Source organism: Urocitellus parryii, chromosome 1 (assembly GCF_045843805.1).
Source record: "Urocitellus parryii isolate mUroPar1 chromosome 1, mUroPar1.hap1, whole genome shotgun sequence".
Taxonomy (NCBI): Eukaryota; Metazoa; Chordata; class Mammalia; order Rodentia; family Sciuridae; genus Urocitellus; species Urocitellus parryii.
Window position 1 is genome coordinate 250,428,378 of NC_135531.1, and position 130,107 is coordinate 250,558,484.

Sequence of the window (130,107 nt, forward strand, 5' to 3'; positions counted from 1 at the left end):
TGCTGAGAAAAAAGTATATCCACTTGATGGTGGTTGATATATTCTATATATGTCAGTTAAGTCTAGGTTATTGATTGTGAAATTGAGTTCTATAGTCTCTTTATTCAACTTTTGTTTGGAGGATCTGTCCAATGGTGAGAGAGGTGTGTTGAAGTCACCAATAATTATTGTGTTGTGGTCTATTTGATTCTTGAACTTGAGGAGAGTTTGTTTTATGAACGTTGAAGCACCATTATTTGGGGCATAAATATTTATAATTGTTATGTCTTGTTGGTGAATGGTTCCTTTTAACATTATATAATGTCCTTCCTTATCCCTTTTGATTAACTTAGTCTTGAAGTTGATTTTATTCGATATGAGGATGGCCACCCCTGCTTGCTTATAGGACCGTGTGCGTGGTATATTTTTTCTCAACCTTTCACCTTCAGCCTGTGTATGTCTTTTCCAATCAGATGTGTCTCCTGGAGGCAGCATATTGTTGGATTTGTTTTTTTTAATCCATTTTACCAGCCTATGTCACTTTATTGGAGAGTTTAAGCCATTAACATTTAGAGTTACTATTGATATATGATTTGTACTTCCAGCCATGTTTGATTATTTATCTTTTTTTTTTAATTTAATTTGTTTCTCCATGATGACCTTTCCCCCCACCCTCTGTCTTTACTGAGGCACTTCCCACTGTTGGTTTTGGTTATTGTTTTTCATTTCTTCCTTGTGTAGTGTTTTGCTCAAGATGCTTTGCAATGCTGGTTTTCTGGTTGCAAATTCTTTTAACTTTTGTTTATCATGAAAGATTTTTATTTCGTTGTCATACCTGAAGCTTAATTTTGCTGGATACAAAATTCTTGGTTTGCATCCATTGTCTTTCAGTGTTTGAAATACATTATTCCAGGATCTTCTCGCTTTCAGCATCTGTGATGAAAAATCCGTTGTTAACCTTCTTGGTTTACCCCTGAATGTAATCTGCCTCCTTTCTCTTGTAGCTTTTAATATTTTCTCTTTGTTCTGTATGTTGGATATCTTCATAACAATGTGTCTTGGCGTTGGTCTACTGTGATTTTGTATGCTCGGTGTCCTGTATGCATCTACAATTTGTATATCCGTTTCCTTTTTATTTCTGGAAATTTTTCTATAATTATTTCATTCAGCAGGGTGCTCATTCCCTTGGTTTGAACCTCTATACCTTCCTCTATCCCGATGACTCTTAAGTTTGTTTTTTTTTATGTTATCCCATATCTCTTGGATGTTTTTCTCGTGATTTTTTTACCAGCCTTTCTGAGTTGGCTAGACTCTTTTCAAGATGATATATTTTGTCTTCATTATCTCATGTTCTGGCTTCTACTTGCTCCACTCTGTTAGTGATACTCTCATTTGAATTTTTAATTTAGTTTATAGTTTCCTTCATTTCTAGAATTATTGTTTGATTTTTTAATAATCTCTATCTCCTGATAAAGATGCTTATTTGCTTCTTTTATCTGTTTATGTAATTCATTTTCAATGTGTTCTTTCACTGTTTGAATTTGCTGTCTCATATCCTCTTTAAGGTTCCATTCCATCTGTCTAAGGTATTCCTTGAGTTCCTTATATGACCATTTTTCTGATGGCTCTAGGTCCTCCTGAATATTTAGGCTGTCCTGCATTGTTTGTACTCCTTTTCTTCCTTGCTTTTTCATGCTGCTCATGTTACTTCTTGTTCTGTTTGACTGCTGAGTTACTGTTTACTCCTATAAATTTATTTGATGCTTGGGAGGAAAGGTATTAGAAGGGAAGGGAAGAAGTCACTAAAGAGAATGAGAGTAAGCAGACAGAATTCAAGGAAGGGGGAATAAGAAAATTGAAAAGAAATGAAAAGACAAAAGAAAAAAAGAAAATAAAAAAGAAAAAATATTTTAAAAAAATAATAAAAAAAATTAAAATTAAAATAAAAAAATAAAAAAATATTTTTAAAAAAATTTTAAAAAATAAAAAAAATGAAAATGAAAAAAAACTCAAATAAAAAAATTAATAAATGCAGTCTTAGAGTTTGATTAACTTTCAGTAGGTGGAGCTGTGCCCACTGGGCCAAGCTTCTCCTGTCAATACGCGGGAACCAATCACTGTGCAGCAGCTCCTCCTCCTAGACTGAGAGGGTCTCCAATCCTGAGTGCCAAGGGCCTTCTCTTGTGTCTAGTCACTTCCCCACTTTTCCTCAAGCCAGGCCCCTCTCACCGGTGACGCTCACCACAATACTGGCTACATGCCAGGTCTGCTGCTCCCGGGAGCCCTATTTTCTTGAACGATTGGTCACACTCTCCCTGTTTGCCGTTCCCTCAGACCCTAAGTTTGTGGACCTTGGGGCAGAGAACCCTCAGCGAATTTTGCTTGCCCTCTGGCAGCCACGCCCCCAGTAGCTGGTGCAAGAGACCTCAGTTGTCAGCACTGGTGGGAGCGGTAGCCGGGGGTTCACCCCGCGGGTCCCGCGCCACTCCTGATTCCCTCTGTCTGACTATGGCGCTCACAGGAGAGCTGGGAGGGGCTCTTAAGGTTCCCCGCTGTGTGGAGAGGGAAGGCTAGGGGGTTACACACCTGTCGCCGCTGGTTTCAATTAAGTTATCTCCTCCGCCGCATTCTGGTGATGTCAGTTCTCTGCCATGGTGGTATCCCATGCAAATGTCGACAGTTCGTTCCCTTTGCCGGGTGACCAATGCAACGGGTGGGTCCTGACTGGCTCTCCCAAGCCCCGTCTCAATCCTGTGGCCACTGCCTATGAAGGCTTAGTTGGTATTAACCTCCGCAGGTTCAGAAGGGCCGACCAGTTGTTTCAGGGGGATCGTTTAGTGCTGAGTCACAGCTGTTTGTCTGCGAGAGGCAGGCTAACGGGAGCTTGAATTCAGCCGATCCGGGCTCGGTGTGTGTTCTGAGAGGCCCAGACTGTTCGCCCCAGATCCACGTCAGCTCAGCATTGCCTAGTGATCCTGAGCAAACAGCATTTAGACAGTTTATGACTCCCTATGCCCGCGCAGCTGAAGAGGTCAGAGACTTGATCTCTCCGCGCCCGCCGCCATCAGAGATTTTTCACTTTAAAAAAAATTAGTACTTCAAATAAATAAATATGGTTACATTAACTACTGCTTTTTAGTTTATGTTTGTGTGTGGCAGGTTTGGAGAGTATCTTTCAAAAGATAAACTGAAATAATTAATAAATGACATCACACAGTGCCCAGCAGTGAAAACCACTCCCAGAGATTATGAGCACTCTCAGGGGACAGGGTGGGAGAGGGGGCTCTGTGGGGCAAAGTTTGGAGGAAGCTGAGTCACATGCCTGAGCTCTTGGATTCTGGCTCACATTGTGTCTGGGCTGATCTGAAGGCTGGTTATGTACTTTCCTTCCTTCCTTTCTTCCTTCCTTCCTTCCTTCCTTCCCTCCCTGTCTCGAAAGCTTCAGGAAGAAAGTGACCAGTGGCTGCCTGAGGGAGGCTGGGGGAGCCAGGGAATTAGCACTTGCTCTGTGTAAGGTTATGCAGGAAGCACCACATACACTGTTTTTCTTACTCTCTCTAGCAAAATTATCAAGTCGTCGTTTCCACATGCAAAGACTCTCTCCGTGAAGCAAAAGAAGACATCCCGTTCCTTATCAAGTGAGAAGCAGAAGCAGGATTTAAATCCAGATCTGTCTGATACTCCAGACCAGATTCAGGTTCATCCGACCATGTCAAGTTGCTTTCTAGATAGTAAGTGTCCAGATCAATCATTTCCCATCTCTGGGAGGCTGGTCCTGGTAGCTGACCAGCACCCTTAGTTTCTTTCTCAGAGACCGTGGGCTGTGGGTCAATATGTGGGTAGAGGGATGGGCCAAGCCAGAGTTATTGACTCTGGCTTCCCATCACCACCATCTCTCCTTCCTTCTGGGAGCAGCCCCTGGGGTCATCCACTTTCTGGCTGTGTGGGATTGGGCCTCTGCAGCCTGATCACTGAACCTGGCCACTGAGAGTTCACGAATATTGAGGTGAGCCTGGAATTTCCAGAGGAGGTTTGGGGAGAAGTGCTGGACACTACCACTGTGATCTGTCCTAGCACCAGTGGATGATTCAGCTATGGAAGTCCAGATTGTTTCCAGAGAGTTCTAGAATGAACCTTGGTCAGAGATCAATAATTTTAGAAAAGTATTAAGAAGCTCTTTTATATCTGAGTGAACAGAATACAATTTCAGTGAACACATACAATTTCAATCTGGGAAAATTAGGAAGAGATAAACAGAGCAGACTGAGAACCATTGGCAGGAAGCCATTTTTTTCTTCTTGGCCAGAAGGAGTGGTATTATCAGATTCTCTGGGCTGCGAAAGAGGGAAGGCAGCAGCATTCATTTACCATTAAAGTCCACCTCCCAGTCCTCGCTGAGGTATAATTTTGAATGTTTAAAGCTGTCTTTACTGATATATATCCCACATTTTACATAGCATGCTTATACTTCTCTTGATTAATTTCATGTCATTTAGGTTAATATCATTAACTGTGTTGTTCAAATCTTCACTGCTTTTCTGTCTGTCTGAGAAGTGTCTGGGAGAGGCACACAAATGTCTCACAGCAGGATGGTCAATAGTCTATTTCTCACGTGAGTTCTAATCATTATTGCTTTATGTCTGCTTTGTTTACTATTAGTTTAATAGCAGTTATCACACCCTTTTTCCATTCTTATATTTTCACTCCTTTGCTTGAACTGTGCCTGTTAAAGGCACTGTGTTGCTCATTAAAAAAAAAAAAAAGTCTAGTATCTTCCTTAAAATTATATTTATTTAATTTTAATTAATTTATTTATTGCCATAATTGGGCTTAAATCTACTACATTTCTGGTTGTTTTCTATTTGTAGCATCAATTCACTCTTCTCTACTTTTTCTAGGTGAATTAATGAATGTTTAAAAGTCCAAACAGATTGAACCTCCCTAATCTGAAAATATGAAATGCAAAATGCTGAGAAACCTGACACTTTTTGAGCACTGACATAGATGCCACACATGGAAGATTTCACCCCTGACCTCACGTGTTGGGCTGCAGCAAAATGAAGATGCACTAAAATGTTGTAGATAATTACCTTCAGGCTACATGCATCTGAGACATGAATGAACTTTGTGTTTAGAGACTTGGTCCCTTCCCCAGGATATCTCACTACAAATATGCAAATATTCCAAAAATCCAAGAATATCCCAAATCTGAAATACCTCTAGTCCCAAGCATGTAGGATGAGGGAAACTCAACATATTATTAACTTGTTATTAACTTGTTAATTGTGTATTCTGATAATGCATTCTTTTAATGGTTACATTTCAGTTACACTGTCTAACTGTGTGGCCAACTCCCACAGGTCTGTTTAAAACAACTTTACTGAGGCACAACTGATATACAACAAATGGCACATACTGCAAGTATATAATTTGATAGTACACACATGTGTGTGCACACACTCTCTCTCACACACACACACACACACACACACACACACACACTCACACACACACCTGTGAAACTGTCATCATAGCAAAGATGTTATTCTTACACCCTTTGGAATCCCCGCCTCCTGTCCCCACCCCTACCCTTTTTAGGCATTTGGTGATATAAATTTCCCACCAGCCTCTGCTTTGCTGGAATTCCATACATGGCGATATTTTTTTTCTTTATAACTCAATTAAAAATTACTACCTAATTTCCTCTTTGTTTCTTATTGATACCTGGGTTATTTACAAGTGTGTCATTTGGTTCTGAGTACTTTGGGGGATTTGCTGTACATTTTTCTGATGTCCAGGCCACTAAAAAATTCTTGTCCCCATAGATATTCTATTAGCCAGAACCACAGGTAATTTATGTCAGTGGTCATGGCCAGGGTGAATTTCATACCATTTATGATAAATTTCTTAATAATCCCACCAGAGGGCAGCAAATAAACAAAAAATCTATTTAAAAAGCTCTGATCCAATCATGTATAGCTCTAGGCAGGTGAAGAAGGAGGGAACTGGAAGAGTGGAGGGGGGCTTAGGGTTAGTCTTTAAAGGAAGGGCAGGGAAAGAAGACTGGGGTGAATATCAAGAGGAAGTGTATACAAAACTGTACTATGATCTAATAGTTCACACACACACACACATACACACAATACCTATGGGTAGCTAGCTATAGAATTTTATATTATTATGGTTTTGCATTTCAAATTTATTTATGATTACTACATAATACTTTAAAAATTGAAAAAAAATTAGAAGGATCACATTTTGAGCATGGTCCTTAGGACTATCTGTTGTGGGTAGGAGAAGGGCAGGTTCCCTGAGTCTGATCTAACTGAAATGTCCTGTATTAGGGAAGGCAGATAATTGGGGAGCTGAGGCCCAAGAGGGGTGAGGGAGATGCCTCCTACTTGGTAAGAGGGGCAGAGAAAACGTATATATCCTAGCCAAAAGGCTGCAGGCTTAAATGGCAGTTTTCTTTATTTCAAATTAACAGAGGTCATTTTTAATTATACAGAGATCTGGTACATTTGATTAATAAGTGCAAGTAAATTGGAGAAGAATGAATACACCTGTGATTAAAGAAACTGAGTTTTAATTACTTGACAACATTAAGGGATTTATGAAGAAAGAAATGCCTGTTTACAAATAGTCCAAATAGTTTCACTAAAAGTAGTGAAGCATGACTTTTTGAACAACTTCCAAACTTTTTTTTCACGTTGCCAAGCTACTAAAAATAGCTACTAACCTTCTGTTCTGTAAGGTTTTTCCACCAAAAGGAAATGATTGAATGTAGGAGTAAAGGTGACTAATATAGAAAATAAATAATTCCTGAAGGCTCCCCTAGACTTTTCTTAGAGCACATTCTTCCTTCTGATTAAAATACAAAAGCAAAGTAAAACATGCAAGTGAACAAAAGAGCCATGTGGCATTGTTTTCCAAATCAAGAATGCGTTTAGCTGAAGAACAGTGTCAGGTATTTCTACCCCTTCTGCGTCTTACATCTTCAGAGTGTTTGACTTTCTTCATTATGATCTTGACCATTTGGGTTCTTTTCAATGTGTGTGATCCTTTTCTCTATTTTTATAACAACATCTAGCAAGTAGCTTAGATGTCAGGCATGTCAGGAGTTAGAATGGGAAACACTGGAAGATCCATTTTTCAATCTCATCAAACTCTTGATAGAAACTCTGGGAATGTTGAGGAGCAGCCATTTCTGACAGATTGGGCAAGAAGAACTTAAGAGAATTCTAGGCTGGGCCAGTCGGGGTGGGCTTCTTGGGGGATGTGGACTTTAGAGGGATCAAAGGGGAGGGAGAATTACAAGCTGGGCAAGGTCTAGGAGATAAAAAAGAAAAAGAAAATCAGAAGGTTGGACAGATGTTGGTTTTGTAATGTAAAATTTGTATCAAAATACTACACATATACTGAAGAAGGTACAAGTCATAAATGTACATCCTGATTAATTCTTTGGCTGTTTAGACTTACTTTCATTCCTCTTTTTCTTCCCTGAACTGAGAACATCACACCTTTTCCCAAGCACATACATCTCTCATGAAACACACTGGTTGGTTATTAGTTTTCTTGTGCGTCAGTGGGTGGTTTTGGCTTCCTCTTAGCCCATAAAGGTAGAAGTTAGAGTTGACATCAGAGGTCTTCAATCTCTGCCAGTGCTGACTGTGGGCCAGCTTTGTGTAACTATCAAGCAGTAGCTTAAATGACGGGAGTTAGAAGGGGAAACATTGGAAGACCCATTTTTCGATTTCATCAAACTCTTAGAAACTCTGGGAATGTTGAGAAGCAGCCATTTCTGACAGATTGGGCAAGAAGAACTTCAGAGAATTCTAGGCTGGGCCAGTTCGGGTAGGCTTCTTGGGGGACATGGACTTTAGAGGGATCAAAGTGGAGGGAGAATTCCAAGCTGGGCAAAACAGGGACAAAGAAGAAAAGGGTAAGAGAACAGCATGATAGCATCAGAGACCTAAAGATGAACTGGAATTGAAATGACCCAGCAGAGACCCCTGAGAAAGCTTAGGGTCTTTGGGGACAAGTGAAGAAATATGCCCTGAATATGTGGGCTGTCACTCACATTTTCTAAAGGTTATTTTTTTTAATTATTTCAATTCGTTTACTTTTTATGTGGTACTGAGGATTGAACCCAGTGCCTCATGCGCATTAGGCAAGTACTGTACCACTGAGCTACCGCCCCAGCCCCTAAAGGTTATTTATGAGATAATTTTGGAAAATACCCCAGCACAGGAGATGCTAAAGCATTTATTCTCTACTCTTCTGAAATGCATTTCTCCTCAACTGTTAAGCATCTTCATCGAATTTTGATACCGGTCTTGGAAATCAGGATTGGGTCCTTCTTCTCAAGTGTTGAGAATTAAACACTGAGACAAGCATAGAAAGCAGCTTTTATTTAAGAAAGAGAACAGAGATAACAGGCTTCTCCAGAGAGAAGTGGGGGCCCAGAGCTAAGTGCACATGGGAGAGTATGTGTCTTACCCGTTTGCCAGTGGGCCAGCTTCGGGTATAAAGTCTGCATAGATTGCAGACTTTCTCTCCCCTTCCCCACCTCCTCCATCTACCCTAGTAGGTGGTGAAAGGCAGGAAAGAGCAGCCCCAGAGGGTAACTGCCTGTGTGGGAAGGGTTGAGTATTAGAGAGGGAAAGTGTCCTGTCGGTGTTAGCAACCCACTTCCTTTTCTTTGATAATTGACCCAATATTATCTATGCTGACTACCCTCAATTTCAGTCTGTTTTCCTGATTTGATTTTTACTTTTTGGTTAATAACACACCTTTTTAGGAGTTATATAGATACTTACTTACTAGCTTCCTTTTTCTAATATGATTTATCCTCAGTTCCCGCGTATTTTGGATGGGTTGTGCTTTGTGTTCATTGGGTTTTTCTTGGTGGTCACATCTTTTAGTTTCCTTCCCTTCTGGCTTGATAATTTTCACCCTTTTCAAGCAAGAACGTCGTCGTCCCTGTTGGTGCAGCCCTCGAGGTGGAAATCTTTACCCCAATCTTGTGGTAATTTGCTCTTGGGAAGCTGGTACTGCAGCAGTATTGGGAGTCTTCTGATCCTGTCTCTGGTGGCTTCTAATGCAATCTGAAAGTGTTTTCATTGATAAATGAAACCAAGTGCTTTGCCCTTTTTTCCCAGTGCATCTTGGGGATTTACGATCTAGTTACCTATTCATTGCCCCCCTTACCCTCACTGACAGGTGAGTCTCTCAATAAATGATCTCAAATTAGCTCATAGATATTCCTGAAGAATTTCCTGTTACTAAAAACAGGCCCATTCTTAGCATGGAGTGGGATGGGGCTAGACCCAAGTGAGATTTGAGCCATAAACACTCTTTTCCCTTGGGGCTCATTGTCTTTGAGGACAGAATTTAAATGTAAACAGGAGAGGGGAAAGCCAGAAAGAACCTGGAGCTCCTGCTGCTCTGGGAGAAGCTGCGGTTTAAACACTGCAGCAGGAGCTTTCCCACAGCTGCCAGCTCTTTCAGAACTCCTCTAATTGAAGGGGCTCCAAACAGCTCTGCAGGTGATGGATGTAAGATTGAGAAGGAGCTTGAAGAGCAAGGAGGAACTGTTTGTGAAGAAAATAGGTAGTCTTTTGGCATTCAAAGTGAAAGACGGTTCTGGGGTAGAGAAGTCACCAGGTGGTAGACGTGAAGGGTCAGGGTGTTTTCTGAGCTCAGTGGAGGGCTGGTTGCCTGTCGCAATGGCAGACTTGATGTACTGACATCTATGACTGGCAAAATGAACCTGAGTCAGCCTTCCTTCAAGGTAAATTGAAAATTGTGGCAACATTGTGGCTATACAGTTATATAATATTCAGCCATATGTGTGTATTGTGTGTGTGTGTGTGTGTCTTTATATATTTCCAATTGACCTAATAGAACTTTACAGAACCTTCTATATAACAGCATCAGAACGCACATTCTTCTCAAGTGCACACAGAACATTCTCTTGGATAGACTGCCATGTTAAGTTACAAAATAATCCTTAACAAATTTAAGGCATTGAATTCGTCCAAGTATCTTTTCTGGCTACAGGGGTTAGGAACTAGAAATCAACAACAGAAAGAAAACTAGGAAGTTCACCAATATGTGGAAATTAAAGTACACACTCTGAGGCTTGGGGTTGTGACTCAGTGGTAGAATGCTTGCCTGGCATGCATGAGGCACTAGGTTTGATCCTCAGCACCACAAAAACATTAAATAAAACTAAAACAAAAGTGTTGTGTCCATCTACAACTAAAAAAAAAAAAATTAAAGTATACACTCTGGAGCAACCTTAGATAAAAGAGGAAGTTAGAAAATACCTTGAGACAAATGAAAATGAAAACACAACATGCCCAAATCTATGGAATGCAGTAACAGTAGTACTAAGAGACAGGTTTATGATAAAACTACATTCACAATGTTAGGGGACAGATAGATGAGGATGGTGGTGATACCTCCAGTTATCGGTGAGGAGCTCTGCTCCCTCACTTGTAGAGAAACACGCCAAGGCAAGCATATAAAGCAGGGTTTATTTAAAAAGAGGTAACATGGACTTCTCCCAGGAGGGAGAAGGGGGCATAGCTGGTATCCCAAGAAGTGAGGTGTTCTTCCTTTTTATATACCTTAGGCTTCCTTTGTTCTCCTGCCCTCTTCTCCTTATCTTTCTCCTTCTTGCATATGTGACTAGGCCCAGGAATGCTTGGTGGGATGGCCAAAACATGGGAAACAGGTGGGCTGAAGGGGGTAGGGCAGGCTGGGGCAGCCCAGGACACATTAATTAACAAACTTTATAGCTCCCTGTAGGGAGGGGCAATTCCTGGGACAGGTTACTTTAGCAACAGGTTGGAGCAGGGGCAGTTTCTTGATAAGGGTGGAAGAAGGGCTCTGAAGGAATTTCAATCCTTCAAAGGGCAATCTCCAACTTTCTGGACTCAAATTGGCCTCCTTGATCCGACCTGACTCAATTTACGTATCAATACTGACTGCCTGTCTAATTCTGGCTTCAGTGGGAACACTAGGTTTAGAGAATAATTCTATCAAAAGGGCCCACTGTGCTGACCTTCACATGCTTTATTTGCCAAAATACAATTTACCTGCAGTCCTGCCTGGCCTAAGTGGACAGGATATGTCATATTCCTCAGCAAACTACCTGTAATCTGCAAGGAAATGCAGACAGGAAATAACATTGATATATCAAGAGGAACCCAACTTACTTTGAAGGAAGAGACTTTTGTGACCCTTTTCACAGACCAGATTCAGAAAGATAAGGCTTATTTCATGTAATCATAAAACCTGTAAAAATGAGTAGGAATCCAATTAGAACTGCTCAACATGGGCCAAGGGAACCTAGAATTGTCATGGCAATAGGTACTTGAAAGTCTGATATCACCCTGCTGTAAGTCAAAAGTCAAGAGGTGGACCTGACCAGGACTCTCTGGAATCTTCTCTGGGATCCCCAAGAAAATTTCAGTGCAAGAAAAGCACATTGTCCCTCTCTTCTCTGAGAGGACCCACTCTTTACCCCTTTCCCCTTTCCCTTTTCCTATGCCTTCAATAAAACTCATGCCTGCTACTCTGAGCGACATGTCTGAAATACGTCTGACTTGATCTCAAGAATCAGGGTTTGAAGCAGGTCTTTGCATTGCCTCAGTTTCTCAGAAGGCCCCAGCTCTGTAACAACAGAAGTTGAAAGAGCTCAAATAAACAACCTAACTTTAAAACCCAAAGTGAAAAGAAAAGGAAAGGGGAGGGGAGGGGAGGTAGAAGAAAAAAGAACAAGAACTAAGCCCAAAGTTAGTAAAGGAAGGAAATAACAAAAATTACAGTAGAAACAAATGAACTAGAGAATAGTAAAACAAAAGGAAAAAAAGAAAACTAAGTGTTGTTTTTCAAAAATATAAACTGACACTTTTATCTAGAATAAGGGGCTGGAGATATAGATCAGTTGGTAGAGTGCTTGCCTTGCATGCACAAGGCCCTGGGTTCAATCCCCAACACACACACACACACACACACACACACACACGCACACAAAGATGACACAGAAATAAAAAGGATCACAAGAGTATTGTTACCAAAAGCTTGATCCTTGTCCTCGATGCCGATCTATTAATAACAAGAACACAGTTTTGAGAAAGAGGAAAAGAAGATTTATTGTTTTGCTAGCAAAGGAGAAACACTGGGGACTCCTGTCCCAGAGGCTATGATTCTGCCCATCAGGAAAAACAGGGGACTTTTAAAGAAGCTATTCAAAGGCTATGTTCCAGGTGTGCCCTGACACAGGGTGTCCTGTTGGTGTGTTGAAAACCACTCCTTCATTTGATAGTCACTTCCTAATTCTTCTAATGACATTCTCTTCCTGTGGAGAACAGATAACTTAAGAAAATCTTGTTCCCTGCCCTTAGGTTAGGGAGGGAGAGAGGGAGAAGAGGAAAATAAGCAGCAAGGCATATGTATGTTCAACAGGTGAAGTGGACCACTCTTCTATTTTCCCACTGTCAATTTCTACATTTCATTTCTATGGAAAACTGGGTGATGATATCTCCAACATGCCTCCTTCTGACAGAGGGCAAAGTTGGGGGGAATTGACCCAAAGTCCTTGTTTTCTGTCATGTGGGGCATAGACAACTAAGAGTATTCAACATCAGGGTAGTCCAGAGGTTCATGGTGGAAGTTGGCAAATGTGTGGACAAGGTATACATAGGGCAGGGATCATGCTACAACAACAATGAAGAAGACAGCAAAGCATTACTTTTTTTGTAAACAATTAATACAAAAGCAATTAGAATTTCAGCCAGTCTCTGAAACAGAGGACACACTTGTGTCCAGCAGATGCACACTCACTCAGACCACAGTGATCAGGTCAGGAACCAAGGCAGGCTTCTCCTGGAGTAAACCTGACAGCTGGCTGAGAAGGTGGTCCTAGGGAAAAGTTGCAGCTCTCATCAGGGTCAAGATGTGGCTGTAGAGTTTAAGAGTGGTGACAAAGATGCAGAAGAGGTTCAGGCAGATGAGAAGATTTGGGATGTCAGTCCAGGTGATAGACCCAACCTGATCTTTTCTTAAAATTGGGAGCCATCTCACCACAAAGCCATGAAAAGATAATTTAGGCTTTCCTATAAATTACTGCAAATTCTGAACCTGCTTGGAATGTCTGCCCGTGCCTTGAACTCACCCATACCTGGCTCTCTGACCAGATAGCAGCCCTCTCTGAAACTTTAGTGACGCCTCTCAAATCTTGGCCTTCCCTGGCCAGATAACAACCTTCTCTGAGGCTCTAATGACCTCCATAAATTCTGATGTCGAGGCCAGCAAAAATGTAAACTACCATTAGTGTTATGCTCGTCAGAGTTCTGTAATCTGTAACCCCCCTTTGTGTAACTTTCTGGGCTATAAAGCTGGCTGCAGGAAAGCTGCTGCTGCTGTCTTGTTCCCACGGATTTGGGTGGGAGAGGCAGCATGGCTGCTTTAATTTGATTTTTAATTGGAGTCAGTGGTCTTTTCTTGCATCCTGGTCTAACATTTTGGAGGCCCCAGCAAGATGACCCTGCCAGACCAGACCACAAGACGAGACTGCTGGAAATTCTAAAGCCGGCCTTCTCTCCAGGGCTCCAGGCTGGAGAGCCACTCTAGGGGGTGCGCACCTTGAGATGTTCCAAGGCCTCGGAGTGAGCCTCAGTCCCTGGAGAACTGCAGAGAACTGCCACACTAAAACTATCAGCAAGCACCTGGGGGAGGAGGCCTCCATAGGTAAGTGGCGCCTTTATAACATCTGGTATCCGGTTAAGGGAGATCTCTTCTGATGACAGAGAGGTGGCCTGGCGAGGCTCACATATACTCCTGTCTGGGACAGTAACGAGAAATTGTTCTGTCCTCTGTTCTGTTCTGTAGGGAATTCCTCTGGAAGGGTAGAGAGGTGCCGACGGGCACTCACGTGCTCCTACCCCTGAGCTTTGGCAAGACGTTGCATTGCTCCTCTGTTTTTCTGTTTCGGCGCCGGGTTTCTGTTTTCTTGTGTTTTGTTCTGTGTTCTATATGTTTTTTGTTTGTTTGTTTTTGTGCCTTTTGTTGTGTGACTTCTGTGGTAAAAACTTAAGGATATTGGACGTGAAAATGGGTAATAAAGCAAGTCAGCCTGACACCCCTTTGGACTATGTTTTAAGGAACTGGGATGAACTTTACCCCCCTTTGTTAAGCAGGATGAGAGAAGCCCCTAGCTGGCTGCTTGAAGCACCTCCAGTGCAGAGGGCAATGCCTGCTGGGGACCTAAGAACTGAGTATCTCCCAGGTTAACAAGTGAAACTCCTTTAAAGCCCCTTGTCCCTCCAGATCAAGAGAGTCACAACCTTTGGGCAGAGTCCCCTGTGTTTCTCCTTTGTTAGCAAAGCAATAAACCTCCCTTTTTCTTTTCCTCAAAACCCTGTCCTCATTATTAAATTGGCATTAATTGTCTTCAAGGTCAGGAACCCAACTTTCAGTTACAAATTTTGATACCACAACCCCCCCCCCCCCCCGGAACTTTTTGAGAGCTGACCACTGAAATGTTGGGAAATGGAGCGTGCCTGGGGTGGAACCGAACCAGAGGAGCTAATCCTGTAAGTAAAAGGAGGGACTGAGGGACTCCCAGCAGCTGCTGAAGCCCTGTTGCTTCGGGGAATTCCCTCCTTTCTTCCCTGTACTGTAAGGATTATGCCACCTCTGTCTTCTTAAAAAAAAGAGAAAAAGAAAAAGGGGACACTAAATGCAGTAAAGTCGCCACGGAGACCCTTGATTTTACAATTCAGGTTGCCCCTCTGTGAAAACATCTGGTCCCCTTGTAGGGACATCTATGGTGCCACTGGTGTAGGAGATTTTTCTCTTATCTGCTCTGTTTTAAAGGTTTCTGTCTGTTAGCAATAGTCTGGAGCTCCTTCCTGTCTGTCCTGTGTTTTTGTTTCTGGCCCTTTAAGACATGTGCAATAGTGTGTTGATATTATAAATTGTTTCTTGGGAAGGATCTTGGCTGAATGTGTGTCTAAAACATGATGTTTTATTGTAACAATCTGGTATCTGAATGGGTTTTTGAAGCATTGCACAATCTTGCAGTTAAAAGTTGGGTTTAGGTAATTGTTTAGTTTATGATTTCAGATAATTCATGCCAGAGAACTTAAATACTTAGGATGGAAAACTAAAGAACTCTACTTCCAAGTTGGCAAGTAACTTCCCAATCATTCAGTTTTTTTTCACCAATTTTGAATTGGGTAGCCTGGGAAAATGTCACTGTGTGTACCAGTGCATTAATTTGGACAAGGATAGATAGTAAATCATAGTATGGTATCTGTTGACAAAACAAGTTGTAAAGATATAAAATTTTGTGAATTGTATCTTAAACTTGTATCATAATTTTCAACATCCAAACCTGAAAATTATGACTTATGGTTAAAATACCTTAGGCCTGAGGTGTCTGCTCAGAATAGCAGTTTTTCCCTGCTCCTTCCAGACCTCAGCCAGGACTTATGTTGAAATGCAAATGAAAGAAGCCTGCAAGCTCCGTAGGATACTGATCTGAGGCCTAAGAAAAAAAAAGTAAATTGTATGGTATTTACTAATTACTGGCCAGTCATTTTTTCTAGGACTCTTTGTGGGGAGCCATTCTTACACTTGACTGGGCAACTCCTGGTTTGGGTCTGAGGTGCTCTGGCTAAACTGTGTCGGAGCTTTCCCGACCCTCTCCTGGTGCAAGAGCCTGTCCCTGTGGGGGTGTGACTGACCACTGACCCCGGGGGCCAATCACTGACCCTGACCTTGGAGTGCTGCCCCCATCAACCTTCATTGGATGGAATTCTCCCCTGAATTTCTTGTTCCCCAATAAAAGGCCACTCCCTGGCATGCTCTCTCTCTCTCTCTCCTGCTAGCCCTGAGTAATCCTTGCTGCCCTACCAGGTGGTTCGAGGTGGGAACTAGAGGGAGAGCCGTCTCGGACCTGGTCATAGAAAAAGGTAACTGAGTCTATGTGTTTATTTCGATCTCACTAGTTAACTTTTATGCCAAGAACCTCTTTAATGAAACCAGTGCGCTGGTCGCATGGTGGAAACTCTTGTTTTTTTTCTTAGATTCTGTATTTTTTTTTTGAGCTCATGATTTTGATCCTGTAGACCTAGGTTAATGTTTTTCTGATCAGTTCTATCTTTGACCCACCGTGGAGTTTTTGAAACATTGCAATGGAGATTTCACCTGCGAAAAGCTACAAGGCCTTTACTATTATTATGTGTGCACACTTGTGTTATGTGTTACATGTCTATATATACACATGTCCGTATATATATATGATATACAAATTAACATATATAAGGAGCGCTCATAAAAACAAATTTAAAAAATGGATCCAAAGATCTTTAATTCATGTGATTTAAATGGTTCAATTTAAATTGGATAAACAGATAAAAATAAATGTCTAAATTTAAGCTTACAAGTTTTTCTAGGTGTTCAAAAAAACTAATAAAATATTAATGTCTATAAAATATCTAATATGTCTTGGTTCTAGGACTTTTCTTTCAACAAGAAAAAAATGGTTAACACTGTTCAATACATTTGTCTAATATTTTGATAAATAAGTAAAGTAAATTTGATATGGGATTACTCGTTCATGTGTACTTTTGTTAGATATCTGATTGATTTACTAAGGTCTGTATTGTTTTTACAATCAGTCATGTGTTAAAAAGACAAGAATTTCTTAAAACATAAGTTTACCCATAACATTGTGTTTATTAAGTTTTATTTTTTTCTAGAGCAAGCAATCATAAAAATTAAACAACTGGTTAAATAAGAACTGTTATTTTACAGCATTGTACTGTCATTTCTTTAAAAGCTAAACTTGGTTAATATAAAAACATCGATGTAATTGTGATGCTATTAATGTGCTCATATCTTCCGGGTATACAAGTCTATAAGGTAGAAGCTTTAAAGAGCATTATATCAAGCTGGTGTTCTAAAGTTGTTTGGTAAAAAAAAAAAATATATTGGGGATTTATTTACATGTTATCAATAAGATATGTAAACTTTTATGTTACTTTTTACATTGAGGAACAATTTAAATGTATTTTTAAGTTAATGAGAGCCTGATCTATGTAAAGGTTAAAAACTTTCAGCCTTTCTTTAATTCATGTTTTAAATGTGATATCATATGGTGTTAGCTAATGTTCATGTGACCTCAAACAATTTATGTAAACTTTGTAAAATGATATTTAAAAAGCAAAGATCAGCTTTAGAACTAGAACACTTAAGATTTATAAAGAGCCCTGCCTTACCTGAGATAAGGCTCTGTGTCCCATCTTACTACATGTGAGAATGACTACAAAAGCAGTAGGCCAGATTTTAGTTCATTTAAAGTTACGTTCAAAAGTTGTTTTTTTTTTTTTTTTCTGTCAAGATTACTAGGATCTCAAACAGGGGATGTAATGTATAACTCAACCAAAATTCAGGGTAGCTATTACACGAACTATATGTTTTTACTCTTATTAATTTTATTTTGTAATTTCCTTATAAGTGATCTAAAGATTCCCTGTTAGTGTTTTACAGAAGTGCTGCTTTAAGAACACAACATGGGTTAATTTAAGATAATAAGTCATCACCTACAAGACAGATAGGATAATACAGATCCCAATTAATAAAAAAGATAAATAATTATAAAGCTATAGACATTAAAGCCCAGTACTCTTAATATAAGGCTGTTAAAATTTATTTGCTGGATGTTTAAGATTAATATTTAAAATTAAAGTTAAATGAAAAGAGCCAAGAAAACCAATATTTGTCTCTTGCCCTCTGAGTCAGTCTGAATCCAGGGAACAGGGGACTTCTCTAAAGAGCTTTGCAACTCTGGGCCACATAACCTCCTGATCAGGGAGATTAATGAGACCACTGGAGAACAGAAAGCCAATCAGTGCATTTGCTATGAAGAGGAGGATCATCAGAGAAGGGAGACATCCCTGATGCTTCCAAGGGAAGCCACATGGTCAAGCAAGACCTGGACCCATCCTAGTGCAAATGGCACTAGCAGAACTGAGAAGCTGCTCTCAAGTTTCCCCAGGAATGACTCCCATAAAAACTCAACTGACTGTTAAAAATAGATAGAAACAAAAGTCAGTTTGACTGCTTCATCTTAAACACTTAGCAAAGACAGTTAAAACCAAAACACAGCCATTCCTGAGCATTTAAAATAATAATGATAATGATGATAATAATAATAATAATAATATTTTAAGGTCTACATTTTATGTTAGCCTCCCCAAATAAGTAAGACTGGAGGCTACAAAGAAGGATTCTCAGAAATGCCTGATAACTATAAAAAGAGACTATCAAGAGGAGCTGCCAGAGACAGAGTTTTTAGTTTAAGGCCTACAGATATTCCTAAACTACACAGGTAGGCTTGGTGTTTGCTAGAATGATTATCCAGCCCTGAGTAACAGAATTAAAGGTTTCTCTATTAGACACAGAGGTCATACTAGTAAAAGGATTTTACATGATCAGATGGTATTATTAAACTGTATCTTATGGAAAAGGACATCTATAACACTAAAAGTTTAATGTTGTGTTTACATTCCTGAGAACTTTAAAATTGTTAAAGATTTACATTTCTATATGAAGTCCACTCTGGCCTTATTATGGAGACAGCTTCTCCTGGTAAATATATATATACTAACTTCTCAGCCCTCACACCTCCTGGTGAGGGAACTTCTATACAGTGAAATGTTCCAGCTGCTGCAACATTTATTCAGTACTCATGGTTTTTGTTTCTCTCATAGAAGCACCCATCCCCAGATGACTTCACAACCTGTTCTTCCCCAACCAGACTCCAAACCGAACTGACTTCTAAAAGGAAACTCATGTCTCTCACACCGTGCCCCCTCACATCACCCCCTCTCAACTCAGAAGAAGCCAAAACAAGCGACACCCCTCTTCTTACAACAATGGAGCCAAAAATAGACTGTCAATATAAGTAATTAATTAAGTCAGATCAAATCAGGGATACCGGTTTTGGGTGAGTTAAAAAAAAAAAGTTGGAGACTGTTACCTGAGGGATTAAAATTCCCTCAGTGCTCTTCCCCTACCCTATCAAAGACTTGAAAGGGACACATAAGAAAAGGGAGGAATGATAGACCCAACCTTGTTGGGGTGCAGCGAAGCATCGGAGGGGAGAGACCACACAAGAGACTCACTTCATGCAATCGCAGGGGGGAAATTTATTAGGGATCCGTTCCAGCACGCTGGGACTCTGTGCCCACTCAAGAAGGGAGAGCGGCTCAGAGCCCAGAGAAGAGTTCAAGCGGAGCTTAAGTACACTTTTTGGAGAGGGTGGGGGGCTTTGCATACATCAGAACAAATCATCATGAGGCGCGGGAAAATTGAACAACAACCCTGAGTCAGGATTAGTGCATACATTGGCGGGAACAGTTTGGGCAGGGGTGATTGGTGCTCCTAAGTGGGGTACACATTCAAACTGATTGGTTTAGGTCCTGCAATGCCTACGTGCCATGCTACCTAGAGCCCTTAGCTATTAAACAACCAGGGAATCAATGGAGATATTTACTAGGCAGTTCCAGCATTGTCCTAACAACTTTACAGAGATTACAGGTTCCGGGGATAGCAGAAGAATTTTAACAATACCTAGTCTTTACTTTTTAGCCCAGGCCTTGCCATTTAGAAGCTTTACAATGCCCGGTCTTTTACACTTTAACTCAGACTTTTGCAGCTTAGAATCAACTTAGAAATTTTACCTTTACAACCTGATCTTTTCTTAAAATTGGGAGCCATCTCGCCACAAAGCCATGAAAAGATAATTTCGGCTTTACTATAAATTACTGCAAATTCTGAACCTGCTTAGAATGCCTGCCCATGCCTTGAACTCACCCATGCCTGGCTCTCTGACCAGATAGCAGCCCTCTCTGAAACTTTAGTGATGTCCCACAAATCTTGGCCTTCCCTGGCCAGATAGCAACCCTCTCTGAGGCTCTAATGACCTCCATAAATTCTGATGTCGGGGCCAGCAAAATGTAAACTACCATTAGTGTTATGCTCGTCAGAGTTCTGTAATCTGTAACCCCCCTTTGTGTAACTTTCTGGGCTATAAAGCTGGGCTGCAGGAAAGCTGCTGCTGTCTTGTTCCCACGGTTTTGGGTGGGAGAGGCAGCCTGGCCAGTCGAAATAATAAGCTTGCTTTAATTTGATTTTAATTGGAGTCAGTGGTCTTTTCTTGCATCGTGGTCTAACACAGGTCCTCATCAGGCTCTCCAGCTTGTGTGCATCAGTATTGGCTGGCTGAACGTCTGTTCGTTTGCTCTATTATTTATACTAAATGTAGGGGGGTTTGACCCTGCTTTCAATCCTTATCAGCTGCTACTGGATTTCTCAGGGACATCATTTACCCTGGGGTTAAAACACCTGGTCTTATGGTCCCCACCCTGATCTTTTCGCCTTTCCTTGTTATCAGGCGAGGACAATCTGCCAGAACAGTCACTCTTAATTTACCAGGGTGGGGAGAAGCCACTTGTTTGTGCCTGAGGGCCACAGGGGAGGGCTCTGTTAGGTGTGCCTGGTGAGACTGCAGGTTTCAAACTCTGAGTGTTTACAATGAAGTTGCTTAGGCTCAGGCCTTAGGCCATCTTCACACTGGGGTCCATGGTATAATCTGGGTTCATGTGCCTTTCTCTTTGTCAGATCTCTCACAGATAGAAAAGTCCTATACTTCATTTCCCATCACATATATGCCCATATGATCTTATCTAACATCCTCCTGCCCAAGGAACTTAGGCAAGTTTGGGAGCAAGCTAGAAATCATGCTGATGCGGTACATCAGACCTCCCCTGCCCATCCAGTTAGCTCTAAAGTAGTCCCTAATCAGGACATCAAATGGGATTATAATTTGCCTGGAGGAGTAATTACTAGAAAAGCTCCAGGAAGTCATCCAAGATAAAAATGAAAACCCTTCAGCATTTTTAGATCACCTGACCAAGGCTTTATTTTAATTTATCTATTTTTTAAAATATTTATTTTTTAATTGCAGTTGGACACAATATCTTTATTTTATTTATTTATTTTTATGTGGTGCTTAGGATCGAACCCAGGGCCTTGCACATACTAGGCAAGTTCTCTACTGCTGAGCCACAACCCCAGCCCTGAGGAAGGCTTTATTACAATATACTAATCTAGACCCTGAGACTCTAGACGGGAGACAACTACTGATGACCTATGTTTTCTTCCAGAGTTTCCCTAATATTAGGGTCAAACTAAGGCACTTTGAGAGGGGGCCCCTTACTCTCCAAGCTGAGGTTCTGGGCCTTTAACGTGTATAATGGGAAAGATGAGAAGGCTCAGAAGCAGAAATATCAGATGCTCACTCAAGCCGTCTTTCCAGCCTCAGCATCTGTCCCTGGTTCCACTGGCCTGTGGAAGGGTCTCTCAGGACCACCTGGACTCTGTTTTAAGTATGGTCAAGTGGGTCACTGGGCTCATACATGTCCCAAGCCTTGCAAGCCTCCAGGCCCTTGTCCTAAATGCCATCAGGAGGGACACTGGGCCGTTGACTGTCCCTGAGCCCTTAGTGGCCCCCAGCCATCCGGCCCTTCTGGTTCTGATAAGCCCAATCTAATTCCATTTTAAGATTGGGAGCCATCTCATCACAAAGTCATGAAAAGTTAATTTGTGTTTTACTATAAATTACTGCAATTTCTAAACTTGTTTGAAATTCCTGCCCGTGCCTTGAACTCACCCTTGCCTGGCTTTCCCTGACCAGATAACAACCCTCTCTAAAACCTTTGTGAAGTCTCATAAATCCTGACTCCCCCTGACCAGATAACAACCCTCTCTGAAACCTCAGTGGTGCCTCATAAATTCTGATGTTGGGATCTGAATTTACTCCCTACCTTGAGATATCATGCCATGTAGATCTTTAACCTACCATCTGCCTTTGTATTATGCCTGTCAAAATCCTGTTATCTGTAAGTCCTGAAGACACCCCTCTTTGCAACTTTTTGTGCTATAAAATTGTGTTCCTGGAAAGCTGGGGGACTGATCTCTAGACCGGGGATTTCGGGTGAGACAGCCACTGGCCAGCCTTTGTGTACACAAATACAAGCTTGCTTTAATTTGATTTAAAATTGGAGTCGGTGGTCTTTTCTTTGCGTCGGGGTTCAACAGTTCCCCTTAGGGAACTCTTAGGACTGGTTATAGAGATCTGATGAGGTCCAGGTCCCCATCACCCAACCACTACCATCACTCCATGGGACCCCAGAGTAACTCTGTGTATTTCAGGTCGGCCTGTCTCCTTCCTTCTAGACACCAGGGCTACATATTCAGTCCTCAAGGAGTTCTGGGGGCCTACTACTCATTCTATGAAAACTTACCAGCCTTTACAAATGTCTAGCCTTGCTTGCACCTTTGGCTCTCTAGTTTTCATCCACTCCTTTTTGGTCATTCCACAGTGCCCTGTTCCCTTTATGAGAAAGGATATCCCCACAAAGTTGGGAGCCACGCTTTCCTTCTGCTCTCATATATGCTTCCATCTAGACTCACCTGCCGCTCCCCTGATCCTCACCCTTACCTTAGGACCATCCCCTATTCCGTCTGCCAGTGCCTTCCCATTACCCCCTTCCAAGGTGGACCTTACTGTCTGGGATGTTTCAAGTCCTTCTACTGCCTCACACCACAAGCCCATTCACATCTGTCTCAAAGAACCCCTCCATTTTCTGGCCCAATCACAATACTTGCTCTCTCTACAAAGACTCCTAAGCTTACACCTATCATTCAAGACCTCTTGTGAAAGGGATTCCTTAGATCTACTCATTCCCCATGCTCTCCCTTTCTCTGTATAGAGCTGCCAGTCAGACTTCTGACAAATAAACCCACTTATTATCTCAGGTATGTGTGTGATTACTCCTGCACCACATTTATCTAGGCCCAGGCCCTCCCATCAGTCTTGCTCTCCCCTCTAGGGATTTGAGCAGACTTGGGACCCTTGCCTGAGAGCCCAGGATAATCACCATGTACTTTCCACCATTCACTGAGTGCTCTTATTGGGAGTTGTTCCTGGTGAGACCTCTCAGTCTTGGGTTCTAAGGCTTCTGCCACTCCTCGCCAGGTGTCCAAGTGGCTCTATGGGCCCTGCCCCTGATGTCTCAGCACAGGTGGCTTTTTATCCATCTTTTCCCCTTGCTGAGTTACTCTCAGGTCTTGGTTCTCAGCTCCTCAGCAGAGCTCACAAAAGCCCTGGCCAGGCAACCAAGATTCTCTATGGGCATAACTTGGGACTAGTTATCACTAGCGGATGACAATGTCCTTCTCTCAGTCCCTGCAAGGCTTCAGCCCCAGGGCCAGTGAATCATATGGTGATGACCCCTTTTCACTATTGTACCCTGTAGGCTTCTGCCCCTACTCTGGTTTAGCCTAGAGCTGGGAACACCTGCCTCTAGCCACTCCAGCACTCTAACTCACCATGGGGAACTCCCAATCCAAAATCCCACCTCCAGTCTCTGCCCATCTGCCTTCCCTTTTATTCAGCCTCCTCTCCTCACTCCAGTCTGATAATGGTCCTGAATCTACTTCCCATGTTTCATGGTCTGCAGTTAAGGCACTCAACTTCTCCTATCCCTTGCCATCCCCAGTCCTCAGAAAACTGCAACCAACTGGACCTTGATAAACATTCTCACTAAAATATCTCTTGAATTACATTTAGATTGGACTAAACTTCTTCCCTTGGCTCTTCTTAGACTATGGGCCCTCCCAAAGAAACCACTCAACATCTCCCCTTTTGAGCTTCTATATGGGCAGCATATCTCCCTGCTCAGCTCACCACCTTCTGAATCTCCACTACCCCTTGCTCCTCATCTTTTATGGCCCCTTCTTGCATACATTAGAAACCTTCTTTGGCAATACCTTGTTGCTGTTTAGCAAAGCCTAGTTCTGCCTCTTCCCCTTCTCCCACTCTGTCTCCTGGCGACCTGGTGCTTTCCGCAAAATGGACTGGACCCTATTGGGTCATTCTGGACCCTTTGGTGGCCCATCTTGAGGGCATCCTATATTGGCTTCATAATTCCCATTTAAAATGTTTTTCTCTGCCCTTTATACAATGACACCTACAGGCCCTTTCAAGCTGTGTTTCTCAAGGCCCGGACCCCCAATTTTTCTTCAATCTCTGAGAACCATGAGGACACTGCCTTCCCTTTTTTGTTTTTGCCCTCCTCCCTCATTCTACCCCATACAAACCTAGCTTGATTCTTTAGCTTCTGCAGAATCAAAGGGGCCTTGATCTTCTTATGGCTGAAAAAGGCTAACTTTGTCTGGAATGCTATTTTTATGTCAATCAATTTGGTATAATAAAGGACAAGATAAAACCACTCCAACAGGACCTTGAATGTTGGAAACAACAGCTCTTCTCTGCTGAAGGATGCTAACTAATCCCCTTCTCCAGTGGGCACTACCTTTCCTGACATCTCTCCTTGTCATCAGCCCTTTGCTAATGCTTTCCCCCTGCATCATTAGATTTATTCAAGACTAGGTTCAAATGGTCTCTAACCAAACCATGAACTAGCTTCTGTTACAGGACTTCCAACCCCTCACCAAAATTGAGCCACCCATAGTCAGTATCGCCTGGCACCTCCTGTCCATCACCATTGCTTCCATGACACCCTGTGCCCCAAACAAGAGTCCAGACACTGCCCCTTCCCAGCAGGAAGAAGCTACAGAAGATTGATCTATGCCCCTGTTTCTTAAGGGGCCCAATAACAAACAAACAAAGGGGGGAGGATGTAAGGTCCTTGCTTAGCATCTGGGTGGCCATCTTAAGTGACAGCTGCTATTTTAAGTATTTTGCTTTCCCACCCAAGGGTCTTTCTGAGAAAGGCTCACCCACTCCCTCATACCAACCTTAACTGCTCACTGTAGGACCTGCCCCCTCTAATCCCTGAGCCTGACCTATAAAAGTTTCAGAACTCAAGCCTGTGTTGCCTCTCTCCACTATGGAGGGATGTACCTTTATTTGACAAATAAACTGTCTCGTGTATCTCTGTCTGGTCTCTGTCTTTCATTTCTTGATCACCCAAATCCCTCTTCCTTACTTTCCTTTCACTCTCAATCTCAGGTAATTCACCAGAGTCGCAGGGCCCTTAGAGGGGTCCCATCATTCTCTGGATACTGGTTGGCCTTAGAGAGCAAAGGCCAAATATCGGCAGCTTTTTCCTTTGGCCCTTTTTCTTCCTTGACATTAGTCTCCAAGTTTTTGGTTATAAACATCTAGCAGGCCAGTTTTCACCAGTATTTAAGTGAGAATAATGGGTTTTAATTTTACTGTTACCCCTTTCATTTAATTGGGGTCAGTATTAGCACTGGAAATTAGCCTTATATCCTGTCTGTCCTGTAGGTGTTGTATTATTATCTCAAATTAACTCAGATCGTTCTATTAGAAGGAGTACTTCTGTAAAACATTAAGAGGCAACAGTTATAAAATTTATAAGAACAAAATGAAATTAATAATAGCAAAAGCATATTCATATTCATATTTGTATAATTGCTGTGATTCAAACCATATTTATATAATCCCAAACCTCACCTAGGTGTATATTATATCTCCTGTTTATTTTGAGATCACAGTAATTTTTAAAAATATATTTATTTATTTATTGTAGTTTTAGGTGGACACAATATCTTCATTTTATTTTTATGTGGTGCTGAGGATCAAACCCAGTACCTCATGCATGCTAGGCGAGCACGCTACCACTGAGCCACAACCACAGCCCAAGATCACAGTAATTTTTTAAACAAAAATTTGTCCTTTGAACATAACTTTAAATGAGCTTAAGTCTAGCTTACTTTGAACTCATCCTAACATGGAGTAAGGTGAGAGGCAGAGTCTTAATTTGGGTGAGGTGGGGCTCTGGACATATTTTAGGTAAATTATCTTATTTCTGAAGCTGATCTTTGCCTTTTCCTTAAATTATACAAAGTTTTTATGTACTGTTTCCTGAGTCTATACGAATGTTAGTTAACATAATACAACATTACATCTGAAACATAAATCAAACAAAAGCTAAGAAAGCTTTTAATCCCTTTTGTGGGAAAGTGGCAAAATGTTTTCATGTTTCAAAATATTAACCTTTAAACAGATAAGGCTTTTATTATCCTTCAGAAATAGAGTTACATTTCCATCCCCATATAAAAAGTAACACAAAATTTTAGACACATCTTATTGATAACAGATCCAGTTACAGAATATTAAATACCATAAATAAATCCCCAATTAAATTAGTATTACATACTTGAATTGGGTATCAACATACTTTATATACAGAGACACAAAAATTGTGGTATAAATGTGTATTAAGAATTGTAATGCAAAAAAAAAAAATAGTGTTACCTTAGATTAGGTAGAGGGAAATGAAAGGAGGGGAAGGCAGGGGATATGGGGATAAGAAAGATAGAAGAATGAAACAGACATTATTTCTTTATGTATGGATGTGACTGTATGACCAATGTGATTCTACAATATGTATAATCAGAAAAATGAGAAATTATATCCCATCTATGCATGATATATAAAAGTATATAAGAGCTTTCTACTGTCATGTATAACTAATTAAAACAAATAAAAATTTTTTTAAAAAGCAAATAAATAAATGAATGACTATTACAGACAACTTTAGTTTGGAGAATACCAGCTTGGTAAAGTGCTCTCTTAAGCTTTATATTTTAAAACTTGTATACTAGAAGAACATGAATATTTTTAATGTACAAAGAAAAACTAATAGTTAGCAACACAATTACAAAAATGTCCTTATATTAACTAGGTTTAATTTTCACAGTGAAATTCAGAATCCACAGATCATTACAGGCTTGTAGAATTTAGCAATATTAGCAAAAATCAAGGATAGCCTTAAATCTTATATATTTAGGGAACACTGGTAATGATCAGACCTAGACTTAGTTAAAGCAGACAAGTACAAGCTAGTTTTTCAAATGGCAGTGTGGCCTTTTTATGCCAGATGTAGTGTATAAAAGAGAGCACTTATTAGTTCAACCTATGTGAACTTTTATTTTATAAAATTTTACAGAACATTTAGATAAGACTCAGACAAACATATTTAATTTCAGATATATACATAGGTTTAGTTGCATATATTTAGATTATTCATGAAAATCAAGCCTGGTCAAAACTTTAGGTAATCTGTTTCTCTGACAAAGAGAAAGAAAAAAAAAAAAAACCTAAATGCAATGGAAATTACAGTTAGAGCTCTCAAGTCTTGCACAAATTTGTACTTATCAGTGTGAAGTTTTTTAACAGGCAGAAAAGGCACAGTAGGATATCTGGCAAAGCTGATTCAATTCACATTTTAAACAATTGTCCAGAAGAGAATGAATCCTAATTAATGTCTCTTTCTTAAGGGTTTATTTCCCCACCCCTGGGTTAAGTTGTTTTCTCCTAAAACAGGATCTTGGTTAAAATAACTTTGATCATTGATCATCTTTCTCAGCAGAGTAGGCTGTTTCCTCTTCCTGGGAGGCACTTGCAAATAAAGTTGTTGCTTTTGGGGTGAAAATGCCATCTGTATAATTAAGTTACACAACAAATTTTATCCCAGGAGAGATATCAGATAGTCTAGCATAGACAAAAAAAAAAAGTGTGCTTTAATCTTTTTGTTTTTTGTTTTTCATCCCAGTTTGTATTCAAGGGGTTGGAGCACAGGATATTGTTGTTTGACCAATGTCTCTTATCATCATCATAATGCCAACAAGAAGTGAGTTCCCACTGTCAATTATATAAATATTATTATTATTATTATATTATATATATATATACATACATATCATATATATATATAGATAAATAGATAGATAGATATAGATATAGATAGATAGATACTCTGTCTAATAAAGGTCACATTGACTGTTAGGTTGGTAGGTTTCCCTTCCCCCTCCCCTTTCATGGCGGCTGTGGGTGGACACTTTCCACCTGGCTGAAGAGACCTGAAATGGTCAATTAGAAGCCCACATGGCAACAGACCTCAACCACCATGGGCTGCCACCAGCGGAAGCAATCACCCTGTCAATTCAATCAGCCCTGACGAACCCACGACAGACACCATCCCCCTAAACTTGGCCTGGCCAACCTGCTGTCCATAGCTGCAATTTAGATGGCCTAGGCCCTCCTACCTCCAGTTTCCCTTATTAGCATTGTTCTTGACTTTCCTGCCTGAGACTTCCCCAGCCCTCACCCTTTCACAGACCGGTGAACCTCGCCCACAGCGCTCCCCAATAACCTTCCTTTGGTGCCTCATTCTTGTTCTGTGGTTCCTGATCTCACACATCCCTTTCTGCTTTATACTGACCATACAGAGAATGTTAGCAGGGCCAGGACCCAGGTGCTTGCATGCTTGGGGACTCTAGAAAGCACTTTTATTTTTAGCTCTGTGGGCAACCGTAGGGCTGCTCCCAGAAGTATCCCCGGCCTAATGTGGCATTCTGTTAAATCTTAAAAGGGGAGGCTATTGTGTTCCCAGGTTATAATTTAATAGTACTGGACCCCATTGCCCTGTTCCTTGTCACTGGCAGCTTTCATCCCCCACCCCCATTAATATACGCTGGTTAATTGTCAGACAATGTGGGTAATGGTCCCCAAATAAGGATTTTTTTCTTTTTCCCAAATGTAAAGAAACTCTATGATGTTAAGCATTCTAATCCACTCCTTTGTCCCAGAGTGGCAGAGAAATGGAAATGGGGTAAACCTAAATGGACACTACAAAGAATTCAGACTTAGGAACTAAAAGCACAGCCAAATAGAAAGTCACAGGCCTTGGCATGTTCCCAACATCTGCACAGCATAGATTGCAACAATTAGCCCCAATGCTTTTTTTTTTTTTTTAATACTTGAAAACTTTATTTTCTTAAATGAGCACCAACAGAGATCAGAAATATGGCAGAAACGATGGACTTCTGAATACTGAATCACTACAAATACATGAAAAGGTGAAACAAATTATTTGATAATAATTGTCTCTGTTGTTGAAGCAAGATGACCTGAAAAAATGCCAACAAAGACAAAAACAAAACAACTAATACAGTTTGTAAACACAAGCATAAATAGATCCTTTATTGTAAGATAGAATTTTCAGGTTGGGAAAAGGGAACCAACTCCCACTTTTACCAAAATGTTATATAAAATACAGGAGCAGATAGAACTGGGTAATAAGAGAATAGCTTGTTTCTTGGCTTTATCTTTTACTACCAGTAAATTTTATGTCTATACTTTTTTTAAAAATATAATCTTTTTTCATAGCTTGAGCGCATTTTCTCTTTTGAGGCAGGTTCTTTTAAAATATGTAAGTTGATTGTATTCAAGATTTGATCTCCCAGACTCTTCCTGAGGCAACCGACCTCTAAAAAAAAAAAAAAAAAAAAAAAAAAAAGCTGCTTACTTGGAAGGTATGTGAATTATGTTAATATATTTGTTTTTAACCCAAACCAGTTAATGTTTAACCTGATGTGGCTTCTAAAAAAAATCTGGAGCCCTGGGCCACATAATCAAGAAACTCACATCTCAGTTAAAAGCAGATTTAACTCTTCTCAACCTTCACAAATGGATTTCCTTTATAGTCTGTGAAAGTTGACCACACAAAGGAAAAAAGGAACAAAATGGCAACAGCTTCATGCTCAGGAAACAAAGACCTTGTGGTTTGTGCTGTTGGTCCACTAAAAAACAAAAACAACCAGAGAGAGAGAAGAAAAAACCTTATGTGCCCACAGTGTAAATTATAATTACAAGTATCTCCAAAAGAAAAGAAAACAGGAACCACAATCCAAAGTGCTTGCGCACGTGTGCTCTCTCGCTCTCTCTCTCTCTCAAACACACACACACAAATTCAAGATTTCAATTTGTTGAGATATTTACCAACAAATATAATTACTCTAAGTTATTACTACTAAATTTTCTTGGTTTTATTTATTTTCTTTTCTAGGCAATACTGGTGCAAGAAAATATCTCAGTTCTCAACTTGGTAATTTACTGCAGAATCTGTTCCATTAGGGGAAAAAATACAAATAGGCATTGCTTTAAAGACTCAATCCAGTTTAAAGTGTGATATCTTTTTTAAAAAAAATATTGATGATTACTGTTTCCCTTTAAATATATTTCAAGAAATGCAGAGAAAACCATTGAATTTAAAGTGAAAACAAAAAATGCTCTCAGAGGATCTAAGAAAACAGCACCAAAAATTAATGGTGAAAATTTACTTTAAAATCTAACTATAAAGGGGACACCTCCTTTGCACACACTGGCCTACCAGTAAAGACTAACTTTATCCTATCTACATATTGTTACTGTCACAGGAGCCTATAGTCTATAGTCTAGCCTATTTTGGAGCCATTTTAACATGGGATAAGGTGGGAGGCAGAGACTTACATGAGGTATGGCAGGGCTCTTTAAAAAATACAGCATTACATCTGAAACATGAATCAAAGGAATGCTAGGGGAGGTTTTTTTGGTACTGGGATGGAACTCAGGGGCACTTAACCACTGAGCCACATCCCTAGCCCTGTTATATATATTTTTTAGAGACAGGGTCTCACTGAGTTGCTTAGTTTCTTGCTAAATTGCTGAGGCTGCCTTTGTACTCAAGATTCTCCTGTCTCAGCCCCCTGAATCACTGGGATTACAGGCATGCACCCCCACACCCAGGCCTAAGAGAGCTTTTAACTTCCTTTTTTTGTGAAAAAAGGGGCCAAATGTTTCCATCTTTTACAGTGTCACCTTTAAACAGATCAGGATCCCCATATTATCTTCCAAAAATGTATTTAATGTCCAAATCCAGTGTGAAGAGTAACACAAAATTGTATATATAATTTATTGATAACAGGTTAGTTACTTTATCCAGCTATGAAACATCAAATGACATGAATAAATACTAACCAAATTTATTATTTATATATAAATCCAAGACTTTTGCTATAGATAATTTTAGTTTGAACTAAATTTAACACCAACTTGGCAAAGTACTCTAATAAACTTCACATTTAACTAAGTTTAAAGTATAATTTAGAATCTGAAGTGTATGGTAACAATAACCACAGGTTTGCATGGGTTAACAAAAACCAAAGGATAGCCTTAAATTTCTTGTACATTAGGAAACAGTGTTAATTATCAGAAATTGACTTAGTTGAAGCAAATGGATATAAGGCGGGTATACAATGGTGTGGCCCTTCTATGTCAGATATAATTTATAAAAGAGAGTTCTTATTTGTTATTTTGCCAGTAAACTTACATAAACTTTCATTTTATAAACTTTTACATAACACTTAGACAAGGCTTAGACAGATACATTTCTCAGATACATACATATACCTAGTTGCATATATTTTGGGTGTCAACTATATTGTTATAACCTAAAAAACTGTTTGGTTTTTTTTTTTTTAACCATTTATAAACTAATCATCTAAGACTTTAAACAGGTACAAACCCTAATTCCTCTAAGACTTAGTTTCCACCAAATAATAAAACCTAACAAATACAAGAAAATTATCTCAATAAGAGCAGATCAATGTTTCAGACTTTGCTTCATATCAGTACACAAAAGTTCAAATAACTTTAACTGGCAGAGCTAGCTATAGCTACTGGGATGGTCCCTCAATTCTTCCCTTTACTCACAGGAATAGCTCCTCTGGTTTTACCTGAAGCACACTAAACCTTCTCCTACCTTTCCAGCAGTCAGCTCTCAAAAAATCTGCCTTACATCCTCATAATAGTAGTGGGGTTGAGTGAGATCTGCCCAAGAAAGCTGGATCAAAGGCTGCTTTCAGGTCTCATCTAGGGTGCCAATTTTGTTACCAACATCTCCGTCCTTGTTCCCAATGCCAATCTAAAAACAAGGACACAGTTTTGGGAAACAGAAGTTTTATTGTTTTGCTAGCAAAGGAGAAACACAGGGGACTCCTGTCCCAGAGGCTATAATTCTGCCTATACAGAAAAACAGAGGACTTTTAAGGAAGCTTTACAAAGGCTACATTCCAGGTGTGCCCTGACACAGGGTCCCAGGAGTGCCCTGTTGGTGTGTTGAAATTCACTTGTTCATTTTGGGAGATAGTTACTTCCTGTTCCTTCTGGTGATATCCCCTTACTGTGGAGAACAGATAACTTGAGGAAATCTTGTTCCCTGCCTCCAGGTTAAAGACGAGGAGAGGGAGAAGAGAAAAAGAAAAACATGTCCCTTTAAAAATCAGCAGAAAGGGCTGTGTTCAAAATGTGAAGTGGACCTCTGTCAGGCTATGAACAATTATACACCAGCAAGTTTCTTACCTTGGAAAAGTGGATAAATTCTAGAAAAAGGCTCCAAGACTGACCATTAAGAAGCAGAAAATCTGAATAGACCTATAACTCATATGGAGATTGAATAAATTGTGATAAACTTCTACATTAACAAAAATGAAAAGAGCTTAAATACCAATTGAATCAGAAACCTCCAAACAAAGAAAAGCTGCAGATCGCATGGCATCACTGGCAAACTCTCCCATTATTTAAAGAATTAATGCCAATTCTTCTCAAACTCATGTTATGTGGTCAACATTTACCCTAATACGAAAGCCAAACATAGACACCACAAAACAGCCTAGCTCTGATGAATACAAAAGCAAAAACTCTCAATGACAAGCTAGCTAGGTGAATTCAGTAGCACATTAAAAGAACCATGCACATGACCAAGTGGGATTTATCCATTGGTTGTAAAGCTATTTCAGGATATGAAAATCAATTAATGTTTAACACCACATTAACACAATAAAGGATGCAAAAATCACCTGATCATCTCAATAGAAGCAGAAAAAGCACTTAATAAAATGCAACAGCCTTTCATGATAAAAACTTTATATACAGGGAACAAACTTGGAATATAAGAAATATAATAAATGTAAGAAAAATGCCTAAGCATAGTAAAGGCATATACAAGTTTTCTCACCATTATCATGTTAGCTGTGGGCTTCTCTTATATGGCCTTTACTATGTTTCAAAACACATTGAAAAGCTACAGTAATCAAAACTGTAAAAACAAACATACAGACCAATGGAACAGCATAGAAAACCCAGAAATAAGTCCATTCATATTTACTGTTCTTGTTCATTTGAGATGCTAAAGCAGACCTAGTAGCTTATAAACAATAGAAACTTATTTCTCACAGTTTTGGAGGCTGGGAATCCCAAGACTAAGGCCCAGCAGATGTGGTAGCTTGTAAGGGCCTGTTTTTTGGCTCACAGAAGGTAATTTCCTTACCTGATGTTAGGGTAAAGAAACTCTGTGGGTTTTCTTCCATAGGTCATTAATCCTACTTTTGAGGACTCCATCCTCATGACCTAATCATATCACAAATGCCCCACTTCCAAAGAACCTCATCACATTGGGGATTAGGTTTCAACATATGAATTTTAAGGGGACACAATATTTAATCTATTCCATATACCAAGTAAAGCAATGTACAGATTTAGTGCAATCCCTATTAAAATCTCAAGCCTTTTTTTAAACGAAAGGAAAATGTTTAAAATTTATATAGAGCTGCAAAAGAATTCAAAGAACTATAACAATCCTTTAAAAAATTATATATAAATATATTGTTCTAATTAGTTATACATGACAGAAGAATGCATTTTGACACATACTTAAATGGAGTATAACTTCTCATTTGTCTGGTTGCATATGATGTAGAGTTGCACAAGTCATGTAATCATATACACACATAGAGTAATGATGTTCAATTCATTCTACTATCATTCCTACTCTGATTCCCCTCGTCTCCCTTCGCTCCCCTCTGTCTAGTGCAAATTACCTCTATTCTTTCCTCTCCTACTTGTTGTGAATTAGCATCTGCATATCAGAGAAAACATTTGACCTTTGGTTGCTTGGAATTGGCTTATTTTGCTTAGCATAATATTCTCCAGTTCCATCCATTTACCTCTAAATAATTTCATTCTTCTTTAAGTCTGAAAAATATTTGCTGTGTGTGTGTATATATATATATATATATATATATATATATATATATATATAGTTTCTTTATCCATTTATCTATTGGAGGGCACCTACATTGGTCCAAAATTTAGCTATTGTGAATTGAGCTGCTATAAACATTGATGTGGCTGCATCACAGTAGTATGCTGATTTTAAGTCCTTTGGATATAAGCCTAAGAATAGAATGACAGGGCCACATGGTGGTTCCATTTTAAGTTTTCTTAGGAATCCCCATATTGCTTTCCAAAGTGGTTGTAGCAATTTGCAGTCCCACCAGCAGTGTGTGAGTGTACATTTTCCCCCACATCCATACCAACATTTATTGTTGCTTGTATTCTTGATTGCCATTCTGACTGGAGTGAGATGGAATCTCAGTGTAGTTTTTATTTGCATTTCTCTAATTGCTAGAGATGTTGAACATTGTTTCATATATTTATTGATTGATTATATTTCTTCTGTGAAGTTTCTGTTCAGTTTCTTTGCGTGTGTATTGATTGGGCTACTTTTTGTTGTTAAATTTTTTGAATTCTTTATATATCCTGGAGATTGATGCTCTATCTGAGGTGCATGTGGTAAAGACTTTTTCCATTTCTGTAGGCTCTCTCTTCTCATTCTTGATTGTTTCCTTTACTGTGAAGAAGCTTTTTAGTTTGATTTCATCCCATTTATTGATTCTTGATTTTACTTCTTGCACTTTAGGAGTCTTGTTAAGGAAGTCAGTTCCTAAGCTGACATGGTAGAGATTTGGGCCTACTTTTTCTTCTATTAGGTACAGGGTCTCTGTGCTAGTGCCTAAGTCTTTGATCCATTTTGAGTTGATTTTTTGTGTAGGGTGAAACATAGAGGTGTAATTTCATTTTGCTACATATAGATTTCCAGTTTTCCCAGCATCATTTGTTAAATAGGTTATCCTTTCTCCAATATATGTTTTCATCTACTGTGAGATAACCATATTTATGTGGGTTTGTCTCTGTGTCTTCTATCTTGTACCATTGGTGTACATGTCTATTTTGGTACCAATACCATGCTGTTTTTGTTACTATTGCTCTGTAGTATAGTAAGGTCTGGTATTGTGATGCCTCTTGCTTCACTCTTCTTGGTAAGGATTGCTTTGGCTGTTCTGGACCTCTTATTTTTCCAAACGTATTTCATGATTGCTTTTATAATTCCTCTGAAGAATGTCATTGGGATTTAATAAGAATTGCATTAAATCTGTATAACAGTTTTGGTAGTATGGCCATTTTGACAATGTTAATTCTGCCTATCCAAGAGCATGGGAGATCTTTCCACCTTCTAAGGTCTTCTTCAGTTTCTTTCTTTAGTGTTCTGTAGTTTTCATTGTAAAGATCTTCACTTCTTTTGTTAGACTGATTCCCAAATATTTTATTTTATTTTTTGAGGCTATGGTGAATGGGGTAGTTTTATTAGCTTCTCTTTCAATGAATTCATCTCTGATATATAGGAATGCATTTGATTTACGGTATTAATTTTATATCCTGCTACTTTACTGAATTCATTTATTAGTTCCAAAATGTCTCTGGTGGAACTTTTTGGACCTTCTAAATATAGAATCATGTCATCAGCAAATAGTGAGTTTGAGTTCTTCTTTTCCTATTTGTATCTCTTTAATTTCTTTCTTCTGTGTAATTTTCTGGCTCGAGTTTCAAGGGTGATGTTGAATAAAAGTGGGGAAAGAGGGCATCCTTGTCTTCTTCCAGTTCTTAGAGAAAATGCTTTCAATTTTTCTTCATTTAGAATGATATTGGTCTTGGATTTATCATATATAGCTTTTACATGTTGATGTATGATGCTACTATTTCTGTTTTTTTTCTAGTGTTTTAAACATGAACCAGTGTTGTATTTTGTCAAATGCTTTTTCTCCATCTATTGAGATGATCATATGATTCTTGTCTTTAAGTCTATTGATGTAATGAATTAGATTTATTGATTTCCATACGTTGAACAAAACTTGCATCCCTGGGATGAACCCCATTTGATTGTGGTACACTATCTTTTAAATATGTTTTTGTATGCAACTTTCTAGGCTTTCATTGAGAATTTTTGCATCTATATTCATCCAAGATATTGATCTACAGTTTTTTTTCCTTGATATGCCTTTGTCTGGTTTTGGTATCAGGGTGATACTAGCCCCATAGAATCTCTTTGAAAGAGTTCCTTTCTTTTCTACTTCATGTAATAATTTGAGGAGTATTGGTGTGAACTCTTCTTTAAAGGACTTGTAGAACTCAGCTGAGAATCCATCTGGTCCTGGGTTTTTCTTGGTTTGTAGGCTTTTGATGGTGTCTTCTGTTTCATTGCTTGAAATTGAACTGTTTAAATTGTGCTTGTCCTCCTGGTTCAGTTTGGGTAGATCATACATTTCTAGAAATTTTGTCAATATCTTCAAGATTTTATATTTTATTGGAATATAAATTTTCAAAATAGTTTCTAATTTTCTTCTGTATTTCAGTAGTGTCTGCCATGATATTCCTTATGAATTTTAGTAATTTCATTCAGTTTTCTCTCTCCTTTGTTTCATTAAGCATGGCTAAGGTTTATCAATTTTATTTATATTTTCAAAGAACCAACTTTTTGCTTTATCAATTTTTCAATTGTTTCTTTTGTTTCAATTTCATCAATTTCAACTCTTATTTTAATTATGTCCCATCTTGTACAGCTTTTGGTGCTGACTTGTTCTTTTTCTAGGGCTTTAAGATGTAGTGTTAGGACTTTTATTTGTTGACTTTCTATTCTTTTTATGAATGAGCTCAATGCAATGAACTTTCCTTTTAGCATAGCCTTCATGGTGTCCCAGAGATTTTGGTATCACTATTTACCTCTAAGTATTTTTTTTTTCATGCTTATTTCTTCTGTTATCAATTCACCATTCTATAGTGTATTATTTAGTCTGCAGGTGTTAGAGAAGCTTCTATTTTTAAAAAATATTTATTTTTTTAGTTGTAGATGGACACAATATCTTTATTTATTTATTTATTTATTTTTATGTAGTGCTGAGGATCAAACTTAGGGCCTTGCATATGCAAGCTAGTGCTCTACCACTGAGCCATAACCCGAGCCCCTCTAGTTTTTATTTTACTGTTGACTTCTAATTTCATTCCAATATGATCTGATAGGATGAAGGTTATTATCTCTGTTTTTTTGTGTGTGTATGTGTTTGCTAAGAGTTGCTTTATGACATAAGATATAGTCTATTTTGGAGAAGGATCCACATACTGGTGAAAAGAAAGTGTATTCACTCATTGATAGATGAAATACTCTATATATGTTCATTAAATCTGAATTATTGATTGTGTTAAGATCTATCCAATGGTGAGAGTGGTGTGTGTCAAAGTCATCCAGTATTATTGTGTTGTTGTCTATTTGATTCTTGAAATTGAGAAGGGTTTGTTTAATGTATGTAGATGCTCCATTTTGGGGGGCATAATATTCATTATTGCTATGTTTTGTTGATGTATAATTTCTTTAAGAAGTATGAAAGCCCTTCTTTATCCCTTTTGATTAACTTTGGCTTGAAGTCAACTTTTTCTAATATGAAGATAGAAACCGCTGCTTGTTTACATAATCCATGTGAGTGATATATTTTTTTCCCATCCTTTCACCTTCAGTCTGTGGATGTCTTTTCATATGAGGTGAGTCTCTTGGTGACAGCATATTTTGGGGTCTTGTTTTTTAATCCAATATGCTAGTCTATGCTTTTGGATTGATGAATTCAGGACATTAATGTCCAAGGTTATTATTGAGATGATTTGCATTCCTGGTCATTTCTAGTTTTTATTTTGAATTAGTTTCTCCTTTGACTGATTATTCTTTTAGTGTAGTTATACTTGTCACTTTTTTCCCATTTCATCTTCATGAATATTTTGTTGAGAATATTTTGAAGTGCAGCCTTTCTGATTGCAAATTCTTTTAATTTTTGTTTAACATGGAAGGTTTTTATTTTACCTTTAAATCTGAAGCTTGATTTTGCTGGATATAGGATTCTTGGTTGGCATTCATTTTCTTTCAGACTCTTGGTATATGTTATTCCAGGATCTCCTATCTTTTTTTTTTTTTTTGAAATTTAAAGAAAAAATTTATTGATGATTTGAAAAACAATTCCTAAAGATTTGACTTTTCCAGAAAACTGTAGCTACACAATACATTGCGTCTATCATATTAAAATGTGTATAAGACACAAATGCAAAAACCATGAAACAAGCCACCATTTTTCAACAATTTGAGCAAAGATATAATGCCTAAGGAACAACATGGATGACTTTCGAAGGATGGGCTCTTTACTTTAAGCACCATTTAAAAAAAAAAGGAGCACAAATGGATGAGTGTGTTCAGTTATATACATTGAATGAAACATTTGGCACTAGGAATCAGAGCATTTTGTCATATAGCATTAACACATATTATAAAAGTGCGTAGTGTCAAAGGAATAGAACCACTAGCATTCAAAAGCAGCTTTGTCAACTAGGCAAACATTCTACAGCATGTCTCCCGGTTGTCCATCATTGAATACACTGGTAGCAACTTTGAAATGAAATTAAAAGAAAGGAAAAAAGGAGCAGTAACCCCTTTTATTTTCTCTGTTTAAATTCAAATAGAAAACAAACATCAATTTTGTTATACACTAACATCTTCAAAGTACATCATTTGTACAAGAGTAGGACTAAGAACAAAAATGTGTTTACAGAGATCCAAATACAAGTGAATGAAGAACATCTCCTCACACTGCTTTCTGATGGTATTCAGGAGGGGTGACTTCATAATTGCTGGCACTAAACAAAGTTGCAGAATTCTTTGCCAGGTACTTGAGGAAATCATGAAAATAATTCAGTAATAAAGCAAGGCTCTTCTCATCTAGAGGTGTATAGGCCAGCATTGCTCCAATTTGTACAAATAATCTCAGTAGATGTGGCGCTCCATACACCTGGGACATGGGTGCATCAGGATGATCTGCAAGGATTTCAGCATACTGTGGTCTCTCAAATTTGTAGAGCAGTTGAGTGCCCAGCATTACATTGAAGTATTCTTTTATTCCTGCCACAACTTCATTAACAGCATACTCCTTATTTCTGTGTTTCCTGGAGATTTCTTGTAATTTGCATAATCCTCAAGAATAGAATCCACATTCTTCTTTGCAGGAAGATAAAAGAGCTGTTTTTGTCCCAGTCATCAACAAGCCATGGTTTTAGCTCTTTAGGAATCTTTAACTTCAACTCTGTTCATAAATGTTTCTTCATTTTCAACAGTAGGATCTACCCGGGCCCTTTTCTTCCAAGGAGGTTGAGGTGTCTCACTGGTACTGCCACCATCTCCATTTCCAGGTGTTTTCTGTTTGTTCTTTTTGGTTTTCACTTCAACATTTTTCTGTTGCAGACCAGATGTCTTCTTTCCTGGAGCAGCCCCTCTCATCTTCCCCTCTGCATACTGCTCCTGATTGGCTTTTTGGAGTTCTCGATGTTTCTGCAGACTGGTGTCCACGTACTGGAGCACTCTGCTCTCTGGAACCCATTCATCCCAATTTTTATTCCAACCACTGTAATGTATAAAGTATTTCACTTGTTTGTCCTTGATGGCCACCTTAACGCACTTTGCTTCATAAAGGAGAGGCCCATGAAAGCACAGCACTCGATTACCCTCCTGGAATTTCGGCTTCGGGTCCTGCTTGGGCGCCATTTACAAGTGATTCACCGCCTCCTCCTTCTCCCACCACCCCCGACTACCGCCCCCTACTCTCTACCCCACCCAACTTCAGGATCTCCTATCTTTGAGGGTCTGGGTTGAGAAATCAGCTGAGATCCTTTTTGGTTTCCCCTTACATGTAATCTGATGCTTTTCTCTTGCAGCCTTTAAAAATCTATCCATATTCTGTATGTTAGGCATTTTTATTATAATGTGACTTGATGTGGGTCTGTTGTAATTTTGCACATTTGGGGTCCTATAAACCTCTTGTATTTGATTTTTCATTTCATTCTTTTGATTGGAAATTTTCTGATATTATTTAATTGAAAAGATTGTGCATTCCTTTGGTTTGTATCTCTGCACCTTTTTAAAAATTTTTTTATTTTTATTTTTTTAGTTTTCGGCAGACACAACATCTTTGTTTGTATGTGGTGCTAAGGATCGAACCCAGGCCGCACGCATGCCAGGCGAGCTGGCTACCGCTTGAGCCACATCTCCAGCCTTGTATCTCTGTTCCTTTATCTATCTGGATAAACCTTTAATTTAGTCTTTTCACGTTATCCCTTAGTCCTTGGAAGTTCTGTGTCAGGAGCTGCCACATAGGAGCTGAGCACCCCTAGCTTTGAGTGATGGAAATGTGGAGACTGGCTTCCCTCACCTGGAAGCAGGTGGATCCCCATCTCTGCTCAGCAGAGGAGCACAGCTTTGGGAGTGGGCTGCCCCTTGTAACATTACCTCTTTTGCCTTATATGGATGGAATGTTCTTTCAAACAGCCTGGCCCAATAAAACCAGGGTTCAAGGTGTTCATCTCTCTCTTTCCTGCCTGCATTGTCCACTCTGTGGAAGCTGGGTCAGAGGAGCTGTCACAGAATCCAAAGAAAAAGCTATTTTCTCTGTCTTTGTATGATTTTTTCATGCCAGCCCAGTTGACTGGAGTGAGCCTGACTGATATGTGTCATGACAGTTCTGTTCTTGGTTTCTTAACATCTTCTCTCGTGGTCAACTCTGTTTTCAAGATTATATATTTTGTCTTCATTGCCTGAGATTCTGTCTTCCAAGTGGTCTTATCTGTTGGTGATGCATTCACTTTAATTTTAAATTTGGTTTATTTAATTGTTTCCTTCATTTCAAGGATTTTTTTTTCTTTTTTTCAGATTCTCTCTTTATTGAAGTGATGTTTTGCTACCTGTATTTGCTCTCTTACATCATCCTTTACTTTGAAGATCAGTTTAACTATGTACATTCTAAACTCCTTCTCTGACATTTCTTCCACTTTAGTGTCAATGGATTCTGTTATTGGAGTATCTTGGTTTGCTTGGGGCAATTTGTTCCCTTCCTTCTTGATTTTTGTGTATCTACCTATCTAACACTATGGATCTGAGGGAGTGGAGTTTCTACCCTGTGGACTTATCATGTTCCTGAAGGTTTCCAGTACCTTCCTGTTTAGGGGGAGACAAATGATAACAACAACCAGCTCAAACAATTTACAGCATTAAACCAAATAGTTCCTACAATGATGTATACAAAAATAATTATCACAATAAACAAATGATATGATCAGTTATTCCCTATAACATAAATAGCAAGTTTGTAAAAGTTTCAAATGGTGGATAGGGAGAGAACAGAAGTGATATAGGATGTGATGATTATGAGGGAGGAGGTGAGAAGACAGAAGTAAAAGATTAAAGTAAGAGTGAAAGAGAGAACAATTGATATTGGCTGTTAGCAGAAGAAGAGAGAATCAAGGGAAACAGGTAGGATAAATATATATATAAATAAATATATATATATATATATATATATATATATATATATATATAATTTTTTAAAAGTTAAAAGTAAAAGAATAAAAACAAGGGGCTGGGGTTGTTGCTCAGTGGCAGAGCCCTTGCCTCACACATGTGAAGCACTGGGTTTGATCCTCAGCACCACATAAAAATAAATAAACTAAAGATATTATGTCCATGTATAACTAAAAAAATTTTTAATAAAAGAATACCAAATAAAACTAAAATAAATTAATCAAACATCCTAGTTCACAAAAAACTAAAACATGTAAAATAACTGGCTTCAAAAATGCTAGAGATGAGGAGGGGGGGGAGGAAAATCTACAAATATCCATGTACAATTAAGGTCACAATTAATTAGTGAAAAAAAAATTTTAAAAATCTTGATGAAAAGTTAAAGAATTCTTTCTGTTGGAGTTCAAAATATTCTCAGCTTTTCTTCTTAGCAGTGTTAGGTGGGGTCTTCTGGAGTGTGAAGCTCCACCGTCTGGAATGCTAGAGTGAGAGTTCCTGGAGGCCAGGTTTAAGCTTGATGGGCTCCAGCCTCTTTGCTGAATGCTATTTGGTCTGGAGATTTGATATCAGCACACCTCCAGCACTCACTACTTGCTGGTCCACATTAGAAGACTTTACCCCAGGGATTTCCCCTGGGTTCCACTTGAGTGGTAGGGGAGCCAATTCTTAGTTCCCTAGGTTACCTGCAGACCTCATGTTTCCTTGTCTCGCTTTCAGTCTCCAATTTCCCCTGTGCCTGCCCTTCCAGGTTCCTGGCCAGATGTGTCTCTCCCAGCCAGTTCTGCAAGTAGTCGGATTGGAGGGGGAGAGGTAGAGCTGAGTGGGTTTCTGCAACCAGTTGTCCCCTATGTGAACCCCTCTCCATGTTTGATTTTTTTCTAGTCACTTAAGCACAGTCTAGGCCAAGCTGTGTGTGTTTACTGGGCCTGTATTTCAGGCCAAACTCAAGTTTGCCAGGAATTGGCTTCCTCTGTTGCTGGTCCCCACAACACAGCTGCAAAATTGTTCCTTCCTTTGTCCTCCACATGCTGCCTGGAGAGATGGAGGCTTTTTTCCTCCACCCACGAACATCCTGCATCAAATCCATCAGGTTTGTTGGGCAACGACCTTGGTCTTTAAACGCTCTGTACCCAGACATGCCTCAAGCCTCCCTGAAATGTGGGTTCCTTTAATTCCCTTATCTCTCTACTATGCTCATGGAGGGACCTCTATGGCTGGAGCTTCCTGCTGGCTGTGGCAGCAGCTGTGCCTCTGGGAATTTTTTCCTTATTCAATTATATCCAACCCCCTATGTTCCCTGTCTGCTTTGAATGTCCAGTTTTAAATTCTAGTAAGTACCCCCCCCCATCCCACTTTTATTTTGTTCACCCACCTTGCAGAGAAGCTGCCTGTCTGCTTTCTTGATTTCATGCCACAGGGCAGCCAGGAACATGACCTCCTCTATTCCACCATCTTTGATTTTCTCAAGCTAATAATAATCTTGAGGAAGAAGAATAAAGTTAGAGAGGTATTATACCCCCTGATTTTAAAGTATATTACAGGGGCCAGTGATATGGCTCCATATTAGAGCACTTGCCTGGCATGTACAAGGCTCTTGGTTCAATCCCTAGCATTAAAAAAAAAAAAAGTATATCACACTCCCCTATTCAGAGAAGTACTATTCACAATTGCCAAGTTGTGGAAGCAACATAAATTCCCACCAAGATATGAATGAAATAAAAGAAAATAAAAGAAAATGGAATATAATTTAGTCTTAAAAAGGAAGGACATTCTGCCATTTGTGACAACAAGAATGAACCTTGAAGACATCGTGCTAAGTGAAATGTGCCAGTCACAGAGACAAATACTGCATGATTCTACTCATATGTGCTATCTAAAATAGCCAAACTTATGCAATTGAAAAATGGAACTGGGGAGCGGGTGAAATGGTCATAAAGCTTCAGTTAAACAAGATAAGTATGTTCTAGAGATTTTCTGTACAACATTGTACAGAATCATCCACAGCACTGTATTGTACATTGAAAATTTTTATTAAGGGGTTACATTTCTTTTAAATGTTCTTACCACCATAAAATAAAATTGATAAAATGATGAAAAAGAATTCATATACATAAAAAGGTCAAATTGCATTTCCATTTAATAAGTAATAAAAAGAAATTTTTGATCAATTTACACTCAGGAAATTTTCTGTATTGAGGTAGACAGAAAGAAAAAAATTTTCTAACTCAATTTTTAATTGGCTTTGTTTGCAATTCTATAATCAGGCAGCATTCTAAAATAAAAGTGGTTCAGAATGTTCTATTCTTCCACATGGGCTGGTTATATTTATAGCCAGATCCCAATTCAGTTTGCAAGATGCACATACCCCTGAATCCACAAGCACAACATAAATAATTTCTTTTTAAGACACTGTTGCAGAAAAATCCTATAATCATCTCCAGAAAACCTGAAATTTTTTTTGAATAATGTAATGCCTCTTCTGTAATTTTTTTTTTTTTTTTTAGGACTGGATACCGAACTCAGGGGCACTCTACCATGAGCAACATCACTAGTCCTTTTTATTTTTTATTTTGAGATATGGTCTTATTAAGTTGCCAAGACTGACCATGAACTTGTGATCCTCTTGCTTCAGTCTCCCAAGTAGCTAGAATCACTGGTGTGTGATACTGTGCCTGGTTCCAAAGGAAAAGTCCTAACTTGATAAAAATCATCACACTCCAACGAGTTAGAGGATTTGAAGTTCACTGAACACTCATAAGCTGTGGTCAACTTGAGGAGAACAGAAGTTTCCCGGCTGTGCCTCCCTTCAGACACTCACCCACTGCCTCTGCACCGAGTCTTCTGTGGGGAGGGTAGTTTTCCCTTGGGAGGCCTGCCAGGTAAAGCCTTTGTAATTGCCTATAGTCAGGCCAGAAATATTCTAACATAGGATTTGGTCCTAAAACCAGACTCCTCAACTTCATCTTTTGATTTTTTTGAAACTCATAAGAGGAACATAGATTATTCTATCATGGATCCTTTTAAGACACTGTGGTAGAAAAATCCTATAATCATCTCCATAATTCATGGATCCAAATGGGTTGGTCTTTGAGGGCCTGCCTGTGTGCTGAATCAGGTTAATAGTCTGAGGTCACAACAGACCAGGGTCATGATCAAGATCACTCCAAGCAGCATGATAAAGTCTCCCTGGAGGATACAGCATAACCCCGAGCTCCAACATGGACAAGCCAAGAAAAGGTAATCCACTAGGTCTACTTTAGAGAGAGAATTTTTCCTAAGCCTGTCAATGGTTTTACTTTGGCAAGCTTGTTGATCCAGGTACAAAATGAGTCATTGCCAATTAAATAGCCCTCTCCTTGGCCAACAGAAAGGGTGCATTTTTCTAATATTATTTGAGGAATTTGAGGCTCTGTCATGCCTTTGAAGCTAAAGTAGTACTATTAACAATCTCAGTGAGGGTCAAAGACAAATTGTGCAGGACACTTTCTGATTCAATTATCTCAACATATGCTTGAAGCACATGTTCATGTGAGCAGAGTTAGCAATATCATACCTGGCAATCAATGTGAGAATGAGATTGATTATCTGCCTATTTGGGGTTCCCAATCTGTTTTAGTCAGCTTCTTTATTGCTGTGACCAAAAGACGTGACAAGAACAATTTTAAGGAGGAAAAGTTTTAGGGCTCACAGTTTCAGAAGTCTCAGCCCACAGATGGTTGACTCAATTCCTTGGGGCCCAAAACAAGGCAAAACATCTTGGTAGAAAGGTGTGGCAGAGAAAAGCAGCTGGGGATGTGGTCACCAAGAAGCAGAGAGAGAAACTAAGCTCAGCTCAAAAAACATATACCCCCAAGGATGGGGTTGTGGATCAGTGGCAGAGTGCTTGCCTAGCATGTGTGAGGCAAAAGCAGCTGGGGATGTGGTCACCAAGAAGGAGAGAGAGAGAGAGAGAGAGAGAGAGAGAGAGAGAGAGAGAGAGAGAGAGAGAGAAACTAAGCTCAGCTCAAAAAACATATACCCCAAGGCTGGGGTTGTGGCTCAGTGGCAGAGTGCTTGCCTAGCATGTGTGAGGCACTGGGTTCGAGTCTCAGCACCACATATAAATAAATGAATAAAATAAAGGTTCATCCACATCTAAAAATATATTTAAAAAATATATATATATACCCCAAAGGCATGCCTCCAATGACCCACCTCCTCCAGCTACCCCTACTTGCCTACAGTCACCACTCAGTTAATTCTTGTCAGGGGATTAACCCACTGATTGGGTTAAGGCTTTCATAACCCAATCATTTCACTTCTAAACCTTCTTGCCTTGTCTCACACATGAACTTTAGAGGGACACCCCACATGTAAACCACAACACCATCTTACTTGGTATAGTGCCATGTGCTCAATGAATGGGGATATTTGAATTCTTGGAAATCTCTTACTAATACCTATATGTGCATCTTCATTGGTAGGTGAAAGGCAGGTGACAACATGACTTTTATAAAAGAAATACTCTAATAGTGCTGAGAGTATAAATGTCATTATTTACCACAGGGTCAACCAGCCAGAAGTCCCTACAGGCGGCAAAGTGTATGAATGGAAGTCAGAAGTTCATGTAAGGCGGGATGGAGTATAGGAGAGGAGAAGCCTCTAGTGCCGAGGCCAGGAGAGCCCCAGTGGTGCATCTCACATCCCTTTTCCCAGATGTTCCACTTGACCACAACTTTCATAGGAACAAGATGGCATCTATGAAGGTGGTTAATGAAACTGGCAATTTGGAAGTCTGTGGAAGAGAGAGAGGAAGTTTAGGTCTACACCTCCTCCACCCCTGGAGTGCTAAAGTGCTCAAGTCCTATCAGAGAGTGGGAAAAGCCTTGTCTTGGGATGGTGTTTCAATCCATGTGACTGAGCCTCAGTTTTGTCATCCATAATATGGGAGAATAATCCCCTGCACTACTGTACTACTGTGAGAATTAGTCACAGTTCACAAAAGGGATGCAGTGTACAGTTGTGGCTCTAGTTGTTACTGCCTTGTTTATAAAAATGTACACAATTTGAAGGCAAAAGGAGAAATTCAAACAGGAAACAGGTTGAGAGTGGCAAAGAGGGGGTGTGGGGCTCAGGGACTAGGCCAGATCACACTCACATGACTTCTATTCCAGGCTCACCTGGACAATCACATGAGCTACAATTTCTGAGAACATAGCCAGGGACTCGAGTATTTTTGTCCATACTGGGCCAGAACCCCTTCTCCTTTTAGTGAGTGTACAGCTTTCCCACGTTTCAGCTACAGACCAGCTTTGATCCTTTAAGAAGAGCCCCTGAGATATGATCTTGGGGAAGAGGCTGGTCAATGATTTCAGGCTGAGATTTGGACCAGGGCACAGAGGGAAAATCCCACCCCTGGACTCACTGCAAAGAATAACCAGCACAAAATTTGCCGTTTTATTTATTTATACTAAACAGAGTCGAAAATGCTTTCCAACAAAGTATGCCCGGCTTCCTTGTTGGCAGTGGGTGCATTGAATTAGCTGTCATTTCCCTCTGGAGAGGCTGGAAATCAGCACAGGCTCCTTTAAATATTCAAAGTTTCCTGTTGGAGCCAGTCTTCTCTGTCCTTCCAGTTTGGGGTGTAAAGTTGACTCTGGTTCTTTTGACTGAGAATTTTTCTTTCTCTTTTGCCAAAGACCAGAGTCTGCCCTTCTGCTGGAAGAAAATGTTTTCTTTCACAGGTGCTCCTTGCTTTATCTCTGGTAATTTTTAAAAATCCTGCTAAATTCACTAGTACATTCTGGACGGGAGAACAGAGAAACAGGAAGAAGGGAGCTGGAGGAGGCAGACAAGCCGGTAGAGTGATCGAAAGTAAAAGAAAGCTTCTTCCTGGAGTCCCCGCCCCCCACCAGTCTGTTTTTCGGGGATTTTCTCCCCTGTGGACGAGTCTTGGATATTGAAGCATTTGGAATTAGGCAGTTTGGGGGACGTGGTGACTGGGATGTTTCCGGAAAAGGTTGGATCAGGTGAGTGCCTGGTGCAGTGGTGGCTTCTTCTACTGGAAACCCAGAGGCCTCCCCCTGTCCTGCCCAGCGGGGGACATTCTGCTGTGTCCACATCTCCTTGGTTCCTCTGAATCACAGTGACTGCCTTGACACTCTTTGAATCTGTTGCACTTCTGTCCCTACAGTCTCCCCAGCCTCAGCCCAAGACACTGTCTCTGAACCAGTTTGGAGAATTGCAGAAAACTCTATTGATGGACTCATGTTTGTTTTCTCTTTTGTTTGGATCTGAGTTAATCATTCTGTGGGCTGGAGATGCCTGGAGTCCTCCTGTTTGACACCCACAGCCCTCTCCTTCCTTCTCACCCTCTTGATCTTCTAGGACAGCTCTCTAATGCTTTTCATGAGTCCCTGAATTAATCTATATCAAAGTATGTTTGGGGATGTGTATGCTATTTTTAAAACTCGTGGCCTTGGGCAAGTAATTTCTCTGTACTTCTGTTTGCTCATCATTAAATTAAATAATACATCCCAAGAGCATTGTAAAACTTGAAGGAGAGAAGGCCTGTCAAACAACAACCACTAATAATACTGACAGGCACTACTCAGGTACTCTAAGTGTTCACAATTATCTTCACATGTTTTAGTTTGCTCATTTCATTTCTTACTTTTTCTTTTTTTTTTTTTCTTCCGGTTCTATCGACTTTGCGGGTACCAATTTCACACTGTGTTTGGGGATATGTATGCTACTTTTAAAACTCGTGGCCTTGGGCAAGTAATTTCTCTGTACTTCTGTTTGCTCATCATTAAATTAAATAATACATCCCAAGAGCATTGTAAAACTTGAAGGAGAGAAGGCCTGTCAAACAACAACCACTAATAATACTGACAGGCACTACTCAGGTACTCTAAGTGTTCACAATTATCTTCACATATTTTAGTTTGCTCATTTCATTTCTTACTTTTTCTTTTTTTTTTTTTCTTCCGGTTCTATCGACTTTGCGGGTACCAATTTCACACTGTGTTTGGGGATATGTATGCTACTTTTAAAACTCGTGGCCTTGGGCAAGTAATTTCTCTGTACTTCTGTTTGCTCATCATTAAATTAAATAATACATCCCAAGAGCATTGTAAAACTTGAAGGAGAGAAGGCCTGTCAAACAACAACCACTAATAATACTGACAGGCACTACTCAGGTACTCTAAGTGTTCACAATTATCTTCACATGTTTTAGTTTGCTCATTTCATTTCTTATTTTTTCTTTTTTTTTTTCTTCCGGTTCTATCGACTTTGCAGGTACCAATTTCACACTGGTGCTTATTGTTACATGACGCCAAGTCTTTTTATTTTTTTAAATTGACACATAATATTTGAATACAGTACCCTGCTCTTCCGGTTCTATGGACTTTGCGGGTACCAATTTCAAACTAGTGCTTGTTGTTACACGATGCCAAGTCTTTTTATTTTTTTTAGATTGACACAAATATTTGAACACCTTTTTGGGGTATGGTGTGGTAACTGGGTGCACGTATACAATGCATAAAAATCAGATTCACATTTCCAGCTCTCACAAATACTTAGGACAATATGAGAACATAGTTGGTTCATGGCAGAGGAGTTGCTGGTGGGGATGTGATGCCTATCAGACCAAGCCCTAAACCTTCCACAGCCCCACCTACCCACCAATCCCTGGCCTGATCCAACTTGAAAACCTTTGCCAACCAACAGGGACAAATGCATTTTGCAGGCTGCCAATGTATTTAAGCATGTCTTCCTACACTTTCGCTGAGTGTCTGCAACCAGGAATTCCATGTTCATACCTGTTGTCCCACTACAGAATTCCCTTTTCTTGTTGATTTGTAGGCAGTTTTGGAATATTCTAGATATCATTACTCCTTCTCTGGTGCTGGAACGAATTCATGAAATATTTATTGAATGAAAAAATTAAAGTCATGTTGGTTGGCACAGAAAAATCTTTAAGATTCTAAAACATGAAGAGAAAGTGTTCTTGGTTATCATTTGGTCTAAATTGTTCATGTGGAGGGAGGAAATGGGGTCAGGAAGTTAAATGACTCATCCAAAGTCGCAGCCAGACCAAAGTTAGGTGTCCAGGATTCCTGTCTAGCTGTGCTCCATACACCCCAGCCTGCTTTTTTCAGCTGGAGAAGTAGACAGTGCCACTCAAGCTGCTCAGAGCCAGCCCTCTTCCTATAGTGTTTGTGACTCAGCAAGCAGGAAGTATAAAAGGTTCTGCCCCTTCAGGTTTTGATTCGCTTTTGCCTCCCGTCTTAGATGCACAGACAGTCATAGAAGAGACCTGCGAGGAAGGTGCTGCTGTTGTGAGGGACCCAGGATTTGCCTCTGGTAAGGTTGGCTAGGCTTCGGGGAGGAAGGTCTTTCATTCTAGAGCTTTCTGGGGCTGCCGAATGTGGGATCTGGAGGCCATGTGGCCCTGGAGGCGGTCCGTGTATTGAGTGTTGATGGGGAAGCCATGAGAGTTGTGGGATTTGCTGAGGGCCCCACACAGTATCCAGATCCCCAGGCCCTTCCAGCTTAGGTTGGTGCAGTCCTAGGGGTTTCTGAAAAGTTCTTGTACTTGGGTACAGCTGTCTATAGTAGGCCTCATCCTTATCCCGGCCAAACTCGCCAAAGAAAAGAAACCAACATTGAAATTTAAATCTGAACTGATTTGGTCGCTACGGTTCCCCACCCACCAATACACACACATACACACACACTTTTAGCAGTTCAACCCTTTTTAAGAAATTAACAAAAACGAACCAGCCCAGAAAAATGATAGAAGAGGGAGCACAGATTTAAAAAATCCAATGTGTACTTTTGAAGGATTAAGCATTTTACAGGCGAAGTTATAAATTGCATTTGGTTTACAAATGACAGGGTTAGTTATACATTTTGTTGAGGGTGGACTGCCTTTACTGGTTCATTAGTACCCTAGGCTCAGGGCCCTGGTGTCGGTATGTTTGTGTGCAGAGGGGAAGTTTGTTAGGTTCTAGGGAGCTCATGGTCTTCGGGGTCACCCAGAACTGGAAACAGTAGCAGTAGTATCCCTTTAGAGTTTGGCCCTGAGAAGGTCTTTCAGAGATTCTCAAGCTTTGAATGACAGACAGACTTCTGTCATGTGAGTTTTGCCTTCTGCCCCGGCACTTTGAGGTAGTTGTCCAAATCACTAAGGAGCTGGAATGCTGCTCGGTTATTCAATGAGATTAGCAGACCTCATCCTCATTGTGACTGTAAGGCAGTGGCAGAGTCCAGACTCTGGAACGAAAGCCTGAGGGTTTGATTCAGCTTCTAGCCCTGGCTCCTTAGGCTCAGACCTGCTCTTTGCTAGAGTGCATCTATTAAATTCTCCTGCTTTTGTAGGTTTGGTTATTTTTAACTTTTAAGATTTTTTTTTTGTTTTGTAATTTTAGCCATTAAAATATTATGATTATTAGCCTTTCTTCATTGAATTCCCTCACTGCCTTTCACTTGTAACATTTTAGAATAAAATCTGAAGCTTTATAGCAACTGCTGTAAAGATTTTTTAAAAATCTTGAGATTAAAAAAAAAATTTATTTATCCCCCCCTTTTTCTTGTTCTAAATAGTTATACACGACAGTAGAAGGTATTTTGACATACCATACATACATGGAGTATATCTAAATATTTAAATATATCTAATCCTCCTAGGCATTTTCCCTGCTAAATGTCATTTATGATTTGATAGAAAATCCGCTTAAAAAGCATTGCCATATTATTGCAAAGGTAATGAGATGAGTGAGCTAAGATGGCCACAGGAGACAAGTGTCAAAACACACACATCATGTCACTGCAGCCTTGGAACATATTATTATTATTATTATATTGTATGATGTCAGAAAATGCTGTTGAATATGTAATAAGAATCTTAAAAAGGTTCACTCCTTTTTGATCTGATAATATTACTTCCAGGAAATTATTCTAAGAAAATAATTAGAGATGTATTCAGAGATTTGCATCTTAAAATCATTTTAAATGTAACAAGAGGCTGGTTATGTAAATCATAGTCCATCCATACATTAAGTGCTTTATGAATTTGAAATTCACGTTGTAGAAGAAAAAAATAAAGATATCACAATATTCCTGAAATATTATTAGTGACAAAACCTGCTTATACAGCAGAAATGTGTTGTGTTCAAACATAATGGAAAATGTATATGAATAAAATATTTGGTAGGAAAAGGAGTGAAATATTAGGTTGGTTGCTTCTCATTCTTGAGATGGTCCTCATTCTCTCTCTCTCTTTTTTTTTTAAGAGAGAGTAAGAGAGAGAGAGAGAGAGAGAGAGAGAGAGAGAAATTTTTTAATATTTATTTTTTAGTTCTCGGCGGACACAACATCTTTGTTGGTATGTGGTGCTGAGAATCGAACCCGGGCCGCACGCATGCCAGGCGAGCGTGCTACCGCTTGAGCCACATCCCCAGCCCCTCATTATCTCTTGATTGAGTATTTCTTGCTTTATTCCAAAGGTATCTCTCTGTTGAGAAAGCCTGCATTATCCCTTGAATGTGATCTGCATTCCTAAAATAATTCTAGAAATATAGGTATTATTAGGTATTTGTCTTTGGACTTTAACAGAGGTTAAAATTGATTTAAAAATTTAAGAACAGTTGATTTAATGCTATCAAACAGAACTGGACATAGTTTATATCTTCTAGCATATAAATGAAAATAGGTCTTTCAGAGATTTTAAGTGTAAGTACATTTAGAACACATAATGCAGGCACCTGGTCAAAATTGCAGTTGGTAAAATGGTGCAAAGGGGCAAAGAATTTTCAAAAAGCACTTCAAAAATTTTTACTTTCACTTCGCCCCCACTCTCCCCACATACATATGCAGGTCCACAGCTCTGCTTTCCTCAGGTACCACTGACTCCTGTGTGAGTCAGAGATCTGGGAATACACAAATAGACCCATCATCTGTGAATATACAAATTAATTCATTATGTAGATCAACAAATATACAACCTATCTTCCCATCTTGTCTAATAGCTGAATCGAGTTCCCTTGTGTATGCTAGCATACTTAACCCTTCTTATGCAGATAAATAGTTGTTTTTGGCCAGTTATTATTTCAACTAATATTGCAATGTAAGTGTACTGCTTTTTATTACACTTATATTTAAGTGGATGTAGGAAATTAAATCGGAATCCTGAAATTGTAGGTTCCAGGTTCATTTTATATTTCAACAGAGAAGGCCAAATTATACTACCTACTAGGCATCATGGTGTGTGCCTATCATTTCCAGTGACTCCGGAGGCTGAGTCAAGAAGTCTCAAAATTTAGACTTAAAAAGGCTGGGGACATAATTCAGTGGTACTCATTGGCCAGTGGCCTCAATCCCTAGTACTGGAAAAACAACAACACATTATACCTACGTGTTTTTATTTCCACCATCTCAACACTGTGTATTGTAATTTTTGTACTTTGCCAAAATGGCCTATTGTAATAATTTCAATATATATATATTTTATTGTAAATGAACTTGAGCATTTTAGCCGGGCAAGATTTTTTTTTATGCCTATTATCCCAGCTTCTTGAGAGGCTAAAGCTGCAGATCCTGAGTTTGAGGCCATCCTGGGCACCATAGCTAGGCCCCATCTCAAAAACAGAAAAGAAATTGAACATCTTTTCAAAGGCTTAAAATCTGTTTGTCTTAAAATTGAAAGTTACCGGTACTTTTCTGTGAACTGTCGTCTTGTGATCCTTAACTTGCTTGTGTATTGTGGTTAATGGCCTCTTTCGTTTAAAAAAAAAAAAAAAAAAAACGACTTACAGGAAACTTAAGAAAATTAGCCCCCCCCCATAAAAATCATGTATGTTGCTGTTTTTTTCCCTACTGCAAAGTTTACTTTTAAATTTTATTTGGGTTACTTTTTCAAAATATTTTACTTATTGTTTAAGGACAAAATCAATCTTAAGTAGTTTTTAGTCTCTCTGTTATATTTGCAAAAGTTTTTCATCAGCAAAATCATTTTAAAAATTATCTTGTTTTTCTTTTAAAGTTTCAAATCTTTGATCCATCTGCGATTTGTTTTGATGTAAGGAGTTCAGTTAGTATCCATTTGGGTTTGTTTTGAGAAGTTTGCCCCCTTGTTCTAATCACCGTGTGTTGAAAAAGCCATGTTAAGGTGGATAGTCCTTTCAGTAGTGTTCATTTGGGGCTATTCGTCATTGCTAATGTCTAACTCCAGTGCTTTGGAGTCACAGACTATGGGTTGTATTATTTCTAAGCTCTGGAAATCTATGGTGATTTTGTGGTCAATATTTTGTGATCAGTTCACGTGTTTGAAAAGGAAGATGTGGTGAGTCCCGAGAGTAAAAGAGCGTTGTTAGCACTGATCAACTGTGCCACTCAAATCCTCTATGGCCGTCGTTCTATTTAGTCTACTAGATTTTTTGGTTTCTTTGAGAGATGTATGAAAGTTTTTGCTATTTGGCAGGGTGGGGGGCGGGAGTAAGATTTTAGTTATTTTAAGTTCTTAAGGACTTAGGCTCTAATATTTTGTTTTAAAAACAAATATGATGATGTCATTCTTCTGTGGTGTGGTCTCCTTACCTGGCCTGGGAGGTACCATCCTGCCCCGGACTTTCCCTGAAGCCACATTTAATGCTCTGCCTCACCCACTTTCGCACACTGCATAAATGAAATAACCCACACAAACCAGCATTTTATTTACACAGATAATGTCTGCAAATACTCTCCTTAACACATTTTAGAAAAAAAAAAAAAAGGCTAATTCCCTTCCTTAATCCTTCACCCTCCAGTCCTGGTCATCTTTTCAATGCTTCCAAGGGGACAATATCTTGGCTTCAAAGTGTGTGCTTGTACAACCTCCCTCATTTTTATTTTCTTCTTTTATACATATACCTATTGTCTCTGAAAATCTAGGGCATCATTTTGAATATTTTTAAAAAGTAGATTTTAAAAATTATATCGTAGGACTGGGGTTGTGATTCAGTGGTAGGGCTCTCGTCTAGCACATGCGAGGCCCTGGGTTCAATCCTCAGCACCACATAAAAATAAATAAATAAAATAAAGGTTTTGTGTCTAACTACTTCTTTAAAAAAAATTACACTGTAACTTGTTTTTCTTGCTTTTTGGATGTCTCTTCACTTTTATTTCAGAAGATGAAATACATTATCCTTTACTGCTATATGCTCTCCCATAGTGTGTCTGTACCTTAGTTTGCCTGACCATTCCTTTATTGAAGGACATTTGGGTGGTTTCGGGTTGTTCAGAAGTACACATAATGTTGTGGTTTGTGAGACCTCGTGGATGCACCCTGTTGTGTTTTCACAGAGTGTATTTAATGGGCTTACTAGTTTGTTCTCTTATAGACCCAGCAGTTTTTGTTTATTGCATTTTGCTGGAATGTATTTGAAATGCCTTTCGTTTTTAAAAAAACTTATTTATTTATTCTAATTTGTTATGCATGATATCAGAATGCACTTCATTTCATAGTACACATATGGAGCACAATTTTTCTTGTCTCTGGTTGTACACAAAGTAGAGTCAAACCATTTGTGTCTTGATACGTGTACTTAGGATAATGATGTCTATCTCATTCCACCATCTTTCCTACCCCCAGGTCCCCTCCCTTCCCCTCCTTCCCTTCCTTCCCCTTTGCCCTATCTAAAGTTCCTCCATTCCTCTCATGCTCTCCCCTTACCCCCATTGTGGATCAGCATCCACATATAAGAGAAAATATTCAGCCTTTGTTTTTTTGAGATTGGCTTACTTAGCATGATATTCTCTAATTCCATCCATTTACCTGCAAATGCCACAATTTTATTCTCTTTTAATGCTGAGTAATATTTATTTACTAAAATAAATATTATTTAATAATATTTATTTATTTAGTAATATATATTTGTGTATATATACCATAGTTTATCCAATTATCCATGGAAAGGCATCTAGGTTGGTACCACAATTTGGTTATTGTATATTGTGCTGCTATAAACATTGATGTGGCTGTGTCACTGTAGCATGCTGTTTTTTAGTCCTTTGGATAAATAGAGGAGTAGGATAGCTGGGTCAAATGGTGGTTTCATTCCAAGTTTTCCAAGGAATCTCCATACTACTTGCCAGATTGGTTGCACCAATTTGCAGTCCCACCAGCAATGTATAAGTGTGCCTTTTCCCCAACATCCTCACCAACACTTATTGTTGTTTGTATTCTTAATAGCTGCCATTCTGACTGGAGTGGGATGAAATCTTAAGAGTAGTTTTAATTTGCATTTTTCTAATTGCTAGAGATGTTGAACATTTCCTCATATATTAGTTGATTAATTATATATCACCTTCTGAGAAGTGTCTGTTCAGTTCTTTGGCCCATTTATTGATTGACTTATTTGTGGGGTTTTTTTGATATTAAGTTTTTTGAGTTTTTTATATATCCTAGAGATTAGTGCTCTATCTGATATGAGTGTGGTAAAAATTTGCTCCCATTCTGTAGGCTCTCTCTTCACCTACCTGATTGTTTCTTTTGCTGAGAAGAAGCTTTTCAGTTTGAATCCATCCCATTTATTTATTCTTGATTTTATTTCTTGCGCTATAGGAATCTTGTTAAGGAAGTTGGGGCCTAAATCGACATGATGAAGATTAGGGCCTACTTTTTCTTCTGTTTAACACAGGCTCTCTGGTCTAATTTCTAGGTCCTTGATACACTTTGAATCGAATTTTGTGCATGGGGAGTGATAGGGGCTTAATTTCATTTTGTTGCATATGGATTTCCAGTTCTCCCAGCACTATTTGTCGAAGAGGCTATTTTTTCTCCAATATATGTCTTTGGCACCTTTGTCTAGTATGAGATAACTATATTTACGTGGGTTTGTCTCTGTGTCTTCTATTCTTTTTTTTAATATTTTGTTTTAGTTGTAGTTGGATACAATACTTTTATTTTATTTTTTATGTGGTGCTCAGCATTGAACCCAGTGCCCTGCACATGCTAGGTGAATGCTCTACCGCTGATCCACAACCACAGCCCCCTGTGTCCTCTATTCTGTACCATTGGTCTACAAGTCTATTTTGGTGCCAATATCATGCCTTTTTTGTTACTATTGCTCTATAGTATAAGTATTATGATGCCTCCTGCTTCACTCTTCTTGATAAAGATTGCTTTGGCTATTCTGGGTCTCATTTTTTCAAATTAATTTCATGATTTCTTTTTCTCTTTCTATTAGGAATGACATTGGGATTTTAATAGGAATTTCATTGAATCTGTATAATGCTTTTGGTAGTATGGCCATTTTGACAATGTTAATTCTGCCTATCAGAGAGCATGGGAGAGCTTTCCATATCCTAAGGTCTTCTTCAATTTCTTCCTTTAGTGTTCTGTAGTTTTCACTGTAGAGGTCTTTCATCTCTTTTGTTAGATTGATTTTTTTTTGAGGCAATTGTAAATGGAGTAGTTTTCCTAGTTTCTCTTTCAGAGCATTTGTCATGAAATGCCTTTCTTAAGTAAGAGAATTTTCTGAACAATTGATTGATCAATTCATTCATCTAGTTTATGCAAATTTTGCAAACCTCATACAGTGCATAACCTTCCAAGACATTGTCTCTCTCCATTTCCTTGGTCAAAGAAGCTCATCTAAACAATTATATGTTTCAGATGGAAAGGAAGAGAAGAGGTTATGCCTCATAAGTTTAATTCTAACTATTTAAGGAAATGATCAAGGATATATGTAAAAGTCTTTAAATGATATTTTAACAGTAAAAAAAGATATAGATTGCTTCCAATAAGCTTTTGTTGTATCCACATGCTATATAAATCAAGAAACATTAGAAATGTGCCACAGGAGTGGTAGTGGGTATATGTTTGTTATAAATGGTAAGTGAGATAAAAGCCAGTAGCAGTTATACAAATTTGCATATGCAGCCTGATTTCCACTTTTATATCAATGTATCTTAGTCTGTGAGGATATGTGCTATGATAGTGATAACTGTGATCATATTATAAATTACTGTATTTTCAGTTTTCACACACAAAAATAACTGCTAGTATGAAGGGAAAAGATTTTTTTAATTAGTGCATTATAAGTATATGTAACAGTTGTGTTCTTTTTTTTTTAAGAGAGAGAGAGACTTTTTTAATTTTTTTTAACTTTTGGTGGATACAACATCTTTATTTCATTTTTATGTGGTGCTGAGGATCAAACCCAGCGCCCCGTGCATGCCAGGTGAGCGCGCTACCACTTGAGCCACATCCCCAGTCCAGTTGGGTTCATTTTGACAAAATCATAAATGCATGGAATTTTATTTACTTCATTTCAATCCCTGGTGTTCCCCATCACTCTCCTCCTCCCTCTTCCTATTCTCCTTCCTCTACTCTACTGGTCTTTCTTTCATTCATTTATTTGTTTGTTTTTGATTGGTGCTTTATGGGCACATAAAGGTGGAATTCACTGCGGTGTATGTATGTATAAACATAGCATACTTTTTGTCAAATTCATTCCACATTTCCTTCCCTTTCTCATCCCTCCTCCTGCACTCACTGATCTTTCCAATATCTTTATGATATCCAGATCCCACCTTCTTTCCCTTATTTTGTTCTTCCTTCTATATATGAGAGAAAATACTTGACCCTTGATTGTCTGATTCTGGCTTATTTCACTTAGCACATTGTTCTTTAGTTCTATCTGTTTATCAAATGCCATTATTTTGTTCTTTATGGCTGAGTAAAACTCCATGGTGTGTGTGTGTGTGTGTGTGTGTGTGTGTGTGTGTGTGTGTATGTGTGTGTGTGTGTTGTTTTCTTGATCCACTCATCTAGTGATGGGCATCTAGGCTGGTTTCATAATTTGGCTATTGTGAACTGTGTTTCTATAAACATTGATATGATGCAGCCCTATAGTATGCTAATTTTAGTTCCTTGGGATAAATACCAAAGAGTGGGATAGCTGAGTCGAAATGGTGGCTCCATTCCTAGTTTTCTAAGGAATCTTCACACTGCTTTCCAGAGTGGTAGTACTAATTTTTGGTCTCAACAACAATGTATGAGTGTACCTTTCCCTATATCCTCACCAGCATTTATTATTATTTGTATAATAATAAATTTGATAATTGTCTTTCTGACTGGCATAAGGTAAAATCTTAGTGAAATTTTAATTTGCATTTCCCTGATTGCTAGACATGTTGAACATTTTTTCATTTATTTGTTGACCATTATGTTTCTTCTTTTGAGAAATGTCTGTTTAGTTATTTTGCCCACTTGCTGATTGGGTTATTTGAGTTTTTTATATTAAGCTTTTTGAGTTTTTTAAAATATATATTTTGGATATTAATCTTCTATCAGAGGAGTAGCTGGCAAACTCCTTGAGCTTTAGGTGTCTTGCTAAGTAAGTTAGTGCCAGCATCAATATTTTGTCCCTTATGGTTTCTTCTAGCACTTGTAAAGTTTTTGGTCTAATTCCTGTCTTTGATCCAATTTGATTTGACTTTTGCTCAAGGTGAGAGAGAGATCAAATTTCATTATTTTAATATAGATAACCAGTTTTCCTAGAACCATCTGTCTTTTCTCCAACATATTATTTTGGCACCTACATCAAGTATCAGATGACTGTAAGTATATAAAGGTTTGCCTCTTTGTCTTCCATTCTAGTCCATTGATCTTCATGTCTGTTTTGATACCAATACCATGCTATTTTTGACATTATATCTCTATAGTATAATTTGAGATTAGGTATTGTGATGCCTCCAGCCTTGCTCTTCTTGTTCAGGATTGCTTTGGCTATTCTGGGTCATTTATTCTTCTTAATGGATTTTCTAACTGGTTTTTTTTTCTAGTTTTAAAAAGAATTTCATTGGTATTTTGATAGGATTGCATTGAATCTGCATAGCACTTTTGGCAATATGTCCATTTTGACAATATTAATTCTATCCAAGAACATGAGAGGTCTTTCGATCCATCATAAGGTATTCTTTAATTTTTTTCTTCAATGTTCTATAATTTCCCAAGCTTTTTTTTTAATTTTTTAATTTTTTTTTAGGTTACTGTGAATGGGATAGTTTTCCTGATGTCTTTCTCAGCATAATTGCTGTTGGAGTATAGGAAAGCTATTTATTTATGAATTTGACCTCATATACTTTGCTGAATTTATTCATTAACTCTAGAAGTCTTCCGGTGAAGTTTTTGGGATCTTGTAGATATAGGACCATGTCTTCAGCAAACAGATATAATTCTTCTTCTTTTCCTATTTGTATTCTGATTGTGCTGGGAAGAGTTTCACAAACTATATTGAATAGTAGTGGTAAGAGTGGACACCCTTGTCTTGTTTGTGATTTCAGAGGAAATGCTTTCAGTTTTTCTCCAGTATGATGTTGGCTTTGGGTTTGTTACATATAGCCTTTATTATGTTTAGGTAAATTCCTTCTGTTCCTATTTTCTCAAGCATATTTTAACACAAATGGGTGCTAGATTTTATAAAAGGCCTTTTCTGCATCTATTGAGATGATCATATGATTCTTGTCCTTAATTCTGTGTATATGGTGCATTACATTTATTGATTTGCATATGTTGAAACAACCTTGTATCCTTGGGCTGCAACACACTTGATCATGCTGTATTATCTTCTTGATGTATTTTTTAATGTGGTAGAATTTTTCCAGCTATGTTCATGAGAGATACTGGTCTATAGTTTTCTTTCTTTGATGTGTCTTTGGTTTTTGTAACAGGGTTATACTGGCTTCATAGAATATATTTGGGAATGTTCCCTCCCTTTCAATTTCATGGAATAATTTGATAAAGACTGGAATGAGTTCTTCTTTAAAGATTTGGTAGAACTCAGCTGAAAATCCTTCTGGTCCTGGGCCTTTGTTTGTTAGAAGGCTTTTAATTGCTGTTTCAGTTTTATTACTTGATATTGTTCTATTTATTTTTTCTCTATCTTCCTGGTTCAATTTGGACAAATCATATGTGTCTAGGAATTTGTCAATGTCTTCTAGATTTTCTAGTTTATTGATGTATAAATTTCCAAAATGATATTCTGGATTTCAAAAATGTTTGTAATATCTCTTTTTTCATCTCTAATTTTGTTTATTCTTTTCAAAGAAACAACTCTTTGTTTTATTGATCCTTTTTATTTTTTTGAATTCCCAATTTCATTAATTTTGTCTCTGATCTTAATTATTCACTGTCTTCTACTGATTTTGGAATTAGTTTGGTTTTTGTTTCCTAAGGCCTGAGGTAGAGTATTAGATTATTCATTTGGAATCTTTTTATTTTCTTCTTACTATTATTTTTTAAGAGAGAGAGAGAGAATTTTTTTAATATTTACTTTTTTAGTTTTCAGTGAACACAACATCTTTTTATTTTTTATGTGGTGCTGAGGATCAAACCCAGCTCCCCGCACATGCCAGGTGAGCGAGCTACTGCTTGAGCCACATCCCCAGCCCCTCTATTTTCTTTTAATGTAGGCACTCAGTGCTATCGATTTTCTTCTTAGAATTTTCTTCGTACATTGTATCTCTGTTCTCATTTGTTTCTAAGAATTTCTTCTCTCATTTTTTCTATGAGAGTATTATTAAAAACTATTATATAAAAGAGTATTATTCAATCTCCATGTGTTTAAAAGTCAGTTTCAAGTACCCTAAGCAAAAAGTAGCACCTTAGAAATACTGTTCTCCAGGGGCTTGGGCTGGGAGTCAGTGGTAGAGTGCTTGCCTAGCATGTGTGAGGCACTGGGTTCAATCCTTAGCATCACATAAAATAAACAAATAAAATGAAGGCATTTTGTTCATTTGTGACTATAAATTTAAAAGAAAAAAGTATTCTCCTTCAGTGGCATATACCTGTTTAATCCAGACACCTCATTCCAACAAATTATTTCTTAGAAAAGTTTAATATATTTTAAGTTGTTTTGGAAGAAATGCAACATCTTATTTTTTGGCTTTTTAATTGATACGTTTTGGAGGCAGTATGACAACTTATTGAGACTAGAGGAATCTCCTCTACCACCTTCATTTCTTGAAGAGAAAACATTTCAAAATGAGGCTTTCTTTGAATAAAATAACAACAACAACAACAAAAGCAAATACAGGAAATGAGAGACCATTTCAATAAAGAAATAAAGATATTAAAAAGAAAGCAGGGGCTAGGGTTGTGGTTCAGAGGTAGAGCTCTTGCCTACCATGCGTGAGGCACTGGGTTTGATCCTCAGCACCACATAAATATAAAAAAAGAAAGATTAAAAAAAAAGAAATCAGAACTCTTGGGCATGAAGTCACAATAGCTCAAATTTAAAATTCACTTGAAGCATCTCCACAAATTAGATTATATAGATGGCCTGAAACACGGCGATCCTCCTTCCTCAGCTTCCCACGTTTCCAGGATTATAGGCTTGCACCACCCACACCCAGCCTATATTTGCTTTATCAACTAATTATTTATATCTTCTTTAAGTTCATTGAACATTTTAATAATCAGTTTTTAGTCTTTCTCTGGAATTTCTTCCACTTTCATACTTGTGGGTTCTTTTGATGGAAACTGTGAATTTTTCAGGGAGATTTGTTTGCCTGTTTCCTCACATTTTCTTTTTCTTTTTTTATTCTGGTTTGTTATATATGACAACAAAATGTATTGCAATTCATATTACAATATATAGAGCACAAGTTTTCATATTTGATTGAATACAAAGTATACTCACACCATTTGTATCTTTATACATGTACTTTGGATAATCATGTCCATCACATTCCACCATCCTTTCTAACCCCATGTCCCCTCCTTTCCATTCCCACCCCTTTTCCCTATCTAAAGTTGGTCTATTACTCCCATGTTCCCCCTCCCTACCACACTATGAAACAGCTTGATGCTGGTTGTTTCAATGAATAATAATAGCCATTATTTATCAGGTGGTTAGTATGTGCCCAATACTGTTAAAATACTTCATGAACTAAATTTATTTTTAAAGTCATGTTTGTTGAGATATAGTTTATATATGGTACAATTTACCCCATTCAGCTTTATAGTTATATGAATTTTGATAACATAAATATAAAAAATGATGACATATATATGAATATATAGTACTACCATCAAGATACAGAATGTTACCTTGTTCTCCTTTACTTCTTTTTTTTAAACAAATAGAGAAATTAATTTTAATATATTTTCATTTAACCCAATGATTACCAACATAATTTGCAAAGAGAATAATTGTTAGTAAGATATTTCATGTTTATTTCTTTGTGCTAATAATTCTTTGGAATCTAATGTCTATTTAACACACAGCACACCTCAATTCAGGCTAGACACATTGCAAATACTCGGTGGCCTTATGTAACCAATGGCTGCCATATTGGCTCCTTTCTCCATCTTTCACCTTTTGGTGAGACTTAAGCTGTAGGCTGCATGATAAGTCCCCTTGTTATGTGGTTTCCTGTTGAGTTCCATCAGAAAGGGACACCAAAGAGATGAACTTAGAATATATAAGAGTAGAGTAAGGTGTTTTAATCCTTCCTATAAGACTCTATTAGACCGTGAGTTGGTTTCTACATGCTTTTGGTGGGAATAACTTCAGTTAGGTCACCTTCTCCTACAAGTTTTTCATAATGGCTCTCTGTTATTTCACCTCTTACCTCTCCAAGTTTACGGAAGGAAAGGTGCTTCACAAAATTTGTTAGTTACTCTCAACCTTGCCCTTACTTTATAATTACCTTATTAAACAATTATTACTCTGATTGATCTTTTTCATCCTTGAATCTTAAATAATGGATTTTATATTATAAGAAATAATTTAAAGATAAAATATACCTCATCTCATACCATAGGCAATGTATATACACATACCAGATTGATTATATATTAAAATATAACATATAAAATGCTAAAACTTTTAAAGAACATATTTGTATAACTTTGTGAAGAGAAATGTAAAACAAAAAAAAATATGAAATAAACAAAAACCTGAAAAATCAGATGATATTGTAGTTAAATTTTTCATGTGTAAAAATTTATCAAAAAGAGTTGAGGGGCTGGGGATGTGGCTCAAGCGGTAGTGCGCTCCCCTGGCATGCGTGCGGCCCGGGTTCAATCCTCAGCACCACATACAAACAAAGATGTTGTGTCCGCCGAAAAACTAAAAAATAAATATTAAAATTCTCTCTCTCTCTCTCTCTCTCTCTCTCTCTCTCTCTCTCTCTCTCAGACTCTCTGTCTCTCTTTAAAAAAAAGAGTTGAAAGAGACATGAATTTTATTACAGGTCATTTTTGTTTATTTCTATTTAGCTTGACTTGGTTTCTTCTTTGGTTGGCTTTTCCTTTATTGTAGTTCTTCCCTTTGCAGAATTTCATTGTTGTTTTTTATTTCCTCCTTGTGGGATATTTTTCCAAGAATGTTCTGAAGTGCAGGCTTTCTTGAATTTGTTTATCATGGAAGGTTTTTATTTCATCATCAAATTTGAAGCTTAATTTTTCTGGATATAAGATTCTTGGTTGGCATCCATTATCTTTTAGAGCTTGGTATATGTTGTTCCAGGATCTCCTAGCTTTGACAGTCTGGGTTGAAAAATCTGCTGAGATCCGAATTGGTCTTCCCTTATAGGAAATCTGATTTTTTTTTCTCTTGTGGCCTTTAAAATTATATCCTTATTCTGTATGTCGTGAATTTTCATTATAATGTGTCTTGATGTAGATCTGTTGTAATTTTGTACATTTGGCATTCTATAGGCCTCTTGTATTTGATTTTCTGGTTCATTCTTTATGCTTGGAAATTTTTTTGCTATTATTTCATTGAAGAGATTATGCTTTCCTTTGGTTTGAATCTCTGAACCTTCCTCTATCCCAATAAATCTTAAACTTGGTCTGATGGTATCTCATAATTCTTGGATATTCTGTTCATGGTTTCTTACTATCTTCACTGTGAGGTCTACTTTATTTTCAAGCTTATATATTTTATTTTCATTGTCTGAGGTCATGACTTCCAAGTGATTTAGTCTGTTGTTGATATTGAGTTTTTTAATTGGCTTATTGTTTCTTTCATTTTGAGGATTTCTATTTTTTTGTTTGTTTGTTTGTTTTGTTTTTAGTATCTGTATCTCTTTCTTGAAGTAATCTTGCAACTTGTATTTTCTCCCTTATCTCTGTTGGAGTGGTCAATTTTTGTCTGTATCTGCTCACTTAAATTAATTCCCAAATCATTTTAGTTATGTATATTTTGAACTCCTTCTCTTATATTTCACCTGCTTTGCTATATATGGATCCTATTGTTGTAGTATTTTGGTTTGTTTGGGGCACTTTCCTCCTTTGTTTTTTCATAATGTCTATGAGTCTTCCTCTCTTGCAGAGCTGAGGTATGACAGCTTCTGCCCTATTGTCTTATGGTGTCTATAAAGGTTACGGATACCTCACTTTTAAGGGAGAGATCAATATTACAGCACTCAATGTACCCAATGTGCATCCCTGTATCAGTTAGCTTCTATTTTTACATTTATTATTTTGTCACTATAATCAGAAATGATGAGTTTGGTTATCTTCTACCTTATAGTCAATGGGTTTGCATAATGGTTTACAGTTTCTAATGGTAGAGGGGGGGCCTGAAATGTTTATGAGGTAGGATGTTAGAATATGGAGGTATTAGATTGCATGATAAGTGAGAGGGTAATCATAAGAAGTTGGCTGTTAGTAGGAGATACAAGAAAGAGGCAATACCATGCAAGCTCCCTGTTACCTCAGCAACAGGATAACCATTAGCACCCCTAGTAGAGATACCTTTGGTGTAGCGAGGCCCACAGGGACCTTGATGATATCTTATTCCTTATTATTGTCCCTTGATACAAGCAGTGATACCCCAGTTTTGTGGTGGTGGCAGCCTCAAGCCTATATGTACCCTGATGTTGGGCTGTGAAGCCACACTTTGGTGAATAAGGAACCCCAGCACGGGAAGGTTTACTGCATATCTCTGGGCCTGAGACAGGCCTCTCTTCCTGACTTCTGGACCACATGTGGTGGGCCTCTCCTCCGGATCTCCAGGCTGCAAGTGGCTAGTGGGCCTCTCCTCCAGATCTCCAGCTCCTCATGTTTTCAAGGATCTTGGACTTGCACATCAGTTGAGATGGATTTCTCTTCCTTTTTTATATGTGTGCCCTGTTGTGTTTAGTTACCTTTTTTGTTCTGGAATTTCTATTTTTGATGTTTGAGTAGATTTCCAGCAGTGAGACCTGAGTTCTCCCTCTAGTTGTTCTTACTTGGGGCCTGGTTGTTGGTTTGGGGTTTTCTCTCGCCTATTCTATATGTTGAAGTATTGTTGAGGCTTAAGTGAGGCTAGTTCATTTGTGGAGTGAAGTTCTCTGTTACTTTACTGAGTTGTAAGAATTGCTCAGCAGCAGGATCTCTGCTCTGTGAACTTGAAGTTTGCCAATGACTTTCCAGCCCCTCTTAGAGAAAGGGGGAGTAGCTCAAAATAAATGTCTTGTGTCTACTTTCACTTCTATAATACTAATTACCACCTGTATAGGAATTGTAGGGTCAGCATTTAATGCCATCATGAATAATAGGCAAGCATAAATTACATCATACATTAAACAGCAGGTGTCTATTACACTGTCCACTACATTAATAATCTCTTTATTTTTTATTTTTATTTGTTCTAATTAGTTATACATTACAGTAGAATGCATTTTGACACATTGTACACAAATGGAGCATAACTTCTCATTCCTCTGGCTGTACATGATGCAGAGTCACATCAGTAGTGTAATAATACATGTATATAGGGTAATAATGTCTGTCTTAGTCTACCATCCTTCCTATCCCCACTGCCCCACCCCTCCCCTCACTCTCCCCTGCACAATCCAAATTTCCTTCATTGTTTCCTACCCCTCACCTCCACTATGGTTCAGCATTGTTTATCAGGAAAAACATTTGGCCTTTGGGTTTGGGAGATTGGCTTATTTCACTTACCATGGTGTTCTCTAGGTCCATCCATTTACCTGCAAATGCCATAATTTCATTTTTCTTTAAGACTGTGTAATATTCCATTATGCATATAGATCACATTTTCTTTATCCATTTATCTGTTGAAGGGCACCTATGTTGGTTCCATAGTTTAACCATTGTAAATTGAGCTGCTATAAACATTGATATGGCTGTGTCACTGTAGTATGCTGATTTTAAGTCCTTTGGGTGGATAACTGGGTCAAATGGTGGTTCTGAGGAATCTCTTTTTTTTTTCTTTTTCTTTTTTTTTAAAAATTCAATCTAAGTTTTCTGAGGACTCTCCACTCTTCTTTCCATAGTGGTTGCACCAATTTGCAACCCACCAATAGTATATGAGTTCACCTTTTCCCCCACATCTTTGCTAACATTTATTGTTGCTGCTGTTCTTGTTAATTGCCAATATGACATAAGTGAGATGAAACCTAAGAGTAGTTTTAATTTTCTCTAATTGCTAGAGATGATGAAAGATTTTTCATATGTTTGTTGATGGATTGTATTTCTTCTTCTGTGAAGTATCTGTTCAGTTCCTTAGCCCATTTATTGATTGGGTTATTTGTTTTTTGGTTTTATTTATTTATTTATTTTGGTGTTAAGCTTTTTGAGTTCTTTATATATCCTAGAGATTAATGCTTTATTGGAGGGGTATGTGGTGAAGATTTTCTCCCAATCTGTAGGCTCTCTTCTCATTTTATTGTTTTCATTGCTGAGAAAAAGCTTTTTAATTTGAATCTATTCCATTTATTCATTCTTGTTTTACTTCTTGTGCTTTAGCAGTCTTGTTAAGAAAGTCAGATCCTAGGCTGACATGGTGAAGATTTGGGTCTATTTTTCCTTCTGTTAGGTGCAGGATCTCTGTTTTACTGACAACCTTACATCCCTGGGATGAACCCCACTTGATTGTGGTGCACTATCTTTTTAATGTGTTTTTTTAATGCAATTTTCCAGAATTTTATTGAGAATTTTTGTGTCTATGTTCATTAGGGATATTGGTCTGAAGTTTTCTTTCCTTAATGTGTCTTTGTCTGGTTTTGGTATCCGGGTGAAACTAGCCTCATAGAATGAGTTTGGAAGAGTTCCCTCCTTTTCTATTTCATGTAATAATTTGAGGAGTATTGGTGTTAATTCTTCTTTAAAGGTCTTGTAGAATTCAGCCTGGTCCTGGGCTTTCTTGAGAATCCATCTGGTCCTGGGCTTTTCTTGGTTGGTAGGCTTTTGATGGTGTCTTCTATTCCATTGCTTGAAATTGATCTGTTTAAATTGTGTATGTCCTCATGATTCAGTTTGGGTAGATAATATGTCTCTAGAAACTTGTTGATGTCTTTAAGATTTTCTATTTTATTTGAGTATAAATTTTCACAATATTCTCTATTTATCTTCTGAATTTCAATAGTGTTTGGTGTGATATTTCCTTTTTCATCATTAATTTTAGTAATTTGAGTTTTTCTTTCTCTTTATTAGTGTGGCTAAGGGTTTATCAATTTTATTTATTTTTTCAAAGAACCAATTTTTCATTTTGTCAATTTTTTCAATTGTTTCTTTTGTTTTAATTTTATTGATTTGAGCTCTGCTTTTAATTATGTTCTGTCTTCTACTACTTTTATTGTTGATTTGATGTTTTTCTAGGACTTTCAAGTATAATGTTAGGCCATTTATTTGTTGACTTTTTATTCTTTTAATATATAAGCTGAATGCAATGAACTTTCCTCTTAGCACTGCCTTCATGATGTCCCAGAGATTTTTATATATTGTATTGGTGTTCTCATTTACCTGTACGTATTTTTTTTTATTTCATCCCTGATTTCTTCTGCTATCCATTCATTATTTAATAGCATGCTATTTAGTCTCCAGGTGTTGGAGTAGCTTCTATTTTTTTATTTCTAGTTTCATTCCATTATGATCTGATAGATTGCAAGGTAGTATTTCTATTTTTTTGTATTTGCTGAGGACTGCTTTGTGGCATAACCTATGGTCTATTTTAGAGAAGGATCTATGCCCTGCTGAGAAGAAAGTGTATCTGCTCACTAATGAATGAAATACTCTATTTATGTCCATTAAGTCTATATCATTTATTGTATTATTTAGTTCTATAGTTTCTTTGTTTAGTTTTTGTTTGGAAGATCTATCCAGTGGTGAAAGAGGTGTGTTAAAATTGCCCAGTATTATTGTGTTGTGGTTTATTTGATTCTTGAAATTGAGAAGGGTTTGTTTGATGTATGTAGTTGCTCCTTTGTTTGGGGCATAAATATTTATGATTGTTATGTCTAGTTGATGTATGATTCCTTTAAGCAGTGAAATGTCCTTCTTTATCTCTTCTGGTTAACTTTGGTTTGAGTCCACTTTATCTGATATGAGGATGGAAACCCCTGCTTGTTTATGCCATCTGTGTGAATATGTTTTTTCCCAACCTTTCACCTTCAGTCTGAATGTCTTTTCCTAGGAGGTGAGTCTCTTGAAGACAGCATATTGTTGGATCTTTTTAAATATCCAATCTGCCAGTTTATGTGTTTTGATTTGTGAGTTTAGGCCATTAACATTCAGGGTTATTATTGAGATATGTTTTGTATTCCTGGTCATTTTGGTTTATTTTGGGTTTTTAGCTCAACTGAGTTTCTCCTTTGATTGACCTTTCCTTTAGTGTAGTTCCTCTCTTTGCTTTTCATTTTTTTTTTCCACCTCAAGGAATATTTTGCCGAGAATGTTCTATAGTCCAGACTTTCTAGTTGTGAATTCTTTTAAATTTTGTTTATCATGGGAGGTTTTTATTTCATCTTCAAACCTGAAGCTTAATTTTCCTGGATATAAAATTCTCAGTTGGCATTCATTTTCTTTCAGAGCTTGATATATGTTATTTCAGGACCTCCTGGCATTGAGGGTTGGGGTTCTGAAATCTGAATTGGTTTCCCCCATATGTAGATCACTTTTTTTTCTCTCATAGCCTTTAAAATTCTATTCTTATTCTGTACATTAGTCGTTCTCATTATAATGTGACTTGGTGTGGGTTTGCAGTGATTTTGTACATTTGGGGTCCTGTAAGCCTATTGTAGTTGACTTTCCATTTCATTCTTTAGTTTTGGGAAATTTTCTAATATTATGGCATTAAAAAGATTGTGCATTCCTTTGTTTGTATCTCCATACCTTCATCTATTCTGATAAATCTTAAATTGAGTCTTTGCATGTTTTCCCATATTTCTTGGAAGTGATGTTCATGGGTTTCTTACCATTTACTTTCTGTGGTTGACTTTATTTTCAAGAGTATATATATTTGACTTCATTGCCTGAGGTTCTGTCTTCTAAGTTTGTTGGTGATACTTTCCATTGAATTTTTAATTTGATTTATTGTTTCCTTCATTTCAAGGATATCTGCTTGATTCCTTTTTATGATCTCTGCCTCTTTATTGAAGTTATCTTTCACTTCCTGAATTTTCTCTCCAATACCATTCTTTATTTCAAAGATGAGTGTGACTATGTATTTTCTAAACTCCTTCTCTGACATTTCTTCTACTGTGTTGCCTATGGATTCTATTGTTGGAACATTTTGGTTTGTTTGAGGTGCTTTGTTCCCTTGTTTTTTCATGTTGTTTGTATCTTCCCATCTAGTGGTATGGATCAGAGGCAGTACAGTTTCTATCCTGTAGTCTTATAGTGTCCTTGAAGGTTTCAAGTATCTCACCTTTAAGAGAGAGACCAATATGTACAGCTCCCAATGTAAACTATATACAACCTTAAATCAAATATCTCCTATTAAGGTATCTAGAGTTTTGCTGCAGTAAACAGAAATGATGTGCTCAATTACTGTCTACAATATAAATAGTAAGTTTGTAAAAGGGCTTTCCATTTCAAATGATGGAAAACAAGGGAACAATTCGATATTTATGGAAAGGAGAGAAGAGAGGAAAAATTTATAGTAAGAGTGAGGAGGAATTAATAGAGGTTGGCAGTTAGTATGAGAGAAGTGAGAAAGAGAATCCAGGGAGACAAGTGAGATAAAAAAATATAAACAGATTTTAAAAAGTAAAAATATAAGAATCCATAACAAAACTGTAATATACTGTTCAGACATTCCATTCCTCAATAAATTGATGTGTGAAAAATATTTGGATTTAAGGATGGTTGTATAATCAACAGAAAGTATATTTATAAACAGAGGATTTATCAGGTTGGCTTATGCTACCAGTAGTGAGATAGTTCACAATGACCATCTGCAGGCTGGAAAGCTGGAAGAACTAGTAGCTATGCAGTCCAAGAGGCTGAAGCCCCAGAAGAAGAGGGATCAACTGTGCTACCCTAGTATGAGGCCGAAGACTTCTGGAGATTTGCTGGCAGAGTCCACTTTGGAAGAATGAAGAAGCAAGACTCTGATATCCTCAGACGATTGCATCTAAGAAGAATGAGCTTGCATCTGCTGCTGCTTTCTTGTTCTTCCAACTTTTATTTCATCCAAGCCATCATCCTAATGGACTATGCTGACCATACTTAGGGAGGGTCTCCATTTCAGTTGACTATCTCACTTTCCAATCATTCCTAGACACACCCTCATTGACATACCCATAAGCCTCTTATCACCAGTATCTCTTAATCCAATCAAGTCAAATTAACCATTACAATGGTAGAAGTGTGCAGGGGGGATTCAAAATAAAAAAAAATAGAAATTTAAAAATAAAGATTAAAAAAAGGAAAGTCTCAATGGAAAATTGAACAATTGCTTCTGTTGGCTTTCAAAAATCCTGAGTCCCAGCGACAAGGAGTGCAGCCTCCCTCTAGTCTGCCATCTTGGATCCCCCCTCAGTACTGCAGCTCTTAACCCCTATGTTCATGAGGGGTTTGGGCTGCATTAAAAATCTCAACTACATGAATGGGATAGGAATTACATAAACTATATAATTCTATCAGATAATGGAGTTATAGTTTCTTAAGTGAAGAAAAATAGTGTAGGGAGGCAGAAGAAAATTTGAAATACTTCAAAAGTGAACAGAGGAGAAGCAGGAGATAGGTGGCAGATGATGGCAATAAAGAAGGAGTAAAAAATAGCTTAAAGTAATCAAATAATTAAAGAGAGGAAGAGGTGACAGGAAAATTTGGTCATTAGTTGGGGAAGAAAGTGAAGAAAGGATAGTAAGAGGAACAAAAACCTAGGCATGAACAAATGAATGAATGTAAGATCAGAACAACTCAAACCCACATAAAATTTTATCCCACCAAAGTCAAACCCAGCTAAATAATAAACAGATTAAGAAGAAAGCAATTAAAATGAAAGTAAAATTATGTGAATATAATTTTAAACCCTCCATGCAGTGAGAACACACACACACACACACACACACACACACACACACACACACCACACAATCACATGCAATGGATAAAAAAAATAAGATGAAATAAAAAATTTAAATTTAAATCTAAAACAGTAAAATAATGGGATAGGGAAAAAAGATAAAAATTCTTAGTGAGAAATAAAGGGCTTGTTTCTGCTGAGGTGATCAAAACTGTTGGCAAAGATGGATTTTCATTGCTTCAGTTGTTGTTCCATACTTTGTATTTATTTCTGGGCTCTGTAACCCTTGTGTAAAGGGCTGGGTGTGGCTGTTTCTCACCAAGCTGCCAGCCGACGTAGCCAGGAGCCAAAGCTGGGTGTAGTAGCTCTCAGCTTCCCATCTCATAGTGCTGGATGGAGTAGATGGGGGTGTTGACTAGCCATGTACTCCCTTGGGGGTGCGGAGTTCTAAACTGGAAGTTCTAGTACTTGGGATTTAGTCTTGGCTGACCTTTGAAACTCTGTTGGTGGGTATTTGAACTTCGATCTATACCCCCTGTTGCTGGGGAAATGCCAATCCCTGCTAGATGTCTGGGTCTCAGGGGCTTCCCATAAATTCCACTTTTAGGTTGCATAGTCCAAACCTCCAGAGTTCTCACATTTACTGTGATGGATGTGAATTACGTAGGATCAGACCTGGAGCAGAAGCTCCTGTATGACCAGTTACTGGCATCTTCTTAAAAGCTCATACAGGATGCCAGCTATGAAGAACTCTGTCTTCAGTATTCTGAAGCTAGCACAACTCTCTCTTCACCTGTTTAGTTCCATTTTTCCAGGCATACCCTGGATCCCACAATAGATGAGTACTGGGCAAGGCTGGCAACTTCTGCTATGAATTATTGATCTCCTGCCTCTGCTCACTGCCATGTGGCCACTTATATATGGTTCCTGCCAGGCTATCCACCCATGGTCTGAGTGATGTGGGTTGCTTTTCACTCAACAACTTCCCCTTCCTTTTTGGGCTCAGTAAGACCAACCTCTCTCTCTTTTTTCAGTTTCCCTCCAAGCCGATTTTTCACAGTGCTTTCCTCTCTCTCTGCCTCTGCTCCCCTTTCCTTAGCAGCTGTAGCTGCTGCCATTGCTGCCACTAACATCACTGTCACCTCCATAACATACTTTCTTATATTATGTTTGAAGTGTCTGACTTTCTGTGTCTCTATCATATCTTTTACAGTCTAGTGTTGAATTTCAGGGAATCCCCTTAGTTACCCACCTCACTGAGAAACAGTCTTCTCACCTTTTAAATCTTTTATTTCAACTTGCATAATTAAAAATTTTTTAAAGGTTTTTAATTAACTTTTTAAATTAGACTTAATGATACATTTCTAAGACAGCATTTATGACTCTATACTACTATAGAGTAATAATTTAGATTAAATTTTATAAAGCTATACATGTTTTTTTCCTATAATTATAAGCATATGGACTCCCTGCATATCCATTTTTCTATAATATATATATTGCAAACAGTTTCAACATTTTGAGTATGGTTGATGGTCTCAGAGGAAAGGTTAAAATTTTTTAATTAGATAAAAAAGTGAACAATAAAACCACGCCGACATACCATGTATGTTGTTAACACTAAATAAGAGCATGTGCAAATTTTAAAACCAACACATTCCTTATAACTGTTTTGAATAGCATTGTCACATCACTTATAATGGCATATATTTATAAAAGATGTTTAAGACTGGTTGCTAACTTAGTTTTATCTTGGATTTTCTTTTAAGATACTATGAGAATAGCTGTGAATTTACAAAGATGATTTCTATATGATACATTGAATCTAAACTTGAAAGATAGATAGATAGATAGAGAGAGAGAGAGAGAGAGAGAGAGATATCTATATATATATCAATCCTGTGGACTACAAATATAAATGTAAGTTATTTAATCCTTTTGTTTCACATTTTAAAAAAGCACCCTCATTTCTTTAAAGTTTTCACTCAACAAAATGGCTTTTGCAAGTTGACTGTAGACATAACATATTCTGTTGTTAAGGGCTGATTTTATGGGACTATCCAATTCAGAGTCTGATTTAGAGCTAAAAATCAAACATCATTACAAAAAAGTTATCATCCCAGGCAGCATAATGAATTTTTCAGATAATATAGTTTCTAAAGCTCTCACCATCCTAGTTCTTCTTCTTTTTGTTTTCACTTATATATTTCTTTCTTTTAAGGAAGCAAAAAATATGAAAGTTCATCAAAATTCTGGATGTCACAGTGTGTATAGCATTGAATGACAGTAGCTTTGGCATTTGGTGTTACAAGGTCATCTTCACCGCAGATCTTTTCTTCATTCTGGGTCACAGTGAGGTGAAATGGGAAGAATAAGATTTCCAAATGCAGAGTGTTGAGTTGTGAAGTACCAGATGAATGTGCAGGTGTATGCTGCAAAGCTGCCTTCTGTTGGGCTGTGACACGATGCTGCTCTGTGTGATCCTGGAAGTCCTTATTAAGAGTGGTCCTGAGAGTGTGGTGCTAGCTTCAGGACGATTTGCTAAAGACTGGTTCTGCATAAGTGATTCTCATATCTCTTTGTCCAGTTCTGCCAAGATTACAACTCTGTTTTGAAAAACTTTTCTAGAAGAATTTGCTGACATTTTCCTGTTTTTTTGTTTCAATTATATTCAGAGGCAACTGATTAGCACTTTATAATCACTAGGGATGTGAGAATGTTGGGAGGACTTGCTGTTGGTCTCAGCTGTCAAGGTGGAACAGATCACCTAGAGACAGGCAAAAACTCCACAATGTGCCACTTTTTAAAATCTTGAGCTCAGGAACTGCTGGGAAGTGCACCCTTGCTCTAATCTACCATCTTTCTGAATTAAAAAAAAAAGTTCATTAAAAAAAAATTAAACTGGGCTCAGTTATGACAGTAATCCCAGAAGCTCAGGAGGCTGAGGCAGGAAGAAAACAAATCTGAGGCTAGCCTTGGCCACTTAGTGAGGCCCTAAGCAACTTAGTGAGACCCTGTCTCAAAATAAATAAAAAGGACTGGGGATGTGGCTTAGTGGTAAAGTGCCCCTGGGTTTAATCCTCAGTACAAAAACATAAAGTAAAAAAACAAAACATTAAAACATGTTCTAATGTGCAAATCAAAAGTATTTTTACTTTAGCATCAGATGTAGAAAATACCTGGTCACTGCCTTTGAGTGACAGGGTCAGAGCTGGTGCAGTCATCCATGAATGTTCAAGAATTTAAGGAACTTACAGACTCAGGAACCCATCCATCTTGTTTCAGGGGAGGGAACAGGTCCAAGGTTATTTGAGGAGGGCCCAAACCAGCATCTGTGGAGTCATAGAAATGGTGGAGGCTGCCCTTTTCATTGATATTAATTTTTTCTTGATTAGACTTCTTAGATTTTTATAACTTTTAGCTGTGTTATTTCTTTTCTATTTCACATATTTCTGCTGCTACTCTTATTTTTTCCTTCCTACTACCTAATTGGAAAATAATTTGATTGTTAGTCTAGCTTCTTTCTGATACAAATACTTTAAGTTATAAGTGTTCATCTTATAACACTTATAACTTATAAGAGAGTCTGATCTTTTAAGCTTTTTTTTTTTTTTTTTTTTTTTTTTTTTTTTTTTGTGGTGCTGGGGATCAAACTCAGGGCCTTGTGTATGCAAGGAAAGCACTCTACCATTTGAGCTATATCCCCAGCCCTATTTTAAGCTTTTATTATCACTTAGTTCGAAGCACTTTTTATTTACTTTTCTTATAATTACTTTTCTTCTTTGATCTGTGAGATATTTATTTATTTATTTATTTATTTATTTATTTTTATTGGTTGTTCAAAACATTACAAAGCTCATGACATATCATCTTTCTTTTCTTTTTTTTTTAAGAGAGGGGAGAGGGAGAGAGAGAGAAAGAATTTATTTATTTATTTTAGTTATCGGTGGACACAACATCTTTGTTGGTATGTGGTGCTGAGGATCGAACCTGGGCCGCCTGCATGCCAGCGAGCGCGCTACCGCTTGAGCCACATCCCCAGCCCGACATATCATCTTTCATACATTTGATTCAAGTGGGTTATGAACTCCCATTTTTACCCCAAATACAAATTGCAGAATTCTGTGAGATATTTATAAGGGAAATAATGTGACCGCATTATTTATTTCTGATTAAATAACATATCAATGTTTTAAAAAAAAGAAAGAAAGAAATGGTGGTGCTGGGCTCTCAATGGTAGCTATCCAGAATCCTCTCTTATAGGTGGGGCAGGTTTTGAGTAAGAACCCCTCAACTAGGGGGAGTATGAGAACCACCACTTCCAAATGAATTTCACATTTTTCAACTGATGAAATGGGAAAAGTAGGAGGGTGAGAGAAGTGCTGGAAGTCCCTTGCCCTTGGCCTCAGGGCCTCAGGGCCAGGGGCTCTCAGTGCCTTGCTCTGCATTCATTAGTTGCTGGCCATTGTTCTAAATGCATTACAAGTGTTGTCTCATAGATTCTCCACTCCTCTAAGATATGGATGGACTTCTGATCCCCATTTTACAGAGGAGGAAGAGAGCTGCCCAAGGCCGTATGGCCAGTGTCACAACCAGGTTTTGATGCTTAGTGGAGCCCCTGTCTCTAAGCACTGCCACTGCCCATCTTCCCTGATGATGGACCACATGGCATTTACAGTGACACTATAGCTTGCAACAGGGAACTGTGTCTGAGTCTTCAGATTCCTCTGAAGAATCCAGTACACTCTCCAGGGACTCCTTTCACTGTGGACACAGGCTGGTTGGCGCAGTAACCGTGGGGAAGAAACTAGACAAGATGGTCAAGCCTTGGCCTCAAGGGAGGAGAAATCCCAGATTCTGGCCTGCTGGCTTGAAGATTATCTAGGGTTTTCTGAAACACTATCCTCTCCATCTTAAACATGTAGGCCTATGAAAACATTCCCTAATCTTAGAGACTGTTTGGACTGAGAGGGCTGTAAGGGTTGACCTGGTTCAGTTTCCAGTCTTGAGTTTCTGATAGCTGTAGGTGCTGGTCCTCAGGGCATTTGTGGACACTATGTCTCCTCCTACCACTGTCCCATGATTAAAGCCATCACTTCTTCCTGCCACTACTTAAATGCCTCCTCCTGGTAGGTCTCCTGCCTCCTACTCTTGCAATTTGTCCACTTCACCATAATTGTGAATCCCAAATCAGATGACATCATTGTCTTTTTTATAATATGTTCTTCGTTCCCTGTCTCCTCCAGGACAAAGCCTAACCCCCCTGCCCCACAGTATGAGGCCTTTCATGGCATGGTTTCTGGCTACATCTTCATTTCTTTGTAACATCACTCCCCAACCCACACCCTTAGTGGTTACTTTATTGAGCTCTTTGTGCCTGCCTGAACTAACTTGAAAATTCTTGCCTCTATCTTATGCATAAAATGTTTCCTGCGACAACTGTCCTTTACTGCATCCTCCCCAAAGTCCTTTCCCTATAGAGAGCCCTTCTCCCAGTGCTCCTTCCTCTGTATTCCCACTGCACCTTGTCACAACTCTCTGACCATTGCCTTCTTTGTCTACTTCCCTAATTAGTAAGCTACTTGCAAAAAGGAACTTGTTTTTCCTTCTTCTTTCCTGTATCTACAGACAGATGGGCAAAGAGTAGATATAACAGCATTTGATGAAGGAAGAAACCAGGGGATGGTATTTTTTTTGGGGGGGGGGATGGTACATTTCCTACTCACCTGAGCATTATATCATCTTTTGACCTAGGTTACTTCTCCTACCTTTTGTCAAGGATGGATTTCAACAAATATCTTTACGATATTGGGGAACAACTGGGCAGCTATGAGTTGTCCTCCCTCAAGTTCTTATGTCTGGAATATATTCCACAAAAGAAGCAGGAGCCCATCAAGGATGCCTTGAAGCTATTCCAGACACTTCAGGAAAAGGGAATGTTGGAGGAAAACAATCTGTCCTTCTTAAAGGAGTTGCTTTTCCGAATTAATCGACTGGACCTGCTGACCACTATCCTGAATACCAGCAAGGAGGATATGGTGTGGGAACTTCAGATTCCTGGCAAGGCCCAGATTTCTGCCTATAGGTACGTAGAAACTTCACAGGGCGGGGACCTGGAGGTACAGGTTGAATGGACACATCTTTCTGGGCATGACTGATTGGGGATTGTCTATGTTCCATGAGTTGGGAGGCTCTGGAAAAAAGATGTCTCACCAGAACCTGATTAAGAAATTTAGGGCCTGGTGGTGCACACCTGTAATTCCAGTAGCTTGGGAGCCTGAGGCAGGAGGATCACGAGTTCAAAGCTAGCCTCAGCAACAGTGAGGCGCTAAGCAACTCAGTGAGACCCTGTATCTAAATAAAATACAAAATAGGGCTGGGGATGTGGATCAGTGGTTAAGTGATCCTGAGTTGAATCCCTGGTACCCCCCCCAAAAAAAAAGAAATTCAGAGAAAAAATTACCACAGTCATAAAATATTTACTTTCCAAAGTGAAACTTCCTGCAGGTATGCTGAAGTTAAAATAGTTTTTTGAAATGTTCTAATTCTTTTTCTCTCATCTTGGCATCCTTCCTCTGCTGATGTTCACGCCATGTACTTAACTTGCCTACTTTGCCACTGAGCAAGGCATCATGGTTTCCTGGCCTGGAAGCCCCTCCCATCTGCTGGAAATTTTCAGTGGGTTTAAGGATTTTATCCCATAATTAAAGACTCAAAATGACACTGTTCCCTAGTGAGGTGTTTGCTGCCAGGCCTGACCCACAGAGACTGTTCAGGTCCAGTTAGCACAGCAGCACCCGATTGCTGGCTGTTCAAGAGAACAGCGGTGACAAAGGCCCTGAAACTCACCTTCTCTCAACCTGGGAGACAGGGCAATGGTGAGCCACATATAGTTGCAACTTCATGACTTTAAAAATAGAAACACATTATGCTCTTTCAATATTCATTTAATTTTTCTTTCTTTCTTTTTTTTGGTGGTGGTATTAGGAATTGAACCCAGGAGTGCTCTACCACTGAGCTACATCCCCAGCCCTTTTAAAGTTTATTTTGAGATAGGGTCTTGCTAAATTGCCCAGGTTGGCATTGAACTTGCAATCCTCCTGGCCTCAAGTGGTTGAGATTACAGGTATGAGCCACCGTGCCCGTCTGTCAACATCTTGTTTTCAGACACTCTTTAATTTCTAATTCTCCTTTTAGAAATTTTTTATGTATGCATTAACTCTGGCCCATTCACTGTCTCTGCTTGTCAGTAACTGGCACGTTGCATGGAAAGGCTTCACAGCCAGGGCTGATGGCTACTACCCTCTGATAGCCCAGCCTATCAATGCCTTGGTTCTATTCTCAGACACCTGAGGTTCTGGCATGTTCCTTGTCATATGTCTTCCTACTTGAGGCTTGACTATTTTGATTTTAAATGGCAAAATAAATATCTGGGTGTATTAGTTTCTGAGGGCTGCTGTAACAAAAGTATCACAAATTAGATGGGTAAAAACAGTAGAGGCAATTTATTCTCTTACAGTCCTGGGGGCTCAAGTGCAGAAATGAAGGTGCCAGAAGAGTTGGTTCCTTCCGGAGGCCCTGATGGAGAATCTGCCCTGCCTCACCCCTAGCTTCTGCTGTTGCAGGCAATCCTTGGTGTTCCTTGTCTTGCAGATGCATCCTTCCAGTCTCTGCCTATGTCCTCATCTCCATGTCTATCTGTCTGATTTTTCCTTTTCTTGTAAGGACACTGGCCATTGGATTAGGGCCCATTCTAATTCACTATGATCTCAGTTCAATGAGATTTTTTTTTGTCTGCAAAGACCCTTTGTCCAAATAAAGGGTTATTTATTTCTTTTTCTTTTTTTTTTTTTAAGAGAGAGTGAGAGAGGAGAGAGAGAGAGAGAGAGAGAGAGAGAGAGAGAGAGAGAGAGAGAGAGAATTTTTTTAATATTTATTTTTTAGTTCTTGGCGGACACAACATCTTTGTTGGTATGTGGTGCTGAGGATCAAACCCGGGCCGCACGCATGCCAGGCGAGCGCGCTACCGCTTGAGCCACATCCCCAGCCCCTTATTTATTTCTTGAGAAGATTTATGGATCAGATTTCTTGAGAAGGTGTATGTATCAGCTGATAACACTGAGTAACTTCCCATCATTAAGTGAGGTGACTGTACGTCATGTAAATTTATTCACATAATCTTTGGTATTTGCCTATGGTGTGAATATATAATTATCTCCAGTCTACAGATGAGGAAAAAATGTCTAACATGTTGAAAGTCACACAGCTCCCAGATGGTGGGGCCAAAGTTCTAACACAGGTCGTGTGGGTCTCTTGTGCTCAAATGCTGCCTTTACCACCCTCAGGGATTATGAAAATAATAAGGGCATGGACCAGGCTATAAGGGGACTTGAACACTTTCGTAAAGGGACGATAACAAGTGATCCTTCTGAAGTGAACGCAGTGAGGCATAGTGGAGCACATGCAGCCCTGAGGACAGGCAGGCAATGGCCATTAGTGGATGATGGGGAGGGGGCAGGCTGGAAAGGGAGGAGGGCGTGGGGACAGTGAGGAGCAGAGCAGATGATGTGTTTGCCAGAACTAAATGTTTGGCTCTCCTCTTTTTTTTTTTTTTTGGTACCAGGGATTGAACCCAGGGTTACTTGACCACCAAGCCACATCCAATGCCCTTTTAAAATATTTTATTTAAGACAGAGTTTTGAGTTGCTTAGGGCCTCACTTCTGAGGTTGCCTCTGAACTCGCAAACCTCTTGCCTCCTGAGCTGTTGGGATTACAGGCGTGTGCCACTGTACCTGGCTGGCTCTTCTCCTGAAGGAAAGACTGAGAGGATGTTGCCCAGTTTGATGAAGGAAGTGGTAATCCAACATGCAGAGTAGAAAGTACCATTTTCAAAAGTCAATGCTTTTTTGTATTGCAACGAGATCTTGTTCTTAGAGTGAAAGACAAAGGAAAAACAAGATGCATTTAATTGGAATAAACCAAAGGACAAAGTTGATGGAACTTTTAATTGTTCAGGGCAGGCACAAGTCAGTAGACTTGTGTGTCTACCTGCCTTTCTCTCAGGACTCAGTTCCTAAATCATGTCTCAGATTTTTTTGGAGGGAGGCCATTGAGTCAAGTCCCTTGTGACTCCACATAGCAAATTTGAAAGGATCTAAGGAAACATTTCTTAAGTGTCTCCATTTCCCACCGCAGGGTCATGCTTTTTCAGATTTCAGAAGATGTAAACAAACTGGAATTGGAGTCTTTTAAGTTTCTTTTGAGCAAGGATATCTCCAAGTGTAAGCTGGATGACGACATGGTAAGACCTGGTATTGTCTGGAGATGCAGTCCTGAGAGTTGGTCAGCCACTGGGGACTTCTGAGGCTAAAGAGAGGGGCTCTTCTGATAAAAGCAACCTGAATTCTAGTTCCTAACCAGAGAGAGGAAAGCCGTCGGCAGGCGTGCTGTAGATCTCATGCCTTTGCACTGTGAGTGCTGCTCACATTAATCTTCAGGAGCGAGCAGACTCGGGAGCCAGGGGAATAGTACGGCTGTGCATCAGGACCCTGTGTGGGACCAGGCAGAGGCAGGAAGGAAGTGGTGGTCTGAGACATTTTCTCCACTTCTTCATTCCTGGGTGGTATCTCTGGGTATGTTGTGTGTGGTGTATGTATCTCTGTTATATGTATTGCATGTCTCTTATATGTATGATATGTATATCCATGTGTGGTGTGTGTCTCTGTGCAGTGTCTGTGTGTATGTCTCTGTTTTTTTCCTGTGTCTCTGTTTATGTGTGTGTTTCCCCGTCTGTGCATGTTTCTGTGTGTGTGTGTGTGTGTGTGTGTGTGTGTGGTATTTGTGTGTGTGTGTGTGTGTGTGTGTATTCAGGTTTGGAGGTAGATTATACTACATCGGGGTATAAGGGAGTCCCAGAGCTGTCACTGTGTCACTGACCAGGCTGCTGTGTCTCAGCCAATGCACATAGGCCTGGTTCATACATAAAGACAACCACAGGCAATCTGAGCATAGAACCTGGGGATCTGGGGACATCTGACATGGCCTCTCTTCTATTCTCTCACTTCTGTGTTTTTGGGCCAGAGGACATGGCCTCCCTAGGTGCCTGTCAGCTGCAGGAGACCAGCATGCACTCTCAGGGGTCTGCTTGGGAAGTAAGGGTGAATCCTTGGTTTGGAAAAAGTGATATTTTATATATATATATAAAATAAAAAGTTATTATATATAAAATAAAATTATATATATATATATATATATAAAATAAAATATATATTATAAAAACTAGTATGACTCAATCCAATCTTCCCACTTTATTTCTTGTCCCCTAGAGCTTGCTCGACATTTTCATAGAGATGGAGAAGAAGCTCATCCTAGGAAAGAGAAACCTGGGAACCCTGAAAAATATCTGTGAACAAATCAACAAGAGCCTGCTGAAGATCATTGAGAATTATGAAGAATTAAGCAGAGGTAAGAATAACCTGACACTGTGAATCAGCTAATCATTTTCTCAAATTCATAAATTCCTGTCTGAAGCAGATCTAACCACATATTTGGGGTGTGTTTTTCTCTTTTTAATTCAGAGAGAAGAATGAGTCCTGAAAGAAGAACAGATTCACTTTCAAATGGTAATGCTTGCAGATGTGCAGAGTTAATTTACCCTCTTATAGCATCATACCTCTTTCTACTGCTTCCTGTTATTGGGATGAAAGTTTGGTGGTCACTTGTTGTCACCTTCTCTGCACATTGACAGACCTTGCAGCCCCAGACTGGCATGTTTGCCATAAGTCCTGGACTTAACTTTTTTGCTTCTTTTTTTCCCCCTTCTCTCTCCTAGCACCTCCCACTGACATGTGTTGCCTGTGGTTTGCACTGGTAGCTAGATTTAAATGACTTTGTTGATTAAGTCACTTCCTTTTTCAACAACCTTTTTTTTTTTTTTTTTTTTTTTTAATTTGTTGTCCAGGTCAGAGACCTCTTGGCCAAGTGTGATTAATTCCCCTCCATCCCCCGCTGAGTCACCGGGCTCCCCGTTCTGCCCTCCACTAAAGCACCCCATCATCTGTCTGACTTCCCTTGTGGATGTTTCAGCCAAATTATATTTTTCCAATCCTCTGTCTCTTTCCTACCTGGGGAAGTTAGACTAAACAAGCAGAAGGAATTCTTCAGGATCTCCTTCAAATTTTTAATTACTTTCTCATTACAAAAATTATACGTACTCACCGAGAATGATTTTAAATTCAGAGAAAAATTTTTAAAGACCCGCTGAGATTCATCACATCCTAAATATTACTACTGTTAATATTTTATATTTGTTACATTTTCACCCTGGCTCTTTACGTGTGTGCGCATGCGCGCCAGTGCGCGGGCATGAAAAATGCATTTTGAAGCATCTTTATAAAGGTTACTCTGAGTAATATCTATGCATCCAGTTCTTCCCTACTTCCCGTGTCTGCATGGGCTTAAGATTTGAAGAGTACATTAAGTAGTACTTTTGAGTCAATTCATCCTGTGCCAGTGTTTTATAAATGAATATTTCACAAATACCATAGAGCTCAACCTAGCAATGTGGAAACATAAAAATTATGACACTTCTTGGTCACCATTGTCCAAGATGATACACATTTCTTTACCAAAGTCTCTTTCCTGCCATGCCTCATTCCAGTCATGTCTCTCTGTTGTTTGCAGGGGTGGAGTCCTTGAGGATGTTGACATTGTCGGACTCTCCAGGAGAACAGGACAGTGACTCACAGGTACATGGACACCTCCAAATCCTTCTTCCTTTTACATTGCAGATTCTAGATCTTATATTTTTTTTTGTTTGTTTGTTTTGTTTTTAGCTGCCAAATGAACCAATTAAGGGTAGAAAATGAAAAATCTGAGAATTGTAGGGAAAAAAAATCCCATGAAAGGACAAGTTAAAAATGTCATTTCATTTTAAAAATGTGACCTCTCCAATTCCAGTGTATTACATTTTTATTTTAAAATGAAAGACAGAGGCATTGGACTAGCTAGAAGGTGGGAGGCCTCCTATCTAATCTTCTAGATGCCATGCCAACCTAATGGGGGATGCTTTGGGGTAGGGGCCTAGCACACCTGGAACAAGCAAAGTCTTTCCTTTAAGCATGACCTTTAAAAAATGGTTTTCTTTTATGATTTGGAGTAAGCAACAAGTACTCATAATCTAGTCATATCTTTGTGCTTTTGACCCAGAAGAAAAATTTCCTCTCTAGACAACATAAGTTGTACTTATGTAACTTCAACAATTCACCAAATGCATTTTAATGCCTTTCCCCATTCACTACTCCTCACTGTGGCAGGAAGCACAGGAGACCCTGAACACCTGATTTAGGCTTGAGAGTAACTATTTAGAAGTGTGGGCTCTGTGAAAATTACCAGAACTCTCTCCATCTGAAAATCAAGGATTAACCACAGTGATGTGGCACTTTAAAGTAAAATAATGCTCTGCAAGCATTGTTCTCATCAAATAGTCTATAATCTTAATATTGTCTAGTATTGTAAATGTACCCAGTATATTAGTAAATACTTAGCATACACGATAGTAAATACTGAATATACTTAACTACTTAATAAAATACTTGATATCTTAGTAAACTTGCTAAGATCCTAATACATTGGGTAAATTGCCTGAAGTCTTATGTAGAAGCAGAAATTTGGTTTCCTAACCTGGGGAGGGGTTGTTTTCTGTACCTCAATGGGTTACACAGATATGCAACCAAATGCTAAGAATCTCAGTAATGAAATAGCCCTATAAAAATAAGCAACACACAGGGCCACCTCAGGCCAGTACTGTCAGGCATACAGTCTGGATTCTTAACCTACAACATAACCCCAACATCTCTCTCCACCAGCTACAGTGGTCCTGAGAGCTGGGTTATATCAGCTTCGAACATCCTGGGACTATACTGTATCCACCTGATGGGCAGGCTCTCAGCTGTTAGCCAAGAAGTGCAGATGAGATGAGTGGATAGCCAATACGTCCACAGTCAGGGTGGAGCAGCCCAAAGACAGTCATTTTTAGCAGTTCTGGATTGAGCTCTCAAAAGTTTCTAAATCCCAATCGTGGGCACAATGTTCTCTGCCTCAAAGACATGAGGATGGTATTAATATATGAATGTATGTGCAAAGTGCTCATGCAGCCCAGGTACACTGACTTTACAGTTATCGATGGGGCAGAAGTCTGAGGGATCCTGTGTGAGAACAGTAGGGAACTAGTTCTTCAGGGGAATGGCTCCAAGTTGGGGTGACTTGGGGCCCCCTGGGGAGCCCACCCTCTTCCTGGAAAGTTGATTGTTTATATCGCCAGTGTTCGACTTGCAGAGTAAAGTGCCTGGGTTGGGTTTTTGTTTTCCAGACATCAGACAAAGTTTACCAAATGAAAAACAAACCTCGGGGATACTGTTTGATCTTCAACAACTATGATTTTAGCATGGCACGGAAGGATATGCCCAAGCTCCACAACATTAAGGATAGGAAAGGATCAGATTTGGATGAAGGTACAGTAGAATCCAAAAGAGAAGTGAAAATTTCTTACATCTATTTTTTTTTAATTTTATCAAAAGGGGGAAAACAAAAGCTGTACCAAAAGAGCCACATATTTCAAGAATATGAATTTAAACATATTTTCTTGTGGAGGTGAAGAACATTCTTATATATTTGTTAGTTTTTTGCTTTGTATAAAATTTGTTTTTATAAATCACAGCATAAGCATATGTAGAATGGTAAACTATCAAGTCTTACTAGAATCTTACAAAGAGGAGCAGCAATGAGCTTTACTTTTAAGTCAACTAAGTGAATAGCATTTCTGTAGAGTGTGTTAGGTGAAAAAGATTGCCTTAGTATGAAAATCTATATTGGTATTGAATTTATAAAAGTTGTGCTACTGCCAAATGTTTTCTCTGATAAATGGCTGCTGATCCATAATGGGGAAGGGGCGGAGCATGGGAAGAATGGAGGAACTTTGGACATAGGGGAAGGAGGGGTGGAGAGTGAGAATGGGGGCAGGGGAGATGGTAGAATGAGATGGACATCATCACCCTAGGTACTTGTATGACCGTACATATGGTACAACTCTACATCGTGTACAATCAGAAAAACAAAAGTTGTGCTCCATTTGTATATAATGAATCAAAATGCATTCTGGTGTCATGTATAACTAATTAGAATAAATAAAAAAAGAAAAAGAAAAAAGAGTTGTGCTACTGAATGTAGAAGAAATTGTGAATTCTTAACAAAAATATCATTTTTGCTTATTTAAGCAAATCTATTTAAGGTTTTAAAGTCAGAATTTCAGGCCATTGATTACATCAGTTATCATTATATATTTGGTTTTGGAAAAAACATTTTAGATCTTTGATTTCTATTCATTGAATATTAATTTTTTTCTATTAAATTTCATTTGATTCTATTTCTGGCAGTCCATTTTTCTTATATCTGGCCCACAGAACCCAGTCTGTGACGGGTATTTAAGATCACATGTCCTGTTTTATATTTTCCTGGGCTTATTACATTCTGTGTTAATGAGTAAAAATAGATGCAGCTGCCTGTGTCATTTTTCCTGAGATGTTCTTTCTGTTCTGCTGTAGTGTCCTGTGAACTTTGCTGTTATTTTCTTCATCACCACCCCACATGTACATGCCCCAGTTCCATCTCATGGAGCCAACAACTGTTCCTATTCCACCATCATAAGGAACAGGAAGTTTATTCTCTCATAAAAATGAACCAGAGAGTCTCTAAGATCTAGTGATACCAGGCTCAGCAAAGAAAGCAGTGAAGTATGGAAGAAAGGAAGAGAAAAACAAAAGTCAACCTACTGATGGCATGAAATCAGATTTCTAACCTATCTTGGTTCCAAAAACATTGGTAGAAAATATGAATTCTCCTTTGGAGAAGCTGAAAGCCCTAGATAAAAGATGTATAAATCATGATATCTGGGGGTCTCCTAATGGAATGATAAGTTTCCTAATCAAACACTCTGCTATGAAGTCCACCAGTAAACAAACCATGCCTATGAAGAGCTTTTGCTTAACTTTTTAGTAGACTAATGGACAACCAAGTTTTATAAGGCATATGGATAACACCCCTAATATAAAACAAGCAATACAAACAAGAAAAAAAATGAAATGGAAATATAAATTAAACAAAGATGATGCTGGGTAAAAGGAAATCCTTAAAAAACTATATTTAAGGGCTGGGGTTGTAGCTCAGTGGTAGAGCGCTTGCCTAGCATGCACAAGGATCTGGATTTGATCCTCAGCACCACATAAAAATAAAAGTATTGTGTCCATCCACAACTTAAACAGATATTATATAACTAAAACTATTATATATAATATATAACTAAAACAGATATTATATATAATATATTATAATATTATATAATATATAATAATATATAAAATATAATAATATATAATATAATAATACATAATAATATAATATAATATGTATAATATCTGTTTTAGTATATATTTATACACACATATAAAATAATTTTTAAAACTGTATTTAATATTTTTAGTAAAATATTCATAGAGGAACAAGATGTTATGAAAAAGAAACAGAACAAGAATTACTAAAAATTCAACATATGAGCACAGAAATAAAAAAAAATTCAAAAGAACAGATAGGGCAGAAGATAAAGTCTCAGAAAATAGGACAAAAAACACACACACAAAAAAAGTGACAAATAGGAACCAAAGGAAAAGAAAATTTGAAGAAAAGTTAAGAATGTCCAGTCTCTAATAATCAGAGTTCCAAAGAGGACAGAGAAAATGGGGAAATGGAAATTTCCAGAAATTAGGTTAATAGTCTGCAGACCAAAAGGACCTGATGAATTAAGAAAGATTCACACCAAAGCATATTTCATCCTAGAAACTTCTAGAGAGAAAAAAAAATAAGTCAAATACATAAAGTATCAGGAACCAGGCTGTTAGTGAACTTCTTAATAGGAACACTGAAAGCTATAAGACTGAAGAAATACCTTCAAAATTCTGAGGAAAAATATTTGTGGAAAAAGCGTATTGTATCTAGCTAAACTACAAAAAATATGAAAGTAAAAGTAAAGCTCATCTAAGGGCTCAAAAAATTTATTCTTTATGCAGGAGTAGATATACTCTAGCAAAACAAGTTAGTAAATCAATAAAGAAGAAGTCATAAGTTCAGGAAAAAGTGAATCTATTATGGAAAAGACCTAAAGATTTCCCAGGAGAAGAGAAATTTATCAAGCCTAAGGAACAGTTAGTTAGGATTAGAGAAAGAAGATGTAGTGCTCGAGATGAAATGTTCTTCAGAAAAATTAAAATGAATCAGACAATCAGTCTGAAAATGGTGAAAGACTGACTTTATCTGTTAGTGTATTTGAAAAAAAAAAAGTTAACCATATGGGAAACAAAGCAAATTTAAAAAGTAATACAATTATTAACTCTGGGAAAGACAAAAATCATAATAAAAAAGGAAATATAATTTAAAAACTTGATGTTGACATTGTCCTGGTAACATATATATTATTATGAATTCAACCCAAAATTATAAAAAAATTATACAAGAGTACTATGTGCTTACCTTCCATAATAATTCACATAGAAAAAATCTAAAATTCGGGGCTGGAGTTGTGGCTCAGTGGTAAAGCACCCGCCTCGCAAGTGCGAGACCCTGGGTTTGATTCTCAGCACCACATAAATAAATAAATAAATGAAAGGTATTGTGTCCAACTACAATTAAAAAATAAGTATTAATAAAAAAGTCTAAAATTTATAAATGAATTAATAGTAGTGAATTCAAATTCATTACAAAATGGCAGCTAATATTAAAGTATTTAAAACCTAAAAGTGGTTGCTTTCATGGCATATGACTGGGTAACAGAGAAGAATAGAGGATAACTGTTTTTGTAATAGGTCTTTTAGTTCTATTTTATTCGTATCTCCTATTTTGATAAGTGTAACTAATTTTGAGTGTACAGCATTAAATGAATATAGATTTTTATTCAAAAATTCTCTTTTGTATGATTATATAGGAAATAAAATCACCTCTTAAATTGATTTGGTAGTAAGCCAAAATAACAGCTTACTCATCCTATAAACTGTTTCAGAAAAGGCAACTGGCCGAAAATAGCACTCACCCCTTTCTCATTTGCTTTATGGTTTGGAAATGTTCTCTGCTGGTGGCAATAAATATTAAAAGTCTATAGAATTCACCTACTCATATAGATGTTCTCCTTCTTGAACTTTTGGCTCAACTTCTTATCTATCAATATCACATCCCTCCAATTCTTTTTCACTCTGGGCCGTGGCAATGAATTGCTGTAGTGTGATATGACTTTTCTTCTTTCACTTTTCAGAGGCTTTGAGCAAGACCTTTAAGGAGCTTCATTTTGAAATAGTATGTTACAAAGATTCTACAGCCAAGGAAATCTGTGAAGTTCTAAAATTCTACCAAAGTGAAGACCACAATAATAAAGATTGTTTCATCTGCTGTATCCTCTCGCATGGAGACGAGGGCATAATCTATGGCACTGATGGACAGAAGGTCTCCATCTTTGAGCTGACCTCTTATTTCACTGGTTCAAAGTGCCCTTCCCTTGCTGGGAAACCTAAAGTCTTTTTTATTCAGGCTTGTCAAGGGGATAACTACCAGAAAGGTGTACTTGTTGAAACCGACTCAAAGCAGAAGGACCCCTACTTAGAGATGGATTTATCATTTCAAAAGAGTTATATCCCAGATGAAGCTGACTTTCTGTTGGGGATGGCCACTGTGAGCAACTGTGTTTCCTATCGAAATCCCATGGAGGGAACCTGGTATATCCAGTCCCTTTGCCAGAGACTGAGAGAAAGATGTCCTCGGTAAGGTTTGCCTATCCAGCCCTCCTCAGTGTTATACTACCTGCTCCCCTTCCCCATCACCACTACTATATGTGCATAGCCAGGGCCTTTTAGAAAAAGCTTTATGGGTGAGGTAGTATTAATTGAAGAAGCATCAAGAGGAGTGATTTTCCATTTACCTCTAAAATGTCTAAATGACTACAAAATCCTACTTCCCAAGTCAGCTGTGAAATAAGAGAAATGGCGAGTGTTAATATCCTTCTTTCACAGATGGGAAAACTGATACACTTACTGAGAGGTTTCCTTGATTAGGCATCTCAAAGGACAACCACAGTATTACAGAGCTGGAAAGGCAATAGGCATGTGGTCCAGCTCTGTGTCTTTAAGGAAAAAAAAAAAAAATCATGATTGAGCTGATTCAGCTAGTTTTGTTAAGTTTGCCAAGAAGGCAGTAACCATGTCAATGTTTAACACTCTCCAACTCTATCAAAAGTTCCATAATAGCTAGCTCACCTCAAACCCTTGATGCATTGTGGGAGATAAGTAGCAAAGAGATGGAGCCTCTCGTGTCTCCCCCCTCACCTGGCTTGCTTTAAAGCCGCAAGATGTGGGAAAATATTCTTCCCTTGTTTATTATATCAGAGGCTTCATTTAGTTATAGTTTCAAATGTCATAGCTTACCCACGTGTGCAAAGCTGACAGATGAACCGTGAGGGATCCTAACACATTCCTTCTAGACCTATTTCTCATTAGGCTTTCAGAGTATGAAGAGTGAGAATCTCCCATGGTATATAAAAAGCAAACCACAGCACCAATGTGAGGTTTTCATTTTGTAACTTAGGCCAGGAGTCCTGCAAGGTTCTGGTGTTTGCTACAGAGATAGATGAAGAGGTTGACCAAGAAAACTGCTAAGATATCTGGGGATGGAGGGGGAGAGAGGGCTGCAGGAGATGTTAGACTGTGTTGTAGATGAATTTGCAGAAGCAATGCTGAGTGTAAGCCGAAGGCATTCAGAGGCATTGAGATGCTGTGGGGGTTGAGTGACACAGTCCATGGAGTAGTGAGAGAGATACACAGACTGGAAGGGAAAGAAATCAAATCCAGTACTGGCCCTGAGGTTTCTGATGGTTAGTAGAGATTCCAGATAAGCTGAAGGTGAAGTTATCAAGCTTGAGACCACTCATCTACCTGGAAAGCTATGGTAGGTCTTGGTTTAGCAGATTATGGTTTCCAAAGCCTGATATTTGAGAGAGGGAGCTATAGGTCTCTCCCTCAGCACAGCAGATGACATGGGTTGTCAGTCCTGTCCCCCCGCCCCACCCCGTGAATCATCATATGTTATGCTCTGTTTTTCAGAGGCGATGATATTCTCACCATCCTGACTGAAGTGAACTATGAAGTGAGCAATAAGGATGATAAGAAGAACATGGGGAAACAGATGCCACAGCCCACTTTTACATTAAGGAAAAAACTCTTCTTTCCTCTCGATTGATGTTACATCATTGTGTAACACTATGCTTTATTTATTAAGTATTTTTTTATTTGTTATAATTAGTGTTAGTTAATTATAAAGTATTAACTGCACTTTTCTTTTTAAGGCAGAGAGGGAATGAGGAACTAAGTATTTTTTTCATAAAAAATTGTGTTTTTAAATATACAACATTATCTTCAATTATTATATCAAAACCATTTTGTCCATACAAAGAATTACTATAATCAATTCACTTTATGCATTTGAATCAAGAAAATTTTAATTCTTATATGAATTCAAGTCCTGGCTATGCAATATCACCCACTATTAGACATTTACAGTTATGGTATAATTTTAACTATTTTTAACAAGATTAAAAAGTACTACTTAAAAGTAAATAAGAACTTAATTCCTCTCTTTTCAAGCCATCTAATACACTACTTTCAAAATATTTAAATTTGAAAAATTAAATTTTTATATATTAGCTGTCTCAAAAAGAGAGCAAAGGCTCTCTTATTGAGTTACATCCTCAGCCTTTTTTTTTTCATTTTCTGTTGCTCTTTCACATACCTTCATATGCTTGTAGGATTCGCTGTTCTTGCTAATGAAGCATTTTAGTATTTCATATATTTGTATACATTTTTTTTCTTTCAGCTCATTTCATGTTTTTAAGAGTATTTTTAAATTTTATTTTCTGAATTTTTCTTTTCTTTTTCTTTTTTAATTTTTTAATAAAGTTTGTTCCTGCTTCAGTGGCTCGTGATTTGTGCCCAGCCAGACTGTGGCACTATTTTATTCTGCTGTTTTTAAAAAACATTTTTTTTTATTGTTGGTTTTTCAAAACATTACATAGTTCTTGATATATCATATTTCACACTTTGATTCAAGTGGGTTATGAACTCCCATTTTTACCCCATATACAGATTGCAGAATCACATCAGTTACACTTCCATTGATTTACATATTGCCATACTAGTGTCTGTTGTATTCTGCTGCCTTTCCTATCCTCTACTATCACCCCTCCCCTCCCCTCCCCTCCCATCTTCTCTCTCTACCCCCTCTACTATAATTCATTTCTCCCCCTTGTATTATTTTTCCCTTACCCCTCACTTCCTCTTGTATGTAATTTTGTATAACCCTGAGGGTCTCCTTCCATTTCCATGCAATTTCCCTTCTCTCTCCCTTTCCCTCCCACCTCTCATCCCTGTTTAATGTTAGTCTTCTTCTCATGCTCTTCGTCCCTACTCTGTTCTTAGTTACTCTCCTTATATCAAAGAAGACATTTGGCATTTGTTTTTTAGGGATTGGCTAGCTTCACTTAGCATAATCTGCTCTAATGCCATCCATTTCCCTCCAAATTCTATGATTTTGTCATTTTTTAATGCAGAGTAATACTCCATTGTGTATAAATGCCAAATGTTTTCTCTAATATGCGAATGCTAATTCACAATAAAGTGTGGGGGGGCACCAGGGAAGAATAGTGTTACCTTATATTAGGTAGAGAGAAGTGATGGGAGGGGAAGGAAAGGATGTGGGGATAGGAAAGATAATGGAATGAAACAGACATTATTATTGTATGTGTGTATGTGATTACATGACCAATATGATTCTGCAACATGTACAATCAGAAATATGAAATATCCCATCTATGTATGATATGTCAAAGTGCATAAATGCATTCTACTGTCATATATAACTAATTAAAACAAATTTTAAAAATTTAAAATAAAAAAAAGAAAAAGAAAACATTCCGGTCATAGACTTGTTTTACTTGAGTCTCCCAATATTGGGTCCCACAGGCTGTGTTTTTAACGTTTACAGCCAACATTTAAAAACCAGGAGATATCACATAAAACCCGTAATATCTTTTTTTGAAAATTGAGAATGTCTGATAACATTGACCCCAGGTAACTGTGTGGTAGCAATCGTAGAGGTCTGAGAAGCACCTCTCTCCAGCCAGGTGTGGCTCTGCTTTCCCCAGCCCTCTCTCCATCCCCACCCAGGCACCTCCAAGGGGCTGCTGTCAATGGCCATCTATCACCATGCCAGTGTGACCATTTTACCTTACATCCAGACATTTTCGTTGATTTATATTGCCCACCCTGGGGGGGGGGGCATTTGAATTCTGGCAATGGTTTAGAGAAGGCAGCAAGAATCTTCAGATATGCTTCCTAGGTGATAGGTTCGGGAACATGGTTGGAAGGTTGGAGAATGCAGGCACATGTATAACAGAAAAAAGTATTGAAGTCAAGTCAAAGAGTTATCTGTCTTGCTAGCTAGAGAGGGGGACAAAAGATGTAGCCCAACATACAGTCAACATTTGATAGGAAGGGTGCCTTCAAATCAGTCTCTTTCTAATAAAATGTGTAAAATGCACAAGAGAAAAGAGTACAAGGCCCAGAGAGAGATCGGCTTCAGGATAGAGAACATCTATTTTTAATGAAGAGTCGATGAGAAGCTCTGCAATTGAGAATTTAAACATTCTCATTCAGAAAAAAAGCAAATTGTGAAAAGACAAAAACACAGTCAGAACAACCCAAGAACTCAACTAATCATATGCATTTTCTCAAGAAACCCTCTCCGCCCACCCCGCCCCCAGGAGTTCCATAGGCTTTAGGGATGGTGTTCCTACCATCTTTGGCCAAGGAGAACAACTTTTTGTTTATGATTCTTGTTTTTTGTTGCCGTTTTCAATGTCATAATCATAATTATACTCATAACTGGCTAAAGAGGGCAAGGTTCCAGATTGTCTTTCATAAACTTCTTCTTCATTCTTGGCAATCTTTTGCCTGTAAAAGGAAGGATATATCACGACAGACTCAAAGGATAGAAGGGGGTACAGGTGTGTGGGTAGGGTCAGTCTCTCATCACTTGCAGTGGTTTTGAATTTAGTGAAATGTGATATTTGGGTGACCAAATTGCCAAATGAGGCATTTTTCTATGGAATCAATGCAACAAGTAACTTCAGTAAAGTTTGACTAAAATTTGTTTGAGCGATTTAAGATGTCTCTTCAGGTAACAGTACGATTTCTGTGTTCTGAAGTTGATTTCCAGAGCAACCAGAAGCAGCTGTGTCTAATACAAAAGCCACCGAGTGTTTCAGAGAAGAGGGACTTGACAAACAACCCTCAGTCACAGAACAGAAAAAAACTCAGAAATTGATGCACTTCCTGTGTCATTTTGCATAACAGGCAAGAGAGAGAAGTCCAGACATATCTCAAAAGAACTCTGGCCTCTGCAGATAACTGTGTCCAAGCTTAGTGACATAACCTCCCTCTTGTCTTGACATCAGTAAGCAGTACCTGGCTTATCTTCTGAACCTATTCCTCACTCACATGCCCTCCCACTCCTAAAGAGAGCTCAGCCAACAGCATCCATACCTTAGAAGAAGGTTTTCCTCTGTCAGGCTCTCTATGGTGTGCTTATGCTTTTCATTAGCTTCAGCAAGCTTGATCTGGAACATCTTCTCAAGATTTCCCACTGTGGCTTTCTGGAAAGACAAAATTTAAAAGCAGTCTTCCCCAGAGCCACCCAGCATGAAGCCATTTAGCCAAATGGCAGAGACACTTGGGTTCCTCTCCCAGCCCCTGTCCTCTCTTCAGCCAGGACTCACCTCTTTCTGGAGTTCCATCTGCGTTTGGTAGAGGTGCGCGTTAAGCGACTCTAGAATAATAGCTTGTGTGTGCAACTCTTCCTCCATGATCTGCACAAGAAATTGTTTCAGGACACCAAGCCCATGTTACCTATTTATTCTCTTCTCCACAGCACCTGGACTACAAGGCAGAGCAACAACCTTAGCTACTCACCCTTGGCCAGTAAATTCTGGCCATTTGCTGTCTCTCCGGGCTACATACCCTCCCCTTCAGCCACAACCATCACTGCCACAGAGCCATTTCTCACCAGAGCTCAAACAGATGGTTACCATGGCAATCCGCCATTCATTCACTGAAGAGTCTTTTGTTAATAACCTACTACTGATTCCCACTATAGGATATTCTGGGAAAGGTGAGACTCTAGGGACTGTAAAAAGATTAGTGGTTTCTAGAGGTTGGAAGGGGAAAGGAGAAATGAGTAGGTGGGGCAGAGGGTAAATTTTTAGGGCAGTGAAACTATTCTGTATGACACAGTGATTATAGATACATGACATGACATATTAGGCAAAACCCAAAGACTGTATGTCTCAAGGAATGAAGAATGTAAACTATGGACCTTCAGTTAATAATAATGCATTAGCATCAACTGGTAGATTGAAACTAATATATCATCCTAGTACAAGATGTTGATAATAGGTGGAACTCTGAGGGGTAGCTTAAGGGAACCTGTAATTTTTGCCCTAATTTTTCTATAAACCTAAAACTGTGCAAAAGTCCTTAGGAGGCAAAAAGCGTAGGAATCCTTAAGGAACACTAGTAGGGTTGGAATAGAGACCGCAAGTAGGAGAGTGGGCCACGGTGAGGAGACGCAGAGGAGCCAGGCCACACCTGGGATTCATGGTAACTCGAGAATAATGGGGGGTGGGGGTCAAAAAGTTTTAGGCAGAGGAGTGTTTATATTGGTTCTCACTGTTTGCATCCATCTCACTACTCTGTGGAACATGGGTTGGAAGGGACAGGGTAGAAAACAAGGTCAGCAAGGAGAAGAGTATTACAGTAGTTCAGGTGAGAAATAATGGACTGGGGGAGACGGCAGCGCTGGAGAGAAGTGGATTTATAGAGTGCTCTATGAAGGAGTGGTTGATGCTGATGCATGGATGAGGGAGAGTGGAAGAAATCAAGGACGACTTTGACTCCAGTTTGAACAGCTGGGAGATTTACAATTTGAGAGCTCAAATCCTGGGAGGAAAATCAAGAGTGTGGAATGGGACACATGAGGTTTGAGATGTCCATTGTCACCTATGTAGAAACACTAAATGGGCAGTTGGATATGCAGCCTGGGTCTCAGAGGAGGGGCCGGGGCTGGAGGAGTCCATCTGGTCAGCAGCACAGAGATGGCATTTACATTTGTGTGAATAATTAACTCCCAAAGGAGAAAGGGGCGAGAAGGAAAAGAAACAGAACCCAGGGCCAAGCCCTGAACTTTCCAGGGCTTAGAACGTAGGTGGAGGAGGAGGACCTACAAAGAGGACGGAGAAGTGACCAGTGGGGGAGAAGCAGACACTTGTGAAAGCCAGAGGTGAGTGGCTCAGGGAGGAAGTGACCTCACCTCAGGCCAGGAGAGACATTCCTGGTATTTGTCACAAGAAGTATTGGGCAGGGAACTAGGCCTTTAAATAGGGTGGCTCCTGAAAAGGTGGTATTTGAGGAAAGACCAGAAGAAGGAAAGAATGTTAGCCATGTGGATTTCTGAGAAAGAGCTTTTCAGGAAGAGAGATCACCAAGAACAAAGACCCAAGGTAGGAGCATCCTGGCCTTTTAAGAAACGGCAAGGAATTCAGTGCTGCTGGGGTGGAATGATGGAGGCAAGAAATAGAAGGAGATGAAGCTGGGGAAAGAAAAGAGCAAGAGGGATAATCCCTGGGCCAACACAGTCCTGGGAGCAGTTCACCATCCAGAGCAGAAGAAGCCGTCTAATGCAAAGGGCGCTGGGAGAGCATTTGGAAAGGTGTTACCTCAGGAACCGGGAATCCAGCTCTGCCCTGGACTGCTTCAGTTCAGATCAGCAAAGCATAAAATCAATGCTAAGGCTGATGCATTGCATGTGAAAGAGTGAAACTGCTTCCAAGTAACTTAACTGTATCAGAACAGAGTTCAAGAAGATTTAAAGGAATATGAAAATATTTTAGTGCCCAACGAGGCAACTTTCACAGTGGCTGGCACCATCAAAAACTACCAGGCAAGCAAACAAGAAAATATGACCACGAATGAGGAGAAAAATCAATTAATAGCAACAGAAATGGCATAAATGAAGCTTATCTCAAACATATCCATTCTAGATCCAAGTTAAATTCTCAAAGAAGAAAGAACCACAGGTTTTTTTTTTTTTTTTTTTTTTTTTTTTTTTGTGGGTCTGGACAGCTTCTATTCAGATGTCTCCATAAAGTGACCCACAAGAAAGTTATCACTTGGGACTGGGCTTGTGGCTCAGTGGTAGAGCACTTGCCTCCCACGCGAGGGGCCCTGGGTCCGATCCTCGGCACCACATATAAATAAACAAAATAAGGGTACTGTGTCCATCTGTGGCTAAAAAGTTTTTTTTTTTTTTTTTTAAAGAAAGTTATCACATCTGAGGTACACCCAGAGCTTGGAACCAGAGATCCGTAGGCAAAGGAAGTTCTGTATTTTTCTGAGCTCAAAGGAAAGAACATGGCCATTCATGAATCAAAATCCTTCCTTAAGCTTTGCTAGAAATAGAATTCATTCAACATTGATGACCATATGGTATGCTGTTGATGTATGTGCTCAAATCTGGCTTTGAAAAGGGTACCAGGTATTTTTTGTTTTACGGACAATTCCAGATCACTTTTTAACTTATTTCATCTAGCAAACTTAGCTTTAGGTCTTGCATCTTTTATGGGTTTTGGAAAAATTACCATAGGTTCCATTTTACAGAGAGTGTATCTTTCACTGATATATTTGCCAGACATCAGTTCCATAGGAAGAAACAGAAGAGCTTACCGCTTTGGTCTTCCTCAGCTCCTGTAATTGCAGGGTGTCGCTTTCATGTTGTTTCAAGAGTTCCTAAAAACAATATTATTGGCTCTGGATATTCTTTTGGAGAATTAAGAAAGCCAGTAGAGGATTCAGGAATATAATATTTACTAAAGCTTATATATCAATATAATGATACACACATTATCAACAAATAATATGACATTTTGAAGTTAACTAATGAAAATCTTATATTAAACACTATCACATTGACAAATATAAAATAAATTAGATTTTATCAAAAGCTTTTAAATTAGTGTACAGATTCAATATTGTTCAGGATTTATTTCTGCGTGGATTGATCTTTATTTTCAATGTATTCCTAGTCAAAATGCCCACAGGCTTTCTTGAGAAGTTAATTCTAAATTGACAAGCTAGTTCTAAAATGTATATTCAAATGCAAAGAATGAGGGAAAATAATCTTGGAAAACATTACTAAAGTTAGATGATCTTAACTATTTGGTATTAAGCTCTAATAGGTAAGACTACATTATGTTTGTGGGCCTAAGTGAATACAATTAGTCTTAACAGAATGGAGTCTGACTCCCCACCCCCAATGACCCCAAGGCAACTCAATGGGAAAAGGAATCTTGTTTTGTTTTTGGTTAAAAAAAAAAAATTGGTGCTGAAACAACTAAATATTCATATGTAAAAAAGTGACCCATGGTATCTACCTCACTCTGTATACACAAATTGTTCAAAATGGATCATAAAATCATAAAAATTAAAATTATGAAGTTTCTAAAAAAATAGATCTTTGTGGCATTGTAATAGACAATGTCAAAACTTATCAAATTTCACACTTAAGTCTGTGTGTTTTGCTAAGTATAAATGATAGCTCAATGAGAGAGAGAGGGAGAGAGATCTATTTACAGCCAGCATCACTAGAGAAATAACAGGAAGAAGAAAGAAAGGATGTATACAGATCAAATCTCCCTCCACAAAAGGAATGGCTACTTCTTATTCCAATGATTTTGCCCTCCAGACCTCAGGAGCCCTATACACACTTGCAAACCCGACCCCATCTCATTGTTGTTTTGTCCATTAATAATAGTCAATACCAGAAATTGACTTTATTGGTGAACCTAGTGGATTTTGGATTAGCATAATGGTTAAACATGAACACAAAAATGGAATATGTAGAATATCCAAAATATTGGGAAAACATTTTACCCAAAAGTGGTACAAGAATGTAACAAAGTCTGTAGCTATCCACTTAAGCATGATCCTAGGACTTGATCCCAGGTGGCCCTGAGTCCTGCTAAGGACATGCTCTGGTTGCCTGATGCAGATGATAATGGGTGCCAAGTTCTGCCTCTGGGATGCCATCAGGCCTGTCACTGGGAAAACTTCCGTGCATCTAAAAGTTCAGAGACCTGGTGGCATGAAATGTCGGGGCTGCTTGCTAATGCATAGTTGCTGAGTAAATGTTCATAAGTATAGCAAAACTTGGCCTGAGACCTGCTTTCATTATTACCTGGTCTCAGAAGTAAGGTTTTAGCAGTAGTGAGGTTTGGCTAGCAGAAGTAGTCAACCCTCACCTCCTTAATTATTTACTAAGAGTCTTGTGTGACCAAATGTGTTTGGTTTGCAGCAATGCCTTTTCTCTTCTGCTATAGTCAGGAATGAAAAAGACATTCAGAGATGGCATTTTGGTAAAATTGGGGATTTCAGGTTCTGTATATTTAGCATTCAGTTATTTCCCATCACTTAAGATTTTCATTTCAACAAACAAGTAGTAAGACTAGCTAAAGGAGAGCAAGCCTATCAACCTACCTGATTTTATTTCCAGGAAAGCTGGGTAAGGACAAGGATTGCCCATCAGTCACACAAAAAGATTCCTGACTATGGAGGCACAGCTACGGTGCCTGGACCACACACATGAAACCACCGAGTGCTCCCTGACCTACCTCCTTCTCGATAATGAGGTTCTCAATGGAAGCACTGTAGGATTCAGTTATTTTCTTTTTTTCTTCTTCTGACTCTAACTCGAACTTTTTTGTCATCTTGTGTTCTGCGGAGGTGTGAAAAAGCACATCTATTTGTAAATATGGAAAAACAAGTACAGAGAGAAACCCAGAATATTTGAAGATACAAGCAATTTCAGACCAGTCCTTTCAGCCTGGTGTTTGGACTCTGACCTGGAAATGCCTGAGGAAGAGGTGATCATGATGGTTGTCCTTGATCACGTTAGCCATATGAGATTTACTGTCACCACCTGTGGTTCTTGTGTGCATTATTTATTTTGGATGTGTTGCTTATTATTCCTAAATACTCTTGTCTTAAAGCTCTTGGCTTACCTGATTTTCTCCAGCAAAATCATTCATTTTGTCCTAAAGCCCTGAGGTTGGCTTACCTTGTTTTTTTTTCTGGGCAAAAAATCTGCCACCAGAACCCTAATACTACAAAGGAGGAAGGCGGGGAAGGAACAAACACAAATTCCCTCTGTGTGGCAATTCTGGGGGCTGGAGGAATTCTCTGGACTGACAAGGAAACCCTGGAATGGGATGCATAAATTCTAGTTTTCCAAAACCTAGATGTGTGTTGTGTAAGAATGTAGAAGTCTGGGAGGTGAGCAACACACAGGAGCAGCTCCACATCCCAACCCCAGCCAGAGTCCCCACCAGAATGATGAGTCTTTGCATTTGAATGAGTAATTTGGTTTAAAGTGAATAAATGTAAGATAAGAGGAATAGGTTTGTAGAGGGCCCACTCCTCCTTCGACTATTCCTCTCCACCAATTGCTCTGTACATTCTTCCATGAATGAAGAAGCTCAGTGTTGTGGGAAGTGCTACAGATCCAAACTCTAGGTTAAGCGTCGAACATATTCAAAAGCTTTATCAAACATGGCTCCCTTTGGGGGGACATGGGGACAGGGAAGCTCTTGCTATAATGGATTAATATGGTTCATCCCTGCTCTCTCCCCAAAATGAATATTTCAAATTCTAATTGAAGTACTCCTGGAGCTTTGGGCTCACCTGTAACTAGATATTAAGTCTACATTCCTATTAGAGGTCACAACACTTGTTCAAGTCCATGATTCAAGGCAAACTTGGAACCAGTGAGTTTGAAAGATACAAGCTCAGGCCCCTTAGTTCAGGTGTGTAAACTTGAAAAGGACCCTGCCCTTCTCATCACATGGGAGATTTTTTTTGCTTGGGGTTTGTTTTGTGGCACTGGGGATTAAACACAGAGCCTCACGCATGCTAGGCAAGTACTCTATCACTGAGCTGCAAACTCAACTCTTTATTTTGAGACAGGGTCTCACTAAATTGTTCAGGCTGGCTTCAGACTTGGACTTGCCATCCTCCTTCCTCAGACTCCTGGGTTGCTGGGATCATAGTGTGTGCCATTTTGTTTTCTTGATGACTACAACACCTCCGATTCAGGAGTCTGATGTGGGGCCGTCACGCTTGGTAAACCCAAGGTCCCTCAAGTCAAGGCCAAGCCTAAGGCAGTTTTCTGCTGAGCTTGTCACCCCCAAGCCCAACATTTCTGTAGTACTCACTCTGTTGCAGCAGGATCTTTTCCCGCTCCAACTTCTCATCCTTCTCCCATTCTGCTTTCCGCTTTGACCATTTTTCTTCTATTTCATCATAAATGCTGTCCTGTGGAGTCCCAAAGGCACCATGAGGAAAAGAGCCCTAAGCCCTGGAGAAGCTGTCCATGCACACTAGAGAGGCCCCCTTACGCACAGGCCCTTGCCCTGGGCAGCTTCCCTCACTGACAGGCCCCTCCTTGGATGACATAGGGGAAGTAAATTCCATCCCCATCCAGCAGAGAATTGTGGAACCCAAAAGGTCAGGGGAGAACCATGCACGCCTGAGCAGCCTTTGCCCTGTGGGAACTGGGCTTCCACTGAACACAGGTAGGCTCTCCAGGTGGGAGAATCCCATGTCAGCTCCTGCTGAACCATGAGTCACTCTTCAGTGGCACACAAGAAAGAAGAGAAATGCCTGGAGTTAATGTGAAGACTTAGAACACAGTGTGATGTCTGGCATCTCAATGATGCTAGGAAGTTCCCAGAAGGGAAAGCATCAGGAGCCACACTCATTGGGGCATCAGTTCCCCGTGGAGTCATTGGGACCAGGCTGATGGGTTCTCTCTCCTCATTTTCATGCTAGTGGGCAACGTGGTTGCCACAGAGTTCAAGTGGCCTGGAGAGGCCCAGACAGAAATAAACACAGAGTAAATTTAGGAACCTGGGACAGTTCATCTGGTCATAAATCTGGTCAGATTTTGGATATAAGCTCAAAACTGAAACTGTCAGTAGCACATAGAGCTTCAGAGGTAGTGCTGGTGTTTCACCTTTGATGGGTGTGACCACCTGTCTTGGTTTGCCTGGGACTGCCCAGGTATATGCAATAAAGTCTGGAATCCCAGGAAACTCTCAGTCCCAAGGCAACAGGACTAGTTGGTTCCTATATTTAACAGTTAAATAGGAAGAGGGCTTGAGTCTGCCCTTCCCCTGTCCACTTCCCATCTCCTGTTCCACTCATCTCCCTCGCAAGGCATCATACTCTAACTCTGGGCCTTCATCAGATTAGCTGATTAAGTGGATGGGTTATGCTCCGAGATGGCTACGTACTCCATGTTCAGTTTGTACAGTGCAGTGTGACAGAGATTTTTAGGATTACAATTTGGCCAAATCTACTAAAGGCCTTAACAAGATTCATCCTTGCTGAGCACGGTGGCATATACCTGTAATCCCAATGGCTCAGGAGGCTGAGGCAGGAGGGATCGTGAGTTCAAAGCCAGCTTCAGCAACAGCAAGGTGCTAAGCAACTCAGTGAGACACTGTCTCTAAATAAAATACAAAATAGGGCTGGAATGTGGCTCAGAGGTTGAGTGCCCCCCTGAGCTTAATTTCTAGTACTAAAAAAAAAAAAAAAAAAAAAAAAAAATTCAATCCTTTTGACTTAGCACTGCCAGAATCAAAGATGTTTAAAGTGATTTTATATATATATATATATATATATATATATATATATATATAATTTTAATTAATTTATTTTTTAGTTCATCAAGCAATTGGAAGCAACTCAAACAACAACCTTTGGGGAATAGTGAAATACATGTTTTCACTAGGATAATATCTAGTCAATAAAAAGGAGAAAAAAGTTTCTGCCTGGTGAAAAGAGAGTACAAAACTATACACAGATTTAATACATTAAAAGAATACAGATTTTTGCAGAGGTTGTCTTTGGATGGTAACACTTCTTTCTTTTGAATGTTACTGTTGTTGGTTACTCCCATTACTTTTTTTTTTTAAGTGAACAATAATAGTGAATACCAGAATTAATAATTTGTGGTATAACCACAAACATATTTGTCAATAGGCCTCTTTACAGTCTGGGCTGTCATACATGGAAGCCATTGGGTCCATCCTTCTTCCTGGGTACAGTAAATGCCACTTAGGTCTATGGATGCTGGAGTCTCAGGACATGGTTTTTTCGGGCAAGAGCTCTGGATTCAACGTTGTCAGCCAGGCATAAGACTTACTTCTCTCACTCTGGGAAGCCAACAAGGAGCTCTGTCTCACCTGATACATATGAAACATATTCTTCAAATACTTATACTCCTTTTCCATCTCCTCTGGACCAAAGGAAAACAACAGGGTCATCATCACTCCTCTGAAAGGCACATTGCAAACTCAAATGTGAGCTCTGGAGCACAGCTCCCCACCCTCAACTCCTCCTCCCAGCTGTGAGGCCTGTAAGCACCCCAGAAATTCCCCTTGAACCTTCAAAACTCAATTGCTTGGACTCCACCCTGCACCTGTGGAACTGGGGTTTCCGGGGACAAATTATTTGTTGACAAATAAACTTCTTGTTAACAAAGTCTTAAAGACATCCCAGGGGCTGAGCTACATCTGTGGGGAAAAGAGGAACAAAAGCTTGTGGCATGTATCTGCTGCTCTTTTAGGTAACATTTCTTAGTTTACCATGACTACAAAAACAATACATGCTCTCTTGAGAAAATTGGAAAATGAGAAAAGTGTAAGATAGGATCTTTTAAAAACTTGGAGCAGAATTAAGGAAGAAGGCCCTATAGCATTACTTCTTCCCTCTGTGGAGATGAGTCCATGAACCTAGAATTCAGGAGGCTACACACTTCACCCTTCAGGAGGGCAGTGTAAATAGTGAGGTCAAATGGTCAGCACAACCCTCTGCTTTATAAGGCTATACAGTGGCAGTGTGTCAGGAAGAAATGAATAAAACCCTGTCATGTTACAGGTCAGGAAACTTGTAACAGTACAGGTATACAGGTCAGGAAACTTGTTACAAACAAATTGTAACAGTGTCATATTTGTAGAACTTAGGAATGTGCTTTTCAAAGTGTTTTCAGATTCTCTTCATACTCACAAGGGTAGATATTTTGTTCTCAATTCCCAGATGAGGAACTGAGACTCAAGATGAAGGGACATCCTCAGACCTTCCAGGAAAAGGAAGGACCTTGGTAGACATAATCTTTCCTTTTTTCAGTCCCCCCCCCCCTTAGCTTCAGGAAGAAACCTCTGGTTACCTAGCTACCACCCATCCGTGGCCATGGGAGCCCCGGCCCCACACCCACACTATCAGCCCCTCTTCCCTCCACCCAGGCCCTGAGGGTACCTAGTTTTCCCCGTGAAGCTGCCTTCTCTGCCTTCAATGCTTCTTTGTACTTGTTCTCTAACTCACTGAGCTCTGTTCTGTGAGCCTTTCTGAGCTCCCTGTGGGATACAGAAAACCACAATCACCAGTGAACAGGGTGGAGCCCCACCCTGGCCTGACCCCCACCCCTCACCCACACTGGAGGAAGCCCTCGCTTCCTGGAGCAGTCCCTTGCTTCTATTCAGAGAGAGGTGCGCGGTTTCCTGTTTTCTGCAGGCACTGTTTGAAGGGAGCTGGCAGCAGCTGCAGACTTGACCCAAACAGTCAGCAGTCTGCTTACAGCTCACTTGGAAACTGAGCTACGTTAGCTACATTAGGATAATTTCAGACCCCAAGGTCTTCCCAGCTACCCTCCTAAGAGGCAGGTGTTGGCAGTGTCTCAGACACATGTTAAATGAAAGTCACTTAGGTGGATTTCGTATCTTGGCTATTATGCATAGTGGTGCAATAAAAATGGGGATGCACACAACCCTAAGGGAACTGATTTCAGATCTTTGGGGGTAAATAACGAGTAGTGGGATTGCTGAATCATACGGCAATTCTAGTTTCAATTTTTTGAGGAATCTCCATACTATTTTCCATAATGCCTGTCCCCATTTACATGATTCCCACTAGTGCTGTGAAAGACTTTCCTTTCTCCACATTCTTGCCCTTGTTATCTATTTTCTTTTTGATAATAGCTTTTGATAGGTGAGTGGTATCTCATTGTGGTTTTTCGGGTTTTTTTGTTTGTTTGTTTTGGTTTGGTTTTGTCCAATTAGTTATACATGACAGCAGAATGCATTTCAACTTTTTGTACACTAAAAGAGCACAGCTTTTCATTTCTTTGGTTATAATGCAGAGTCACACCATTCATGCAATCATACATGTACACAGGGTAATAATATCAGTCTCAATCCACCATCTGTCTCACCCCCATGCTCCCTCCCCTTCCCTCACTTCCTTCTGCCCAATCTATAGTCCCTCCATTCTTCCATTGTTCTTCCCCCACACCATTATGGATCAGCATCCACGTATCACAGAAAACATTTGGCCTTGTTTTTTGGGGATTGTCTTATTTTACTTAGCATGATGTTCTCCAGCTCCATCCATTTACCTGCAAATGCTGTAATTTCATTCTTCTTCAAAGCTGAGTAATATTCTATTAAATATATACACCACATTTTCTTTGTCATTCGTCTATTGAAGGACACATAGGTTGGTTCCATAGCTTAGCTATTGTGAATTGAGCTATTATAAACATTGATGTGACCATGATACTATAGTGTGCTGATTTTAAGTCCTTTGGGTGTAAACTGAGGAATGGGATAGCTGGGTAGTTCCATTCCAAGTTTTCTAAAGAATCTCTGTACTGCTTTCCAGAGATATTGCACCAATTTGAAGTCCAATAGCAATTTATGAGTGTACCTTTTCCCCAGATCCTCTCCAACACTTATTATTGTTTGTATTCTTGATAACTGGCTTTCTGACTAGAGTGAGATGAAATCTTAGAGTAGTTTTTATTTGCATTTCTCTAATTACTAGAGATGATGAAAAATTTTCCATATATTTGTTGATCGACTGTATATTTTCTGTGAAGTGTCTGTTCAGTTCCTTAGTCCATTTACTGATTAGGTTATTTGAGGGTTTTGTTTTTTTTTTTTTTTTTGTGTGTGTGTGTGTGTGTGTCAAGTTTTTTTGAGTTCTTTTTATATCCTGAAAACTAGTGCTCTATCTGAGATGCATGTGGTAAATATTATCTCCCATTCTGTAGACTTTCTCTTCATGTTATTGTTTCCTTTGCTGAGAAAAAAAACTTTTTAGTTTGAATCCATCCCACTTATTGATTCTTGATTTTATTTTTTATGCTTTAGGAATCCTGTTAAGGAAGTCAGGTCCTAAGCCAACATGTTAAAGATTTGGGCCTACTTTTTCTTCTATTAGGCATAGGGTCTCTGGTTTAACTCCCAGGTCGTTGATCCACTTTGAGTTGATTTTTGTGCATGGTGAGAGATAGAGGTTTAATTTCATTTTGCTATATATGGATTTCACCATTTGTTGAATAGACTATCTTTTCTCCAATGTATGTATTTGGAGCCTTTGTCTAGTGTGAGATAACTATATTTATGTGGGTTTGTCTCTGTGTGTCTTCTATTCTGCACCACTGGTCTACATGTCTATTTTGATGCCAATATCATGCCATTTTTGTTATGATAGCTTTGTAATACAGTTTAAGGTCTGGTATTGTGATGCCTCTTGCTTCCCTCTTCTTGCTAAGGATTGCTTTGGATATTCTGTGTCTCTTATTTTACCAAATGAATTTTAAGATTATTTTTCTCTTTCTACAAGGAATGACATTGGGATTTTAATAGGAATTTCATTAAATCTATATAACGCTTTTGGTAGTCTGGCCATTTTGACAATGTTAATTCTGCCTATCGAAGAACATGGGAGAGATTTCCATCTTCTAAGGTCTTCTTCAATTTCTTTCTTTACTGTTTTCTAATTTTCATTGTAGAGGTTTTTCACCTCTTTTAGATTGATTCCCATTTTTTTTTTTCTGGAGACTATGGTGAATGAGGTAGTTTTCCTAATTTCTCTTGCAGTGGATTCATTGCTTATGTATAGAAATGCATTTGATTTATGGGTATAGATTTTATATCCTGCTACTTTGCTGAATTCATTTATTAGTTCTAGAAGTTTTCTGGTGGAATTTTTTGGATTCTCTAAACATAGAATCATGTCCTTGGCAAATAGTGATAGATTGAGTTCTTTTCCTATTTGTATCCCTTTTTTCATCTGTCTTACTGCTCTGGCCTGAGTTTCAAGGACTATATTGAATATAAGTGATGAAAGAGGGCATCCCTATTTTGTTCCAGTTTTTATAGGGAATGCTTTCAAGTTTTCTTCATTTAGAATGATGTTGGCCTTGGGCTTAGCATAGATAGTTTTACTATGTTGAGATATTACCATTCTTAGTTTTTCTGGTGTTTTGAACATAAAGAGGTGTAATTTGTCAAATGCTTTCTTTGCATCTATTGAGATGATCATATGACTCTTGTCTTTAAGTCTGTTGATGTGATAAATTATGTTTTTTGATTTTTCATATGTTGAACCAACCTTGTCTCCCTGAGATGAACACCACTTGATCATGGTGTACTATCTTTTAAAATATGTTTTTATATGTGATTTGTCAGAATTTTATTGAGAATTTTTGCATCTATGTTCATCAGAATATTGGTATACAGTTTTCTTTCCTTGATGTGTCTTTGTCTGGTTTTAGTATCACGGTAAGACTAGCCTCATAGAATGAGTTTGGAAGGGTTCCCTCCATTTCTATTTCATGGAATAATTTGAGGAGTATTAGTATTAGTTCTTCTTTAAAGGTCTTATAGAACTTGGCTGAGAATCCATCTGGTCCTGGGATTTTCTTTCTTGGTAGGCTTTTGATGGCTTCTTCTATTCCAATGCTTGAAATCTGTTTAAATTGTGTATGTCCTCCTGACTCAGTTTGGGTAGATCATATGTCTCTAGAAAATCTGAAATTGTCAGCAAATCTGAATTTGTTGATGTCTTTGAACTTTCTATTTTTTTGGAATATAAACTTTAAAATAGTTTCTAATTATCTTCTGTATTTCAATTGTGTCCATTGTTATATTTCCTTTTTCATCATGAATTTTAATAATTTGAGTGTTCTCTCTCCTTAGTTTTGTTAGCATGGCTAAGGGTTTATAAATTTTATTTATTTTTTCAAAGAACCAACTTTTCCTTTTGTCTATTGTTTCAATTGTTTCTTGTGTTTCAGTTTCATTGATTTCAGCTCTGATTTTAATAATTTCCTATCTTCTACTACTTTTGGTATTGATTTATTTTTCTTTTTCTAGGGCTCTGAGATGTAATATTAGGTCACTTATTTGTTGACATTTATTCTTTTAACGAATGAGCTCAGTGCAATAAACTTTCCTCTTAGCACTGCCTTCACAATGTCCCAGAGTTTTTGATGTTGTATCACTATTCTTATTTACCTCTAAGAATATTTTTTATCTCTTCCCTGATGCAGCTACTATGCATTGTTCATTCACTAGCATATTATTTAGTCTTCAGATGTTGAAATAGCTTCTATTTTTTATTTTTTATAATTGATTTCTAATTTCCTTACATTATGATCTGATAGAATGCAAGGTAGTATCTCTATTTCTTTGTATTTGCTAAGTCTTGCTTTTGTGGCATAACATATGCTCTATTTTAGAAAAGTATCCATGTGCTACTGTGAAATAAAGTGTATCTCTATTGATGGATGAAATATTATATATATATATATATATATATATATATATATATATATATCTGTTTAGTCTAAATTATTAATTGTATTATTAAGTTCTATAGTTTGTTTAGTTTTTGTTTGGAAGATCTATCCAGGGGGTGGGAGAGGTATGTTAAAGTCACCCAGGATTATTCTATTGTGACCTATTTGATTCTTGAAGTTGAGAAATGTTTGCTTGATGTATGTAGATGCTCCATTGTTTGGGGCAGAAATGTTTATGATTGTTATGTGTTACTGATGAATGATTCTCTTAAACAGTATGAAATGTCCTTCTTTATCCCTTCTGATTACCTTTAGCTTCAAGTTCAGTTTATCTGATATGAGGATGGAAATCCTTGCTTGTTTACATAGTCCATTCTTTCATTCTTTCATCTTCAGTCTGTGGATGTCTTTTCCTATGAGATGAGTCTCTTGAAGGCAGCATATTGTTGAGTCTTTGTTAAAATCTAATCTTCTAGTCTGTGTCTTTTTATTGATGAGTTTAGGCCATTAACATCCAGGGATATTACTGAAATATGGTTTGTATTCCCGGTCATTTTGTTTTATTTTTGATTTTGAACTTGACTTGGTTTCTCCTTAGATTAGCTTTGACTTTATGTAATTCCTTCCTTTGCTGATTATCATTGTTGTTTTTCAATTCCTCCTCATGGAATATTTTGTTGAGAATTGTTCTATAGTGCAGGCTTTCTTATTGTAAATTCTTTTAATTTTTTTGCTTATAATGGGAGGTTTTTATTTTTTCAGCAAATCTGAAGTTTAATTTTGCTGGACATAAGATTCTTGGTATCCATTTTCTTTTAGAGCTTGGAATATGTCATTCTAGGACCTCCTAGCTTTAGGAATCTGGGTTGAGAAATCTGCTGAGATCCAAATGGGTTTCCCCCTAATCTGAAACTTTTCTCTTAAGACCTTTAAAATTCTATCTTCATGTTGTATGGAAGGCATTTTCATTATAATGTGTCTTGGTGTAGATCTGTTATAATTTTGTGCATTTGGTATCCTATAAGACTCTTGTATTTTATTTTCCAATTCATTTTTCAGGGTTGGGAAATGTTCCGATATTATTCCACTGAAAAAATTGTACATTCCTTTGGCTTGTGTCTCTGTGCTTTCCTCTATCCCAGAAAATCTGAAATTTGGTCTTTTCATGTTATCTCAATATTCTGGGAAGTTCTGCTCATGGTTTCTTACCATCTTCATTATGTGGTCAACTTTATTTTTAGGATTATATATTTTGTCTTCATTGACTGAGGTTCTGTGTTCCAAGTGATCTATTGAGTTTTTAATTTGGTTTATTGTTTAATTCATTTCAAGGATTTCTGTGTTTTTTTTTTTCAGAATCTCTCTTTCTTATCCATATTTGCTCTCTTATCTCTTTACAAAAGTGATCTTTTGTTGCTTGTATTTGCTTGCTTATATAACTCTTTACTTTGCAAATCATTTTAACTATGTACATTCTGAGCTCATTCTCTGACATTTATTCTACTGCTGTCAATGCATTCTATTTTTGTAGTATCTTGGTTTGTTTGGGGCACTTTCTTCCCTTGCTTTTTCATGTTGTTCGTGTGTCTTCCACTCTAGCAATGTGAATCCGAGGTATTACAGTTTCTACCCTATAGACTTATAGTGTCCCTACAGGTTTCCAGTACCTCACCTTTCAGGGAGAGATCAATATTAACAGCACACAATGCAAACAATTTGCAGCCGTAAATCAAATGGCTTCTATTTAAATGATTATAGTTTTGTTCCAATAAACAGAAATGATGTGTTCCATTATCAGCTACAATAAATACAAAAGGGTCTACAGTTTCTAATGGTGGACAAAGAGAGAACCGGGGGAAGGGGGTATAGGATGTGATGTATATGAGGTAGGAAGTGAGAATGTAGAGGTATTACATCATAAGAAGAGTGAAGAAGGAATCAAATGAAGTTGGCTGTTAGCACGAGAAAAGACAGAAAGACACTCCAAAGAAACAAATGAGAGGAAAATATATAGAGAGAGTAAAAGTATAAATAAATAAATAAAATAAAAAATGTAAAAATAAAAGCGTATACAACAAAATTGTAATAGACTATTTAGACATCTCAGTACATGGGAATTTTGGACTTTAACCTCAATTTTGTGAAAAAGCTAAAACATCTCTTAAAAAGTAGCTAACAATCAAAAGGCTATGTGTGACTCAACTAGGAGTGCTCTCTCCACCAGGATTGCTGAGGCTGCTTTGGGACTCAGCAGGTAGCCTAGAAGAGAACTTTGAGATTCTTCTCACTCCCACAGACAATACACCTCCTTTTCATTTCCCCTTGATTTGTCAATCACTTTCTCCTTCTCTCCCTTCTTCCTAGTTTCCCCAGGTCTCAACCTAGCAGCCAGGAAGAGATAAGAAAAGGAGAAAAAGAAGGAAGAGGAAAAGGAGAAGAATGTGCTGAGAACAAATTGTTCACAAAGGTTCTCTGAAGTCTCAGAGAACAAAAATGGCTCCTGTCAACAACAAACAAACAAACAAAATTTATAATCAAAGCGAAAAAAATGGATGACAAAATACAAGAGCAGGAATAGCTTTTCTGTGCTTCATTTTAGTGCTCTCAAATTAGGCCATCCTGCTGTCCAGTGACTCATGCTTTACTCATCTCACTGACCCCCAATCTCTGATTCCACTTTGCATCATCTCAAGTTCCAGAGAACTGAAATTCTGTAGACTGTTGCAGAAGCCTTAAGGCCTTCAGCACACAGGGATCATGCTAGAAAGCATACCTGTTCTTGTTTTCAAAGTTCTGTTTCATCTCAGCACACTGGAGTTCCATTTCATTAAAAAGCTGAAAATGAAGTCATCATTAAACAACACTGTGTTGAAAACCTAGGCCCCACTCTGATTTGCTTCTTCTGAAAAGTCTTCCAAATCACAGGGGATGCCTCCCACCCCACACCTCCCCTAGTTGTGTTTTGCAATATCAGAGAACATGCTATTATCAAGGGAATGAAACAATTCTTGCCTTACTCTTTGTTGTTTTATACTTAATCAGTGCATAATGTTGGTGCTTGTAGGCCATCTCTTTGATTAATTGATTTTTGTAGATTGGTCTGGTCTCTTCTGCTGGACTGACATTTCTTTGTAAGACTGGCCTTTGGGTTTCTGGATAAATAACTCAATTGAGAGATCCTTTACTGAGCAAAGGACTTGGCTTAGAACTAACACTTAGATGCTGATTTTAAGGAACTTAAGGCTTAGTGTTATCCTGTCCTGTGGATAGCATGGTGGGGTTCCAGCAGATAGGATTTGCTTACTTTCAGGTGACTCCCTTCTAACACACCAGATCTTCTGGTCAGTGTCCCAACAGTCAGCTGAGATAAGGATTTAATGCCTTTGACTAGAGGTGAGGAGCCAGAGACTGCCTGGTACAACCAAGGGGTCAGGCCCCAGGGGTGACAGGCATGATGGCAGCCAGCACGTCTCCTCCACAGGATCACATCACAAATTAGGATATTCCCCAAAGTGGGGTATTTTCAAGATCACAATCTAGGTCCCTCCGTGGAAACAGTCTCTGCATGTTTGTCCTCAGCAGGGCCTGTGCTTATAAGTCACAATGTGCATGTTACCCAACAACACACTACTGTTGGGCTGTGACCTTATACAAATGATAAAACTTCCCTGAGCCTCAATATTCTTTCTGTAGAAGGACACATCAACCTGGCAGAGTTTTCAGATAAATAAGATAATGAATCCGTAGTGGAGGAGATCTCAGCCTGGGTCATAAGCTGGGTTCCTGTAGGATTTGAACATACCTAGGATATTCCAGAGAGTGAAAGGTTGCCTGCTGGGGGGTAGAATCTCACAAATTTGTGTCAATTACATTGGGGATGATATTTTTTAGCATACTTCTATTATTCTAGCCCAGACCAACAGGCATATCTGCTTAAGGTGGGGAAAAAGGGACCATGATGTAGTGGGTAATAAAATCTAAAGAAGTATCACTTATGCAGATCCCAGGAAGCATATAAAAATGATTTCATATAGAAATGATTCTGAAGAGTGACCTTCAACAGCTTAATAGCAACACAGTGGGCACTGGAGGCCTCCAGGAAGATTTGAGCAACACTGGAAGTTTCCTCCATGTGGGTGAAAATGGTAAGATCCTGGCAACCTCTGAAGCTGATCTCACCACAAAGGCCAGATGAGGAGTGACCAGTGCCCCCTAGTATGGGGAGGAGGTTCACTTCCACTGAGGTTCACTGGAAGACACCTGGAGAACTCCCAGAAATGAACAAGTTAAACCTTGAGTGCTTGTTGTTATGGATGAAGATGGAGTCAGAGAGATACTATCAGTTGCATGGTCCTATCTTCAGAGTTCTATCATCTAGATAACATGGTTCATGGGAATAAAGTGCTTGGTGTCTTCCTGGCACATTGGTGATCTGAAAATATTAGTCTTACCCCACCCAGAAAGATGTTGGCTACTGCAAGGATCACTCACCAATTTCTGATCAGCCTGGTGGTCTCTGTTCATTTGTTCTATTAATGCTGTCAGCTCTGAGATCTGCTCTTCAAGGTCACTAATTATGTTGGTCCTGTGGGAGAAGTAATTCTTCTATTATCTACAGAACTTATAATTCATTGCAGGCCAGTCAGGGCCCTGGGATGATTAGAACCAGGTCATTTCTGTACTAGTTCCATCATTATGAGGTAGGCGTGACAGAATGGAGGGGTGCTCTTGGAGAAGGTTGGTTGCAGTTGAGTGGTTGAACCTCAGATTTAGCCTTTTGGGTGACCTGGCCAGAAGGGAGCAGGGTGGTTTGGTACCCTATTGAGTAAAGAGAAATAGGAATATGTCTGACATTGATTAGGGTTTTACCTTGACTTGATCATGATAGTTGAAATGCAGCAGGGTTAAGTTCAGAGGATTAGGAAATGAGAAGGCGGGGAGTAGGATTCATGCGGACAGTGAATCATACACAAGAAATGGGCCAGAAATAGGACTAAGAGAGGAGTTAAGAGAGTGACTTTCAGAATAGATAATTATTTACTGTGTTTGTGGGCCTGAGGCTGCCATGATATGTATAAATTACTCAGTTCTATCTGGTTGAGCCAGAGTAAACAGAGTAGCAAGTAATGCTATGTGCAGTGAAACTGAAGGGAGTTCACTTGGCCAAACACTTCTCTATGTCTAATTGGGCATGAAAGCATGTGAGGTAAGAAAACAAGACAGGATCTGGGGGGAGGGTAACAGGATCTGAGAAAGTCGAACAATGCAGAACCCTTGTCTTCTGAACATGAGCTTCAGTATAAGGAATGTGCAGACAGCTTTACCAGGGAATGAGACAAGCATGGGCTATTATGTTTTATTATGCCACAACTGGTGGCAAACTTCTTAGGAGGCCACAAAGTAGCTGTGGGTATTAGTGTGACTGGCAAGTACATGTACATGACCCATTCTCTTCCTGCTGAGGGTTGTGGATGATCAGAGAAAAGAGGACAGAGATGGAATAATCCCACTGGATGGGAAGATGGGGACTTGGTCTGGCTTCTGGGCCAGGTCAGAGGACTCCGGGCAACTCCAAAGCACAGTTTGACCCTCAACCTGAATCTCTACTAACCCTACTAATGGTTTGGCTGTGTCCTTTCTACACACTGACAAATGGGTAAGTGATTGTGAAGGCGTGTATGTTTTCTGTCATTGTTTTCTGTTATTGGTCTTTTAGATGTCTGTCTAGAAAAATAATTCTGACAAAAGACTAAAGTCTGAAGGAAAAGACACTCAGAGTAGAGCTGGTAAGAAGTAAGGATGCCTGAACTCAGGGTAGTGAGGAAGGAAGATAGGAGTGAGAAATTGAGGAGGTGGAATTAAAAGGTGTGGGATTATGCTTCGTATGGCATTGTAGGCTAGCCAGAGGGTGTGCTTCAGTGACAGAAGATGACTGTGCTCAATGGAATGGCGCTGGGAACTTTGTACTTGTATTTCCCAGAGGCATGAATTGAGTGGTATTTTTAGACTATTTATAGTGAAAGAAGAAGTGCATACTTGAGTCTTCCAAAAACTGACTTTACTTCTAATTTACATACTCTAAATCTAGACTCATTCATGAATATGTCACCTGTTTCTCACCCACAGGAACAATCACTCTCCTCAGTATGAATCACACTAATTCCATCTTCATCCCATCCTCTGGATTCACTCATGGATGGGATCAGAACAGAGCAAGATGGGTGTAGAGAGAAGCAGGATTGGGAAACAGGGGGCAGAAGAGAGGTGGCCCAGTGGCCCAGGCAAGGATGTCAGAGGCTTGTCCTTGAGGCCAGGTGGGATAGCTGAGAGGAGCTGGATGCTGGTCCTAAGACATTACCTGGACATGTTGAATTTGTCCATCATCTCAGATTCCAACCGCTTTTTCCTACCAAACATTTCATCCCCCAAGGTGACAGAAATCTGTTCCCGATTCCGGGCAAGTTGATAGCCAGGTAACACATTGATCACTTCCTGAGTGCCAATGGAGAAGATAAAGTAAAATTGTAGACTTAGAGCCCTGAGAGTCCTCCAAGTCTACCATTGTCTTATCATCTGAAAAATAGAGTCATGAGATGGGATTCCAGGACCCAAGTACCTTCTGCACCCTCTCCCAGTTACCATTCACCCTCAGATCTTTGAGATCCAATCCCAATGCTCAACTGCTCCTCCGCTGCATCCTCCATGCTGGATGGAGCCATTGTGGAAACTGCTCAGGTTTTGGAATTGAACAGACCTGCCACCAATTCTCTAGTTATTTAACATCTCTGTGTCTCAGCTTTCTCATCTGAAAAATGGGGGTAATAATTCTCTCTCAAAAAGCTTTTGTGAGGAAAAGTGAAACAACCTAAAGAAATGACTAGCATGGTTGCAAAAAAACAAAACGAAAATGTCGGTTTCTTCTCCTTCCCATACGAGATGCCAAGTCAGATTCCTGGCAGGGCTACCAGCTGGTGTGGACCAGAATGAGATCCTTGCTTCTGGAGCTGCCAAATCACCTTGAGGCCCCTCAACATTATCTCCTAGAGCATCTCCACCTGGCCCTCTCTTTTACACCCACCTGGACATCACCCAAGGCTGTAGGCATCTTGCTCTGGTTTCTAATGACACCCTCCCAGCTGGCCTCTCTGCCTTCAGAATCACTTCCCTAAGTTCATCATCCTCTCCTCCTGGAGAGGCAATTATGTTTTTGTGTGTTTTACTTCCTGGTCATTAAGGAGTACATGGTTCTTGTGGGGTATGGTGGCAGGAGGGAAGCAAAGCGAAAAATAGCAAAAGGTTCCCATAATATCCCATCAGAGGGCACATTTTCTAAAATGTAATTCTTTTTTTTTTTTAGTTGTAGATGGACACAATACCTTTATTTTATTTGTTTATTTACTTATTTATTTATTTTGGTGCCAGGGATCAAACCCAGAGCCTCACACATGCTAGGCAAGTGCTCTACCACTGAGCCACAACTCCACTCCTAAAACGTAATTCTTACCTGGTTCTGTGCTTGTGTCAGACCCATAAACACTCCTGTGCAGAGCAGGGATCAGGCCCACACTCCAAGGTAGGTGTCAAGAGCCTTTTGGGTTTGCTCTCCATCTCTTTCCCCAGCATTCACTGCTGGTCCCTTCAGGTGTCCTGACATCCCCTGCCATGGGATTTGTGGCTTCCTGTGCACCTGCAGAGGCTTCCTGCACCTGGGCACAAGCTACACCCTGGCCTGGACTAGCTGTCACTGTCGGGTTTCCCTGGGACTCTTGCCCTGCATGAGCATAGAGTGGCAAGCAAACGCCTGACAGGCTAAGTCGTGGTTCCACCATTGACCAGACACACGCTGTGCAATGATAACAGCACCTCCTCTTAGGAGCATGCAAAGATTCAGGAAGACAGCATGCGTAAGAGACCTGGGCCTACTGGGCAACTGCTGGATCAATGTCCTGTGACCCTGTCCCGTTGATACTCACATAAGGTGACTTACAACCCTCCTCTTGCCTTCCTACGTTGGTTTTCGCTCTGCAAGAGAAAGAAATGCTCAGAAAACCTCGAGGGCAAAGGCAAGCCCAAAGTTTAGGAGCTGCATCTGATACATCATCATCTGACCCTTCTTCTTGGAGCTCTGATCATCTGAATTTTAGGGGACTCCCAGGGTGAATGGGTTTGATGGTTTAGATGTGGTGTTCTCCAAAAGTTCATGTGTGAGACAATGCAAGGAGGTTTGGAGAAGAAAGAATTGGGTCATAGCCTTCACCTAATCAGTGAACTAATCTCTGATGGGATTAACTGAGTGGTAACTGGAAGCAGGTGGGGTGTGGCTGGAGGAGGTGGTTCACTGGGGGCGTGGCTATGTATCTGGAGAGTGGAGAGTCTCTCTCTGCTTCCTGATCACCATATGAGATGCTTCCCTTCACCATACTCTCCACCATGATGTTCAGCCTCACCTAGACCCCCCAGGAATGGAGCCGGCCTTCTATGGACTAAGACATCGGAAACCATGAGCCCTCAAATAACCTTTTTCTCCTCCACAGTTGTTTTGGTCAGATCCTTTAGTCACAGCAGTGAAGAAGCTGATGAAGACACTAGGGAACCCACTGAGGCACAGCCTCAGGGGGGCTGCAGTCTGAATGAGACTCATTGGGCTAAAATCAAGGGGTCACCAGACTGTTTTTTTCTAGAAGCTTCCTGTGTCCCTAGTGGCCTTTTCCTCCAACTTCAAAACTAACAATCACTTCACTCCAACCTGTGCTTCTGTTGTCATATTTCTTCCTCAGACTCTGACATTCTGACTTCCTCTTTCATGTAAAAAGGACCTTCCCGATTTCACTGGGCCCAACTGGAAAATTCAAGATAGTCTCTCCAACTCAAGGTCAGTTGATTAACAGCCCTAATTTCATCAGCAACCCTAAGTCCTCCTGGCAACCACACAACATATTTATAGTTTCCAGGGATTCGAAGGTGGACATCTCTGGAAGGCAGCCGAGGGGGATGAGCATTGTCTGTTCTACCACATCATCTCCTTGCGGTCCCTGAGCTCATCTCCACCACTCCCCCCCCCCACCCACTCATGCCATCCTGACCTCTTTGCTTTCTTGGAAGAGGACAGACACACAAGCAACTGCCCACACAGGGCCTCTGTCTTGCTGTTCCATCTGCCAGGAGCACTTGGCCCAGACCTCAGTGTGGCTGCAGCCATCCCCTTAACACAGGGACTTGACCTGACCTCCTGTGGACAACAACGGCACCCTCACACCCCCTACGCCCTTGGCCTGCATTATTTTTCTCTATAGTGTCGCTACCCCCACTAGACTGGAAAGCTCAAGGGAGGGGACACATTGTGTTCATGGCTGTGTCTCCTGTACCCCAAACAGCCCCTGACAAATAACAGGTGCTCAATAAACATTTTCCAAGCAAATAAATAAATGATATACAAAGATTTCTGACAAGACCTAAAGCTAAGTCACACTTCTTGTGACTTGTCAAATGTGATTAAAACAGAGAGGCTATCTATAGAGAATCTTTAGGTGCAGGAATGTAATCAGTGAAGGTGAGTCACCACCATAACTACCATGGGAGCTCACCAAGTTTCCAGAACTGTGAAAAGCATGGTCCTTGGTAAGGCAGGAAAGAGCTAAGGAGGGCTTCCCTGCTGAGAGCTCACTTGTAGTGACTTCAGGAGTTATGGATACGGAGGACTATAGGATTTACCCACAGGGCCTGAAGTTTTAAGGGAAATTCCAATGGATTCCGACAATTCTCTGATGTCCTTGGAAGCAGATTAGTTCAAGTCAGGCAGGACCGGGTATGTTGGGAATTAATTCATTCACATGCCCCAAACCATTCCTGCCTCCCAGATCCAGAAATACGTACTTTGGGACATCAACAGGTTTTGTTGATGGTGGGGATTGGAGGTAATTCTGTTCTTTTGTAGCCGGTAGAAGAGGAGTTGACCTAAAAGTGAAAAATAAGTAACTCAAAAAGAGAACAACGGAAATTCAAAAACCCGTTTCAATACTCTCCATTAAGTACATACTCACAGGACCCCAAATTGAAATATATGTCTTGAAGATCTGAGGCCTTTAAGACCTCAGACCCAAGGCCCTGGCACTTGTCCATTGTGCTGGGGAGTCCCCAGGTTAGCAGCCCAGCTCATCCCCCAGAGCTCTTGTCCTAGAGGGAGGAGTCAGCTGCCACCAAAGATTCTCAGTTGGAAGCTGCATTTTCCCTGCTGCACCAACACTGAGATGTCCTCATTGAAAACAACACTGAGCCTCAGGCAGGACTGGTGAGATCAGCGCATAGCCCCCGCCAGGCTGGCAGAGAAGGCTGTGTGAAGCTAGGCTTTCTGGCCCATTTGGGATTTTGCAGCCAAGCTTATTATTTTTGAAAACTTGTGACAAGAAGAAGGCTGCAAATGAAACCCAAGCCCCCTGCCCCTACCCCATCCCAGTTAATCCTTACTTGGACTTCCTGGTAGGGACCTTGTTTGGTGGCTGAAGGGTCTTGATTAGCTTCCGTGATCCCAAGTTCCAGGGGTCCCAGCAGGTACAGTAGATGAGAGGGTTGTGGTACATGTCCCCAGGTCAGGAGCAGCCTTGGCTGCTAGATCTTTTAGAAGGTTTTTGCTGAAATTAGAAAACAACAGCAGAAAGTTACGTCACCTAGAATCAAAGCAAAACTAGGGACAAACTGGGAAGGACCCAAAGAATAATGGTAGATGACTTCAGAAGCTGCTGATCTGGTGTCAGGTCTTGAGGATAGAATAACACCTCCCTTCTTGCTACCCAATAGACTTGACTTGAAAGCAATTTAAAATTTTCCAGAACTGAGTTCTTACTGTGATGCAAGTACACAATAAGTATTCAATTTTGCTATCTCATGTTTACAGATGAGGATATTCAGAGAGGTCAGAGAGATAGCAAGTTGCAGAGTTGGGAACAAACAGAAGTCTCCCTGATTCCTAAGCTCCTGCTCGTCCCTCAGGCCACTCTGGCTCTCATTGATGTGAGGAGAAATTCGCACAGCAGGACCTGCATAGAATTATCTGGAAAATTAGCTGTCAATCAAGCTACTATGCAATCTCACCTGGTCTCCTGCCTAAATTAGAGTGAAAACTCCACTTCCTGTCTCCATAAAGACAAACTCCCTTTCATGAAGGGCTGCATTCAAGACAACTCTCAGATAAGCATGAAGAAGCCTTAACCACTCTTATTTATTTTCATTATTTTGCAGAACCCTGCTCAAATAATTAAGAATTAAGAGAGTTTTAATTCTGTGAGCACAAGAATATGGGAAAGAAGACAAAATTGCAAAAGGGATTAGTACATGTTTGGTTAAAAAGTATTGTATGAGAAAGTAAACATAATCGTAGCAAGGTACGCATTCATAGGTATGAATGTAGACACTTAATATTAAAAAGTGAATTGTGATTTCACTGGAAGAATGGGGGTAGGAAAAAGAAGGAGAATGTGTAGCAGCTAAATCCTTGTTTACTGTACCAGGAATTAATAGAGAAGGTGGAAAATTGAAAAATTAACAAAGTGGGCTGAGAGTGTGACTCAGTGGTAGAGCCCTGGCCCAGCATGCATGAGGCTCTGAGTTCCATCCCCAGCATCACAACAGCACCAGCACCAAAAGGCAAAATTGTTTAGAAGCATGAGGTTAAATTCCAAAAGAAATAGCTAAAAGAGTTGAAAATAATTGCCTCTCAGGAGCATTCTGAGGAATACAACTGGCAGGGGTTAAGGGTGAGACAGAGACTGGGACTTTTCCTTAATGTATTTTTAACATTATTTGAATTTTAAGTGACATTGGCAGATTATTTCATTAAAAATGAAATAAATACCAAAACGTTATGAAAACCGATAACCCAATAGAACTTTTAAAATGCTAGTAGATTTAAAACTTCAATTTCTAAGACAATAGCTGATTTCAACACTACAATGGAATAAATTTGTGTAAGTTGAAAAATGAAAGAATAAATCTTTTTATTTAACATGACTGGTGCATGAGAAACTCAGGCACTTGGTCTAAGGACTTTTAGAGCTATAGGGGACTTAAAGATTAGGTCTCTTTACAGATGTGGACACTGAGAAACAAAGATGGGAGGGGACCACTCGCCCACTTGTAAATACTGATTTAACAGCCTAAGTACTTACAGGCCAGTGCTGTGAGCACTCTGTTAAACACTGAGGGATAGGAAGACCTGGGCCTTGTCCTCGGGGAGTCTGCAGTCAGTGGAGAGTCAGCACAGTGATCTGAGCTGGCTGGGTGCAGAAGTGGGACCTGGCCTTGGAAGACAGGCAGTGAGGGCAAGTGGAGGTGGTGGGCCAGGGGCCTAGGACCAGGGGCCTACATGGAGTAGAAGCCAAGGCTAAAAAGGAGGCCAGGCCTGAAGATGCATAGCTGCCATGTATAGCTACCCTTTCTTCACTGTGCCTGGGGGCCCTGTCAGGAGATGTCACATGTCAGTGAAAGTCAAGCAGACAAGGTCAGGGAAGCCGATGTGGTTGAGAACCCTGGTAAAAAGAGCAGGCCACAGGGGCTAGGATGCAGATGAGCATTGGGAAGGAAGTTGCTGCAGTAGCAAGAAAGCAGCTTTACTTCTGCTTAGACACAATAAAGAAAGGTTCTGACCCTGAACCTAGGGGATTTAGCAGCAATCCCAGGGACAGGAAGTGAAAGGCCAAGCAGGCCAGCTCCTAGCAGCTTCCCTCCCTCTTCCATGTTTTGCCTGCTCAACTGGACTGTGTAGTTCTTGAAGGCCAGGCCTCCACCGTGGCTTGCTCTGTGCTGCCCACTGAGCCCAGCAATGTGAGTTGTGTTAGATGAATATATTTTACCTGAGTAATAACTTGGGTCATTGTAACCATAGGAACCAGCTCAACAGGAAGAAAAGAATCCACAGATGGAACTGCCAGAGCATTATAATCATCATTACAGTATTATAGATCATATTAAATACTAGGCTTCAAAACCCAGGATGCATAGGTCAATTGGTTGTGTGGAGTTTTACATAAATGTTAAACAATTATTTAAAATCTGTGGAGGGCTGGGGATGTGGCTCAAGCGATAGTGCACTTGCCTGGCATGCTTGCGGCCCGGGTTGATCCTCAGCACCACATACAAAGATGTTGTGTCTACCAAAAACTTAAAAATAAACATTAAAAAATTCTCTCTCTCTCTCTCACACACTCTCTCTTTAAAATAAATAAATAAATAAATAATAAATAAATAAATAAATAAAATCTGTGGAGAGGTGGGAGTCAGTGGTAGACCACTTGTCTAGCATGTATAATACCCTGGATTCTAGCCCAGCACCACAAAACAAAATAACAAAAAAAAAAAAAAAAAAAACCCTCAAGACAAAACAAATAAAATCTGTGGAAACATGAAGTGCTTTTGGGAAAAAGAGAAAATGATACATATGCAATACAATTATGTGAAAGTATGCACCTATCTGAGCAAATGTTAGAAAAAATATATTAAAAAAAATAAAAATTGGCCTAGAAAGTCAGTATTAGCACCCCTCTAAACATAAGAGTCTTTACTGAAATTCTGCCTGGACATTGAAATTAGAGGGGCTTGACTTTGCATACAGGCTCCCTGCCTAGGAGTGGGACAGCAAGAAACTTATTATTCTGAGTCTCAGTTTCCTTATCTACAAAATGGGGACCATGGGAATTCATGTCTCATTCACTGCCACACAATGAGACCATGTTGAGAGAGCTCTTGGCACACTGCCTTGCACACAAGAACCAATGACAGAAGTTAGGAATATCATGAACCCCACAGTGGCATTTTGCATATAGAAACTTTTATTTCTACATTTTTAAGAATATTCTTATTTGCATGTGTGTGTGTGTGATAGACTTATTGTAAAGAAAGTCATAATGGAGAAGCCTAAGGCAGTGAAAAATATCCCAAATACTAATACCTAGAGATGACCACTGAAAACATTTTGGTTGTTGGGCATGGTGAAGCATGCCTGTAATCCCAGTGGCTAGGATGCTGAGGCAGGAGGATGGTGAGTTCAAAGCCAGCTTCAGCAAAAGTGAGGTGTAAAGCAATTAAGTGAGACGGAGTCTCTAAATAAAATACAAAATAGAGCTCAGTGCTCGAGGGCCCCTGAATTCAATCCTTGATACTCAAAAAAAAAAATTTTTTTTTGTTAATGCTTTCCAGAATTCTATATAATATTCTATAATTGGAAACAAACTATACTTATATTCTGAATATACTGTTTTTTTTAACAATACCACAAGCTTCTTTTATGTCAGTAACCATAGATCTATATCAGTATTTTTCAAACCTAAGTTTTTACAATGGAAAATTTTTTTAATTGTTGATGGATCTTTACTTTGTTTATTAATTTATTTATATGTGGTCCTGAGAATTGAACCCAGTGCCTCACACATGCTAGGCAAGTGCTCTACCACTGAGCCACAACCACAGCTTGGAAATTTTCTTTTTAAGTATGTAGAAGTACAGAAAATATAATGAACTTGCCCATCCCATGGTTTTAATGATTAGCAACTTATGTCTAATCTCATTTATCTATACCCACCCCACTCCTCCAACATCAGATTATTTCACAACTAATTTAAAGCAAATAATTTAAAACATGTCTGAGTCAGGTGCACGTCTGTAATCCCAGTGGTTTGGGAGACTGAAGCAGGAGGATTGCAAGTTCAAGGTCAGCCTCAGCAACTTACTGAGACCCTGTCTTAAAATAAAAAGGATTAGTATCGTTGCTCAGTGGTAAATTGCCCCTGCGTAAAATCTCCAGTACTGTCCCCCAAAAATATTTAAAAAAAAGAGATTTGTTTCTATATCATCATGACTATATATTTCTATTCTATGAATATACTGATTTATATTTTTAACTAGTTTTCTATTGATGAATGTTTGTTTTCTTTTTTTAACCTCATTATAAACAATGCCTTGGTGTTTATTAATTTGCTATTAAAAAGTAGAGTCCTCTGTCTCTGAACACCCAAACATTTAATAACCTGTAAGACAAAGCTACTGAACAAATGCAGTGAACACGGACTGTAGTGCTGTGACGTGGTCCTGGAGGAGCCAAGCCCTCCGACCTCAAGCCAATTGCTGAACCACAAGGTGGCCTGTGTTGGGGAGTAGGGGTGGAGTTGAGACAAGCAAGGTGGTAAGGAGGACATTTGAGGGCCTTGTGCAACAGCTATGATCAGCATGGCAATGTCCAACTGTGCCTCCAACTGAGCAATAAGCTTTGACTTCCAGTACCTTCCCAAGGCGGAAGCTCTGTTAACAGTCTTTTTTTTTTTTTTTTTTAAGAAGGGTATCCTTCCAGAAATGCTCTGAGTGTGTGTGTGTGTGTGTGTGTGTGTGTGTGTGTGTGTGTGTCTTTGAATTGTTTACACTATTGCTACACCTGCTCTTTTTATGTAACATGAGACCTGGTAGGTATTGCCATATCAGCACAGATGGCTCTCACTTGTAGTGACTTGATGTTATAATGTTTGTTTCTGAGATAGGAGTGTGTGTGTGTGTGTGTGTGTGTGTGTGTGTGTGTGTAAGGATTCTTTTTCCCCTCTTTACCTTTTCCACATTTCTCTCTGATGAATTCCCTGAGGCCCAGAATGCTAAATGTGCCAGCTAGTAATGCCATAGTCACCAGTGAGCAAACAGAGCTTTGAGAGAGATCGATAGTTAAACAACCAGAAAGCGGGGAAAAAAATCACACAAACCATCTTTTCCAAAGAGCTTACCTTGGACTGCTTGAAGATTTTTTTTTCCAAATGGTTCCTTCCAAGGTCAAGAGTCTTAAAAAAATCCCAATGTTATAGTGAAACTATTCCTCAGTCCCTGAAAATCAGAGTTCATTGTAGGTCAAATCCAGAGACTCCAGAACTCAAGACTTCAGTGCCTATTCCAAGTGGTTGAAACGTCAAAGCAGAAATCCACAGTATGCAGAGGCAGACTTCCAGATAATCCAATCACAGAGGCTGAAGTAGCATGAAAGTCAACTTTCCTTCTAGAGACAGTCCTGTTCAATCTCTCACTATTTCAATGGAAGTCAAACTAGAAGAGAAAGTAACCCCCTTCGTTCTGATCCTTTGACTCGGGCCTGACTGGTGAGGTTTGCTCTTAGGAGATGGCTGGTGAAGGTTTGTTTCTTTTATTGCTATGGAAACAGAATGGCAGGATTTCATTGGCTTGGGCACTCTGCTCTTACAGAGAGAAGATTGTAGAAGCAACCAGTTAAATTCTCCAAGACCCAAATCAGTGAGTGCTTGGCCTTAATAGCAAGGTTTCCACTTTAGACCTCAGCCATGAGACAAAATAAGCTTAAGATACATTTTTCAGAGCAAATAGAATTAAACAGCATTCCTAGCCTTAACTGGCCTCTGGCCATCATCGGGCAGAATCTGAACTGGATTTTAAATTCCTCTGCCATTTTCTTACAGAAACCTAGAACTCCAAAGTAGGCACTTTATTCCTTAAATTTAAGTCTTTGAAATCTGTTAATGTACAACATCCTCTGGGCAGGGATCTTTCAATTACCAATGGTTTCAGATTTTTTTTTTCCCTAAATAAAACTGCTTTTCTCACCATAGGAAAAAAGTACTTGTTCATTTTGATTTTATTGCAACTTATTATAATGTTATACATTTTAATCATAAAAAGTTTCATGAAATAATAATACCTCTATTGTTTACTTTTCTATTTGTTTTCCTTTTCTAGATGAAAGCTGATTCTAATTTACTACATAGATTTCATGATCAGCTTCTAGGTCACTACCCAGTTTACAAAGCCTTGTTATAAATGAGTCCACCCATTAAACTGCATATTTTTTGTCTCTTGCATGCCAGGTGCTGTGGGTAGGTGTGGAGATGTCCTCATGTGCCTCAGTTCCTGGGTTCAATAGAGCCTAGAGACTAATGGAAAAACAGTAAATTCAATGACAGCTCAGTGAATCTTGTGTTGAGACTCACGGGTGGAGTGTGAGTTAATATCAAGTGTTACTCTTCTACTCTAATGAGTCAGGGAACAGTTTTAATCAGAGAAGGGAACTCACTCAATCTGAATATCAGAAAGATCAGTCTGACTGCAACTTAGAGAAAGAGTTGGAGGGATCAAAACACATGGCAGGACACCAGGCAGAAGGCTGTGGTAGAGGTATAGATGAGACCCAGGGTGGCCCCAGCTGAAGGGCAGCTGTGGGGATGGTCAGAAGATGACACATTAGGAACTGGCGATTGGCAGGATGTTTGGGCGAGGAAAAGGAGGAGGCATGACTATTCTGAGGTTTCTGGCTACAGTGATTGCATAGATAGTTGCTGCGCCCCTCTCCTGACTCAGGCAATGGCAAGGCCCTACTGAGGTGGATGGCACAAGGCGTCCATCCTCTGGAGGAGCGCAGTATGTTTCTGGGAATGGGCTGATTTGTTTTTGTATTCCTTTAATAAGTATAGTCGTGATTTCTCATATGACCATTAAGTATGAAGGAAAAAACATGACTTTCCTAATTAATGCAACTACTTCTAAAGAATAGATCTGTTTGCTCTAAATGAAATGATTCAGCTGTGGAGCGTAAATTGTTAATGTCTAATGAAAAACTCCCTGTATTCCTGTCAAGGAAGTTTTTGAGAAATTAAATTAAAATCTAAAGAAGAAAAATTAATGTTAAGAAGACAGATTAGTGCTTAGTACTGGGCAACTTGTTCTTGTTCCTGTGCACAATGGTTTGTGCTCTTACTCTTGTTTGATTAAAATTAATAACAAGTCAACCACTTGCCGTAACCATGGCACTGGTTCCAGTCAGTAAGTCAAGAAAGAATAGTCAAGGTATAGGCCAATAGTTTGGGACATTTGTAACTATTATTAAAAGTTAACTAAGCAGAAACAGCTCAAAGCAAAACGCGAACTGAAAGTACAAATGCTTGCTTATGCATAAGCCAAGATACATTCTTCTATTCTAATTGTAGCTAGGTAATATTTTGTTTCTTTGAATAATGATTCCTCTTTTGTAACCACAAAGTACTGTGAGCCTGCCAAAATGAAAAGTATATATGATCAACTTCACAAGTAAAGATTGGGATCAACACCTTCACTTTGGTGTCTGTGTTGTTTCTCCACCCCCTCTTTCGCCGACTCCTCACCATCCGTTTGTCTCCTGAGACCCCCTGTTGGAGCTGGTCTCCGACAGATAGTGGTGCCATTTATTGAGATAGGAAAGTCTGGGGAATAAATAGGTTTAGGGGTGAGATTATAAGTGCCAGGGAGAGGTCCAAGTGGTGATGTTACTGTGGTAAGAGCTCTCCCAGAATAAAGGGAAGGTGATGTGGCACAGTCCATGCCTGTGTTGGGCATGCACAGTTCTGCTGCAACTCCATAGTATAGAACACCCAATCAGAATATATGCAACCACATGGGGAGACAAAGGGCTTAACATGAAAAGGGGAAACTAACAGGACACATACGGCAATGCTCCACTGTGCCTGGGGCTCAGCTTTTGGATGTAAATCTACTGGGCCACTGCCGGCGCTAGTAAACACTGATTTCTGGCTGAAACCCTGAGTGTCCCATCTCTCTGTACAAGAATCCTGCACCACTCTTGGGGACTTGTGTCCAGGATTTGGAGATGGTGATTTTCCCTCTCTTGATGCTGGGGTGCAAGTCCTGAGATACTGAGAGAGCTGACCTCACCCCATGCCAGCAATAGATCTGTAGGGGAGTAGCCCTCCTGGCATGCTGGGGCAAGGACCCCATGAGCACAAAGGAACCTGGTGTGGGGCCCAGGAACCACTGCAGGGAGCACTGCCTGTTGGACAGGTAGGAATTATGGTTCCAGAAGTAAACCTGCCCCTAAGTGGCAGAAGGGGAGCCTGATCACCTTCCAGAGTTGCCAGAATAGTCTCAATTATATGAGATGAAACCACAACTCCAAGGTACTAGGCAGAGGGCTGGAGATGTTGTGTGAGAGTGAGTGAACAAGATGGGCCATGGGAGAGTTCCAGCAGGATCCAGGGCCAGGGCGAATATGGAGTCCTGTTCCATGGGTCCCTGGCTTAGGGTGGCCCTCCTCAGAGTAGTCCTGACACTGGGGTTTATATAGTCCCACCAACGCTAAGAGGTGCCTGAAATACCTCTGTGAGGGGAGTAGCTGGAGATAGACAAAGTGATTGCTCACTCCTTGCCCCTTTCCCTTCTTGTGTATGTGATTGTCTTTTAGGGGAAGGAAATGGGTGACAAACAGAATAAATTTACCCACCCTAGAATATATGGTAAAACATTTCAAAAAAGGGATGTCCCATAGGAGTTGACTCCTGGAAAACTCTGGACTTTTGTGAAATAGATTGGCCTTCTTTCAGATTAGTTTGGCCTTCTGAGGGCTCACTAGATAAAGAATAAGTTAACAAGGTGTTCGGGATTATTGTAGAAGACTCAGGCCACCCTGACCAATTCCCCTGCATTGACTTATGTCAAGACATGGTCCTCTCTCAGCCGCTTTGGCTGAAGGCTTGTCTGGAAGAGAACTGTAAATTATGATGGCTCAGAGGCTGGGATTATGGCTCAGCGGTAGAGCGCTTGCCTGGCACGTGCAAGGGCACTGGGTTCAATCCTCAGCACCACATAAAAATAAACAAAATAAGAGTACTGTGTTCAGCTCCAACTAAATATATGATGGCTCAGGTGATGGCTCCCTCAAAATGCTGACTGGAACCCAAGAAGCCCATTCTATCTGGAGAGCCAGAGGAGATTCCCCCCACCTTCTGCACCACTGTATGCTCTGCTGAGCTGCACGTACCTACTGCATCCCGGATCCCACCAGAGGCTGCTCACACCCCTAAGACCACCTCTGCCATGAGGCCCGCGAAGCACTCCTGACCATAGCCACCCAGGAGTTGCCTGTCTTAACCAGGTATACTCCAGCCAAGAAGTACCAGGAGGACCCTTCTGGCAGACCCCCTCCTGAGATCTGCCCAGGTGCCCTACAGATGCCACTAAGAGAAACCCAGGGGCCCATCTACTACTATCAAGACGGCCAAGCGCAACAGGGACAACGCACCTTCATATATCAGCCTTTTACCACTACTAATCTCCTGAACTGGAAAAACCATACTCCCTCCTTCACAGAGAAATCTCAGACTATGATTGATTTTATGCAATTCATCGTTAAGACCCACAAGCCCACTTGGACTGATTGCCACCAGCTACTCCCGACTTTAACTGAAGAATGCTGCTGAATTACCCAAGCCATGTTAAGTAGTTGTAGGAATATGCCCCAGCAGGAACCATAAATATTCAGGTATACTTCCAGAACCAATTCCCTGAGAAAGATCCCCAAGGAGATTTTAATGATGATGAGGGATTTCAGATGCTTGAGCTTTCTCAAGAGGCTCTTTGTTGGGTGGCAAGAAGAAAGGAGGGAAGAAGGCCATGAATATGGACAAGACCCCAGAGGTGTTCCAGGGACCTGAAGAGACCCCAAATCAGTTCTCTGAGAGGCTATGGGAAGTGTTCCATCCTTTCAACCTAGAAGCAGTCAAAAATTAGCAAATGGTTAACGCAGTCTTTGTCACTCAGGCCCAGGAACACATCCAGTATAAACTACAGAAGTTAGAGGGCTTTGCTCTACAGCCAGCTACAGGAGGTTGTGACAAAAGGATCTGTCACCGGTGATCAAGACCCCTCATGTAAGGCAGACTGGAAATGGAAGAGGAAGGTAGATCTGCTTGCCGCTGCTCCAGTGGAATGGTTGGGTCACTCCCTGAGAGGGGTCCTGTTGGGTTGAAGCTGAAGCCAGAGAAGGAGCTGGAAAAGAATGACTGCCTCCCCAGAGGTGAGGTATGGCAGGAACTAGTGTGCTTGCTGCTCTCAAGAAGATTATTGGAAGAACGAATGTCCTCAACAGTCAGAGGATTATTTCCCAGTCCTTGGATGAAGGGAGAGAGGCCAAGTGGTTTAGGATGGTACCAAGAAACACAGCAATCATATGAAGCCCCTGAGGATGATGGTGTTGGATTGGCCACCATGGGAGACATAAGGAAGACTAGGACAGACCAGGCTCTAATTTCTTAGGCCCCCTGGAGCCTATGGTCCAAACAACCATGAGAGGCTGGCCCATGGATTTCGTAATCAATATGGGGCAGAACAGTCCATGATGACTCAACCTATAGGCCCCCTCTCGCAGATATAAGCCACTACCTGTGGGAGCCACAGGCAGCTGAGTTCATCGCCCCTTCTCATTGCCTCGAGAATGCAATTTAGGTGGCCATGAAGTTGTTCATAAGTTCCTATACCTCCCTGACTTCCCCGGGGAAACGACAGGTGCAAATAACTGTCAACTCTCACATCCAAGCCATCCCAACCCTAGGAAAGCCAGAAATGAAAACCCTGACCCTGATGATCCCTGAAATGAGAAGAGTTGTGCTTCTATAGTCTCATAGAAAGGCCACACGGGGACCTGTGCATCCTTTCAAGGTGCCTT

At 39.3% G+C, this 130,107-nt stretch overlaps 2 protein-coding genes and 2 pseudogenes across 2 annotated transcripts; 1 reads left to right on the forward strand and 3 right to left on the reverse strand.

Moving 5' to 3' along the window:
- Positions 1–38,733: 38,733 nt before the first annotated feature.
- LOC113194310 (mortality factor 4-like protein 1 pseudogene) lies at positions 38,734–39,686 on the reverse strand (annotated as a pseudogene).
- A 7,773-nt stretch (positions 39,687–47,459) lies between these two features.
- Casp8 (caspase 8) lies at positions 47,460–91,061 on the forward strand. The gene is made up of 10 exons (XM_026405355.2): positions 47,460–47,503; positions 49,773–49,844; positions 77,489–77,819; positions 80,931–81,036; positions 82,061–82,199; positions 82,313–82,357; positions 83,418–83,482; positions 85,105–85,246; positions 89,089–89,590; positions 90,926–91,061. The coding sequence occupies exons 1-10, from the start codon at positions 47,479–47,481 to the stop codon at positions 91,059–91,061; spliced, it is 1,563 nt and encodes a 520-aa protein (XP_026261140.2). The 5' UTR covers positions 47,460–47,478.
- LOC113194314 (SOSS complex subunit C pseudogene) lies at positions 74,072–74,378 on the reverse strand (annotated as a pseudogene).
- A 2,641-nt stretch (positions 91,062–93,702) lies between the features above and the next one.
- On the reverse strand, positions 93,703–119,206 carry Flacc1 (flagellum associated containing coiled-coil domains 1). Its single transcript, XM_026405359.2, has 14 exons — positions 119,094–119,206; positions 118,503–118,583; positions 116,603–116,651; positions 114,988–115,121; positions 113,121–113,214; positions 111,403–111,464; positions 104,303–104,400; positions 103,231–103,283; positions 101,197–101,296; positions 99,598–99,701; positions 97,655–97,717; positions 94,654–94,743; positions 94,406–94,530; positions 93,703–93,829 (listed from the first exon to the last, which is right to left on the reverse strand). Exons 1-14 carry the CDS (start codon positions 119,204–119,206, stop codon positions 93,703–93,705), a joined length of 1,293 nt encoding a protein of 430 aa, XP_026261144.2.
- Between the last annotated feature and the right edge of the window lie 10,901 nt (positions 119,207–130,107).

Bases quoted from the DNA above. Each gene is read 5' to 3' on its own strand.
- Casp8 (XM_026405355.2), top strand. From the start codon at position 47,479: ATGTTTCCGGAAAAGGTTGGATCAG. The intron at 77,820-80,930 runs GTACGTAGAAAC...TTCCCACCGCAG, and splicing joins GCCCAGATTTCTGCCTATAG to GGTCATGCTTTTTCAGATTT. The intron at 89,591-90,925 runs GTAAGGTTTGCC...TCTGTTTTTCAG, and splicing joins CTGAGAGAAAGATGTCCTCG to AGGCGATGATATTCTCACCA.
- Flacc1 (XM_026405359.2), bottom strand. From the start codon at position 119,206: ATGTACCACAACCCTCTCATCTACTGTACCTGCTGGGACCCCTGGAAC. The intron at 118,584-119,093 runs GTAAGGATTAAC...TTTCACTTTTAG, and splicing joins GTCCCTACCAGGAAGTCCAA to GTCAACTCCTCTTCTACCGG. The intron at 104,401-111,402 runs GTATGCTTTCTA...TGTATCCCACAG, and splicing joins AACTTTGAAAACAAGAACAG to GGAGCTCAGAAAGGCTCACA.